We start from the raw sequence: 144,179 nt of genomic DNA on the forward strand, positions 1-144,179 counted from the left end.
TAAAATAGAATCTTTCGAAGTAAGTAAACTAACTGCAAGCATTTAGCTCGATACAAAGGTGACCTTGATAAACAAAATGATTGTGAAAACTCAAATTCTTAGTTCAGACTCACTCAGAATGACTCGCATAGTTCACACGAATTGTTAGATTTACAGGTTCATAAATTGATAAGTAACAACTCTTAAAAGAATTCTGGTAACTTCAAGCAGTTGAGATAGTCGAGCCTTTTACCTTCAGGCTTACGGAGAGAATATATGAAATACTCTCGGTGGTAAAATTCCCCCAAACTGCAAATGCCAAGTGTGGTGGTTTGATAGGGATGTGAGTTCAGAAGCCAGGACACTGTGACGAGATCAAAACCCAAGACAAGCTTTTATCAATGTAGGGGGTAATCCCGAGAGTCTGGGACTAAAAAGAGAATGGCTCACTGCCCAAAAAAGGCAAATAATTAATCATTTAGAAGGACTTGTGGCATAGGAATTAATTTGGGACAGCATCTAGATGACAGGTAGAGGACTAAAAGTGACATGCTGTCTCCACCAGAAGTGGTTTCAAACCACCCAGTACAGCAGAGCCCTCAGAAATAATACATAGGACCACATTAGTAACGGAGGTCTTGGTGATGTTCCTAACTTTTTTTTTTGTTGGAAAAAGTAGAGTCAAAGAATTTTCCCTAACTTCCAGGAAAAACTAAGAAAGTGACATGGCTTCACATTGAAAAGTACTTTCCATGGGTAGGAGATGAGCGCAGCTCGGGGCTAAGGGCCCTGACATACATTTACAACTATAAGTAAAATCGAGCCATATAGATTAGAATCAGAATCAGAAAGGGTTTTATTGCCAAATGTTGAGCAGGTTTACAACATTAGGAAATTGCTGCGGTACTTAGTGCAAAACATACTGTAAGACAACACTTAAACATAAAAATAAGAATTAAAAGTGCTAAGCAGATTAATATATGCATGTGTGCAGGTGATGATCAGTGCAAAAAATGGGACAGAAATAAAGAGTCAATTTCCCACATTTGCAATAACTAAACGTCTTTAATAGCCATGCAACATCTGGAGCAATAGAGGTTAGGAAGTGAAGAACACTGAGCCAACCCAGTGATTCTGGAGAGGATGGACAGAAGTACCAATCACATGTCTGTGGAACTAAAAACAGGCCATTAAACCTGCACAGCTGTCTTTTAAGAACGATGTGATCTAAAAATTGTAAAACAAAAACTTTGAGAAGATTATGCAGTCACAGTGGCCGACTCTAGCTGTCCTAATGCATTGTGGGTGCACTAAACAGCTTGTGCACCTTGATAAAAACATTTCTCCTGCATTGCGTACTATGTTATCTTAGCGATGTATTACGTACACTTTTGTAAATGTGTCCACATTTCTCAGTATGCAGTATGTGCACACTTATACACACTGGTTCTTAACATGGTTTAATGTACATTTTGTTCATCCTGGAATTTGTTGTGTAGCCTGTAAATATGCCAACTGCATAAATCTGTTAATTATGAGTGTCTCTACATTTTACATCTAAATTGCCCGGTTTCCCACTGTGTAATAATTTCTGTTTCGTGGACACCCACCTCTCCGTTGCATTGAAGTTGGTTCCCATCCAGTCCTTATGCTCTGGCTGACCCTGTTTACATATGTTGAACACAAATATTTACCCAAACAATATAAGTGCCATAAATTGCCGACTGAGGGATCCAAATGCAGGATGTTGAGACAAACTGGACGAACTGAAAATGCACCTTTAATTCAACCAGTGGAAAAGCCAACACAAAACCCCAAATGACAGCACTAAACAGAATCCAGGCAGGGAACACATAAGTAAGGGTAACAGACAGAAATTAAGACTGAGGGGAAGACAGCACTATTTATACACCAAAGGGTAATCAGGGAATTGGACACAGGAGAGTAATGAGATGCAGGTAATGTAATCAAAGACAATGAGCTGGGAGGGGAAGTAAAATTAAACACAAAACACAGGAGACAAATAACTACCAAAACAAAACAGGAAACCACAGTTAATAACTAAACGGGGAAGCACAGACACAGGAATAAACTTAACACAGAAGATCCTGAGGGAACATTTTAGCTTTAATACAAACAAAACTGTAACTAATAGCAAAAGGTTCAAAATGCTAAAGAATATAGATGAGGATGAAAAAGTGTACACTATAAGCAAACAGAATCAAATAGAGAGCACCTGACAAACTAGCATTTAATGATCCAAACAACCCAGGAGTTTGACATTAGGACATTGAAAAAGACTGACATTCAGCCACATGTTTACTTAGAGTAGTGGCACTGCTGGAGGATGGCAGTGTCAGTCTGTCACTTTGTCACTCAGCCAACTGCTTTGGTCCACACTGAAATATTTAAATAATTAGTGGATATAATTTGGAATATTTGCACAGTCATGGTGTCCAGATGTCTCCTGAAATTTCTGACTGTTTCATTATGAAGCTAATGGTTGGATTTTTGGATTGAGCGCCTTGATAGCTTTTTTTTTTTTTTTTTTTTTTTAGCTTGGATATGGTTTTGCAAAAGACATTCATGATTCAAGATGTAATAACTTGTTAACTCTTTCATTTCCACAAGAACGGATGGTTCAGTTCATAATCAGATAATCATTTATGGTCAGAAACCTAAAAAACATAAATGAAGTTTCATCAGTCAACATCAGTTTGGACTAAAGAAAATAAACTTCAGCATGTAAACTCACTACAATCAAAGCATTAAAGCTTTCATGGCTGTTTTGAGTTTTGGGATCTTTGGAGTTTTTCTGATTTTGAATCTTTGGTTATTTTTGTGTTATAGTTCTGTTGTGTGTATTGGTTAGTTTTAACTCTCTTCTATTTCTTGTTCATTGTTTTTTCTTTGCCTCTGACATCCTGAGGTTGATCTCCTCTTGTGTTCCTGTTCTGCCTTTTCTTCTAGTTTTTACTTATGTGAAAATTTGCATGCTGTTAGTCTGTCTTATCTCGCTTCCTGTTTTACTTTGGTAGTCTTTAGTCTCTTGTGCTTCATGGCTGCATTCCCACCTGTTTCAAATCCGCTCATTATCATGTGTTTGTATTTATTGTCTGTCTCCCTTTCATCTCTGTCTTCGTTCTGCCTTCCTCATAGTGTGTTTTTTTTTTCCTGGAAGATTCTTGTTGTGAAATATTAGGTCATGACCTGTTTTGTTTTGTATTCAGTGAGAGTTCAGCAATAAAGCTGCGTTGAAGTTTATTCTTTGTCTGCCAACACAACACAGCCAGTCCTTAACAAAAATAACCTTTTAATAATGAGAGATCATTGAAAAGAACTAAGCATTATTTCTTGAAATTGAGTTTGAATAATAAACTATTTTTATGATTAGACTCTGATTGGAGCCTATAATGTAGGAAAAATAGTGGTGGAACAGAAGGAAGTGGAGACTTGGACAAAGATCTCTATCTAGCCAGGTTGAAGTGGAGATGAGGTGGAGGTGTTTCACACAAATGACGGTCTGAAAGGCAGAATGACAGAAGAGCAGTGAGATTTAAAGCAGGTGAGACAGAGGCTGAAGGCGGGTAAGATTGCTGATTGGGCCAGAGTGATGATGACAGATCTAAGTTTGACCAGCAGAAAAGCAGAAGTGATGTAAGGAATAGCCCAGCAGGCCAAAACACCCAGGAATGCAGGCAGATGAGTGAATATAGACGCTCCTAAACAAACATGCATAAGCTTCGCTTAAAAAGTGCTCAAATGCTAAGAATATATGATAAAACGTGTATTATGTAACACAATACAAGTTCTCGGATATTCTTCCACACTGTTGCACACTGAGATACAATTGTGGAGAACTTTAAGTGACAGCATGTTAGGATACCTACATACATACAATGTGCTGAAGTGGGTCTCACAGGGCTGTAGCTCCAGGCTCTAGTTAAGGTATCCAAAAGACATTTTGCCCAACTCTTGGTTTGTTTTGCTCTCCACAGCATTTATTATTTATGCCCACAAATAGTTTCTAAGCTATACTCTTGTGCAGCCATGCTTTGTCAGTGAAATTAATTTCTCAGATGGGAACTAGCATTGTGACAAAAACCCCTGACTACTGTCACTTCCTTTCGGATGTGTTTCAATTAATTTCGACCTCAGTTTCCAGATTGCTTACTAAAAAAAAAAGAACAGTGCATTAAAAATGTAGATAGCACTAATATTGTTTCTGCGAGTGCATATGCTGCCACGTTATGGCACAGATAGAGATTTTACTTATTTATAACATAAATCCAGGATGATGAAACATTTAATAAAGCTGCAGCAAGACTCTAAAATTTAGGAAATCACTCTGACATATGTTTGATTTATAACGCATTCACAAGAGGTAATGAAAACTTCAGCTGCATTTTCAAATGTCATTTCTCACGTTTCCTTGTGTAAGTCTCTGCTGCTAAAAGGTTGAAAACGCCTCAAACTGTGTGTGAGTCTTGCTGATTTTTCATATGCATATGAACTTTTATTGCCTTTTTATGACATTAAGGCTTGTCAAGTGGCAATAATATGTAGACGCACTTCATAAAGAAGCAACCCAGTACAGCAGGATTACACTGGTCATCAGCAAGTAAGTGCAATGCAAGTTTTAACTTCAAACTCGAAACTTTTGAAAAAGTTTCACATCTAGAAATGTACAGGCTCACAGTTTCATAGCTGCATGTCTTCCACTAGCTCAGTTATGGTTCCATAATTTGACCTTCTCTCTAATTAGAACCATATATTTGCTGATAATGAGAGTAATGTAGCCTGATGGTTGTGGCCATGGAAAGATGGCTGGTGTTAAATGGTGCTTACAGCCAGCAACTGTAAGGCATGTGAGCTGGTGCGCGAGAGATGCAATGCACTTGGATGGTGATGGGAATGAAAATCAAGTAAGATAGTGTGAATTATATTCTTGCAGTCTTCCTGGTATAGATTGTATGCGAGACAAACATATGCATCAGTGTGGTGCAGTCGTACACTTGCGTTTAGCCGAAGGTGTCTCTCATTTCTTCATTTTCCACTCATTTCACAAAAACCCGCCTCTGTTCTTTCTAAAATCGCTTTATTTCTTTCTTTTTACTCTCCCTTGCTCTTTGCTGCTTTTCTTTTGCTGAGTCTCAACTCTTCGGGGATTCACACAGAGAAATCAATTTTGCCTGGCCTCTTTGCCGATGGAAAGGAACATAGGCATATATATAAATATTCACATGCGGCTATTTTAGATCTGCAGCTTAGGGACTGAACTAGTGGATGAGCTGTTCTACTGTTTGATCATGAAGCTTGCATACATCTGTCTCTGAATGTTTTCTCTTTTTCCCCCATGCATCCTTCTCTTCTTTAATTTCCTCCTTCCATTCCTCTGATTGACTTTAACGGCATCTGTTATGTCTGTTGATTGCTTTTTTCTTCTCTCTCTTCTCCAAACTCTTCCTACACTTTCCTTCCTATTATTTATCACGCTTCTCTTCCTCACTGTTACCTTTCTTGTTTTATTTTTCCATATGTACATATTAAAATCTCTCATTTCTACCCAAATTTTCCTGTTTGTTCTGAACTTCCTAACTCTAACATTTGCCAACTTTGTCATTTTTATTAATTCATCATGTTCTTGTCTGTTATATAGTGCTGAGAAATTATTTTGCATATATGTCACATTGACATATTTCAGATCATCAAACAAATTTTAATATTAGTCAAAGATAACCTGAATAAATACAAAATGCAGTTTTAAATTCATTCAATTATTTCAGTCATTCAACTGAGAAAAAAACGTTATCCGAACCTGCCTGGACCTGTGAAAAAAAGTGATTTGCTCCCTAAATCTAATAAATGGTTGGACCACCTTTGGCAGTAAGAACTACAATACAAGCATTTGCATTGACTGGCGAGGAGTCTTTCACATCACTGTGGAAAATTTTGGCTCACTCTTCTTGCAGAATTGTTTTAATTCAGCCACAGTGGAGGATTTTCACGTATGAATGGCCTGTTTAAGGTCAAGCCAAAACATCTCAGGTGAATTTCTTTTTTGAGGTATTCAGAGGTAGACTTGCTGGTGTTTCCCATCATTCTTTTGCTGAATAACCGGAGTGCCAATCATCAAGAAATATTTTGGCTAATGTGAAAATGCCCCTCTCCCATGGATGCCATTTTTGCTCATTTCTGCCCATTCTCTTACTGTTGAATCATGAACTCTGACCTGATGCTCTTTTGGAATAGTTTTGGTCGACCGGCCTCTCCTGGGAAGGTTCACCACTGTCCCAAGTTTTCTCCATTTGTGGATAATTACTCTCACTGTGGTTCACCGGGCTGGGTTCACTCAAGGCCTTAGAAATGGCTTTGTAACCCTTTCCAGACTAATGATGCTGTTTCTCAGCTGTTCTTGAGTTATTTTAGATCGTTTGCACGATGAATTGAGGGATTTCTTAATTCAATAGGCTTTGATGTAATCGGGTGTGAGTTGTGATGGGGGTAACTTTTTAAAATTTACATCATTAGAAAAAACGCACTTTATATTTTCTCATCTTATCTTAGTCTAATATCTTTTTTCATCATCTGAAATTAGTATTCAGTCTTCTTTCCTTCCCGTCTTCCGTCCTTACATCTCGCCTCCTGCTGTTTCACTGGCCATTCTTTATTGTGCTCATAAACCTTTTACTTTAACTACCTTCATAATTAATACCCTTTGAACCATGTGACTTCAATTTTAGAAACAGATTCATATTTCATAAATCTCCCCGAACTCACTGATGCAGAACCTTTCTGCTTAATTTAAATGCTGGCTTCTAGTGGTTTGCGTAGTGCCTCTACATGAATGAACACATGTAAGCTGCAACTTAGGCTTCATTTGGGACGCACGCAGCGACCGACTGTAGACCAGCAGCCGCTGATGCTGGAGCCACCTGTGTTATGCTGACTTCCTATCCCCTGGCCACTGGTCTGTCTGGCGCTGATAACTACTTCATGGATTTCTTTCAAAGATACATCCACCCTTCTGCCGTTAAATCCTCGTGTCTAATTCACTCTCTCTCTCTCCCAATTGTCAGCTTTGTTTTACAAACAGAGCAGTGATATTGTCTCTCAGAGGCACACCTCTCTCTGCCCTAGCCGGCTGTCAGGCTAGATCTGCTGAGCCAGTGTGCATACAAGGTACAGCGGTGAGCATGCATATTTAGTGCACAAACACACACACCCGCATCAATACAACAATTCACATGCGGACACACGTATGAGCATGAACACAATCAAAGCAGGCACAGCACATGCCAACGCTCTAGCTGACCTCGCCTTGACCCGACGCAAGACACCTCACTGGCACCCTCGCAGCTAATAGAGCTCGACAGGTGAGTGTATTTGACAGTTTGTGCGCGCGCATGTGCTTACACTCACTCTGATACATATTTAATATGAGGCTGCAGCGTAGTGAGTGAAACTAGGACACGAAGGAGGCCAAAATATATCCTGGCTAAATGTGAGTGTTTCTCTCCGAGCAGTAGATGATGTGCATACTTATTCATTAGCTTTTTTAAAAAAAACAACTTTTTAACCATTTTCCTCTCCTTTCACTCGCTTATCATTCAGCCCCAGGGCTCATTTTAGAGGTATGTCTATTAGCCACACACAGACAGATGCGCATATGCGCTGACAAAAGGGAGGCAAACAAACACAAGACCACCTCAGCCATTTGAGGACACTTTCTGTTTAATGTTATTTATAAACAGCTTTTGAGTCTGGCATTGTTTGATAACCACATACAAAACATTTGGGTTGCACAAAGGAAGAGAGTAAAGGAAAAGAGTTTAGAGATAGAGCTGTGTGTGTGTGTGTGTGTGTGTGTGTGTGTGTGTGTGTGTGTGTGTGTGTGTGTGTGTGTGTGTGTTGGGAGTAGCAAGGAAAGGAGCAGAGAAGGAGGAGAAGGAAAAGAGAATAGACAGACAGACAAGGAGAGAGAAAGGATGCAAGTGTTGGAGGGGTGAGGAGAAGGGGAGGGGAGGGAGAAAAGAGGGATGAATAGGAAAGCAGGAGGAGCGGTAAGGGGAGGGGTTGGGGGGTGGAGCAGTGCAGTGTACCGTTTTTCTTCAGTGAGTCAGCGAAAACAAAACAGGAAAGAAAAAAAGACTGAAAGGGAAAATGATATAATGATAAAAATCATATTTAAAAAAATTAATAAAAGTTCCAGCCTCAAGCTCCCTGTTTTTAGTCTCTCTTTTTTAAGGGAACTACTGAGACACATCAGAGAATCAGTTTATCCACTTTTTTTCTTTTTTTTTTAAATATATATATAAAAGTCATCCTCACAGGAATAAACAGACACAATTTACATCACCTCTGGGTTAACAGCAGCACAAACAAGTTCACCAGTAGGGATTTCTAAATCCTACATGTCAGGAGAATGACTCAAGTGACAGGCTTCCCGACATCTAGATAGAGAGACATGAAAAGGCGGGGCTCAGTGGGAAACACACCCAAGCAGGGTACAAATGCGGGCCCTGCTCATGAATTCCCATCAAAAACAAGTATTTTTAGGATGCCAGCAAAACTAAACTCATTATTTTTTGTGCTTTTTGTTAGCATGTCAATTATTTAGCTTGTTTTTTTTAAGCTTATAGTTCATCTTTTGCATAAAAGGGTATTTTTCTTTTTCAAAATAAGATTCATAACTTAGTAATTGTAAAAGAAACAAAGAGATCTTTAGCATTACTGGCTTGCCAAGGTACCCGGATGGCCCATGAGTATCTGTACAGGTTTTGTCATTGAGCACTTTGGCTGAGTGACTGAGTCAAAGTCTCGGCATTATCTGTGGTGCTCTGTTTGTGATTCGAAAACCCTGGACTCACGGGGCTTGGGAGTTTATAGTGGGACAGGAAGGCTGTGAAGGTGATAGATTGGGCTATTTTGGGAGGGTTAGAGGGTGTGTGCTTGAACCTCTCAAAGGGCGCCATGTCACACAGTCCTTTCTGTGCTTTTTTAAATTTCTTGAAGAGGAGTCCCGAGCCAACAAAAGGCCAATGGGATTCTCTCTCCTCAAACGTAGCAGCATTAAAATCCAAGTCTCCAGTCAGGGCTTGCACATCAATGAGTCCTTCTGTTTCGGAGCACACTAAACAAAGAAAGAAAACCAGGAGTTTGTCAGTCGTCCGGTGATCATCACAGATTTTGAGCTACTTCTCTGCTCTCCTTTTGATGAACGATTGGATCTTTGCAGAAGATGTTGTGACTTGTGGTGATCATCATCTTTCATCATCATCATCATCATTGAAAGCTTCCGAAGAATATTTGGATTGGATCATCTCTCTTTAGAAGATGTATTTATAGCCTCTATGGTATGAAAGAGGAAAGTGCATATCTGTTTCTTGGAATTGTGAGTCTGGCTCAGGCCTCAGCTTTTCCTTGACCTGCATGAGCTGAGCCTCTGTTTTGTAGCCACAGAGGTCAAAGGCTGAATGAAATTCCAAAGTTTTGTCCGTATTGGAAATTGGCTCTCGATAGGCACTCTTGCTTTCTAACTTCATTCTACCCGCATGGCTTTAGCGTTTTTTTAATTTTTTTTATTTTTTTAGAGGACACACACACACACATACACACACATATACATACAAACATTAATACAAAAAATCATAATTTTTTTCAGTCACTCGTTCCCATTCATTTACACTGACTGTGACCAGCTGGCTCCTCGAACGATTGGTTAGTTCTGAATGGCTTTTTGAAGTTTCGATGTGAGGGCGCAGACAAATTATAGTTTTCAACAGTTTGAAGAACTGAATGGCGAATAGTTGAGTGACAATTTCTGTGGTACTTTCAGAATTTAGACTAAAAAGTTAAAAGTTAAGCATACAGATTCACATTAAACTTGTGCTGATACGTGAAAGAAAACCACTTTATTTGCAGGTATATAATGGTTATAGCTATTACTGCTAAAACGTTTCACAATGAGTCATTTTCCTGCCACTTGGGTCAGCGGTATTTTGTTTCTCGATCTTAAGGTGTTGCTGAGTGAGTACGGTGACAGCTACAAATGAGTATGTCTTCCTCTCGGCTTGACTGACAGATGGAGGTTGCGGTTGAGAGCGCTATTGTGTCACGGGGGCTAAACACAGAGACCGAGCCATGAACTGTTTTGATACTTGCTGTGTGTTTTTCCTGTTGCTGAATTATTGGCTTGCTATTTTATGTGGCTGTACATAAATTGAGTGAAGCAGTTGATGCCAGAGACGCAAAAGTTTTCCTGTTGTTTCCCTTGGTGACATCATCAAAGCAAATGGGCAAAATAGTTTTCCCTGACTAACATGTATTGATTATGACTCAGAATGACCCCTGCATTAATACCACAGGGATTTTCAGTGATGTCCTTTGTACACAGTCATTTACACACACATTTATGTGCACATGCCTCATTTAAAGAGCCAGAACAAGGTGGTTTAGGAGAATGAATCATAAGGTTGCATCACCAGCACAACAGTGTCTGTTTCCTGTCTCAACGTAGGATCACAAAGTAGAGTGACAGCAGCAGAGCTGATGACAAACACGAAACATAACCTGCATGATGTGACCCTGCTTTGTTATTAGCTCTCTGGACCCCAATTGGTGGGCCAACAGAAGTTCTGGGGATGCACTTGTTCTTCCTCCTTGTTGTGGCAGACAGGTCATATTTATCACCATCTGGAGTGTAGTCTTTTTCACCCCCCTCCTGAAGTACCTGCACCTCATTGAGCCCCCCTTTTGCCTTGCGGCCACGGCGAGTACAGTTTCGGCGGCCTCCTTTAGGTGGCCGTGGTAGGGGAGAGGGTGAAGGCAAGCTGTACTGGTCCCCGTGGGGCAAGTATGGCCGCTGATGGTGGTTGTGATGGTTTCTGTGACGATTCAGGTGGTTTAAAGACTCCCCGTGCTCAATCTCTCTACCTGGGGCGCCATGCGCATGACTCTCGCCTGATATGCAACTGGGCAGCTCCTCTTTCTTGAGCGTTTTCAGGTCCCTCCCCGTCAGCTCAGGCGGCGAAACACACATCAGAGAGGAGGTGGAGCCTCTGAACCTCCGCAGCCAATCCCAAAGTGATAGGGCCTTGCAGTCACACTCCCAGGGGTTGTCGTTAAGTCGCAGGTACTCCAGGGCCGGCAGAAGAGTCAGGGTGGCACCAGACAGCTCAGTGAGGGAGTTATTAAACAGGTACAAAGTAGTGAGACGTCGAAGGTCATGGAAGGCCTGACGATCAACCCACTGGATCCGATTCTGGTGGAGAAGGAGCCGGTCTAAGACTCCTAGACCTCGAAAAGTGTTCTGGCGAAGACTCCATAGACGATTGCCGTGTAGGAAGAGATGACTGAGGTTCAGGAGGTCGATGAACAAATCATCCTCTAGGAATTCTAACTGGTTATCCTGCCAGGATGTAGGAATAAAAAGGAAAGATAAAAAGAGAAGCTTAAAATGGGTTGCAAGACATCAAGCATAGTTTTTATTACTTGAGTATTAGTAATCCATTGCATTTGCATTTTTCTGGTTTGTTTTAGAATCATACAAGATACAGATAATATGTTAATTTTAATCCTTAAATAAACTATACATGTGTTTTTGGTGTGTGTGTGTGTGTGTGTGTGTGTGTGTGTGTGTGTGTGTGTGTGTGTGTGTGTGTGTGTGTGTTATAGAGAACACATGCATAAAGTAACTGAACTGGGTAGTTGGCTGGATGTCCAATTTCCACTGGCTAAATAAAATGGGTTAAGGGGCTCAATAATGGACCCTTTGAATTAAAAACTATGTTTTGAGTTTTTGACTGAGTTTGGAGATTACTATATCAAATAAATAATAAGGGGTAATCTACTCTCATTCTACCAACTGATTTCTCTCTATTTTTTTCCCTTTGGGGTTTCTTTGAAAAAAACAAGCAAACACTTGATGTAAAAATGCTTCCAAAATTGTCAATCTGTAGCTGTTGCCTCAGTTACTAAGTAGGGTTGAAACAATTTCAAAAAAAAATGTACTCATAATGAACCTTTGGACAATTTTGAACTCACTCATGGTTCTGTAAATTTTCAGTTCAGTGAAAAAAGAAAAGAAAAACTTTTTTTCATTTATTAAAATAATAACTGAATAAATACCCGTAATTCAAATTGCAACAATTACAGCACTTAAAAGCTACAAACAGTAAGTACTGTAAGAAAGTAAGAAAAAAGGCTATGAGCTGTTAACTCTCAATATAACAAAAACATAAATCAAATAAAACATATCCATTAAGGAGAAAAACACTCACACACACAGTCAGCTGTGTAATTTCAGCTTTAAAAAAATTGCCCATAGTAACAATGATTTTCTCTCTGTCGACACTGAGAATGCAGCTCATGATCTGATGAGGCTTTTATCATGAATTTATTCCCTTTGTGAAAGTAAAGCGTGTTGTAGGAACACTTTTAGTGCCGATAAACTGTCCTTTAGAAAATGTGATTTGAAAACAGAATTTTCTAACCCCTTCATATAATGTTATGAATTCCACTTTTATTTGGCCCAATATGGTATATAAGTTTTCTCCAGAGCAGTGTAAAAATCTAAACAGACTCTTTATTTGAACACAAATAGGTAAAAACCAGTCTTTCATGTCTAAACCTGTTAGACTGCTATAGCTCACTGACAACAACTAGCAAGCAAGTCAAAACTACTAGACATTTGACATTTGCACTTAACAGACCCAAAGATATTTGATAAATGGGCTGGCACTTACATAGCGCTTTTGTACTCAATTCAAGCACTCAAAGAACTTTCTTACTACAAGCTGCATTCACTCATCCAGACGACACCGAAGTCCTCTTTTTCTATTCCAAACCACTTTTAACCTTTACTGTTCACACACTCACACTCTGCATCGCGGGCCACTGAGGGTTTAGCATCTTGCTCAAAGATACTTTGCAGTAAATGCTCCACTATCATTCACTGCCAACAATTTTTCCATCGTGATATAAATAGATCGTCCTTCTCTCTTCATAAACCTACTACGTAATTAATGAAATCATATATTCAGGCATGGATTCGGATTACATAGTTCTCTTGCAGGGGTTAGCCACAGAAGTTGTACTATAGGTGTATTGTTGTTTTGGGAAAGCTCGTGGTATTTTCATTACACTCAGTTATTTGATCAGGGACCAATTCATGGGGCGTAAGTGCTGAACCAACTTGATTGACAGATTACACCATAATGCGATTGTGGTGGCAGATGCAGTACACAATAGAGATAAAAGGCAGCTGTTATCCGTGTACCTGTAGATAGAGATACTGGAGATTATGTAAGCCTGAAAAGATCCCAGGAGGGAGGGTGATCAGGCCACAGTGGTATAGATGAAGGGCATGTAGCCGACCAAGGCCCAGGAAGGTGTCCGAGGCAATGGCCTTCAGATGCCGGTTGTCCCCAAGATCAAGCTCCTCTAGGCGGTCAAAGCCATGGAAGGTGGATGGTTGTATATAGGAGATGTTGTTGGAGTAAAGCCACAGCATAGTGGTAGTGGGCGAGAAATGCCCTCGAAGTAGCCGCTGGATCTTGTTGTTTTGCAAGAAAACGCGCTCGCTCTGAGCGGGGATGCCCTCAGGCACAGCATGGAAGTTGTGGGCCTGGCAGGAGACGGTGCTAGGTGAAGTGTAGCAGATACAGTGGCGAGGGCAGGGTGAAGACAGATCCAGGCCCCACAACACCAACAGTAGCTCCACCCCACCGTAACCTGAGAGGGGAGGAGGAGGGGAGGATGGGGATGAAAAAAAGAGATGGAAAGAGAGAGAGAGAGACAAGCCATATTAATTTAATTCATACGGCAGAGATTCTGTTATCAGACGCATCTTGAATGAAACACTCATTGCTCTCAGTTTACAAGGACAACAATAGGCATGGTTCAGTGCAGACGAATTACGCTGACATGAATCTCTCTCTCGCACACACACACACACACACACACACACACACACACACACACACACACACACACACACACACACACACACACACACACACATACTTGTGTATGGTTGTGTGAGCTCATTCTTCCTACATATTTTTCGACTATTTGCAAAGTGTTTGCTCTCAAACCTTTTCTACACCCACTGCTACCTTCACAATAAACTAGCTCAAACCCCCAAATTTAAAGTCATGGGATCTCATCTTCTACCGAAGCCTCAGAAAGGCTCTGTATACAATGTGCAAAACATAGAAAAATACTGCTCAGGTGTGCAAGCATGTTGTTAGGAGGGGAGAGTGCGTGGTGTTTTTTATCGTGCGCTAGTATTGCTGTCAGTGAGGTACATACATTTATATTTTTCTCTTCATTCCACTAATCTTGACAATATGCACACATACACACACAGCATCCCATCATGCAGTGTTATATCCTTTGGTTATCCTCTAAAGGCGACAGAAAATCGATGTTTCTGCTGCTTACAAGTGAACACACACCACACCTGTAATACGTTCCCACAATAAAGGAAACCAAGAAAGGAGGATATTGGGAGAGGGAGGAGGTGGAGGATGAATAGGGGAATCATCTGCAGTGTGGCTGTGAAGTGGATATTACTTTTTGTTTTCAGATTCCCTTCATCTCACTCACATTTATTTGACTTTTTTCCCTGCTCTGGATCATTCTAGTGTTTGATGTGTTTGTAGGGCTGGGGAGACAAAAATGAAGTCAAGCAGAAAGAGATGAGGGTGCAGACTGTAAATCTAAAGTAGCTAATCTTGGGAATAACTGCTAAATGAAGAGAATGATACAACATGAAAATCAGGTGCTGACCTGTCTGTAACCTTTGGTGTGTCGGTGTATATGTCTGTCTTTCAATTTCAATTTTATTTATATAGCATAACTTTAGAACCACAGTCTGTTTAAGGGACTTTAGATTGAAGACCCTAAAATATTATAATTATTATTCATTTAAATTTGATTTAGACAAGTCATATACAATACAGACAAAGATGACACAAGCAAGTAAGATTCCTTTTATTTGAAATGAAATGTGTGTGTGTTTTTGCACCAGCTTAAGTCTCAGATTGTATCATTAGAAGGGAGAGCCAAGAGGGGTATTGAAATTAAACCAATAGAATAAATAGTTAAATGAAAGGCTCCTATAATATTACAAAGAAACTCCAACAGTCACATGACCCCTTAATAGCAAGCATGTGGTGACAATGGGAAGTAAACACACTTTTTTTTAACAGGAAGAAACCTCAGACAGGAAAGGGCTCAAGGAGGAGCAGCCATCAGTCAACCAGAATCTACTTGGTTTTGTTTTTTTCCCATTATAATTGAGTATCACCTAATTTGCATGTGGTCGTTATAACAACGTGGCCAAAAGTTCGGTGACGTCATTTGTATGCGACACAAAGACAACACATCAGCGTCGAGGTGATGGTATACCTGCTATAGTGAGTTTAATTTCTTGTGGTTCTGAGTTTTTGAAATCCGTTTTTACTTCATGTCTTTCTAACTGATGGTTTGCAATACTGTGCTCTCTTTGTTTTGTGATTTATTGCATTTCGGTTCATAACTTGTATATTATTTCTAGTATTAGTTGTACAAGTTGTAATAATCATCTTTCCTGTGTTTCTGCCTCATCTCTTCTTTTTCCAAATTTAGGCCTGTTTGTGTTTCCTTGTCTCATGCATCTTGTTAACTTTTTGTATATGTGACAATAAAACAATAAAAATCCAATGAACAATATTTAACAATATAGAGGGGGAGCAAATTAAGAATGGAATAGAAAGAAAATAACACAAAGACAATCACGCCAAAATAGAAACATATTTTTGTGTTAGCAGGCCCATAACCAGGGTTTAGAGATTAATGAGGTCCTATTCTGGTTCTTATAAAGCACTTTTTACTCTACCTGAGCACTCAAAGCAATTTATGCAGTATGCCACATTCACCCATTCACTTATCCCATTTTTTCTATGCTTAAGTGCTTTCTACCAGTCACACACATTCACTCTCCAATGGATGCATCAAAAGCAAATTTCGGGTTAGTATCTTGCTCATGAATATTTGGGATGCGGTTTGGAGCAACCAGGGAATGAATAACCAACCTTCCGAGTACATGACCTCTGAAGCTACAGCCACCCCTGAGATTTTCTTTGTACAGCTTTCTTTATATACCTGTTTTAAAATGACTGAATATATCCTATATTTAAACCACACAATTATCATTTCTCACAAGTCATGCTTCCACCTAAACCCCCTAAATACAACCCAATGACAGGGAAATTAGAATTCCTGTGTTTTCAAAGTAAAAGTCATCTAGAGTGTCACACATTGATTCGTGCCAATTTTTACTGTCTTATTTTGAAAAAAGTTTCAGGTTCAGTATTCAGTGATCTCATAGCTGTTAACTGGCATGTGTGAGTGTTATGGACAGATGTGATGGACAGATGTCATCCTGACCAGGACACCGCTGCTCTGTAAAGAACAACATGTTCTAAAATGTAAGCAGAGGACAGCAGAGTTTTATCCACGCACTGCACGATTCTGTATTACTCTAAGCGGGACTGCAGCATTCTGTCCCGCTGTAACATAATGTGTGTTTGTCAGTATATCTAAAATCCTTGTAATAGTTCATAAAGCTCTCAGTGGTTTTTACTTCCTAATTACATCTCTGACTTACTCACTGTCTATAACCCAGTGAATGCTCTGAGGTCGTCAGATGCAAACAGTAGTTGCCTCAAAGCCCTTTATGTTTTAAGGTAAAGACCCTATAAGAAAACAAAGAAAACAGAGAAAACCCCAAAAATCACATGAATCCCTTTGAGCAAAAGCTTTGGCGACAGTGGAAAGGAAGATATCCCTTTTAACAGTTACCCTGTTGATTTTAAACTCATTTTCATTAATATACATTATAGTTAAAAGTATTTAGGATTACGTTTAGAGGTTTTATTAATTTTACGAATTAGTTAGATAATTTCAGTATCTTGCAGCCTCTCTCTGTCATTCACCATTCATACCTTTCCAGCTCAGTCTGCAGCTCTTTACTTCTTCAACTCTTGTCTTATGGTCTGAAACTCATATCATTCTGCTGCTCTGCTCCGGGTTTCACTCGTTATTTGCTCGGATAAATTCTCCACACTGGACTCTCTGCTCAGTTCAGATATTGCTTGCTTGCTTTTTTGCACAGGCATGGACTAGTGTCTGGCTTCCATTCTGCCACAACTCTATAGTCCAACCGCAATGCTACAGTATGTTAATGGTAACAGATGGCTAATGTGGTTATTTTATGGCTGTATTTTATCTATTTGTGAAGTTTTTTTGATCTGTTTTTGGTAACACTTTATAACATGACCTGCGAATGAGGCGCAAGCACCCTGTACTTACATGCATTCTGCAGGCAACTAGTCAGGTTTTTGCAGGAAACAATAAAATAATTTCACTGTTAGAGTTTTGTACTAGGGTTGGGTGATATGTAAAAATTTCTTTTTTTCTAATGACTGCTTTTCTAATTACTGCTTCTATTAGCTCCATCATTATAAGCAAACTTACTCATGAGCAAATAAATAAATAAATCGGCCTTGTAAAAATGATCGACGATAGGGGATAGTCGATATATTCGTCCAATCGCCCAATCCTATTTTGTACAGGAAACAATAAAATATTAACATAAAATTAATTAAGTAATTTTAAGGGGTTATTTCATGGTAAATTTCCAGAAAACCAAACAATATTTCCCCATCTTACATCTTATGTACCATGTACTTTCCTGTAAATTGCACTTAAGTACAAGGTACTTGCACCTTAGTCACTCCATAACACTACACGCACCCCAGAAAGTACAGGATACTTACAGTGTACTTGTTTCATTGTTTCCTGCAAAAACCTGACTTGTTGCCTGCAAATTGCATCCAAGTACAGGGTACTTGTAGTGTACTTGTTACATGAAATTACACGTAATTACAGGGTACTTGTGGTCTAACAGTGTAATTATTTCATTGTTTCTTGCAAAAATCTGACTTGTTGCCTGCAAAATGCAGGTAAGTACAGGGTACTTGCTCTTTATTCGTGGGTCCATGTTAAAAAGTGTTACCCTGTTTTTATTGCCTAGGTATAATAGACTTACTTATAGTAGATATTTAGGTTTTTGTGTTTTAATCTTTTATGTTAAGCATATTTGAGATTGCACATGACAAAATCCTGGATTTCTGGATTGATTACTTATAAAAGTGATCAGATATTTCACACAATCTGGCTAAACCAATTGTATGCAGACACGCACACTTTTAATGTCTTTATTCACACACTAAGTAAAAAGTTGCGTTTCCCACCAACCAGTGGGAAAGTGCAGACTATGTCGGTCTAGACTTTTTATGCCTTTATTTATAGGGAAGGAAACCTCTACAACCCACACATCCAATCTCATCTCCCCAGGAACACAGTGGTTCATTTATTTATTTCCTGCCTTAACTGTGATTGATTGCTTAGTGTGTTCACAAAAAAAGGCATGGAAAGCACAGCAGCTTGTTTCCTTTAAGTTTAATCAGCTTGTTTTTTAGATAAGGATCAGACCACATTAGTTCACTTTTATAAAAACTTGAAACTCCAAGGCTTCGCAAACTTTTTCTTGCAGAAGTATGTGACATTTCTTTTTGAAGGATGTATTGAGAGCGCTGTCTGCTCTCTTGGACAAGTCTGACCTTTTTGTCAAAAAAGAAATCGGCACACAGCCTCCGTTATCACAGCAGCCCATCTTCTGTCTTCTCTCATACCAACAACAAATCAATACTGTGTACTTTAATATTGTATGATATAATGAATATTAATAAATATGGATGGTTAAGCAACAAGTACTTAATTATTTGTGGATTTGTCCATGTTTTTACTATTCATCTGGAGATAAAAATACATAATTTATTAAGAATTGGAAAAAAAATTACGATGCGTGGTTTGAAAAGTTAAACATGTTTACGAGTCAACAAGTCATGTTTACGATGGTAGTATAAATTCACTACCGAAGTAGTAGTAGTATCCACCTGTATGTGCTGGTTCGTGCATGTGACTGTTGGCTCTCTCCAAGAGGGAAGGAAAGTAAGAATGAAAAGAAAACATTTTTAGAGTATTTCATTCATGTTATTTTATGTATATTTATGTTATTTTATTGTTTATTTTATTCCAGCTCAGTGTGAGAATTTTTATTGCTGTTTTGCTGCTCTGCATCGTGACTGACCACATTCAACACATGAGAGGGGAGCGCAGAGCAGAGGAAGACACACGGAGAAAGAGAATCTGACAAAGAGCAACAAAACAGCAGTAGAGATCTTTATCACAGCGGTGGCCCCGACACAAGTTGCCTTAAAGCGCAGCACAGCCATTCAGTGCAATGTAAGAGTTTGGATTTTCTCACTGCAGAATAAAAGGGAAATTTTTCAATTTGTTTCAGTTTGAGATGGTCTCTGGTCTCGTGCAACATCAGGTAGAACTCAATGTCATTTAACAGTTTTATGTTTATGTTTCATAAATGTTCATATTGAGAATCATAACTAACTTACTAGCAGTTTTTCTTGTCAGTCACTGTCAGTCAAGTATCTATACAACTAATGAATTACAGCACAAGCAAAACTTCTTTTCTTCTGTGATCACTATATAGCCATATAGCATTGTTCCCAAATTTAATCAATATCCAACTTACATGGTATTTTTTCAGATCAAATATGTGCAACTGCCAATGACTGCAAAACACTGGCAGTGGAAATGTGCTAAAGTGAGATGAAGCAGATATGAAAGGGGTTTTTTGCCACTGAGGTAAGGTATAATAGTAACGCAGTAAAAGAAGCAACTCATTTTAAAATGTGTTGTTATACAGCAAATAAGTAAGCCATCGTAAACTAGCAGTTGCTGTTTGTTACTGTGTTGCGGTGCTTTTTGCAGCACCAACAAATAAGATCATAGTTTGGTGTGTGGGCTGTACTAAAGTATCTAAATTTGAATATATACATTGCACTGACAGACCCACTTTAGGGTTGAATAATAAATATAAAAACTGATCAATTTTACATTAAATATTAATGTTAGAGTTCCCTTCACATGTGCAGCCCTCAGCTTCCCTAGTTGTCCTTGTCTGTCTCGTTTTCCCCTGTCCTCTTTCCTTTTCTTTTTTTTATCTGTTCCACACATTTTCTTCCCCCCAGTCTGTGTATAGGCTTGACTGGTCATGCGTTATTGCTATAAACGGTAACACATATAGTGGATATTCAGTGTTGCGGGGTATAGAAATGATTTTATCTTAACTTTTCTCTACTCCTTTGCTTTATCGGTCCATCTGTGTTGCCCGTTTTCTTCATGCTTTTCTGCCTTCTTTCTACCGAACATTTACACTTGCCTTCCTCCCCAGCTTATCTTCAGGTGCTGCTCTGCCCCACCTGCTGTGTCTGTTAATTAGGGATGAAGCTGCTGTTTGTTACTTTGTGTGCATGAGCATGGGAAATAAATACTGTGCATGTACGTCTTTCTCCGTTTGCGTCTTTGTGTCTTTGTGGTTCTTACTGAACAGCATCGCTTGACGGGACTTGACTGAACTCTATTGTCTTTGCTTGAATAGAAGCTCATCTTAATCTTTTGCCTCGAGATGCTTTCAGCTGATGAATTTGTTGTTAAAGCTGATGTGGCAGTGACATTCAGCTCCTCATTGCATATCTTAAGGTCTTCATAGCTTGGTAAAGTACACTCAACATTCTACTGGGAACGTCTCCAACCTCAGTTTCATCCCAAATCACATTTATGATTTCTTAGCTGTTAGTATACTTTAAATTTGCAATGGTAAACTCACCAGTAGCGTGTTCCCACTGGTCCCACTATGTGTACTTTTTCATCCAAATTGTCTTTGGTTCAAGACTCCTTGACACACACTTGTGATAATGCTGTTAGCATTTAAGTTTGCATTTCCAATTGCTTTTCCTCCCTCGTTGCCTTTTGTTTACCCCTGCAGTCTTTCATTTCTTTTTTCCTTTTGGTATTTTCATCATTTCTTTATATCTGACACCCTTCTCTTTACCCTTTACCCCCTTCAGTCTTTCCAATTATATCCTCCATCTTTCTGCTTTTCATTGTTCAATATAGTGTGTGTGTGCATGTGTTTCCCATTTGAGGGAAATGTCTGCTGATTTATGTTCATCTTTGCTTGCAGATTAACTGTGGGTGTTCAAAGTTTACAGATTGAGAGATGAAGCTGATGATATTAGATAAAAAGATTGCTGACTGCCATATGGCTTTGACACCGGGGGCAGTATAACTCCCACCAGCATCCATCCATCCAGACGCTTTATTTATTCATCATTTGCCTTGTAAAACACGAAATTTTCTCTGTTCACTTATGATGTTAGACAGCTTTTAAGAGTAAGGTAGAAACAGAGAAAAAAGGGCCTGTGAGTCAAGGATTGAGCCACATAGGCATTTTTAATGATGCATAAGCTGTTGACATTTCTCAAAATGTACGCTACTGTTCTCGGCACCTTTGAGGGAAAATCTCCAATCCTGCATCAACAACAGGACCTTGTTTCCAAGCGTGTTTCAAAACATCGTAATTTGAAGTCAGCAGTTCTTTGGACTCACCACTGCCTTTAGCTTCACAGTAGTGCTGAAATACATAAACATGATTGCAAATCAGCAAGTAGCCGAGGTATCAAGCTGGAATTGGACCAAATCTGAAACCCCTAAAAACTCCCAGTATTGAGCTTCAAAGTAAAAAAAACCAAAAGTCTTTTTCACCGGTAACTGTTTATGATGCATTTCCCCCGTGTGCTGCAGTTAAATAAGAAAATGAATTATGGGTACTTTCATTAAAGTGATTCATACCTGGCTCGAATCTTTCTTGATTAAATATTTTAAAGCTTATTTGATTTGATACCTGCTGCCTTAAGACATTTTTAGAGCTATATAGAGCAGTAGTTGGACAACAGCACATGTTTCAGGAATTATCTTGCAAGTAAGGCAGTAAAATGACACAGTCATTAGATGCACAAATTACAGTAGCTTTGACACCAGGACATCACATGTACAAATTAACTTGAGTGATGAGTAGCTGTTCAGCTCACCACTTACGATGAACCACAGGTTCTGCTGTGTCCATCCGAAGACCTTTCTGCCTGTCGTCTGTCCACTGTCTGTAATAAAGGCTTAAAATGCCCCATGATACTTAAAAATAATCTGCTGCCATAACAGCCTCCACTCTTCTGAGAAAGCCTTTGATAAGAATTTTGAGCCTGGCTGCAGGGATTTGTATTAGTGAGGATGGATGCTGTTGTTGGGTGATCAGATCTGGGTCCCTGTCATGTTCCCATTTCATCCAGAAGGTGCTGGATGGTGTTGAGGTTGGGATGGAAAGATGTGTTCAGGTTTACATATCTCTACACCAAATGGATAAAAAACTAATTTTTAATCTCTTTGTGTGTAGGGATGGGTATCGAAACCCGGTTCTTGTTGAGAACCGATTCCCACTGTTTCAATTCCTTGGAATTGTTTGCCATTTTTGCAAACGATTCCCTTATCGATTCCAGTCGCCCCGAAAGACGTCATCATGTTGCGGAGCGTCATTTACCAGGCAGGGCGCCTAAGCGGCTCAAACGCTCAAAAGTTTGGTTATACTTTACGAGAACGGATGACAACGGGGCAACTTGCAATACTTGCAAAGTAGATATTTCATTTAAAGGAGGAAACACTACGAATATGCAAAAGCATTTGCTCACAAAACACGCGATAACCTTAAATGAATGTCGTGTTTTTAATTCCGCTCCGGACTCGTGAATCTCAACCCAGCAGCAGCGGTAACGTTTGCACATCATCTCCTGTTAATGCGGCAGGTAAATAATCAGCTAACAGTGCATATTATGTTAGCGCGATCTGCGTTATTACAAAACCTGCTGTTACTGTGTGTTGCATTTAGGTGACCATGATGAGAGAGACAGAGTCTGGCTGGCAGTTCTTGCTGCAGTCTAGCGTCAGCATCTCCTTTCAGGCCAGGATAGATGAATGTCACCGAGCAGTGACTAAGTTTGTGGTCAAAGGCTTGCACCCATTTGCCACAGCAGATGCCCCCAATTTTCGGCAAGTGAATGTGTTTAATTGAAGGCAGGGACATTGCTGGATATTCTTGTGTAATTGCTACAGAATAATTTATGTTATAGTTTGTTATTGCTACAGAAGAATATTTATTTTATTATTTTACATTTACAATTTTTTCCTGGGGACCCCGTGACACCCCATTGAAGAGCCGTAGAGCTGTGGATCTCTTAAGATCTCACTGTTGGGTTCAATGAAGGCCATGTTACTCCTAAATTTCTATCTTGTTCAAAGAGAAGATATAAAACAAAGTTCTAAGCTAATCAACCTTAGTGTTCTCTTTTTTTAAAAATAAGAATTGATAAGAGAATCGATAAAGAATTGAATCGTTAAACAGAATCGAAAATGGAATCGGAATCGTGACAATCTTATCAATACCCATCCCTATTTGTGTGTCATATCATCAAGTTGAAAGTTCAAAGTCTGCATATTTAGCATTCCAGTTTATTTGTTTTAACCAAAATGTATTACTTTTCTTTTTTGTATTTGTAAAGCCCCCGACATAACTATTCTCTGACTATTGTAATTTGTTTGCTCACTATTCTGCCGGCTTCAACACTGATAGTTAGCCAGCAGTGGGTAAACACTTAGCCCAGCTGAACTCTGCACAGTAGGGACTCCGTTATAATTGGAGTCCAGGGATGTCTTATAGAGGGACCAAACCACAGACTTAGATTTCAGACTTATTATTTGTAGTTTTCACAATGGGATCCACAAAAGACAGCTTATGATAAAGTGTTCTCCACGTTTCTCTTTTCCAGGACAGTGCAGTATGTGAGAGCTTCCAATGACTAAGCCTGTGTTTAAACAGTATGTATGAGAAACAAAGTCAGGCAGGAGTCAGTGGCTGCTTTAATCAGTTACTGAGAATTTGCAGACAGGTGACCACTAATCATGTGATGTTAAACCGTCCAATGCTGTGGATGTGTGACAATCAGTGTTGGTCAAGTTACTTGAAAAAAGTAATCAGTAACTAATTACTGATTACTTCCCCCAAAAAGTAATCCCGTTACTTTACTGATTACTTATTTTCAAAAGTAATTAATTACTTAGTTACTTAGTTACTTTTTAAAAACACAATTTACAACCTGAATAGGTAATAAAGCGATAGATCTTTCAGCCCAATTCTACTTTTTCTGCATAATTCATCATACAAAATGTAATCAAATGGAAACATCTCTTTTTAAAACTTGTTTTATTAGTTTTAATCTTTTAACTTTATGCATCAAGCAAAAATTAAATTATATGCAACATTCTCTGTTTAACATTTAAACCTATTTTCTGCACATTCCAGCACTAAAATATTTTTTTGTGTTTACACTCACTCTTTCAAATAGATGCAAGTAAAACACAGCAGAAAATAAATAAAGTCAAAGACTAGTTGCTCTATTTTCACCTGTAAAGCAGGACCGGGGTAGGCGGAGGTTTACCCTGGTGCAGGTGTGCCGCATAGCGGTCAGTTGAAGACTCATGAGTTTCTCTGTGAATTTCCCATTACAGTCGTGGCGCACTCGCCGCTTGCTTGGAAGTTTAGGGGTTTTTTCGCTGTAAAAGAAGTTTTCTTCCACGCACAACGGACACTAATGTTTTGTTACTTTTATGGAATCAAACTCAAAATAAGGTCAGTACTTCCACGCTTTAAACGCTGCACGCTCATACTCTCTCCGTGCTTGATATATTATCCATTGTTGATCTGCACACAGCTGTTGTCACGAACGTCGCGCACTCGCTTCGTCACTATCATGAGACATTCTCGCAAAAAAACTCACAGTTTTAGTAACGCAGTAACGCATGGCGTTCCTACGGGAAAGTAACGGTAATCTAATTACCGTTTTTGCAATGGTAATCCCTTACATTACTCATTACTTGAAAAAACTAATCGGATTACAGTAACGCGTTACTGCCCATCTCTGGGGACAATCATGGTGACAATGCAGGGTCAAGTGACTACTAAGTAAAGCCCTGGTCACAAAGGCCTAGAGACTGATCTGCAACCATCTGGCAACCACTGGCTGTGAGGAAAAAATGAGCATTCACCCATTGATTGTGGGTGGCTGCTGGAAGCTAGTGAAAATTAATGCTAAAGCCCCAATCCTATATACAGGCCTATAGACCAGTCTGCCTGTCAAAAGAGGAAAATTACCTACCAAGACAACAACAACAACAAAAAATATTTTGGGGATGGACCATTTAGGGAGCTACATTTTTGATTTTTGTTTTCTCCTCCCTGTCCCATCCGGTAGCTTTAGCCCTGTTGTTCTTTTTATTTTATTATTTTTGATAATGCCATTGTCCTGCAGTTTTAGAAAGCTGTGCTTTGGCTTGATTTTCACCCCCTATTGGTCAAGATCATTTTTTGGAGTTGGGTGTCAACACACTTTTGGTCATTTCATACTGTAATTCGTGCCTTTCTGAAGTGGTAAAGTTTTGTCTCCAGTGGTTTGCTGTTCAAATTCCAGCTTGACTGGCTCATTAACACACAGGTGACGATGTCCTTTTGTCCTCTGGTGTAGCGTACACAACGTGGTGTTCACTTTACACCAGTAATTGTCTGGTTCGGCAAGTGATGCCTTTTTAATCAAATCTCTTTCTCTCTCATTCTTTTCACTCTCTGTGTCTGCATCCATTTCCCGCTGGTTGTTTGTCTAAATTCTCATCTTAGCTTCCCTGGTTAGATATTTGCTGAAAGCTTCATCAAGCACAGCCAGGGTTCAATTACAAGAGCTGTCTTCCTCCTCTCTCTCATTCTCATTCCTCCATACCAGCAATAATGTGCGTACAACACACAGAGAAAGAAGAAGAAGGAGGGAAAAAAACTGCAAGCGCACATGCTGCTTGTCAGGTCGTCGTCAAAACTGCCTCCCAACAACAACTTGGCATCTGGAAGAGACACCTGCCACTCATTCTGGCAAACACAAGGAGAAGGTAAGAGAATGTGGAATGTAAGAGCGGGAGGGAAAAGGAGAGGAAGGGATCCGGAGAGGGGAGGAATGGGCAATGTCATGCTCAAAGGGAATGTGGAGCTCTTATAACATGAAAGCAGAGGCAGGAGGAGAGAGGCACAGCGTGGTGGTGTGGGAGGGAAAGAGAGCATAGCAAGTGAGACTGTAGCTAAAAAAAGGATGATGGGGATGACAGGGATCTACTTCGAAGTGTAAACCATTATATAGGTAGGAGTGTAAATGTCTGTCTGCTCAGCACAGAGCACAACTGTGACTTCCTGAATTGCCACCCGATTCAATGACCTTCTGCGTGATGAGACAGATAAACACTTACCAATCAATTATACACAACACACTTGTATAGTCACTGCGAAAAAATCATTTAGTCACAATAAAACACATGTGCGCAGTGCACAGGTGAAACACGTTCACATGCAGACAAGCAAAATCAACTCCAATTAGGCAGCGATGGCTGGATTTGAACAGGAAAATAGCACAAGAAAAGCAGAGAGCAAAACAAATACTAAAACATAAGGGCACTAAGGCAGGGCAAACAAGGCCAATGCCCTGGTTTTCACTTTTAAAGAAATTTGACATTTGGCTGAGTTGATTGTACTGACAAACAGAAAAGAAACAGGAATGATCACGCAGAACAAAAGTCCAGTTTACAAAAACGCAGAAATGCAGGGGGCGAGGAGGGGTGCAGGAGGAAAGATGGCTAGCTCAGACACTCGATATAGATGCTGCTCCCCTCTTGTTAGTGGTTGATTTAGCTTAGCATAATCCCGAAGATCATTTAGCGTTGCTCATTCAAACGGTGATAAATCTCTGGCAGAGTTAATAGGAGATTTAAATGGCGTCATTGCCTCAAAGACACAGCTGAAATATCTCTGCACTATATAATCCTCTCCTCTCATGTAATATAGTACATAACATCCATCTTCATATTGCAGACAAATCAGGTCAATACTGCCGGCTCTGCACCACTGATTCCCTGTGGCCTAGGAATTATTATTTTGTAGTTTTGAAAGTTTCGTTCATTCAAAGTCCCACTCCTGTGACCCCAAACAAAAAAATTCAAACAATGCTTAAAAGCAAATAACTGGCTAACCAGGCCTGAGTAGGAGTAACAATTGATTTCTTGAAACAGACGCAGCAGTAGCTACGCCCTTGTTTTGATCCTTGATGCGCTGTCTGACTGTTTAAAGAGAATCTTATGAGGAAAGGTAGAAGTGCCTTTGGGACATGACGTAACAAGAAAAGTGCTGCAGATCTTAAAACATTTTATACATCAGAATACTTTTCATTTCTTGCACAGTTTGAGGCAAGTTTTACTTTTGAAAACATAAAAGACAAATAAAACCACCGAAACAATGTTTTTGTTTGAGGGCCAGACAAGTTAAGCGCTCTTATTGTACTGATCAATCATTACAAGCGATAAATCATACTTTTTTTTTCTTTTTGATTTAGCCAGGCCATCCATCTATCCATCAATCTGAGTCCTGTGTAACAACTAACAACATGACATGACTGCCATCTCCATTCTGTTCAGCGAAAACATAATAATTGAATGTGGAGTTTTTCTACAGGTGACTCTTAAGTTTTTGATAATAAAGTGTCCTTGAACACACCACCAATGACACCTTTCAGAAGAGTCCTTGCTTGTGAATATGTGATTACTCCCAGTGTATTTGACACATAAAGTGCTCACGTTGATAATCTACTCCTTTGAAGCGAGTTGGTGTTCACACACAATTTTGTATATCAAGACTGCCTGGAAGGGAAAGATTACAGAATTGTGTTGTATGACATGTAGCTACTGTTAATGCACCAAAACATGCATATCCATTTTGTAATCACATTAGACTAAAGACTAGACTCTTTAACCAGAACAGCAATGCTGTGTGCCTTTGTCCAGCAGGAAAGCAAAATGTTTAAAGCTGAAATAAAAATCGATGTTCATTAGCATGAAAGAAGTTCACTGGCTCCTTGCTTGTATAACAAATTCACGAAGGCCTGCTTGAAAGCTATTTTCAAGGTATCTAGGTATCTTATAATTAGTGCTGGTCCTATGAGGTCTATTTTCCACTGCCTGACAGTCTCGGCAGTCTGATTCTCTGCTGTGGCCCCCATGGCCACTGGCTTGGCGTTGTGACATCTGTTCAGCACACAACATACTGGCCCATTAAAAATACACATGCTCTTCTCCAATCGGTGAGGCTGCGTGCGTGGACAACGGCAGAGATAGAGAGACCAAACGCAAATACAACCTCTACCCCTCTTTGCATGCAGTAATTGGGTCATTTGAAAGGCTAAGCTTATCTCAACAGTAATCAGACGCTAATTATACTCCGAAAAACTTTGCTCACCCCTCCCTCCCTCCCATATATGCACACACCCACAGTCTTCAGATGCATAATCAGATGATGCAGGTCACAGCTTTCCCTATTTAAATCATGCCTATTAGCGGTAAGATGTGAGCGAGCTCACGGCGCTGCTTCTGCTGCTGCTCTTCATCTTGTCCCGTCTCACTCAAAACTGCGACGATAACACAGAGCGACAGGGTGACGTGTGTCAATGGGAAACAGGGGGTATGTTCAAATTTCAATGAGGAGGTGTGGCCCTTGCTCCCCAGGCACCCAAAACAAATTCATTAAGGACACAGGAAGGCCATGCACTTGTTAGCACAATGAATGCTGCTCAACAAATAGATGAAAAATGGAACAACGAGGCCATCTTAAAGTATTGAATATAATATCAATAGCTACACTTTCAGTTCAACTGCATTTTTCAGTATTCTTTAATCCTTTATCACCCAAGTATCTGCCCGCCTGGACTTATCTTATAATTTTGGCTGTAAAATTAGAAAATAATCATTTTTCAGAAACCATTTTAATTTTCTCTCTACCCCAAAGTGGTTGAGAGTTACGGTAGTTACAGTGAAGCGCACATGGTGAAATCTAGGCGGATCGGATTTTTCTATCTGTGTTTAGACACCAGTACCTTGTGAATGCTTTGTGCCATCATAACACACTAAAGCTCATCTTACTACTCAAAGTTACTGCATAATAATAATACTGCAACATAAAAAAAACCCTGTGAAAACCGCATTTTTTAAAATTAGTGTATATTTAAAAAAAAAACAAAATTATCAACCTTTAATACGCTGCCTGTTGTTTTCAATTCAATTTAAGGTCTGAATAATTTGCACATAGTTCTGTTTTAATTTCGATTTTACACACTTCGCTCTTTCAAATGATAACACACAGGCTTACAGGCATAAATGCAGATGCAAAGTGACACATACAAACAGCGATGTATACCCACAGTGGAGCAAATACACGCCAATCACAGGAATTTCACAGCTGACTGACCCTGATCTGGCAGCAGGCATCTGTGTCTGCTGAGATGGTGTGCATGAACAGTTTTAACATCTTTGTGTGTCTGTGTGTGTGCCCATTGACACACACTTCACATGAATTGTGGGTTAAGGTGCTGGTTGCCCCCCCCCTTCCCCCGTGTCGCCCCATCACTGGATCCGGACGTCTCTTTGGCAGATATCCTCAGTGGAAAGTGGCAAGAAATGAGCTTGTCCAACAGCCCAAAGAGAAGAGGATGAGAAAGTGCAGCATGGGGGCGAGGTGGTTCTTCTCTTAATAGCTGTTTGTCCAATTCTCCCAGCACAAGGAAAATCTCTCTTCCTCTTGTGACTAAATCATTCCCTGCTCCCCTCTCTACACTGCCGGTATGAATCACCCTTTGTCACCCTCCTCCGCTTTCCTCCCTCTTGTTCCTTTAGTTTCCCATCTGTCTCTATTACAAAGACTGTTAAAAGTACATCAGGACTTATTATTGCATACATCTTTCTAGCAATGAGTGTCTGTGCTCTTGCACCTTATTTCCAAAGTATTTGTTTTTGAGGCTCCCGGAGAGAAATTTCTGTCGAGCTCTGGGCTTACACTTGTAAATCAGCCATGTGCAGACTCAAGAAAAGACAGAAGAAAAAGAGGAAGGCGACAGAAGGCGAGCGAGATGAAGGGTTACAAATCCAAATATCCAGAATGACAAGTGAAGTGTGCGATTTTAGTGCAGTGACATGTCCGAGGGATCATCTGTCGACGGGTTGTTTTATGTGCTAGCACGCTGCTATTGCACATTTGCTGTTGACGGAGCCAATCACAGGCAGGCACTGACCATTTTTCACCCTGATTGGACGAAACAAGAGGGGGAAATCGGCATCAAGCCTCTCATCAAATAAGCTCCCTGTGGAGCACAACTTTAAGTACTATAGAACTGGTCGCATTGATGTAAACAGTTTTGTTCCAAATGGCTTATGCAGGAGCTGACAAGTGAGACCCAGAGCAACAAAATGATTAATGACTTGAAAGCACAGCTACATATACTGTATTACTGCGCTGGACTGAAACTGATGGATCAACCATCTCAATGTAAACCCAGAATGTCACACTGTTTCTAATAGTTTTTGACTGATCACAATATAACTGCTCTCACAACACTATTAGCATGATATTAGATTTGCAAAGTGCTACATTTTCCCTTCGGCCTGCTTTTCTTGTTGACATTTTTCACACCATGGTGCTTGTGGAAAAATGCATTCAGGTGGAATGACAGAGAAATGGCATAGAGGAGACATCAGTCAGGAAATATGAGACGGGAAGTGGAAGGGAGAGGAAGGATGTATGAGGGGGAAACAGGGAGAGGTGTCACAGCTTTTCTCCATCAGCTAAAGGGAGATGGATGAAGCGAGAAGAGGATGTCAGTTAAACTTCCCCAATCAGTCATTGGATGTAGCTAATCTGAAGGTTGCCGGTTAAACTCTGCCATTAGTCACAGAGTTTGGCTGCTGTGAAGGTTAGAATAATCTAGAAATGTCTCATCATGCTCGTCTTCTGCTCTTTCTTATAATCATCCCTTCTGTTATTAGTATAAGGGCTGTGCTCTGCTTATAACGGCTATCTGGTGATCCTGATCATGTTTCCCATTTGAGGGGCTTTTTTTCTTTAAATGCGATGCACTGGAAATCTACCTAGAGTATAAAATATTCACCATCTGTAAGGTTGGCTTTAAAAAGCTTGAAACCCGTTCATTCAGGGTGAGGGTAAGTATGCAGGATTCAGAGGAGCTGTATTCCAGTGATGACTCAGTCACAACATCAAAAATGTCTCTAAACATACCAAGTATTAACAGAAACCTTTGAAATTCCTGCAATGTAACATTTTTTATTTGTTGCTTAGCTTTATGCTGGCTGAGCATCAGTATCAATATACCACTTCACCATGTGGTAAGTATGAGAAGGAGTATGACTATTAGCAATGTTGTGAGGAAACTATGAGCGTTCCTCTTCAGTGGCATTGTAATGAAGGATTCAAACCTACAGTACTGAGATTCAGTGCATTGAAAATGCCTGGACCTGGTTCTGTATCTATGCTCTGAGGTGTTAGAGCTCTTATTACAGCTCAGTGTGTTCAGACAAAGCACTGTGCAGGTGGTTTTGATGACTGACAGGGGAAAATATCATTTCTGATGTGGTTTTTTGACTTTTTGTTTGACTTTTCAGGTCATTCATATACTGAAAGAAAGAACATGCTAAAAATCACAATAACTTATACTCAGTTTTTCATACTTTTTGTATGTACTGATTTTAAAAAAATGGTGTAAAATTGGATTGTTATTGATTGACTAAAAAAATTAAAACCTGTTCCTCCAATAAATGAATTACATTATTCTTATTTGTTTTTATTTTGTTTGCTTTATTCTCCTTGTCTTAATTGGATGAAAGTGCAGCAGGAAGCTCTGGCTAAATACACTTCACACCAGAAACAGTATGTTGGGGCTTCAGTTTGCATAATTCAGGTTATGCTTGAGAATTTTAACATTAAATATTCTCACAGTCATCTCACATACACTATATGGACAAAAATACTCCTACATATCACACCTATAGATGATGCTTAATCATGGAAACCCATGCAATGAAACTCCTGGTGAACAGGTTTTGTGCTGATGTTAATGTCAGTGGAGATTTGGAACTCTTCTACTCAGTCAGCAGAGCGCTGGTGATTTTTATGCACTTAGCACCACTCTGTAAGATTATGTGGTTGCTAAGGTTTCTAAACTTCAGGTTTCTAATAGTACCATTTAGAGCTGATCGTGGAGTATAAAAGAGGGAAGAAATTTCATGGCAACTGTTATTGTGATTTGGTGCTAAATAAAATTGAACTGAATTGCCTGTGCTCTTTCGAATGACCTGTTCTTTCACGTATGTAAAGGCAGACTGCATGGCTAGGTGCTCGATTTTTTAAACCCTGCAGTAGCGAGACTGAAAACGTGAATTCTCAGATTAAGCGGTATGGCCTAATACTCTTGTCCATACAGTATATAATCACTGGGTTTTTCCATTTTTCACATTTAAATGTCAGTGCTCAATATAATTCTTTTCATTTACCTTCAGTTTTCTTTTCACTCTTTGCACTTTTTCTGACTTAGTTTTCTTTTTGTTTACTGTTACTCTACCATTTTTATTCCCCTTTCATTGATTGCACTGACTCTTATTTTATTGCCACTGTTTATTTTGGTAAAAACTTTTGAAAAGGGTTCACAGAGAGGTGTACGGATTATCCAGGATAACCGGGACACTGTTTCTGGAAAAAAAAAGAAGCATGTGACTGTTTTTCAGATGTAATTTTAAGCTCTCTGAACATCACAAAACAAAATTTGATTCACCTCCACTGTATTGGGGTGGCAGCAGAGGATTTAGAGATGGATCAGCCACAACATTAAAACCAGTGGCGTGTGGTGACTTTTAGACAAAGGCAAGCAGAGAGGAATGCAATACACACACAAAGAAAAACATCTTACTCTACAATTTACCAATTTAACAGAATAATTTGGATGAGAGTAAAACATACCATTTGTGCTGTCTGTCTGTCTGCAGCACCTTTCTGCACTACAATTCTGGCTGTAGAATTATACAAACATTACTTCTACTTTAGTTAAACACACATCTACATTATCACCAAAATGATTTACAATTAGCTGAAAATGACAAGGTGTGGAGGAATTTTTTCAAACCATTCCTTTAGGAGAAGAAGCAATACAACACCATGAAAACACATCAGAACACATAAAACTATTACTGGAAAACTGTGCATAAAGTATAAAGAGTAAAAATTATTAATTTTCAGAAAAACGTCCTCTATTAGTGTTAAATAGAAATATTATTACTACTGCATGTCTTTAAGACTGAGCTCATTTTAAACACTTTATTTCTGTTCAATGCTCAGCATGATATTCTCTATATAATCATGTGATCATTAGCACAGAAACACAGACCTACATCTTGTAAATGTACTAAAGTAATTATTAACAGCTTTTTCATGCTCCATCTTCTCTACATCACACATGCTGGCCAAGTTGTTTATCAAGAGGAAACTCATCTGCTACGTTGCTACAATGCTAGCTGAATGTAACCGATCTCAGAATAGTAAAAGCTGACCAGCGGCACCTTGCCTCTCATTGTGACCTCCCTTCAGTTTACATTCACTGAGCAGCGGTTTATCCACAATGTGGAGGTGCAAACCTCTCAGCTTGCCCAGCACCAGCCAATGTTAACAGCAGGCAGAAGCGCTCTTGCTATGAGATTGAAAAAAGCTTTCAGCAACCATAAACTAGGTTATGTAAAGGGTGGATACGCAAATTAATTGTCAGGCAAAGAGCTTTCTGAGATCAAAGCAGAGAGATGACTTTGTTTTGGTACATTTTAAATTATTTCTGTTTTGGAATTGTCAAAGTAAGCACTGCCTGCCTTGCTTGTCCTGATGGATCAACTGAGAGGTGACTGTGTTTAAGTATCATTTGCAGTATTATCTTCTGATTTTCAGACCTTGTCAAAGTTGATACATATTACCATACATTGTTGTAGAATAATCACACCCCTCCTCATGGCAATAGTATGGTCTCCTCTAGTATGATGATGGAATGCACTGACAGGTGATGTCCAGTCTCCAATCATATTGCAAAACAAGGCTTCTGATGACTCAAAGGAAACCTTCAACACAGACCTACAGAGGAATTTCCTCCATGTTCAGATACATGGTGGGATATACCATTAATATTGTTGTGATAGAAAATATGTTGTCTTATTCAAACCCTGGTGTGTGTTGGGCCACACCAGGGTTTGACTGTACTCCACATTCAATTTATTTAACATACTGAAAGCATGTGCTGTCTGAGACGCTGAACTCAGGGCAGAAATTTCCATTGAATATCTTTTTACATACTCTCCCACTCTCACAGACACGCACACACATACACAAACACAAAGACAAGGGTTCTTCAACAAAACGCACCTTTGCAATTCAGGACTGTGAATTAAACTGAAACATTTTATTTCAGGCAGTACGACTCCACTCTTCCTCACCTGAGGCGAGAAAAGGAAAGAGAAGCACACCCACAGTGCAGTGTGTCCCTGATCTTTTTCAGCACGAGGGCCAAACCACTCATCACGACTCCATAAATGTTCTGATTTTTCTTCCTGAAGGCCACACTCATTGTACACAAACACCTCCAAATGCACACACATGTGAGCACACACTAAAAAATTTTTTTTTAAATGCAGAAACACAAAAACATGCAGTCATGGGTGTGTGTCAACACACCCAGATTATGGTTGAGAGGAATGAGTGCAATTGCTGCGACACGTGCACGCATACCTACAAGCTAAAAAAGCAAACACGCACTACTTCCATAGTTTCAAGCACTATGCAAGTTCCATCCCACTCACACACATATTGTACATACTGTGCCAGAAACTCACACACAAACACAAATGAACACGCCAGCTGGAGATGAATTATGAATGCATGTCTCCAGCTCCGTCCTCCTTCCCAACTTACTCACCGTTCGCTCAATCCAATCCTTCACCTTGGCTACATAATCCTCAATTTCTCACCGGCTTTGTACCACCTTCCCATGACCCCGTCACTTCACTCAGTTTCTACTCCTCTATTCCTTCTCTTCCTCCTCACTGTGTCTGAATTAGAGTTGACCCACGCAGTTTGACTCTGAATTCTTTTGATCCTAGAGAGAGCTGGTCCTGGCTTTTCCCTTGTTTTTCCTCCAGCTTAGGGCTGCTGGGCAATGCCAGTAATATATGTGTGTGTGTGTGTTTGTGTGTGCATGTGCGTTTTTATAAATGCCACTTTGTACTGCCAGCTTATGGCAGCCCTGAAGACAAACACACAACAATCGTTCTCAGCTGCAGAGTTCTGGTGGTAAAATGTCTCACACTGAGGTAAACTATATGCCAGCACACACCCTCAACCCCCACACTCCCAAACTCACGCACTCCTGAATTTCGCTCTCTCTTTATCTCTCTTTCTGTCTTTCCTTCAATTAGAGTCCATATGCTAGAAGGCCCCCAGCTCTCCATGTGCCCCTTTGAAGTGAAGTAGATTTAAAAAACAAACGTTTCGAAAAACCCTAAATGAGCACTTGCAGAGCTGTGAATGGGGGGAGCACACACCCACACAAATTCCCAGAATGCATTTATTAGCATGCATAGACTTACAGTATCACACACATGTGCAGAAACATCCAGATCTCAGATGAGACCAGAATAAATCTGCATAAATACGCACATGCAGAGTCACCGTATTTTCAATATTCCATGTGACCTCGGCCTGTTTCATAAATATACGATATGAGGCATGTGCTGAGAGATGGGTGGAAAGAGAGAAAAGGTAAGCCTGCATCCAAGTTATGTTGGATTGAAATTATTCTCTCCTGAATGTAAAGCAGGTTTGGAAAATTGGATTTTGAAGTCATTTTGTTCTCATCTCTGGTCAGTGCATTCACTGCACAGGGATTTGTCACCTGTAGTGTAGCATATTATCTGTTCCTTTTTACAAAACATATACAGCGATTACTCTCTGCCTTTGCACATGAACACACTTGAGTGTGCACACAGACATACGACTCACACGTGCACATACACTTCCTGCTGTGTTCAGCCGGTATTTACATTTCATCCCATATGGCCTTAGGATTGTTCTCACAACGCTCAACAGCAATTAACAAGTCATTCTCAGTAGGGACTGCAACACAATCCACAAATAAACACAAGCATAAAGTAGAGAAAAAATAAACAAAATATATGAGTCAATAAGTTTTAATTGTCTGAAATGACAGCTGTCACAAGCTAGACTAAGCTAATCAGAATACCATAATTTGTCTTTTACTTACAACACTATAAAAAATGTGATTATTATGGTCAAAACTGAGCAGCAAATGTGGAGTTTGCATGCTCTCCCTGTGGGGTTAGGTTGTTAGGTTAGGTTATAGGTTAGGTTATGTTATTCTGCCATAATTGCCCACAGGTGTGAATGTGATTGGTTGTCTGTCTCTGTGATAGACCTGCCATAGACCTATCCAGAGTGGACCCCGCCCCCCCTGACCCTGATAAGGATAATCAGAAGAGGGTGGATGGATGTTAACCAAGTTCAGGCATGTTTTATGAGTCACGTACAAGCAAAAACCAAGTAAAACATGTAATTTTACTGGGTTAAGTTAATCATATGGTTCAGGTTCAGTTTAAAGTTTGGGTATTATTAGTTGTAACTTCTGAACTGGCACTTGAAAAAAATAATGACTACTGACCAGTTCTTGATGCCCCTGAGGTATGAATAGACAGGTAGATACAGAGAAAAGCCTGTTTAATATTACAGTAATGCACACTTTCTGATAAAAAGTAGTTTCAAGAACATAATCTTGTAAAGGCACTTCCTAGCAGGGAAGCAACGTCTTCATAGTTAAAAATACTTTTCCATAAAGGCAAAAAGTCAGCCAGCTTGTGATTCGTGTATGGCAGACTTGCAATGTAGATGACAAGCTAATCATCCACACAAAAGACATGCATTGTTCTTGTATTGTAGGTTGAAGCTAATTAGCACCATAATTCTACAGTAAAGCACTACACACACAAAAATAACCCTTGAATATTCTGAAGGGCCCCTGCAGTGGGTAGGTTGACGTCTGAATATTAATACTTTCAAACTCAATGCTTTACTTGAGCCCAAGAAAAAGGGAAGTGTTGCAAATAACTGATGTGTTCAACAAGTGTAACAATATTTAATATGTTAAGTTTGAATGACGTGTAACCTTTGAACTTAATTAATGACCCAGTTTAGAACGAGTATTATTCTACCTTTCTTTCTTTGTTTCTTTAATCTGTTACAATCAGTAAAATGTGTTTGTGTCTGGGCTGACGTAGCACACATACTGTATCTTAAGCTGAGCCAAGTGTTAAGTATTAAGTCAAGCCAAGATGAAGGTTCCCAAATATATGTCATGTTAGACAAAGGATTGCTATAAATATTATGTAACTTGTTCCAGTGAGGTATAATAGTACAGGAAGCTATACCTTCACAATATAAAAATGGCAAATAGCTAATAGCATGCACATTCTTCTGGAAATCATACATTCTTGGTATTCTTTCTTTCTTTGACCTATTACATGTAATCAGTAAAATTATGGCCAGCAGTACAGAATTACAGAAATTATGTTAATGAACCAGACCTGCTGCTCCATGACTTTGAACAAATCTGAAACTGTTAGTCTAAAGTGTCACAACCAAACCTTTTACCTCAGTAAAAAGCAACCTGGATGACATTTCTGAATTTAAGAACAACTCTTCCCCTGCGATAAAGCGTGACAGCACGTTTAGGACAGAGTAGAGTGTTTTCTCTTGTTTCTTCCTCAGCCTCCTGGGGTTAAACAATTTGTTGGCCTTCAGTCGCGTGTCGGTCATGGGATAATGACTGCAAGAGTGACAAAGAGGTGAGAAGAGGGCGGTGGGAAACGCTCTACGCATGTATGGCCAAGGTGTGTCTTCATGCATGTGTGTGTTGCGACTTAGTATATGCAGGCTTGTGTCTGCGTGGGCTACACGTGTCAGCAGGCCTCAAATCCAGTTGTGTTTTCTGTCCTTCCGTGTAATTAACTGTCGTCACCTCTCGGCTCAGGTGCAAATCTGACCCTAATTAGACTGCTACGACGAAGGTGACCTGACAGAATAGGAATCCTGAATGAGAGGATTTGGGGGAATTGTGGTGCATATATTCAAACTGACACAACAGAGCAATGACTCATGCACAGTTAGCTGACAAGATTGGCTTCTCTTCAGTGACAACACATACATGTACATAAGGAACTGGAAAGCTGTGAGATGCCAGTTTTATCAAGTAGTGGTTTGCAAGTGCTTAATTGGTGTAATTAGTGCAAAAACTGTAACAATAGTAGAGATTTTTCCCCTAAGAGTATACTATGCTCTGGTTCTCCTCATGCAGACTTTTAAATTGACTCTTAATTTATCTTTTTCACACTAGTTCAAATTATATTTATGTCAGGATCTATTTTTGTCTGTGTCTAGTTTTTGCACTTGGTCTGTTTTGTTGTTATACTAATCTGTTTATAATTATAATTATAATTATCCATCCATTTCTTCTGCTTATCCAACTCAGGGTCCCAATAATAATTATAGTAACACTGATCATTTCAATTACAGATATAAAAGGTAGCAAAAGCCAGTAATCATCAATGTATTTAAGCTTGGCTCAGGTTGTATTGGAATTTCTCTTCTCATTTTAAGGTTCAGCGGCTAAATGTTAAATATCTGTCTCAAACAGTCAGGCTAACAGTTGGCGTTTTTGAAGCTCATTCCTGGACATACCAGTGTTTACCTTATGTATATTGGAAAAGAAGCTTTTAATCTCGCACCGCTTTGACTGCATTAACATAAAAGGTTTAGAAAACAAATGTAGTGCAATGTAGGTAGGTGAGATGCAGACTTCATTTACATTTTTGGCCAATGTAGTGTTATTTTACACCTAAGTACTATGTCCTCCATTAAACCCACGCTGCATATGTCTTTATACGTGAGACCATGTGTTCTTGTATATAAAGTTATTCATCTGTAAGATGGTAATGTTTCTCATAAGGTTAAATATTCAGTTGGGGAATTAACCAGTTGTGAAAATTCTGGGTCAGCTTTAAGTTAATAGTTCAGCCAACGCCTTCTGATCTCAAACCAAGAATTTTTTTCTTTTGTTGTTGCTATTTTTTCCCTGACCCAACACCCCTGCATTATTTCCTAGGGAAATAAAGAAATCCAAGATTGCGTGCGTGTTTTTTTGTTTGTTTGTTTTCTTTTCTTTTTCAGATCTTTATCACCACATTCGTGAATATCACTATTTGCTAAAGGGTAGATATGCTTTCAGAGCATCCAAACCACCACTGCCAGAAAATGCAATAGCTCCTTTCCCCAGGCAAAAAGGCTCCGCCGCACCTTCAGGTCTCTTCCCCTGGATCAACAGACAGCATGGTATGTCTGCAGCAGGGATGTGTACTGGTATCTGGTGCCATTATGGCACCGGTTCTGACATAAACGGTAGTAACCAGACCGAAAAGCAGCGCACATTTTGGTGCTTTTTTTCGGTGCTTTTTTTTTCTTGGGATATCATACACTTTGGATTCTAGCCAATCATTTTACCTTTCCAAGGATAGTAGGCGGGCCCAGGTACGTACGTTCTTTTAGAGCAGAGCTACAGATTAAAAATGCCCAAGGCAAAGCGGTCAAAAGTCTTGCTGTACTTCACAGCAAAAGCCTGCAACAAGTGCTTTAATGTGATACTGTGAAAAGGAGGTAACACCTCGAATCTGATGAAACACCTGGCGACGCATAGCATTTTTTTAAAAGCCGAGAAATGCGCCGTGTTTGATAGCTTGCTGCAAGACCTCACACCGAGCACATCTACTGTGGGTGTGGTGCCTGTTATCGGACCCGAGTTAGCAACATCCCCCAAGAACCCGAAGAGTAGAGTCCTGGCCCCTAGCCCTGCCAGCGTAGCAGAAATGATGACGGATGATGATGGCAGCAGCAGCCGTTCTTCTCTGGGTGAGTAGCTTAATGTTGTTCGTGCATAATTTACGTTGAGTAGCCTAACCACGTTATTAAATTAATGCACGTAAGGTGAACTAGCAAACACCGTCGTAGTTACATGCGGCTGTCTTCTTGTTTGATAGAGTGATACCATGTATGCCCTATAGCTGCAGAAAAGGCTAACATTGTTATCTTTTTACAAAAAAAAAACAGCTAAACATGAGAGGTTTTAGGACAGTTTGTGTTTTCCATTGTTTAAGCACCGGTTCCAACCAAGGGAGGTATGTTGTATCAACAGAAAAGCCTAACTTGGTCTTCATTTTGCAGAAAAAAAGAGACAGCTAAAAATAAAAACATAAGCGGTTTTTGGACAAAGTTTGTGTTCTCCATTCTTTAAGCACCGGCACCGTTTCAAAAGTACGGGTTTGGCACCGGTATCGGATAAAACCTAAACGATACCCATCCCTAGGATGCACTGTACAGACTAACTTACTTCAGTATGTTTACATTTGGACACACTGGTAACCGTAGATTTTTACACTTCATCTCATAATGATGTATATTATATTGCACTAGCTATCCTATACTATATACAGACACTTCATATCTACTGTCTAAAAGCTACTGGTACTAATACTGGCAAGTTTGTTTCTGTTATTGTCAATATAATTGTCTATATCTGCACTTTAGTGTTGTCATGCGCTGGTAATTGTTGCAACATGAGCTGACAACAAATGCTGCTTTAACTTTTACTGTGTATTTATATATAAACAGGCTCATAATAAGCCTCTCTTCAATCTTGTAAATCACTTAGATCTGTGTCATTACAGTAGGTAGGTCGGGATTGTACATTTATTGCCTTTAGGACAATAGGAGAAATCCTCCTGTAAATGGTGCATCTTCAAACTTCAAACTGTGATTTTTCTTTTAATCCATTTATGAAAACCTAACAAATCTTAACAATACCCCTAAAAGATTTGGAAATATGTTTTATTGTGGAGGAATAAAAAACATATCAGTGTTGGTTTATATATGAATAGCAATGCAAATGTAGGGCGCATGAGTGCATATGTGAAAATGAACAGGAAGACAACACTCAGTGATTTTCACACCAGAAACCCAGATGTGAGTAAATGTGACATTTACACTTTGAGCACACAAACGAGAAGAAAGAGAATAAATCTGTTGTGCTTTCTTTCTCTCAGCAGTTGTTTCAGTTTTTAACATTATTACCAGCTCTATGTTCTGACCTCCTGCAGCCGTTTTTCTGGCTTCTACACAGCAGCAGACGGTGTAATGAGCATCTTCCAAGTACAATAAAATGAATAATAAGATCCATAATGTATATTTTCTGTATAGAGTAAAGATTACACTTAAAACACAAAGTCTATTTCTAAAGTGAAGATCCTCATTTTTTATTTGTTTGTTTGTGTCTGTACTGATGCGGCGCACATACTGTGTGTTGTGCACCACTTGGAGCCCCTTAAGCTGAGCCAAGTGTAGTCAGTCATCAGAACCCACTTATTATTTCATTTATGTTATCTATGTTAAGTCAAGCCAAGATATGAAGATTCCCCAAACATTTCATGTCATGCTAAGGGTTTGCTTTAAAAATATTACATTTAAGTTGTTCTAGTGTGCAGATGATATGACCATGACATAACTCTACTGCTCTCAAAAGTTTTTCAATTATTTGTTGCTTTTGTGTCCCACCTCCGTGCTCCTACTCATCCAACATGTACACTTAAATTACAAATAATGAGAAGACATGTTTAGCTAAATTTATAATGAGAGCTTTTTTCCATGCCCAGTTGTTATGTTGTTTCTTCTTTTCTTGTGTTTTGTTGTCTAATGCACTGTCAATGTGAGTATTGTAGGAAACACACTAAACTTTAACTGTACATGGTGGAGCTGCCCTTATGGAGCTCCCAAAATACTGCACAGTGAGTTTTCTGCCTAGAGACAGATACAGTCACACAGAAAGATTGAGTAACCGACTAAAGATGAAAGAGGGAGAACAGCACAAGGCGGGATGGGTCTGAATGAATAATAGGCAATCTATAATGGATGACAAGTTGACCAAGTTCCCCCTCTCTGCCTCTCTCTCTGTCTTTCTCTTATATTTCTTATATTCCCTTCTTACTGTATTCTCCCTCCCTTTGCTTTTTTTTAAAAACTTTTCTCCTCTTTCTCTGTGCTCTTCTCTCACTGTGACACCATGTCACTGCTTTGAGGCACATGTTCTGGAAGAAGACGGTGACTGCCATCCTCCCTTGAGCCTCTTAGCTGCCTTTGGAAGAGAGCCGCTTTACTTTATGGGCTTCTCAAATCTCCTGGAGACGCTCTCTCTTCTCTCTGCTTCTCAGAAAAGTCCGATTAGAGGACAAGCAATGTAAAACAGGGAGAGAGGAAAGGAAGGGCGGGGTGAGAAGGAGGAAAAATCACTGGTATAAAAAAAAAACTGTATACTCTTTTAACAAGGATATAAAATGGGGAACTGTCTAAATAGGGACATACACTCATAATTCAAACATTTACCACGAGTTTCTTGATCTTTTGCTCTTTCTGCTATGTAATTTGCACAGCAGAATCATATTATTGTATTTGCCTCCACTCTTGGTATGTTTAATATTACCGCAGGAACAGACGTGACTCTCATAGACAAACAGTGTGTACACATAAATCTGCGCACTCATAAACGTTGAGCACACAAATCTTGGATTTGTTTGAATTTGTTCATACTGCCTCCTGTTTTTGCTTCAGATTCTTTCTTTTGCAGCAACTTCACAGCTTTCTTCATGATCTGCCTCAAGGTAAATGTGTTTCCTTAATGTAGAGAAAAAGGACAGAATTCTATTTGGAGATTGCAGATAGCAAGCATCCACCTATCAAGGTATAATTCTGACCATATATGCATGTCATTAAAAAGAAATTTGGCCAGTTCCCCCATTTCATGACTCCTAATGGCAATTTTGCATGTGCACTTACACCATATTGCCAAGAGAATTCACTCAGCCGTTTAAAATCATTGAATTCAGGTGTTCCAGTCTCTTCCATAGCCACAGGTGTACAAATTCAAGCCCCTATGCATGCAGACTGCTTCTACAAAGATTTGTGAAAGAATGGGTCGCTCTCAGGAGCTCAGTGAACTCCAGCGTGGTACCTTGGTAGGATGACACTTCTGCAGTCATGAAATTTCCTCACTACTAAATATTCCACAGTCAACTGTTAGTGGTATAATAACAAAGTGCAAGTGACTGGGAACAGCAACTCGGCCATGAAGTGTTAGGCTGTGTAAAATCACAGAGTGGCGTCAGTGGATGCTGAGGCGAATAGTGAGCAGAGGTCACCAACTTTCTGCAGACCCAGTCGCTACAGACTTTGAAACTTCATGTGGCCTTCAGATTAGCTCAAGAACAGTGTTTATAGAGCTTCACAGAATGTGTTTCCATAGCTGAGCAGCTGCATCCAGGCCTTACATCACCCAACACAATGAAACACCTTGGATGTAAAGCACACCTTTGGTGTAAAGCACACCGACTCTAGAGCAGTGGAGACGTCTGGGTTTGCCAAGTGTAAAGTTTGTTGTAGGGGGAATTATGGTCTGAGGTTGTGTTTGAGGAGTTGGGCTTGGCCCCCTCTAGCTCTAGTGAAAGGAACTCTTAATACTTCAGCATACCAGCATAACTGCACACCAGTGCACAAAGCAAGGTACATAAAGACATGGATGTGCACGTTTGGTGTGGAAGAACTTGACTGGCCTGCACAGAGTCCTGACCTTCACCCCATAGAACATCTTTGGGATGAATTACAGTGGACACTGTGAGCCAGGCCTTCTTGTCCAGCATCAGCATTTGACCTCACAAGTGTGTTCCTGGAAGAATGGTCAACAACTCCCATAAACACATTCCTAACACGCGGAAAGTCTTCCCAGAACAGTTGAAGCTGTTATATCTGCAAAGGGGTGGGCTGACATCATAACACAAACCCGGCATGAAGAATGGAATGGCACTCAGTTTCAAATACGAATACTTTCAGCAATATAGTGTGTGTTTTGCACTAGGTGGGACAGTTTCTGCACATATATTAGTGAATGAGGCACAATAAGAGAGAAAGAGTCAAGTGTGTCAGCAATGTTCGTCTTCAGTTTCTTTATTTCTTCATTCAGTCACACTGTCACTAATACATATTTGCACCTGTTATGAGAAAGCGGCGCGGCATGGTTTTCTATCCTTGGCAGCATGCAGGTAGCAGAGTCGCAAGGCTCCGTGATGTTTTGTCTACAGCAGCTGTGTTGCTTGTCCATAAGCTCCTAAGCTCCCTTCCCTACTGCGCCACTCCCAGTGTTGCTTAGACCTCCCGTGGTTTTCCTCTGGTAAGTTTATTATACATATCAAAACAGAGCGCTGAGCGTATTACGACATGGAGTGAGGTGGAAATAATAGCCCGGGCATCTATAGCCTCTCTGCTTTATGTGATGGTATTTCAGGCTGAATCCACTTTGTTGTTGAAACAGAGACAGGAAAAAGGTAGGCAGAGGTGGAAAAGCCTCTTTCTTCGTAGATCAGATTTGTGCTTGTTATTGGATTTAAATCCTAGAATTGAATAAGCATGTTTGTTGCAGCTGATGGAGAAAGGGAGAGCAAGCAGCATTAAGCGACAAAAGGATTAGATAACAGCAACGATAAGAAGAAAACACGGAAAAATGGAAGGTTGAAAACAAACAACTGCTGAGGTGATTCCTGCATTGACTCTTGTGCAGAAGTCAGCTGGGACCCACAGCACTCAGCTCCCTGGGACCTGCTCATTTTTTCCATGCCCTCTGTTTTGAGTCCAAAACAGTTGAGCCTTTCCAGTTCACACAACACTGTGAAAAACACAGATTAGAAACGGTTGTTGCCTCATTTTTATTTCTATTTTGGTTTAGTTTGATCTATCCTCATCCATCTTTTAGCTGTTAACCACATCAATAGTCTCTCGCTTTCTCAGTAAGGCAAACGCCTGCGAGGACATGAGCTGAAATATTTAACACGGCTCTCCCTGAATCCACAGTCAGCATACGAGCGGCTGTATGCGAGCAACATTAACCCCGCTCCAAACGAATTTGTTGTTGTCTCCACTGTACCGAGCTCAGTGCTCAGCGCTAATTGGCATCCTTCCAGGTTTACAAGGCCAAAACCTGATTTTAAAAACAAATCTGACTTTGTTTCCAATTATTGCACCGCGAATGGATAAGCTGAGACCCGCAAGTATAATAACCATTTGACACATGAGGCACATTCAGGCTTAATACATTTCACTGAAAGCACATGCATTCTTTTTTTGTTTTGTTTTGGGGTTTTTTTTGGGGGGGGGGGGGGGTTGAAATGTAGCAAAAAACAAAAAATTGAGGCACTTGTCACAGCTGGAGAGTGTTGCTGGATGAGAAAAATAATTGCTTATTGTTTTGCTTTGCACCCGTGTGCAGTGACAATGGAAATTGCGTGTTTTTATTTATATGGCAAACAACACGGAAATGACATTTTAACAATTCAGCACTTAGTGTGATGGATGTTTCTGATGACTGATGGGATATTTGCACAATCTGTTTAGAAATGGGACTGTCGGGTTTTTATTTCAATGCATATTTTCCCATTTACTACTGCCATAACCCAAAGATGTCTGTCTGTGTAAAATCATGTACTCCATTAAGTTAATACCAAATCTTTGGCCTACAGATATTTTTGCTTTATGCTGTAGTACGCCCACTGCTGTGCCTGTACAACCTCATGGAAGAATTTCTTTAAAAATATCGTCCAAACCCTTAATTAGTGCAGCATTTTTTTTTGACGTCTGGCGGTTTTCCTCAAGCAACATCATCACGTGCAGGACGTGAATCTAAAAAGATGACCCTTGTACAAGTCAGCTCAGTCAAAACTACCCCACAGAGATATTGTGCAGACAAATGCACACAGACAAACAAGAATGCTAATATTAACATTCATTTACAGATTTGCAGCTTTTCTTGGCACGTAAAATTACACATGGGGGTGTTTCGGGCAAAAGTAGCAACAGAAGTAATTTTTTACGTAATGCAGACGATCCGAAGAAGCAGTGAGTTCACAGGAGTGTGTGTATGTGTGTGCATGTGTGGACACACTCCTGTTTGACTGACAGCTGAGGTAATTATAGTTCCACAGTGGCAGTAACCCCCGTGCAACCTCTCAGGCTGAGTCCTTGCACTCAAGCACTGATGAACCCCGGCACAGAGGCTAATGCCACAACGTATGCTTCCTCAGCTGAAAACATACCTGCTAAGTAGCTGAGGAAGGAGAACCAGGCGGAGAAGGAAGATAAACAAAGGAAACACACCAGCACAGCTACGGCTGAACTGGCCAACCAGGAGGGGGGAAAAAAAGTGATCAAAATGGAGAAATGATGTGAGCGAGTACAAAGAGAAGGGAGGGAAATAGTGAGGGGCTGTCTGCAAAGCAGTGGTGGGTAAGGGTGACAACCATCTTATGCTGCTGTGCTAACAGGCAAAGGACTAAAATAAACCTGTATGACTGAGCAGAGGTGAGAAGACGCAACCATTTTTAATAGAGAACGGGGATGGGAAGATGGGAAAGGAGGTGAAGAGAGAGAGCGGGGGGGGGGACTTGTTAGAATAAAGTGACTGTGAAAGTTGGTGTGGTGGAAAAACAAGAAGAAGAAGATATACTGAGAGAGAGGGAGGGAAAGAAAGGGGAAGTATGCCAATTTGGGTTGTACCAGCTATTTCTAAAATCATGCAGCTTCAGGCTTTTTTCAGTGAAACAGCTCTGATAAACAATCTTTATTCTACCCTCTATCTTCTGTTATTCTATCTGTATTCAAGGAGGTGGATGCTTTAGCCACTAAAGAATGATTGGAAAACCAAAATGTGGATAGAGAAATGTCAGATGCAGTTGTTACTGGTTCCTAATAACATCAGAGGTTTAAGGGTTTTTTTTTTTCATATTTTAACATTTTCCTAGGATCCTAATAAATCTAGTTAACAGTGTTATGTATGACATTCAGAACCACTAGTCATGTCTGACTAGGGCTCAAGCTAGTACACAGCAACACCTCCACTTTTCAGTTAATTTTCACTCAGAGAGAATATCTATATATATTAAAAAAGAGGAACAATTATATTCCCACAGCAAAAGAAAACACAGTGAATGATCATATGATGCCACAGAAGGGCTACTTGCCAGTAACAGGGCTTTTTTATATTTTGGCCTGGCCTATAGATTTTGGTTGCTGACATCTTAGGTTAACAGTTGCTCAACAACATTTATTGCCATCAATGGAACAAGTTGTCCTCAATTCTAAGAACACATCTTCAAGCTGCTTCTCTGCTCGGGTGTGCATGTGTCACAATGACACAGGCACGCAGCTGAGCAGAAGATGGACACACATACACACACACACACACACACTTGTTTACATGTCTTAGTGAGGACATCAAATTGACACAATGCTTTTCCTAGCCCCTTACCCTAACCATCAAATTTGTGAGGACAAGCATTTGGTCCCCACAAGTACAGTGGTACACCAAAGATGTTTAAACAAGTGCACACACACATGCATACAAACACATTTTGGGGAAACTAGTGGAGAAGAGCTGCAAAAAAGACAGACACATGCTAAGCGTAAATGAAACAGGTGGACCTTAATTAGGCAAATAACACAAATAAAATACATTTTTATGAAACCCTTTAAGGCGCTCTGCTTTCTCCCTCGCTTTTACAGCATAGTGTGGGAGGTCACTCTTTTAGTCTATTTATAAAAGCAGGAAGTCCACCACACAGATCCCCTGGATGAAATGTTATAGTGAGGAGAAATTGCCCTTTTCTGAACTCATGTAACCCTCTCCAGAATCTTTCCTCAGCCTTAGTATTGTTTACCTTGAGAAACCAAACCCTGACCGTCGCTGCTGTTTGTTTGTTTCAGGTTATGTTTGGATAAAACTGGTTTGTGCATCAGCTTTTTTGTTTCATTTAATTGTTGCAAAAGTCCCCACTTAATGTATAATCTAGAAGTTGAGGCTATAAATCAGGCTATAAATAAGCTTAAATGAGAACCCATCAACAGCTGACTTTTTTTTCTCCACACTCTCCACCTTACCTCTCTCGCTCTCTGTCTCGCTGTTCCAGGACTTCACAAGTTTGATTAAATATTCATGTTTTCCTTACGTAGCCCTGCTCTCTTTCCCTCCCTTCCCTCCACCTCTTTGCCACTGCCTCATCTGTCATGAAAATCCAAATTGTTTTCGCTTTCCTCCTCCCGAACCCATCTGTGCCCCCCTCTTTCCATCCGTTCCTGCCTCTCGCTGATGTCCAACTAAAATCTTCCTCTTTTTTATTTAGCGATGCTAAAATAATGTGTGGATTTTCTCTGTGGGGCGACTGTACTGGAAGTGTTTAATGTAAAGAGTTAATGTGATGTACAGTAACAGAACAGCTGTGAGGAGCTTTGTTAGTGATATCTGATATACAGTGGAGTGAAACATGCTCTGCTAAGCCTCACAGCACTCTGTTGATAGATAAGGAGAAAAATTCAATACAGCAACTTATCAAGGGTTAGAAATAATTTATCATTTCACACTTCATATATTCAGTTTCCAAGCTGCTGACCCACCGTACACACTCTTTGCGCTTAACATGTGTAAGTCACGAGTCAGCTGAAATGAGGCACATGCATCTCATCATTGCATTTGACATATCAAGGTCACATTTTATTATGTTTTGGGATGTGTGCTCCTGATCCTATACAACTGAATTCTGTTTGCCTAGGCTCCTGCTCATTTTCCAGCATGCTGCATCTGTAACTTTTGCTAAATGGTGCTAAACCAGCATCAAATATTGTAAAACCTTAAAAAGGCACTCTGCCAGGGCCATACAATCACCTGAGGGTGTTTAAAAAGCAGCAAATGTAAAAAAAAAAAAATCTTCGTGATGTATTCGTGGATGTTTCTTAACATGCTGGACTTGGGGTGAAACCCTCCATGCATGGTAAGGAGCTTTCTTGTCTTGATGTCAGTGGCTTCTATCTCCTCCTTTGGCCAAAATTTAACCAGACTGCCTGGGAGCTGAGGGGTCCTCTACCACATATAACAAGGAAAGTGAAGGAGTTTATGAGCTAATTAAAAATCTAATCACCCAGTAAAGAAGAGTTAATAGTTTCTTAAATAATTTGATTGGATTTCTTGCTGAGTTCCAGACTGCATACAAACATGTCTTGGTAATGGCCACCGCCATCTTGTGCAGGTAATGTCACTGCAACCGGAGTCTGCAAACAGGTTCTTATCCCAGCTTGTCAAATGTTACCATTCTGTCAGAAGCTGCAGGTGTTACAGAGATAATTACAAGGTGTCCTTTTGGGTTTGTGCCTTGACATCAGCTACAGCAATGCTGAACATAGAGAGCTAATAGTTACACTTTAAAGGGCAAGTCCACAGACGAAGGTAGGAAGTATAGTGGTGGCATGAATCACAAAATTCTTATCTAGGAGACAGTTATGCACTGTTTGGAAACATTGTGTTTTTATTTAAGTTTTGTTTAGTTTTCACTTGTGGTTTGGTTAGGTTTAGGAAAGGATTGTAGTTTGAGTTCCTCTCCAGAATATTAACCCTCCATAGTGAAAAATGATGCTTACACAGTGTAGTGAAATGTCATGGGTCTTCATCGATGTGATGAGCTGGCAGTGAAAGCCAGCAGTGTATCACAGCACTTATGCTAAAGAACACCTTATGTGTATACTACTGTGCAAAAGTCTTGAGCCACCACTCATTTTATCTTTACATTTTGCTTCCAAGGAGCCAGACTTTCATGTAAAAGTTATTTTAAAAAAGGTCATTTTCTTTGCACTTTGGCTTCATTTTCAGTCATTTTGACAAACATAAAATAAACAGTATTTTTGCACCATGTTGAAAACTTGGTATATCTCAACATGCTGAGCAATGTGTCATTAAAAAAATTGAAGAAAATGGACAAATGGAAGACAAAAGAAGCAGACCTTCAGTTTATTAATCTTCCTAAACACAGGAAAATATGGCCTGTAATGGTCTCGACTCATTTGACCCACTGTTTTTGAAAATCTGCACTTTCAAGATGTATTTATTTAAATGTTCTATTTGACTCTTGGTTTGCTTAATATTTACCTTGGTTCATGTTTTCTCCCTTACTATATTTGGCCCTGATTTTAGTTCTTAGTTGCTTTAGTGGTTAAGTCTTCCCTCAGTGCTCCAAGTTCTTGTGTCAAGTCCCCCGCATTAAGTTCATTCATTTATTTCATCTGTGTCTCATTTTCCCCAGCTGTCTCCACTTCTCTGTGAGTATATATTGTCTGAGTCTCCCCTTGTCCTTTGTGATGTCAGCCCTCATGGTTGTGTGTCCCCTTGTTTTATGCTTCCCTGAAAATGTTTACTTTTTGGATTCCTTTGCTCCTCCCCACCCAGTTATTGTTTTGGTCTTTTAAAGCTGCATTTTGACTTTTGGATTTTGGTCCACATCCTTCCTGCCACACAGCCAATACATGACACAGACAGACTGTGATCACCATGCAATACCATTTGGAAAGCCACTGACAATGGCTTCATTTTACAGCATTAATAAACACAAACACACAGCTTATGTAAAAAAACAAGCATATAATGGGACACAATCAATCGTGGAATCATGGATTGGCTAATTATTGAAGCAGTGTGGGATCATCTTGACAGAGAACAGAACAAAAAGCAGCTAAAATCCAAAGAAGAGGTCTGAATCTCCTTCAGGAAGCCTGGAGAATTATTCCTGAAGACTTCTTAAAAAAATTACAAAAGGTTGCCCAAGTGAGTTCAGACTGTGTTTAAGAATAAAGGTGGACATGCCAAATATTGACTTTCAAGCTCATTAGAATTGTACAAACTCTCCCTGTCGCTTTTATACTGGATGATATTATATCCATGTATCTTTGCGCATGTTTCCCATTTTCCAAGCAAAATGTATAGAAATGATGGGTGACTCAAGACTTTTACACAGCACCATATTGCTGAGACTCCAGCTGCCTTGACAAAACAGCAGTATTGGACACCCGAAGAATGAAAAGAGGCTGAGGTTGCACTGTAGTGATCAGGAGTGAAACATTAATGCAATGTTTCGATCCTTCAGTCACTACTGCACAGACTCTGGTTTCAAATGACATCACCAGCTCAAGATGACAATGCTCATTTCCAAGATATTTTGGCTTCACTGGGGAGAAGCTAGCGAGGTGTCTATTTTTATAAATTAAATGAGAATCTTGATACCACTCTCAACTCTAAGCAATAATAAATCTGCTCTTTCAGAGGAGAAAATCATAACCAGAGTGTGGCCATACAAAGCCTCCATTCTGCACTCAACACAGCTACAGACACTGTTAAATTATGAACAATAACAATGGAAGAGGAGCACAGATTGACTGTATTCCAACGGGGATTTTTTTTTTTTTTTTTTTTTTTTTGCCAGAAAATTCAAATAATTTTTCCACAAAGAAATTTCATGCCTCCCTGTGTATTTTTTTTACTAGTAAATTAATTCCAAAAGTATCCCAACATTATTGTGAAATGATCCAAGAGACTAAATAGTGTCTTCACTTGGATATTTGCCTTGCTGAGGGATTGCATCACATGTAACATTTATTGCTTGCAGGAAATCAAATGAGATGAACAAGATGACTGCCATGATGACATGATGGACCTGATGCACATCTCTGCTTCACATAATTAGTTTGGGGAACGGAGTGACTCCATTTCAGTTATTTAGATTCGATATCATAACAGTGGAATGCGTGGGCAGAATGAGTAGGAAAATGAGCCTGCATGCATACATTGTACTCCTGAATGTACTTAAGTGTGTCCACCATTGTTCATCTCATCGACTGCATGAAACAGACTCCACAGCTTTTGTCTCCGTATGACACAGAAACTGCATAACGATGCACTCTGAGCATCTCAGCCAATCAAAATCTCCAGTAAGGGAGGTGGTCCAACAAGGGTAGGAGGTAGAGAGAAAAGCAAGTTGAGATGCAATGAGAGGAGGCAAAGGAAAGAGAGGACGCCATGAGGCTAAATGCTTACATGTCTTCTGTTAAAATAATCTCTTCTCATTAAAGCACTGAGACATTGAAAAACAAAAAGAAATGTACCAATATTTCAACCCTAATAACTGCGGATAATAATTATAATCTCCAGTTGTTTATTAGTTGTTCCCAGCCACTAACTCTGTATTGTAATTGGCTGTTTTCTTGCTGATTGCATTGTTTGTACTCTACCGTCTGACTTATTCTGCTGCCTGCTCATGCTGCAGAAGTTTCAGATACGCGAGTGTGCAATATGATGTGTAAATAAACCATTAGCACCACCGTGAACTGAAACTTTTCCGATTCGCATTCAAAGTGGAGAACATCAGATACTCCACTTTTTTTTCCTGATGAATAAATGTACTGACTTCTTTTTTTTTTTAACAGGATGTCAGTTTTTCAGCCCCTCAGCAGAGCTCACAATCTCCCTGTGTCCCACGTGAGGTGATGTGTGTCTCGCTAATAGAAATAACCTATATGTATGTCTTTAAATTAAACATGTGCATCTTTCTCTCTCTGTCTCTCCCACTCTCTCTCTCTCAGACACACACACAGTGAGGCAGAACTGCTGACAACAGTCTCTGGATTATCTCTGAGCTTCTCCATCCTTCTTTACTATTCACACAACCATCACTCCTCTCTCTGTCCATTCCTCCTTTTGTCTCTCTCCCCCCCCATTCAGCCTCTTTTTTGTACATCTTATGCATGCACAAGGGTACATTATGAGAGATAAGCATAAAAGACCAACATACACGCACAGTAAAAAAATTAGCAAAGGTCATCTGTTTTTCATGAATCCAAGCAGGACTCATGCAGCAGAATATCTTCACCCTTGCATTGGCAGCAGGGCTGAAATATGTGTGTCATTGCCGTAACTGTCAGGTGCATTAGTCTTGCTGTTGACTAGGGGCTCGGGCTGCACTGGAAAAAGCCAAACTGCTGCAACCAGTGGTTAATGAGGTGTGTTCAGCACACTGGCATCTCTAACCATTATCTAGCGTGCAGGGGAACAAAGCCACGAGAGGCTATTGATTATCTATTTGACATGCTGCTGAAGGCAGGAGGGAGGGGGTCAGGCTGATAAACCAGGTATGCACTATCAGTGATTGTGTTTAAGAAAATCAGACGTGAAAAATGAAAGCACTTGACAGATTACTGTAATTTCCTTCTTTTTTGTAATGATGATTTTGAAGATGAGTTTACCTTTATTGAAACTAGATTTGTACCTTCCTCGACGGTTCTAAAACCAAGGTGGTGTTTAAAAGGATTGCAAAGCGTGACGAGCAGTGAAAGAAGGAAATTGCAGATCTGTCATTTTTATATGTATTATTTTGAATTGGTACCACACGAGGAGCCTCGTAATTGCACAAGGCGGCACCGAAGTAATTTCGCATTGCCACATGGTAACTCATCAAACGGATCAATTACAAACATTTCAAACACTAAGCAGTTTTTTTGGTTGCGGTTATTTGTCTTTTAATTTGGAATTCGTATCAGACTAACAGTCCCAAAACACAAATCAATTATCAAAATAAATTCTGGTTAATTATCCATTCTGTGAGTCTTCTTAGCGTGTACAGACTCAGGCTTTGGTGTCAAACATAAACGGCCCTTGGCGTGTAAGAGTGCACCTCTGAGTAACCTTTGGTCCCTCTGTGAATTCCTCGGTCACTGATGATGCTTAATAAAAAGGCGCCTGGTGAAATTTTAAAGCAGAAGCAAAGATTTGACTCTTAGGCATTTTTTTTCATCAAATTCCAGCAAATGTTGTTACCTTCAGAAAGGACTCACACACGCAGTTCTTGCCCAGCATTGATTATTAATACTGCAGCGTTCATGTTGCTGGCTACTCAAGGCAGAAATCAAGGCAGTTCATTAACAGGCTAATGATCAAAGCCATCCTCAGTGTGGATGCAAGAACAACAACAACAAAAAAGGCTCTGCAACAAATCTAAATCTACAAAATAACTATAATGATCAAACAAATGTCATTTCAAAGCTACCAATACTCATTCAGTCAGGGTGGAATTTTTTTATTTTTTATTTTTTTATGTTATTCTTAAGTAGGACATTAGCATGAGTTGTTATTTGTATGAGTATCTCTCTCCCACAGCTGGAAACCAGAAAATCAAGACTTTAGTCTGTGATGTTATGCTGATTTCCACCCTGGTGCTGCACGGTTCACAGTTAATCAAGGACTAAATTTGAGGATTTGTGATTGTTTGAAATACATATTCGATTGATTAAAGATGCATCTTAATAATCAGTTCAGAATCAAGGCTGTCGGCTCTGAAAACTGTGATGAAGTTCATTTCGAAATGTGTCGACATCCAGCTGACACCTCTGCCACAGTCTGCCATACATGACAGTTTCAACATGTGACTGAGAGGTGAGAGAATTTGATTTTACCAGCATAATACTGAATAAATGAACGAGCAAAGTGAGTAGGAATGAGGTTGTGGTGGATGGTGGAAGAGGATTTTGTAATGTCGCGTGTTTTTCTGACAGTGGAAGCTGAGGTGATGCATATCTGTTCGTGTGAGATACACCCCTCAGCCACATACCTGAAACCAGCAAAGCAAATAACATTCCCTCCTCATTACGGTGTGATATTCTGCTGGGAAACATTGCAGCCTGGTAGCCAAGGACCCGTACAGGCAATGGTACACCAAAACAACAGCAACAACTCCACATAACATCTCAGGAACTATTTGAGGGTTGCAACAAAGAGCCAGAGGTAGCCCAGCTTTCAGTTTCCCCACACTGCAATGTGACTGCGTGCAACACAAGCATGATACATTTACAGTACTGTGAAAAAGTCTGGAGCCAGCTCTAATTTCTTTGGAATTTGCTTTTGAGCCAGACTTTCTTGTAACTTTCTCTTCAACAGTAGTTCTCTGGGCTTCTGAAGGTCTGTCAAAGTTTTCCTTTGCACATTGGTTGCTTTTACACTGATGTTCAGTCCAGTCCTCCTACTTTTATGAGGAATGATCTTTTGCTTCTTAAGCCACTTAACACTGACCTATGAATCATTCAAACATCTAAAGGAACATAACTCAAGGTATAAATCAATGCTGTGTCTTCACATAACAGATGACTTAGCAAAGAATCAATTTTGCAGTTTTAAACTGTATCTTAAGCACTTTGTTATTAGCAGCCAATACGTTTCCATGTCTTTAGCTGAATCTGTGAAAATGCCAAAGTCACCACAGTTTGACAGGCATAAAATAAATAGCATTTTACAAATAGAATAGATTGGCAAAACAAAGACCTAAGAGATGCAGCTGACCCTTCAATTGATCTACTCTTCACTGAAACCTCATCAGAAAAGGTTTCAGTGGAAGGGTGGCTATCAAGAAGCCATTCTTAAGGAAGGGAAACAGAGAGAGGCTGAGGTATGCCAAATTACAGAAGAACCGGACTGAAAGTCAGTGACAACACTTGTTATGGAGTGATGAATCCAAATTTGATGGTTCAAAATGTCATCAATATATACAAAGAAGGTCAGGAGAAAGGTACAACAGTGAATGTGCAGAGCTGTAAACACAGTGGAGGCTCTGTCATGGTGCAGGGCTGCATTTCAGTCAGAGATGTTGGTGATCTTGTCACAGCTGGTGGAATTTGGAATGCAGAAAAGTACTATCAGGTTTTGATTCACCAGTACTATCTGGAAATTATCTAACTGGCATTAGGAACATGATTGGATAGTGTGATTGGGAACATGACATTGTTCCCAATCACACTGCCAATGCATGTAAAAGCATACCTGGATTGGAAGTATGAGATCTTGACAGAGAACAGAACAAAAGGCAGCCAACATCCAAAGAGGAGCATTTGATGTCCTCTAAGAAGCCTGGAGAACTATTCCTGAAGAGTTATTAAAGAAATGACAACAAAGCTGCCTAAAACAGTTCATACAGTTCATACTGTGTTGTGGAATGAAGGTGATCATACTGAAGCATACTCATATTGAAGCTCATTAGAATTGTATAAACTCAGTTTTTGTCTTATATACTGTTTTTCCATGTATGTTTGCACATGTTTCAATTAATCTCTACACCTACAGTAGTTTCTATTTTGCAAGCAAAATATGAAGAAATGAATAGTGACTCAAGACATTTGCATAACACTAAGTCCCCCACCACAACCCACAGGGCCCATAAGATCCACAGCCAATGTCCTAATGCCAGACAACACAGGACAGCCCCAGAGGTCCTGTGTCTGTGTCCTGACAGTTTAGAGCTGTTTTGATGGCACGGGGTGGCTGATCAGTGTCCCTGAGTTCGAAGATATTTTATTGCTTAACAACAACATGAGAGATATTTTCACATCTAGCTGGAAGGGTAAAGCTCCTATTCAATCACCATCTATTTTACTGTCACAGCATTTGCAACTACAGCTGTTTTGTCACTTTGGCCAATGTCAGGTAGCAAATAGATATGGCGCGATGAAATATTACCCGGTATGGTTTGACTTTGCTTATAAAACTTTGTCAACTTTAGATAACCCAACTTTTATTTCACATTTCTATTTCTATTTCCTATACTGTCACACACATTTTCAGTAATTCCAGAAGCAAAAACCTGGAGTCCACCTGTTTCTCTAGTGTTCAAATTAAAGTGTAAAATTTCACACTTTCAAGTGGGGTTTCATTAATAAACACGTGTGAAAACCATGGACAGCTCCTAAAATAGGGGGGAAAGCCAGTATCACTGCCCTGCACCAAATGTTGTGAAAAATCTAATACTGCTCAGCACATTGTGAGTGCTGAGGGAGGGCTGTGATAGGAGATGGCTTTTCTTCGTTCTTATCTGGCAACAATTTTGTGGGCCAGAAGCCAACACTACATGAACCAGCAGCAGTTCACATGCTTATCTGCCTGACATCAAATCTACACACGATTTAGGCATAGGTACACAAAACATTAGCGCACAGGAGCAGAACAGAGCCTGGATGTGTATAAAAAAAAACCCTGTGCATGTTCTGACCAGTCCTGTTATATGAGATACTGACAGCAAAAGAAATTCAGCTGCAGTAACCAGTGGAAATCCGCACTCATTTAAAAAGTACACATGTTGGATGTTGGAACAGGAACAGGGGGGTCAAGCATTAGTGGAAAGGTCAGTGGCATTCCATTACTGAAACTGTTGTATTTCTGCCCAACACAGCACAATGTGACACACCATCCATTCCTCCTAGCCCCTCAGGGATGAGGTCTCTCCCACTAAGTCTTCTTCACACAGACCTTCCATTATCAAAGTCATCAGATAAAGGCCGACATCAATACGTACAACTGACCGGTGGTGCCAAAGACTGGCTGTGATACTTCAGGGTTATGGGATCATCTTAATGTTAAATGGTCAGTTCCACAGTCACTCAGGTGTAGAGGTCAGTGCTTATCAGACCGTGTGCATCTCTGTAAGTGTGTCGTCAGGACCCTATGAATGTTAGTGTGCAGAGATCAGTAAAAAGACGTCAAATAACTGGCTTCGCGTTTCATTTCCCAGAGGGTTTTTTCCTCAGGCTTAGCCAAGGTGAGAGGTTATCATGGATAAAGAAAAATAGGATTTAGTACTGGATGTTATTCTACCTTCAGCCAGGTAGAGACAGAAAATTAGAGCAGGATAAAAATAGAGAAGGCGGTGAGAGGAATCCTCAGAAGTGCAGATTATAACACAAAGTGAAACAAAACTAAACAGAGCCATCAGGAAAGTATAGAGGTGTAGCTAATTTGGTGATCCTTCAATGCTACATATGCAGACATTCACAAAATGATTCCTACTTTCAAACACTGCTCCAAAATACATCTTATCTGCTTCCCTCTAATCTAATAACAGCTAGCTCATCTAACTGTGAGCAGTTTGATTCACAGCCTTGCCGCATCATGAGAGTGTAGTGTGTTACCTGAACTTTAAACTGTACAAGCTGAGTACTCAGCACAGAGAAGCATTTAAATACCTACTTCATGCAATCAAAGGCTAATTCAGTACTGGTGTTTGTAAGTCGAGAATAGAACGAAGAGGAAAAAAAGGCTTTGATAAAGCCGTAAGCCTTAAATACAGTAGGATATAATAGATGATGCATGTGGGCATTAGTGGAGTAAGATTAGCTAGTGTGATAAAAATATTAGATAATAAATAGGCCTGCCTGCCAACGTGGAAAGTTCCCATTATGACAGAGGAGAACAGAGCAGCTAAAGCACATCATGTTCTGTTTCAGAGATTAAAAATGCTACCAGTGTGTTCCTTGAAAGCATACATTGGACATCAGCAGTTTATCCCTAAATCTCTGGATGTTCAGAGAGTTAGAAAGTCTTTGAAAACATAACAGAATCGTGCATCTGTGAAAAATGTGTTCTTAGAAACCTCATGGGATTGAACTCTTAGCTGTAGCAGAGGTGACAACTAAGGCTTGCCTAGAAGAATCAGAGATGTTTCTGCACACACTCAAACGATTACCTAATGAAGTGCGACATTTGTTATTGGATGGTCGTACAGGAAAAAAGGAGAGGTGAAGCGAGACACGGGAAGGCTGAGAGTGAAAAATGGAATCGCTGTAAGGAGGAGGGAGGAACTGAGGTCAGAGTAATGACCTAATGGTGGAGCAAAAGAAAAGGAACATCAAAAAAATGTAGATAAATGTGATATGGAGGGTGAGACATGTAGAATTTCATGCACTCTAGAGAGTAAAATTTAGTAACATGTTTCTTACTTAACAATTGATGTCATGGGAAGTGCAGCAAACAACCAAATGATGAAGACGAGGACATTTCTTTATGGTGTTGTTGTCCTGTTATAACTAATCCGGTGCCCCTCTAACAGGTAGCCTACTGCATGATGGAAAAAAATCTAAAAACTGAATGTACCTACACTTGCACAGTATTGCAAATGAAACATCTTGCAAAGTATTTTATCTTCATGTGTCATACCACATTTGCGAGCATTACATAAACTGCACGCATGCTGTATTGTGTTACAAATATGTAATCACATATTCGCAGTCTCTACAAGAAATCAACCTTTGTACACTTAGAGGGAGCTGCTGCTTCTTATTGCCTTAAGAAAAAATGTGCTGCAATGAGCATGTAAGTAATTACACATGATGCAGTGAGCTGCAAAATGCATATACAGTACCAGCATAATTATAAGTTTCAGTTTACATCCAGTGACATGGAAAGAGATGATGATAATTGTGCTGTGCTGTAGGGATTTAAGGAACATGTGTTTTATAGTGACACCCCTTCACTCAAAGCTCATCTTCACACCACAGGCCTCACATGTTCAGGTTGCTCTAGATGAACTGTATCCATGTGCCGGACATTTTTATGTTACAAATGCTAAGAATTAATAGTAACTGCATTACTCATCCATCTAAGCACTGGCAGGTCTTTGAAGCTACTAACGGAGCATTAATATAAATCCAAAGTCATGACGTAATGTCCAGCCTAGCCTGCGCACTTCAATGAAATCTCACACTGTTTCTTTTCTGGAAGGAAAAAGCAGCCTGTTAAATTGGTTATATATTCTAAAACAACTTGGTATCCACTCTGAGAAACTTTAGAAAGCCAAGAGCTTACTTTTGCTGACAATAAATAAATTTGGCACCCATGAAAATTTACCAGCATTCTCAACAGTATAATCCAAATCCATGAAGTTAGCAATCCTTTCTTGAAATTTACTGAAGTTTTTAGGTGTAATTTTTAAACTAGAGCATTCTATTCTGCCCTTCCTCCTGTTACAGTACCTGCAACAAATCGGGAGGCCAGACATTCACCACAGAGAAAACAAACAGATGGCTTTGGATAAGAGGGCAGGCCAGTGACTCACTGCTGCTGGGTTGCAAGCCAGGACTTCATCAACTCTGGCTGGGTAACCTGGGTGAAGGGTTCTGATGCTGAAACCCTCCCCACCTTTCCCACGATCACCCCAGGGACATCTATGTCAATGCATCAGAGAACATCCAAATGCATCGTGCAGCCAATCTAAACTAGCATTGATCGCTCGATCCATGCATGGGCTCGCCTCTTTTGTCAAGCTATGACATTTAATTAGCAACGATCCGGTGCTCATAAGAAATGGTGTTCATTAAAGATGATTAAAAAGAAAAATATTGGCTCAAATACAAATATTAAACACACCACAATTTTCTAGGCATATAAGGAAAGCCACATGGTATACTACTGGCTACATTTTTGTTGTTGGCATTGTTACAAAAATAAACAAGACTTTCAATGAAATGTTCTCATTTCAGGTGTACAGTAACATTGTTACAGTCTTACTTCTTTTGTTTATATGCTACTGTTTTACAGACTCTTTCAAAAATGGTTCATATGTTATGTTGTGCTGCTAGCATTGCTAACAATTTGCCAACTAGAAAATCGAGAACCTGCTGAAATTATTAGTTTATCCAGTGAGGAACTTAAAGGCCTGCAGCAAGCTTTTCCAAAAGTTGACTCGTCAACTGCTGCAAAGCATTTCACTCAAAACCACATCATAATCATCGAGATGCTAGAGGAAAACCTGGGGGAAATGTGCCTAAGCAACATCTAAAAAATATTAGAAGTGTGATTCCCAACTTGAATTCCCAAAATAACGAAATCTGAAACTTCAACATACCAAAAGAAAAGCAGAGAAAAATAAATATTTTCTGAGCCACGACTTTATAGCACAACTCATACGTGCAAGGGCTGACGTGAAGATGCTAACAGCGACAGACATGGAGCGGCAGTGATGTGACTCATTTACACCAGGCATCAAACTTGCTGAACAATAATCTCTCCTGAACGTACATCATAGAAATATACAGCACAAACCAATCTGGATATATATTCACACTGGCTCTGCACGACGTGTGATACATATGGAATAGTGCAGTGGAGCATGTGCTAATTACACTACGCACCCATAAAAACTGTGCATGCAAACACAAATATACACATCCTGTTGGGGGATACAAGTGTCTGCTTAGGATACTTAAAGAGCCTACTGCAGTGCTGGAGGCAGATGACAATGGCATGAATATTGACAAGGGAAAATGCTTCTGTATTTTCATAATTGTAGAAATGTGAAAATAAAATGGCTGATATGAATATGGAAATAATCGTGGAAAACAACGCAAACATGTCACAGTAAAAGTTGAAGAATGGCTGCGCTCAGGCTGGAGACAGGTTGTAGGGGGGAAATTAATTCATGTACAAGCACAAAATGAAGGCAGTCTTGGACCAGAATAAGCATTTTTTTTTTTTTTTTTTTAATGCAGGAAAAAGCACTTAATTCCCAGAAGAACATTTGCATTCCGGTTTAAGCTGAGAGACAGCAGCAGTACAGCTGGAAGTTAAGGCATGAAGGCAGTTAGAAGAATCAAAGCACTGACTCTTGCATTATGCAACAGTGCATGTTCTGAACAATAATAATTCTATAATATCCCTTTCTTAACAATTCCCTGCTCTGTCTCTTCTCTCCTACAGCCCTCACTTCAAATGCACATACTGAGGCTTTATTCTGCTAATGTCACTTTACTGTCACACAGTCAAATCACAGGCTCATGCTTCATGAAATATTCCATCTGGAAGTGCACTGAATCATTTCATTTACTCAGGACCATGATCACATATTATGAAGCGCAAACAAATCCTGGCACAATAACAAAACACTGGCATTGCAAAAGCCCGAGAAATGCTGAAGAAAAGCGCTAACATGTCGCACAATAGGATTCGTGATGCTATTTACTTCGTTCGTTATCTGGGTTTGTTTTGGGGCGAGGTGACACAGCGTGCTCTCGCCTACTTTGTAAACTGAACAATTACTTAATAAAGAGATTTTCAGCTGTGCCACACAAAGATGGCTGAAGTTAAGAAAGCCCAATCATTGCACTAGCAAGATGAAATGGACATAAGGGTTCAAACATGCCCGAGCTCATTGCTAAATCACAGTGTGAGAAGACCCTGAACAAATGAAGGAAATTGTTCATAAAACCATCTGTTTATGAATAACTTTTGGTGTATCTTACAATAACTATAAATATAATTCAAATACTATTGCTCTCTATATTTCATTACTGTCAAATAAACTAGTTGCAGATCTAATGGCTTCTATCCACTGAGGACCTTGAGTAAGATAGTGCAGACTGATGTTGTTGAAGTTCCACAACAGTTCACCTTGTCCAGCTTTGTATTTCCCTATAAAACCATCTATTTCTACCTTTTTTGTTTAAGTGTTTGTAACTGTGACGTGATCCATTGCTGGATGATCTGCAGGTGAGTTTCTTCCACAAAAGTTCTTCAGCAATCCTTACGAGAAAGCAAATAATCAAACTAGTACACCGAAGTTTCTCACATTATTAAAAGCAAATGATGACCCTGTCACTTTAAGCTATTATCATGTGGAGCTGTTTTGCTGCTATTTGTATCATCACCACATTTCCAAATCAATACGCAAAGCTTTCTCACATCCTGTAATTAGCACATCAGTTGAATTTCTCTTTAATGGCACATTAATTCTATATCATGTTTTCATTTAGGGTGTAGGCATTCATGTCACCACACTGTGTAATACTGTGCTTTTAATTACCAAAATTAATAGCTAACACATTCTAAACTGTTTGAGGTCTGTTAGTAACAATTATCTCAAAACTCCATCACTTTTAAATATGCCCATCATCTGCTGCGCATGTTTATCATCTTATCCATATTTTGTTTACAATCCTTTTTGTTCACATCTTTCAATAAAAACTAAATTTAAAAAAAATCTATAAAAACTTGTTAGTAACTCATGATGATCTGCTCTCATGATGATCTGCTCTGTTCACCAAAGCAATCTGCAATTGATTTGGTCAACAGTAGGTTGCCATAGTTGCCAACGGTTTTCCGGGAACAAACTAAATTTTCTCTAAACATCACACCAGTCAGTGGTGTAAACCGGAAATGGAAAAGGTTCACTTTCAAAGTAAAAGTTCTGCCTTCTGAAATGCCCTGGCTGCAGCGGTAAGCCACAAGGCAAGCGTGCTCAATTTCCCATTAGGGCTGTACTTTTTTCATGTGTCACTACAGCTTAGAGGTAAATGGTGAGTGTTTGCAGACTAGTTAGCGTATTCCATCCAATTATAGGCAATCGCAGCAATCTGCTAGCGACATAAGCAATCACAAAGATCGTTTTAGTGTGGTACTTTGCAACCAATTTCACCTGGTACCAGCCACCACCCCTCCAGCATCCACTCACTAATTGGTCAGGGAATACACATTTTTCCACAACAACCATAGATAGATGATAGATAGATCTCTTGGCCTCTGTGACAGAAGTTTTACTGAAAACAGCCTCCTTTATCTGCACTTCTTTTATATTGATGCACAGAGATTTACTGTGCTCCTCACTGCTATATCCAGTGTATGCATTTATATAAATACAGTGTCTGTACCTCAACTTTGTGAGGTCCTCACTGATGAAAAGACTCAGAAAGAAACTTACATTTTCTTAATATTATTACATAAATCATGAAGTTTGGAATTTGCTCCACGACCTTTGCCAGTCCAATTCTTTTAAAAAAAAAATCTTGCTAGAGACTTTTTTCCAATTTGGCTGTGTTTTTTTCAGTTCATCATCTCTGTATTTTTTCTCCTATTTATTAATTTTGTTTCAATCCACAGAGTGGAGCACACTTGTATCTGCACCACTCTGATTACTGCAGAAACTGATTCTGTCTGGTTTGTGGCATGGCCTTTTGGTTCAATTCCCCTCACTGAGAATATCTTGTCTGTGAAAGTGAATGAGTAATTTTCATAAATGAGTAACACTCTAGCCTCCCCTTTAATTCTCCCATCCTGCAGAAAGCTGTTTTGGCTATATTGTGGCAGCACATAAGCATGCAATATGAGCCTATAGCTACTATTCTATGCCTCTTCCAGAGGACCTTCTGGGAATTAAAAATCCAGCAGCAGGAGCTCAGCAGGCAGCTATTTGAAGGGAGAACTTTTGATATTTTGAGAGAATAAAGTCAGAAAATTGGAAAATTTTGCAATGCAATGGTAAGCTGCATGAATCACTATTTTCTTCTTTTTTTAACTTAAGATGTTGGGAAGCAAAAAAAATGTGTATGAATCTGAAATGAAGCCTCTGGATGTATTGAGCTTTTTTTTTTTTTTTTTACACTGAAGAGCATATTGTATCAAGTACCACTATTCCCAAACTGGGGTAAGTGTACCTCCAGGAGAGTTTTGGAGCTCTCCAGAGGGGTATATGAGGCAAGGCTAAATTTGGCATCAAATTATTAACGATGAATCTCATTAACTTTGAGAGGCTTCTGCTTATAATGGCCTCCTTTTAATTGAGCGCTTGTTACTAGAATCTTTAAAATATGTTTTGTTAATAATGAAAAAGTTGAAAACACTGAGCACAACTTTGTGTTTTCTTTCCTTTAACCTGTATTTTGGGCCTTTGACATAAAAGTAAACATCCCGTTCAAGCCCTTTCAGGATGAATCTGTATTTTCCACTCCAATGCTTGTCATGATCCTGGGTTTTGTACCCAAATATTACCTTTTCTTAAGTTAGGTTGTGTTTGCTTTGGTCTGTCAAGTTGTCCCTTGTCCTTGTTGCTGTGCATTTCCAAGTGTTCAGTTCAGTTTCCATCATTTCTTCCTTGTTCTAAGTTCCTAGTTTCCAGTTTCTCATTTTCTGAGTTTTGTGCTTTTGTATTTCTTTTTTGAGTCTAATAGTTACAGCAAATAAAGCTGCCCCCTTTGCTTCCAAGTCCTGCGTTTGGGCCCTACCTCTGCCTGCCACACAGCGCTACCATGACAATGCTTGTGCCTTGGAAGCAATGTGTTTTAAGTCAAACAAGTAGTGGTTAGTTTCCCAAAGCTGGAGAGGGAATCAAACGTGCTGATGGAGATATTGGAGGCATCAATTCTTTTTTATGGAGAGACAATTAATATGGAAAAATATGGAATATGGAAAAATTTTGAACAGCAGGTTCTAAGATCTAAGCAGCTCTTACAGCTAAAAAGGATATATTCCAAACCTGTTTCACTTTATTTTCATGTCTCTTCTATTTTAGTCCTGGACCTACCATGTCAGTCACATTTCCCAACTTTCTCACAGTATAGCAGTCTGCTCAGGCTTATTGTTCGCCTCTATTTTTGGTTCTCCTTCTGTCATAAGATGATTTCATCAAATGAGAAGTCGTGAAGAATCTTGTTTAAAATCTTGTTGCAACATTGCCTGCTGCTCTGCATCCTTCTGTTGCCTTGGGCACACACAGAAACAGTGCAGATCAAAGAGCAACCTAATGTGCAAACAGTATATCAGTCAGACACATGCAAGAGATTTGATATTCCTGAATTTCATCTGCTAGTAATCCAGCCAGCAATGACATAGAGATGCTTCCATATTATTATGCAGCTTGTCTTTCCTATCTTTTCTCTGGAGCTTAATGTATTCCAGGCTGGACTGAGTAACTTGGACTTCACAGCAAAAACTCCCGCAACTGCCAGGTCGTCACAAAACCAGTCAAAGTGTGTACCGTAAAGAAAAGAAAAAGCGCTCTAGAGAAAGCCCATTCAAGCTCTTTCACTAAAAACTAATGGAGATGAAAGTGAAGTTGAGCAGAAAGAATCAGCTAAACCGAGATGTGAATCACTTCAAGTCAAGAAATTTCACTAAGTCAAGAAACCACATCTGAACTGCATCACTGGAAATATCTGGCCGTGTGTTCACTTGGATTATTGTCAGCGTCTGGACAAATTCCAGAACACTGGAATGGTGCCAGCTTCAAATAAAAATGCCGGGAGAAAAAAAACATGAATACCCGCAAGATGTTTATATAGAGAATTCAGCAAAGCTGTGAAGATTAAGTCTTTTTAAGCGGTGCATTATTTCCAGATCGTAAATTTAATCAACAGTTTCGTCTACTCAAGGTTTATTAGTCCACCAAGGTTAATGGAAGTCTAATTAAAAGTTTTCTACACAGCCCCTTTGTTTAGACCAACACAATAAAAGTGACACTGCTGATAATGCTTCTAGTACTCCTCTTCCTACTTAGGAAGAGCCACTAAACCAACAGTGGCTTATGTGGTTGAGGGAGATGTCCAAATGCGGTAGTTTTAATGCTCCTGTTTGACAAATAACATGGTCACCGTGTGTCCATCCAAGAGGAGTGTTCTTCAGTTTGATAGAATTCTGCTATTGTATTTGTATGTTATGCAACACTAATTAACAGCTATATGTATCTGTGCAATGGACACCTTTCTAGCCAAGCTTTGTAACTGTTATCTGATTTCACAATCTTGACCAAATATGGTCACTTCAAGCTCTGAAAAAAAACAAAAACAATTGCTGACTTTGAAGTCTCAAAATGAGGCTTGGCAAACCAGTCGATAGTGGGATTTGAAGCCAGAAGCATAAAGTTCTCTGCAAAGTCACAACTAAAGACTGAAATACAGAGTTTAAACATGTATCAACACAAAAGCATAGCTGTAAGTAAATATAATAAAATACTCATTTATCTGAATATCTAGTTTTGTAAATCTCATTCACTGAAGGACAAGCCTGATTTCCACTATCAAGAAGCCATAAATCAATACTTACACGTCTGTCTGCATACTGATACCTTTGTCTGGCATCAGTCAAGTTGCATCAGCGAGATTCTACAAACTGCAGATGTTAGCAGCAATGTCTGCAGCTTTTTTTAGCCCCTATGTCTTGCACTATATATGTATTTCATCACAAATTCTTGGTAGCAGTTATCATTCAGTCATCATTACTAAATGGTCCAAATACTTGTTGCCAGTTCCAACAAAACACTAAATCCCTCATCTTCGGTCTTGGCTGCACTGCTTGCACAATTTTCCTGCACTTGTCTTTCCATGGTTTACAGGATTTTTCCCCATCGGTGGGGCAGAAAAACAAAAACACATCATACAGTCGATCCACACGACACTTCCTGGACAAAAGGCATAAAGGAAGCCACCAAAAAGTAGTAAATTGCTCACATAAAAAACTGAATGCTAAGACCTCAACATTAAATTGATTTTTACTTGATTTTGAATCTAGCTATGCATTTCAAAGACATCCACACATTTTATTTGCCTGAGGTACGGAATCTGTTGCTTTTGTGAGCTGCTTAGTATTGTGCACTATTATTAAATAAAACTGGGGTTGGAATATCAAAGGTTCAGTTTTCTTTTGATTTTCTTTGTGAGAAATCTGTCTCCGTGTGATGGAAATTGATCAAATACACTCTCCATTAATCTTACTCTCAGCTGTATGAGAAAAGGCATGTTTAAAAAGAATCTGCTTCTCTTCACTTTCTGCCTCTCTTGGCTCCTCGGAGTGGTGCTCAGTGGGCAGCCTGTGCTAACACATACATACGCATTGACCGTGTACGCCGTAAAACACACATACACACCCTGATGCGCGCTCTCATAAACACAGAGGCACACACACAGAACGGGTAATCTGTCTGATTGAAAGAGCTTTCAGACGGGTAATTAAATTTCCCAATGATCCGCTGCGGTGGCTACACACGAATCCGGCTTTCAGAGGTGAGCGGACGACCGAGACCCACAGCAATAACACACGGCTACTGCCACAGACAGAGAGAGAGGGAGGGGGACAGGGAGAGGGGGGAAGAGGTTATATTTCATGTTGACAAGGACAAGATAAACACAGGGGCCTTTAACAACCATTAGCTCAACCCTAACCTTCATCTTCAGCACTTCTGCCATCCTGGCAAAATGCGAAATATACAAAGAACACATGCACAGATATACACACGAATACACACACAAACACATGTGTGCACATTTTGGTACCAGTGCCTCCCACAACCAGTAATGACAGTACAACCATAGACATCCACAAAGAATAAATAAAATGCTTTAAAAGCATTACAGATGTAAAATTGGTCCCTGACAAATAGTGGGTATACTGGTTACTGGAGTGTATATTCACTGACTTTTTGTGTGTAGATATAGATTTAAATACATTGTTGTATTAAAAAATATCAGCAACTTCCAGTACTACCCGTCAAACTCCTAGTAGACAGACCTGTGGTACCTTGGAAGCAGTTGTTCATCACATTATCACATTCAAAGATTTTCATAAATAGAAAACTCATCTGAGATTTTTAGTCGATACACCTATGGTATCAATTTGAAGCCCATACGCCTCATTCTTGAGTTATCCCAAACTAGTGTGTTTACAGCGCCCGACCTCCTGGACATATAAAAGTTGGTCATTTTTTTTAATTTGTAACATTTTTTTTATCTAAAGTTAATCAACAGCTTACAGTTAGGACACCACTTGACCTTTATCCTAACCAACACCTGCTCAGCCATGAAATACAATGGGTGCCACTGTAGGGTTGAGCTGACCTATGTACAAGTCTCTCGTAGAGCATTTTTCTGTGTCATTCCCCCACTATTCTTGATTTCCTGTCTAATCTTTCTCAGCTGTCGAATCTAATAAAGTGTAAAATGCCAAAAACGCTTTCATGTGCTGTAGAGTGAAAGTTTGGAGACAGAGCTGGACACACAATGTGATGGCAACATATCCATCTACATATAAATTCAAATATCTGTCACACACATATTATGATACACATGAGTAATGGAGGTCAATTTTTAGGTAGCTAAGGAGAAAAGTATTCACCTTTTTTAAAAATCTCTGGAAGGTTGAGTTCAAAAATAGGAGTTTATTCTTATGTGCTTATTAGGTAAGCACAAAGAAGGTTAAATGTTACTGAGGTGTTGCCAGGTTTGTAGAAGTGTACCAACATGTTTTGTTGGACAACAAAACAATATTTGGTCATTCAGATGTAATGAAGACAAAGATCCAACACAAATTTGCACAAATTCCTCTCATATCTATGACAAGTAGCTAGGTCGTCTTTCTAAAATGCCCAAACAGTTCTTTAAATTGAACTTTTGCCAGAATTCAATCAGTTGCCTTTTTATTAAAAACACCTCACTAGAACTAATGCAGTGTAACACGAGTCCTGCAATAGACTCCAATCATCCTGAAGATAGAATTTATTGAAGGGCCAGTTTTAGCAGTAATTATATGCCTCCAAGTGCAAGTTTCCATGCTTCTAATTATTTCAAGCAGTGTAGTGCTCCCTAACCCTAAGCCATGGTACACAATGTTGCTACTCCCAAGCCTTGTAAACATTCATATTTGCTCATTTTTCTCAACTTAAGATTTTGACCTTGATATTTTAGGTTTTTGTTTTGTTTTTTACTGAAGTATTCTTGAAAATAGTATTTTCTTTGAAATGAATAGGATCTGTACCTTACAGTATAAAGCACCTTGACATCACTGTTGTGTGAGTTGGTGCTATATAAATAAAACTGAATTGAAATGGAATATTTAGATTTTAAAAAATGTTGCAGTTTCTGTTGTTTCATTAAACACTTCTGTCCAATTGTTTTCTTCTTGTAAATTAAAGAGCACATTTTTTTTAAATGCACCGTATGTTCATCAGTGATTACAGCAATGGTTTAAAGGGAAAAATGGATTTGTTTCCATCTTGCCTCTTTCTTCCTAGCAGGTGGCTGGTTTCACTTACAGTATTCATCCTGCCTGGTTAAAATAAATGAGCAGCGTTACTGCAAGAACATGTTGCCTCTTCGTGGCAAATAGAGGCTGAGAAAAACAATAACAGCCGTCCATTGGACTAAATGTAGCGTATCGGCGGGAATGAGAAGAACAGAGGTTATAAAAGCCACGGTGTGATTTGATCACCAATTGGCATGGCAACCAGCCCTGGCCAAGCAGCCTAAATTAATTGGGGTCTGCCATGTGAAACAAAGGCCAAGCTAATCGAGCTGTTCAGGGCCAGTCTGTTAAGCTCAAAAGGTAATAAGGGCAGGTTGGACACACATCTGGATGTGTCATCAAACACAAAAAAGCTCTGGAGTAACTTGGTTGGTGTTTAGATTTAAGTGTTCAAGTTTTTTTCATTCCTGCAGGGAAGCCCTGTAGTTCTCCTCTGCAAAGGAAGGTCAAAGTGGAGATCTCAGAACAGCAGAGGATCCCTGGAGCTGATAGAGATATGGTGTGTTGCTCAAGGACACTTCAAAAGAAGCCGTGTGTATATTTGTGTGTGTGGGAGAAGAAGAGAGCATTTATCTATATAAATATTTTAGATGATTTTGCTTTATTTTACAAGTTTGCTTCAAGTTTACAAAAAGGTAGGTGATTTGTGTGCCAGACTCTCTCTCTCTCACTCACACACACACACACACACACACACACACACACACACACACAGTCTAATACAGGCCCACTTTGAGTTGTGCGCTGTGCACACATTGTCCAGATGGGCGAAGAAGCCGATAATGTGAGCTGTTGTCATCAGCAGATTTGAGTAACTGCGCATGGAAAAAAAAAAGAAAGGAAAAGAGGTGATGAGAGCATCGCTCATTTAGGTGTCATATGTGTGTTTAGGTGTGTGTGTTAAAGATGAGAGGTAACAAGAGTATAAAGGAAGCTCTCTGAGAGAACAAGGGAAAGGCGGCTTGGAGGGGTGGAGAGAGGGCTGTGTCTTGTTCTTTCTTGTTCCATCTCTTCTTTTTTTTCCCCCGTTCCACTGTAATTAGACAGGTCTGTGTGAGGCGCATAGCAAGCAGAATGATAGAGGAGCCACAGGGAGGTGTGGGGGGGAATTAGTCAAGGGAGACATGATGAAGCCAAATACCAGAGCGTTGCAGGGTGCTTAGAATAAGATTGAAAAAGAAAAGTGGCAGGACATCAAATAAACAGCACTGAGTGGCTCTGATGAGACAAACAAGAAAGCGATGCAATGTGATAGCGTGGTTGCGATGAAAATTCCCTCCTCTGTTTTTAATTGCAGATGCACAAAAGTAGCTTGATAATTGAACAATCAGAAGAGGATGCGGGGCACTGAGGCTCAGCCACTACAGCTACTCCATCTGTGATATTTGTCTGAGATCTGATTTCACTTGTAACACGAAATTGGGACAGTAGGAAGGCATAGAGGCTGGGACAAGAGAAAGACGATAGCTGAAGGGGAGATAGGTGTAAGACTGTGAGAGAAAAAGAGAGGTGAAGAGGGGTGGGACTGGGAGCAATTCACAAGCTTGTTAAAATACCACTAATTACCAGCTGGCCTTGTGATATAATGAGTCTACCTGAGTGCTAAGAGCTGAGGGGCCATAGTGACAGATATAATAGGACAAAAGCACAGAGAAAAGATATGATAGGAGAGAACGATGAAAAACAAAGAGGGAACAAGCAGGGGTTAGTGAGGTACCGTGTTCATGTAAACACAGTCACTGTCACAGAAACAAAAGCGGGAAAGGTTCAAACTGTGTATGTGACTGCTGAACACACACCGTTAGAACGAGGAAGACAGATCTGAGACAGATTGAGGAAGGCAGTCAGTGGGAAAAACTGATCAAGTTTACCAAACCTGAAGTGGAATTAATTATGGATGTCATTATCAGGGCTGCCACGATACTTGAAACCAATACCCAGGTAACTATTCGATACTCAGTAGCATTTTAGATATCATGAGGGGGAGTTAAAAACTAAAAGACATATTTTTCTATTAGATTTACAGTTGTGGCTCATCCAAATGTGTTCAGCTATAGCCCTCTTTTTGTCTTAGGGTTCTGATCAGTTGGCAAGGTAGGCTGCTACTGTTTCTGACTAGTTTCTGGTGGACTTTTCTCTGCTTTAATCTGAGACTTTAAGATAAAACATAACACTTCTTAGATACAAATAATTTACCCAGTGGTTGTGTTCTGTCTATTAACATTATAAAGAGACAGGATTGATAATGTTTAATGTCAAGCTTCCATGTTAATGTTATAATTTTATTATTTGCTGTAGCCTCTAGCCACTAATGATAACTCACAGATACCTGATGTGGGTAACTTTAGAAAAATAGAGTGCATTGGCCAGGTTAACATTTTTGATAATTGTTTAATACTTGGGTGTTGTTGCAATAGGAGCTTTACTGACAAAATGCTTTATAATCCCCAGAGTGTAAGTCTTTAAAATGCTTCACAAAGTTTCTTGTGCTACCATTGATGTGTTCAGCTGCTACCATTAATGTGTTCAGCTGCTACCATTGATGTGTTCAGCTGCTACCGTTGATGTGTTCAGCTGCTACCGTTGATGTGTTCAGTTTCTACCGTTGATGTGTTCAGCTTCTACCGTTGGTGTGTTCAGCTGCTAGTGAGTGTTCAGCTTCTAGGGACTGTGTGTGTCTGCCAGTTTGCAGCAGTGCAGAGTTTCATTATTAAAATGGCACTGTTGGTATTAATATTGCAGCCAATTAGTATCTAATAGAATCTAATAGAGTCATTTTTTTAGTATAAAAGTGTCAATTAGTATCCGAGTGTTAGAGTTTTTGACAACCCCATACTGCCTACAGTATCTCTGGAACTAAAAACAAATAAACAAACAAAAAAAGTACTGTTACAATTTCAGATTTTGGTAATAGGTAGTAATAAAGAGCAGCGCTGCACCTATCCTTAATACTCTGAGCTCAATGTTACTTATAATGACATGCCAGCACGCACGTTATAGTTATATCATGTTTTAGCTAAATGCCTTAAAAAGCCTCATGTGAGAAGAAATGCCAGGGGATAAATAAAGTTACAACTTTAAAAGTGTTACAAATTATCTTCAGTAAATATGGAGATATGTCACTCTGTACTATAAATGTCCACCTCAGGGTGGCGCTGGAAGGAAAAATCATGAATAGAATTCCTCCTCTTAGGATCATAAATGTCTGAATGTCTAAAAAAATTCTTGAAAATCAAAGGATGAGTCTGAAATCAAATCTGCTTAACGTACAAGTATATCGATTAAATAAATGCACCAGGTTATCCTACTTATTGCGCTCTCTTTACGTTTATTAAATATTCAGAAATTCTCTACAGATGTGACCAGGCACTTTGTGGAAAAATTTAGAGCACACCAAAGTGATCATGCATCATGTGAAGTGTCCAACTGTTTACAACCACAGATTATAAAGTGAACAGCAGACATAAGCATGAGGTGACTGTTGTGTCATTTCTCTGCTTTATTGGGGAAAACAGTTTCTGCTCCACGAGGCGTGCACACTAACCACTGAACATACAGATTCACTGGATGGAAATAGACTTAAAAAGGTCAGCGCTTACAGCAGCATTGGCAATGCTAAATGCAGTGTCCTTGTGGAGCATGACAGCAACAGAGAGGGAAACAGAAAAGACTGTAGTACCTTGTTGGAATCACAGGTTTGAAGTTTAGGAAGTTGTGAGTATTAACACTGATGTTGCAGCGAAGTATGTAAATGAACAACATATTTATTGACCATACAAAAAGAATTTTTGACTTTTTTCCTTTTTTTGCTTTCATGCTCCTTTACAGTAGAGCAAGAGAACCAAATGGGACGACTCTTGACATAAAACAAATGTCACAGACCAGACATTAGATACAGACATGACTATTACATCACAGCTGCTGAGCCAAGTGAGCCACCAGAATGCCCAGAGGACTAAATGTGTGACAGTTTTTACAATGGAAGAAAAACAAAGATGTTGCATACAGTACATTTTCTCTGTAATTTACTTCACATATCACAAATCTACAGGGAGGACAGTTGCTTTACATTATAATCAAACAAGCAAAGCAACTGCATATATTTAAACATACACTGAGGCAAAAACCAATAAGCGTTTTATTAGTGAGCAAATGTGTACTGCGGGATCATGTTGACACCAACAAGAACAGCAGTGTTATAAAACTACAGGCAAAATGTTACTTAGAAATATTAGGGTCCATTTTGATAACTAAGCTCAGGATAAGTTTAACAGGTTATGAGGTTTTAAAACTGTAACTATTGAGTTTAAGATTCACAATATCAGGTGGCTTTCGGTTGATTTAAGCACATGTGAACACCAGTTGAAAGGAGAGTGAGTCAAGTGGGGCCCCTTCAGGGAGTTTTTTCTATACTGTCACTTCAAACTTCCCACACTGGTATAATGCTTCTGCTGTAGTTTAAAGTTCATCAGCCACTGGGAGCCTCCCAGTGGCCTAGGAGCCCCAAGCAGTTCTCTGCCTTGCCTGATGGCAAGCGGTCTCTTTATAAGGCTGGCCGTACACATTTTAGCATTGACATTTTGCTCTAAACTATTATAATTCATGCCTTATGTTTGTTTTCTTTTTTTCCACAAATAATTGCCATGTTAATGCTTCAAATTACCTCTGCTTCTACTCCCTTGTTGAAAAATCCATAATCTATGAATATGCAAATTCTGTTGATTTCATGTGTTGTGTTTGAGCAGTGGGAGCTTCAAGTTTCCACATCACGCTTGTGTAAATTGCATATTGGATTAAGATTGGCTTCCAGAGAGTTGTGTTGTCAAAAACCTGCTTGTATGCACAAGTTAAATTGAGATTTAAGGTGAGCCTGGAGACACATTCCCCCTCAGAAGGTGAATGTAAAAACAGCCTTCCGCTATCAAACTCACATACATCACTCTGCACAGTGAAGGTCAACCAAGCCACTGAAGTAACAATGAACAAAACAAATTTTGGAATGGAGAAGGAATTTTGAGAATAAATTGCAATGTGTTACAAATATACATTGTATAATTATGCAGGGGGGTTGAAAGGAAAGAGGCTTTAAAAATTCACCCTCAGCTAGAAACACAGAGGGCAAGAAAAGCACAGCGGAGTTAGACCGCACTTATCCCTGAACTGAATGTATGAAGAGGTCTGTGGGAATGTATGACACCAGGACATTTGGAAAAAGAACATGTTGCCTCACATTTGTCGGGGAAAAAAAGTGGTCACGATGTATGTTAATGACTGGCTCAACAAAAAGAGCAAGTTACAAAACACATGTGATTCATAAGCAACATTCTGCTGCCATGTTGATGAGTAATGGTGGTTCTGCTTTCATAAGTAGAATATGCATAATGAATTCTGGATTATTTTAGTGCATGCGGTTCACGTTGTGCCAAAAGACAATGTGGAATAAGCACATAGAACCCTAATGAAGACGTTTAAGACTTTTCAAGCCACAAATTTAAGGGATCACATTTTTATTGTATGGCTTGTGGATGTTATTTTGCACCAGATTTATCAAAAATAAAAAGGCCAACTGAAACTGAAGTAATGGCATCTGAATGATGCGTAGAGATAAAAACGAAAGCTGATATATCAGGTGAGAAATAACAAATCCTTTCTTTTTAATCATATCACAGAACATATCTATATGTTGTCCATGCAGGTAGCTATTCATTCTATTCTATATATCAGGTGAGAATCTCTTTCTTTTAAATATTAAACAGCATGTATGATTTGCAAAAAGCCTATTGCTTTTAAATTAAACAGCCTATTAAGACGTACACACCACTTTTTCACCGTTCAATCATCCACCGCAGCAGGGAAAGCTGCAAACATAACAGAACACTGTTTTGTAGTTTGTAATCATTTCTGCCACAAAGGGTTTGTATTCAGCAAGGTTTTTCCATGCTGGGAACCAAGTCAATACTTTAGGGTTAAGTAGAATCCATAGGGTGTTCTCCAACTGTTTGGCATGCTGCACCATGAACACAGGATCAAGAGAGCTCATGCATCTGACAGCCGCAGACATCAGAGGGGCTCTCAATCAACTTTTCACTGATGGTGGCAGTGGAAGAGAAGCACTCCGTGTTCATCTGCTTTAAACTCTGCTGGTTTTCCAGTTTGTTGCATGATGCTCCCTCTGTAGCTTTATTTATGCAAACAAAGCAATTTTATTCCACTGTTGTGTCAATGTGGCCTAACTTCAAGATTTAGAATTGGTTTCCACTCTAAGCGTTCCAGTTCCTTTCACTAACAGCTAACACTGGAAATCAATTTTCAAATCCAGGACTGTTTTAGCTGCACTGCATTAAAATACCGAACTGTGGCTCTCCCTCAAAAGTGGTGTGAAAAAGTGCTGCCTGCTGCCATGCCACTCATGTGCATAAGCAGCGATGGCCTTTTCCAAAGTACTGTAGGATGCTGATGAGATGGATGAGGGGCCTTTGACATCCTTTGCTTTCCAAGTCTTTTTTTTTCCTCCCTTGCTGTGAATGTAGACCTGCATGCTCCTCGCCTGTTCAATTTTTCAACCATGCATTGACAGAGAACTTTGAAGGAAATCTGAAAGAAAAAGCAACGTGCAAAAACAGCTAGTCGAAAAAGTTGCCAAGTGGCTCTCACTGTCTCTGCTTCTTTGAACGGTCTTAAAGTGTTTCCCTCATCCATCTGATCTGCCTTACATCTTGAGTTCTAATTTAAGTCCCACTGTGCAGTGGCATGCACAGACTGAATTTCAGTTTAACAGTAAAAACAATCTGGTAGTTTGACCTGATAATAAACTGTAACCTCTTCAAGTTTGCTTTCAGTGTTCTTTGATTTGGTGACAGCAGTGGTGGTAACTTGACCTCATTACATGTAGAATTTACCCAGTCTCTTAGTCTGTTATGTTAGTAGTCTATTAAGTGTGTTATAATTCATGTTTCCTCCTACAAGATGGACAAGAAAAAAACAAAACCAACATTGAGTAAAAATGGTAATTTACAACTTCAACTAGTCTTTTATCAGTCTCGGCTTACTTTAAAAATGCATGAAAAATTGGCTAGACTAGACATAAAGGCATTAACGATAAAGAGACTTAAGACCCAAAATATCTTTTTAAAATCTTGTATTAAATATTGTTTTGCAACTGTGAAAATGTTTCTGAATCATATATTTAGGTATGATGTGCTGCTTTTAATCATTAGTAATTTGTTTTGTTTAAAAAAAGGTAGTTTTGAGGGAACCTTTTAAAATAAGACATCTGAATGGCAGCATCAAAATAATGCATAGGCAAGGCAGTGGTAAAGGGACCTTTAGCTCACTTAGTTCCTTTCTCAAGTCCCCAAATATAGGGATGAGAATATTTAAATCTAGTGGACAAACTCATTTATTAACGTTTGCCGAATGCACTTTATTTAATTAAGCCAATATTTATTGCACTTGATATGGCGACAGATGTTGTTGTGCAGAGGAGGCATCACAGAAATTTCAGAGCAGGTACTAGAAGAATTTCTCCATTGTTTAATTTATTTGACCAATGGAAAAATTTAGTGTCAATTTATTTGAAATGCTAGAACGAGATGCAATATGAATATGTAGATTAGCAAGCCACCTAACTCACTAATTTTCCCACTGCACTCAAGAGATGATCTCAAAACTCAAACCAAAAGGAGTCAAGTGGTACTAGGAGCAAAACTTGTTGCAAGTCTTCAAATTTTGGCATCGGATAGTTTTCAAGGCTTCGTGTTCAGGCAGGAATTTCACAGCCTGTGCAATGGGGTTCAAAGTGAAATGATTTGAACGAATCTCTCTGAAGAACAGAGAGAACAGAGGGACGACGACACTGACTTTGGACCCTATCCTTCGATGGCATGGTCTTAATAGCAGCCCATTTTTCATTTTGATGTTTTGAATTGGTTTGATAATTTGAAGGTGCTGCTTGTTTTTCTTGTTGTAATCATTTACATTAATACATTTTAAAAACACATTTTGCCTTAAATAAAGTTGTATGCATTCAAAACAGTGAAATATTGTTCCAATTTCAGCACCATGGATAGCGCAAGTGGCTCTCATGAGCTGTGCTCTAACACAAAACTGTTTTCACACAAAGTCAGTACCTTGCATGCACGCGCGCGCACACACATACACACACATATGATTCCCCCACATAATCTGCTAATCTTTTTACATTTTTTTCTTGAAACAATAGAAAACTTGTGGTGGTACTGTTAAAACTACCAGTTGCAGTATAAAAATATACAGTCAGACATATTGGACATGTTATATTGAAATTCGGAGACTGTGTTCGGAAAACAGTAAACTGTCCTCAATTGACAAGCTACAGAACATGATGTCTAAATACTGTCACACAGCTTACGGTCCTTTTAATCATCAGAAGCCTATCATTTTATCAGCTTTTTTCCATTATAACACATCTGACTACAGAAGTTTGCTTTGTAAATTGTGGAGGCCATTAAGAGTCTTAAGGCCTTCCTAATTTTGACAAGTTGCTACCACATGAACAAACAGTTGTTTTTCATAAGATTACCCACTTATCAAATTTATAAAGCACTTTTTAACCAACAATTAACAAACTGTACCTATCCTGTTAGTTATAGCAGCTAAATATCATCTCTAGTTTGGCTCTTGGAAGATTGGACATGTTATATTGAAATGGAGAGACTGTGTTCGGAAAACAGCACAACTTTTGTAAAGTCAATTGAAAAAACTAACCACACCTGTCACCACTATTTAGGGATTACATTCACATGTAATACTTAGTGAATCTGACCCTTAATCATCAGTAATTTGTTTTGGTAATTTTTATCACTTTTTCTAGCTTCAAGCACCAATGAATACAACAGGAAGTTTGCTTTGTAAATTGTGGAGGCCATTAAGAGTCAAAAAGGTTAAGGTCTTCCTAATGATTGACAAGTTGCTACCACATGAACAAACAGTTGTTTCTCAGTAAGATTACCCACTTATCAAATCCATAAAGCACTTTGCCAACCAACGGATAATATTGTTGTGGCTACATCCATCTTTAATATACAGTCTATAGAAAAACCAGCCTTTAAGCTATCTCACCTCACCCACAACTTAATAATAAAACAAATGCTGGTTTTGTCACAAATATAAAAAAAGACCTGCTATGATATCTAATTACAGTGCAGCCAAACAGAATTCCCTGTTGTTTTGTTACTATAGAGTTTGTTTCCATGCTGAGGGGTTGGAGGTGTGCACCTGCAACTCCTCATCTAACAGCTATTTGCAGGGGGCGTCTTATTCATCCATTACATCCTGCAATATTTAAAAAATGTGTTTGCTCAGATAAAATGCATGAAATGTCTTTTGTCTTGTAGGCAAGTTTTTGATAAACAGTTAAGGTTGGAACTTACTGCTGTGGCCAGACACAATAACTAGATGAGTGTTTGTAACTGTAATGCAATGGCTGCAGTTAGTTAGTTAGTGCTATTACTGCTAATCAGTGATGGAGCCTGTTATTGATATAAATATAAGCATATAAACAGTTTGAAATATATACATTATTGTGTCATGTGAATCCTTTGTCCAGATTTAACTAAATGCAGATTGACTGCAGAAACAGCCTGAGAAGATTTGGATATTGTATCATCCAACATCTAATATTGGCTGCCACACCTCATCAGCTCTGACATGTCTGAGTCTTCAGGACTTCTGTGCATTGAAAAAAGAAAAAAACTTTACAAACTTCTTGTTATAGGAAAATTTTAAAGGTAAACTTTATTGCAAATTTACAAGCTCTGAATCCAGGACACAACCTTTCGTTCTTTTAGCACTGAGGTGCTGCAAAACCATCTTTTCAGACAGCGTCACTTTGCTTAAGCCTTTTTCAAATGATATGACATCACGCTTGACAACTTTGTAAAGCTGAGTCGCTGTCCTCTAAAATAAGATGACAGACCAAAACATGAAAGGGAAGCTGTTTTTGTTCCACAACATGAATAAAACTTTGCAAGTCCAGCGTCTGGAAACATTTGCACCCGAATGCTAGACAAGGCTGAGCATGAGCTGAATAGGAAGCTGATGATCTAAATGCACAAAACGAGCACTGTATAGCAGCTGCACTTGTATAGCAGCTGCACCGAGTGGATACTACTTTCGTTTGTGTTGCAAACACACTGTGGTAATTATCTCCTTTTGTTTACACAAAGGCTATCATGTATTGAGCATCACTGATCTACAGTTGACTATTTTACATTGTCTACCTTAGACTTCGTGCTTCATCGGCTTTCAATTTTCCCTACAGATGAAACCCTCTTTGTGTGATGTAAAGGTCATTTTGAAGTAGTCTGAGACCCGAGATGGGTTTGGCCTTGTGCATAACCCTTGAGTGCTGAAAGATGTATCATCTTGATTATCATCATCAAAGAGGTTTCTCCAGTGTTTGCAATATGCTCTTTTGTAACCCGAAGGCTCATCCGTCCATATTCTTAATGTTAACTCTTTGTTCCTTTATTTGAACTATTTTTCAGACACAGTCAAAGTGAAACATCCAATTAGTATGTGTCTTACATTTTTAGCAGCCCTATAATAGACTGATTCTACAGGGTCCTCCTCTCGCTCTGTAACAGAACCCCAACCCAAAAGGATCAGGGATCCAGGTGGACGGATAGCAGAGGTAAACAGCAGCATTTTACCGGACAGCTTTATACAGCTGAATTTGAGGTTGTCGGTCACCTCAGTTAAGTCTTTTTGGATCCAGTGTAGGGAAGTGAGATATTTATTAGCTCTAAATGTTTAGTTTCCTAGCCGTCTTAAGTGTGAAAAAAAGTTTAATCAGCTACTTAACACCTCCCACACTTCAGGCAGCCACTGCCAAACACAGCTGCTGCTCTATTGTTTGTGCCTGAAACTCGTTTTTCCTCCCCAGCAGACAAAGTATTCTAATATTACTAATGTTATTATTTTTGTTGTATATCTGACTTTTTTCTCCAAGCGATTTAAATCCCAGGAGAGCCAGTGAACATGGTAAAAAAGCAAGGTTCTGTTGTCTTGTGTGTTTAACCCGTGTTCAAAGAAGAACTCAATCTCTAAGTAAGTAGTCAACCATTTTGGAAATGGGTCACTGTTTACTGAGGGCACAGATGCGTGCCAGACAGCAGAAGCTGAATTGAGGGACTTGGCCAGTCACTTCAAGGTTGAATTTTCAATTTCTTTGCTCTTTCTTTTCAGAGGTGCTGGTAGTAGGTATGTGACTCATGTGGTTGAGGGCAGAACTGTATTTCACACATTCCTCACATTCACTGCAGCCAGTGTGTCCTGGTCAGTGGGTGAACTCTCACAGATTTGAGAAAAGGAGAGTTCTGTCAGCGACATAAGTCGAACAGATGAATAAAGGCAAAAAGCCAGTGGGCAAAATTTACATCTTAGTTACATTTATCAGTAATAACCAAGAGAACTTCTCAAGTATGATTTTGTTAGCATGCTTTGGGTCACATTGGCAGGATCATTGCAACTCAGTAAAATGTTGATATGAGTTATCACTTTTGTTTTAGTGGCAGTGCTTCAAATTCATCCCTGTCCCTCTTTTTTTAAAATTCTGTGTGTTTTCCAGGAGTTTAGAGGTCATCAGTGGTCATCAATAGTTGACTGATCCTATAGAAGGAGTGGGGAATTCCTGGTGGAGACAAACCGACTGCAATGAATGTGAGGGAATTTACAAAGCAGTGGAAAAATTTGAGGCGGAAATATGTTTGCTTTCAAAACTTAAAAAGAAAATCTAAACTGACCACAACAAAGAGAAGGGACCCAGGAGGGTTAAAGTCCCAGCATTTTTTTTCTATCATGGCTGGCACCACATGTCAAACACCAAGATACAGCTATAAGGTAAATAACACATAAAAAAAACATTCAAAAGCATAAATGATAACGGAGTCAGTCACTCATGTAGGCTCTACAAAGATTTACCACAGAAATCTAAATCACCCATCAGTCCTTTCCAAAATGATGCAAGCAAAGATCGAGAGAAAGACAAGAGTTGAGGTACCAACATGGGACATTTTTACCTTGGAGTCTCATTTTAACGTAACTGAAGTTAAAGATGACATTTGGCTCAACTGCATTATAAGTACTTTTCTTTAGAGCCCAACTATGGCTGTATTTGATGGTGTCAGATGTAACAATGTTCATGACGCTTTTATATTTAGGGCTATTTTTTTAAAGAAATTCACAACATGGCAAAATATGACGCCGTACCTTATTTTGAATCTCATTGTGAAGTTTGATCATGCAGTTGACCAGGTTAAGTAACTGACCATTACAAAAAATAGTTGTTTCCCTCCTGCCATGATTTATATATTGCAGTTATGTATCACGCCTCTTGTATGCACTAAAGGTAAAAATACTTGTGTATCCTACACCTGTGTATTCATTATTATAGCTCCATCTTCAAGCCTCTTGTCTCCTCCCTCCGCTGTGCTCCAGATGTGTTTTAGGAATTGAGACATCCTTCAAAATGACGTACTGAGAGTGATTTTCACAGACAGGAGCACATAGGACACTAGAGACTAGGAGTCACAAATTAAACAGATGCAAAAAAACCTTCTGTCTCTCTGATTGCTGCATATGGCTGACACTTTGAATTAGTTTTTTTTTTTTTAAGTATTTTCTTATTTTCTCAACCATTCTCATCCTCTCGCCCTTTCACCACCAATGAATGTAAAGGTGCATTTCTTAATCAGTTGTTATTTATAGTTTAATAAGCATCTGTCATTTGTGCGGCAGCTTTCTCATTTGTTCAATTCATTACTTGGGGGCTTATCCGGGATTCAGATCTTGGACTTCCCAAAAACCAGGCAAAACCTACCCTTGATGAAACATTGTTATTTAACAGATGTCATGGAACATTTTGATCTCAAGCTGCCCAACACCTTTCAGGGACAGTGTGTTAGGTCATAATTTACTAACTGGCAGTCACAAAGTTAAACAGAACATGCAAACACTTGATGAACAGAAGCAGAGTGACAGAAACGGCCTCAATAATTATTATGTCTCTACATCTCTGAATTTAGAAAAAAGAGATTTCCCTGCTCTTTTGTACTTTCAGATTTGTTATTCATCTGTGGAGGGAAATTTTAATAGTGAGAAAAAAATAAAAAAAAAAAAAAAAAAAAAAAAGAAAGAATTTCTGATGCTAAAATTACATTTGATTGTATCTGATTGCACACTGTCATTTCCTCATTAATTGCCTTGTTTCCAACCCTTGAAAAGTGTTTTGTGTTCCAAACCATTTCTGCCTGTTACAATAAATTTCAACCATGAACATTTGTCTCCTATCAAGGCCCAAAACACACCTGTGTGCATGCAAATTCTATGTCCACACTGATCCCACGCATTTTTGAGCGTCTCTGCAGGCTACTTATAAATGAGTGTGCTGCAGTGCTGTGATGTGCTGCCACAGCTGTCTTATCATTTTTTAGTTTGGACAGTTGTTTTTTACTGCTGCTACCTCTCATCATTTGTCACTGCTGACGCACTTGCATGATTGAGGTTTTCTGATTGTGGAGCTTGGTGCGTGTGACAAAATAGGGAGAGAGGTAGAGTAGCTAAGCAAATAATTTTTTGATGGGAAAGGCACTTAGCCCTGTAAAGCCCTGAAACAATTGCCAGAAAAATCTAAATTTTTAAAAATGGAATGTTTATTAAACCTTCTGACAATTCTCACAAAAATAATTCTATATTAATTTGCATGTTGCATGAGTTTTAATTTGTATCATATTTGCTACATCTGTTTTTGTTTTTTTGTTTTTTGGTATTTATTGCTTAAAACATTATTGTGAACATTTTTAAGAGATAACACTAATGTTGAAGAAGCACCCAAAACTCATGTATTAAATATGATACACTACCACTAGGTGTTAAGGGGTTACATTTGGAATTTGCATACATACATGTAAAACTGCTTTAATAATTGACACCTTACTACCTGAAAGACAATGGGGGAGAAAAAGTTTGCAAGCACAGATTTTAATGCATTTGTCTCTGTGTCTCCACGTTGGTGCACTGAGCCTGCTTTGCATAAATGCCTTCCTCCTGCGGCCCCTCCGAAAGGAGATGTGGATTGGGACAATAAAGGAGGATTAGATTGTGTCTGATTTTGTGTGTGTATGTATGTATGTGTGTGTGTTGGCTGTTGTCTAAGGCATATGGGAAAACGATTTAATGTGAAGCTCCAGGCGATAGACCTTAAAAGATGATGAGAAAGCATCTCACACAAAAGGCATTAAATAGCCAATATTACAGTATTTGAGAAGCGCTGTTGTGATTAGGGAATGGACACTAACATGTGAAATAAATTGTAAGGCCCTTCTGTTGTATTACAAAATAATTAGTATTACAAAAAAAAAAAACTATTTATAAACGCTGGGATACTTGTGTTTATTAACAGAGAGAGATTATTGTGAGATTATGTTCCTGGGGTGTTGATCCTCACAAATGGGATCACATTCTGACGAATATGACAGCTGAACAATATTCACTGAGGGTTTGAATGTTACGCCTCTTCCTGCTCGTGTCTTTATAGGATTACAGGCAAGATGTCACATCATATAGAAAACTTTGGCACTTAAAATGCCTGAAGACCTGGGACAAATCAACCTTCTGCATGGTAATACCAGCATTCGCTTTAACCTCACCAGCTGTTTGGGGTTTAAAATGTCGGGTCAAATCAGGTGAGTAGTCAGTCATGGTGAAATGGCTTTCAAATGCTTTCCTCTGAGTGGAAAAAACCCCTAAATTTGGCATCTCAGAAAGTCACAGCAAACTATGAAAAGTTTCTGTAAATGCGGTTTGACCCAGGTTTGTGTGTACGCCTGAGTATTGCATTTAGTCACTTCAGCCCACTCCTATGTCTGCCGACTGCTTCTTCCTCCCCCTTTCTCCCCCTTCTTCCCGCTCAACATGTCTGTCACAGCTCTGGCATTTCTTCATCCTCTATCTACGAAGCATCTAATGTCAAGCGCACAGAGCTGAAATAGAAGACTATGAAATATGAAACGGGGTTACATAAGGAGGATTCAGTCAGCTGCAGAAAGCTGAGCTCTGTTAAGCATCTGTGTACAAGAAAACATGCTCCCACATCCACACAAATACACATTCAAGCACTATAAAGAATATGCTGTCAGCCAATGAAGTACGCCTTTCAGCGGCACAGCAACCACCAGTCTTTTTCCAAGAAATGTTGTGAACAAAAGGCTGATTATTAAAATTTCCTATTTTCCCAAATTATCTTCAACTGCATAAGCTGAGGAGAAAGAAGGCAATTGGCAAGTTTATATTCCCCAAAATACTGGCTGGCATCTCAATGGCAGGACAGGATTTTAGGGTAAATGCACCATCAGCATTTTGTTATCACTCAAAGAAATTCATTATCCAAAGAAAGGGTGGCCAGGATGGCTAAAATGTGCAATCTTTCTTCTATAATGTCATATTTAGGCATGAATCTACATTGTCATATATATACATAAGTTCCTGGAAATTCAACTATGAATGTACACTTAGACAAATTTAAAAGTTCACTATTCGAAAAATCCCTCTTGCCTTCTTCTTACCTGCATTTATCACTGTGCTGCTGTGATGTTACCACCACCTGTTCATCACTGGAGCATGTGAAACTGTTGGCAGTAATGTTTATCACGCCATGTGCATGTGTGTGCACAGGGCCTGCGAAATGATTCATTAAAATGTGATTCATGTAAAAATGAGTACATTCATTACTGGTCAACATCTCCACAGGATGCCTTTAAGCTCACAGGGACGCAAAAATCGTGGTCATCTAGTACCAGCACAAAAACTATGTGATAATTAGTAATTAAATAAAGCAGTCAGCTGCCCTTTAGCATGTGTTTAGCATTGTGAAACACTATATTTGACCAAATTTAACCATGTAACCAAAAACTAACATTATACTGATAATGACAATGCACACTTTTGTGGGTTGTTGTTCTTCCTTTTTGATGACATCAAAGGCCTATTCAGCTAATCCCACCTATTCACGTATACTATCTGTTATATATACAGTATAATGAAGGTACAGCTTCAGTACTGTGCAAAAGTTTTAGCCACCCCTCATTTGATTATACAGTATATTGTGTCCAAGGAGCCTGACTTTCTTGTAACTATTGCTTAAGTGGTCTTGAGTAATAGTTCTCCAGGCTCTGTGAAGAGCTCTCAAAGTGTTTTTGGACATTGGCTGCTTTCTCCCTCATTTTCTTTTCAGTATTTTCCAAAGCATTGTTTGTCCTGTCAAAATGTATCGAATTATGAACCCAGAAAAGTACCATGAGATTTTAATCCGCCATGCAGTACCATGCATGTAGCAAGCATCTGATTGGAAACAGCATGACAATGATCCCAAACACACTACCAATGCAGTAAAAGCTTACATGGATAGAAAAACACAAAGGAACACAGTAAGTCATGGATTGGCCTCCCCAGAGCCTGGACCTCAAATTATTGAAGTAGTGTGGGATCATGTTGACCTGGAAAACTATTTCTGAAGTTAAAGAAAGTTCAGGCTGTTTTGAAGAATAAATGTGGTCATACCAAATATAAGTTTTCGGGCTCATTATCATATCAGAAAAATCAAAAATCTAAGATTAAGATATGCTAAACATGGTGAGAGAATCCCTTAAAAGCAACAAAAGCCATTTGGCAGGTGTTTAAACTGTATTATAATCAAGCTTTGCAATATAGTTTAAACTATCAAGCTGCCAAGTTATATAAAGTTTCTAGATCAGCCGTATAATAAACACATGCGCGACATTTTTAAGTTTTCTGGTGGCATTTATTTTAGTGCCACTGTGTTATTATCTTTTAATCTGTTTACACAGCAGCATGTTGTTAAATAGATATAAAATCTTCTCAGTTCACTCTGTTCTCCCTGCTTTGAGTGCAGCATGACTTGTTTGACATGTTACTTCTTACTGTTGTGGAAAGGTAAATGTTTGCTGAGCCACTGGTTAAAATGGATTAAACAAATATAATGCAATGCTAGTGCTACCGTACTCTAAACACTCTAAGGTGTACACAGATTTAATATAGCAGATGTGATACTCTCAAAATGAACAATAATTTTTTTTTTTTTCCACACTGAATTCTGCTCACTTTTACATGGTTATTTTCTGGTTCCTTCCATGTTAACTAGGTAGAGTCTCTACTTTCATAGACATTTATAGCTTAAATAAAGGGAACATTTCTGAGTCCCATAGCAGCATGGCTGTCAGGGATGCTGTGCAAAAAACATCAAAGCCACCGCAGCCCCATTTTCTTTTTACACCTCATCAATTCTGCTCCAAATTCCTCTTTTCACTCTTTCTTGCAGCGTTTTTTAATTCACCCTCCACTTAGCCTCAGTGACAGACACTACTAGACTCGAATCTCGCTGCACTTAAAAGTACAAGCGTTATGTGCACAATGGATAATAGCACACAATACAATCAGCATATATAATCATATATGTGCTAAAAAAAAAATATTGGCTTAAAGTATTTTTAATGCCCTTTTAAAATCACATTTTGTATGATTTTTACTCATTCTTTCAGTTCACTAACTACTGCTTTCAAAACATACATAAAGTTGTAAGGTGGGTATAATTATAAACAGAAGTGTCCATTTCAGAACATGTGCAATAGTGATATTAGATATTTAATGATATAGTCGACATTCTGCAACACTTTACCTTTGACATTCTGGAAAGTACTTACAGCCAATCGCATAACCTTGTGGTGAGTGGGTATATGAAAGCCCTACCTAAGTGTTCTTGTGTGTAAGTGCAAAGGCATGAGATAAATGGAAGAGGATCATGAACTGTCTCTGAACCAGTTCTAAAATGAACTGCTGTAGAAACCTGTTCGCCCACTGTTCCTTCCTTCTGATCATACTGATATATACAGTTTTACAGAAAGTCCTTGGTTTCTCTGAAACATGAAATCTTCAGTATGCCAAGTATTTCCACATTTTGGCATTTAATTACTCGGATTTTGCAAACTTTGTTTTTCTTTTCTAATTGTGGCATTTAATAACAAATGTGCAATGACTTAAATAATTAATCTTTTTTTTAATATGCATTTATCCCGAGAAAACATAATTATCAACAAAATAATTTCCTCTGAATCCCTTTTTCTTTTCCACCTGCTTAAAAGATTTTGTACAGCCAAGGCTACGTGAATGGCCGTGCACATATAAGTGAGCCCATTAACTTTGTATTTCTTTGATGTCCTTCTCTTACAGTCTTTTTTAGAAACCAGCCTTCAATATGACTTCAATCCCCCCCCCACTTCAAGCTTCCTTTTAGCTCCCTCTTGATCCTCCCTTTCACAGTAGCATCGCCCGGTCCTACCCAAACAAGTTCCTAATGAGGCCAAACCTTCATTTTCACACTCAGACATCCACATGCATTTTTAGGGTGGTGTTGCAGGCCCCTTACTGCCTTAGGTTCAAAATCTCCTTTCCATCTGTCTGTATTTTACACATCTCACTCTCTCTCCTGCTCCCTCATCTCCACCATTCTCTCTGGGGATACTGGCAAAGAAGTCCCTGTGGGTTTTAAAGCCTTAGGAAAGTGGGACGACACAGATCACAAGTTTAGGTGACACAGATAGGATGGACACGGTGACACAGCGTAAAGAACCCCTGCCCTGCACCTACCCTTGTTTTTAATTCCTCTCTCTACGGTATTTTCTGGCGGCCAGCTATCCCTGGCCAGGCAGCAGCAGATGTTATGGAGTTAAGCTGTAATCGTTCTGCTTTAGCTGTCGGCGACAGCTGTGCTTATAGATTCTAAAACAGCAGCATCCCCCTTCACTCCACCACCTCCCACCTACTGGAAGAGTTATGGTTATTGGACCAAGCTTATATCACTGCAAAAACCCACTCTCTGCTCCAATACGCTCTTGACTTGAAAGTTGTTCATTTGCATCGATCTCTTTCAGTTTGCTTGATAGGTTGCCTTCTTTTTCATCTATTCAAATCATTCTTTTTCCATTTCTCCTTTGTTCAGTGCCATCAGTCTGACTTTATGCGTAGTCTCTGTGCAGACGGTTGCCCATATTTCAGTCTTTTGCTTCAGTGTCTCATTCCCATCCGGGGCTCTGTCTCCGACTCTTAATTGGTCTGTCCATAATGCATAATGCCGTAGACAGGCTTAGAGCCTCTCCAGCTTCCTAGCAGATGAAGGAGGATTGATTGGTTTATTCCAGATACCATGGTGACACAGTCAATGAACATACTTAGTGGAATGAACTTCATTAAGTATAGCCACTGTTCTGTTGTGCACGTGTGTGTGTGTGTGTGTGTGTGTGTGTGTGTGTGTGTGTGTGTGTGTGTGTGTGTGTGAGAGAGAAGCTGACGCAGACTCTCAGACAGTTTGGGACACTAAAAATAACGCTGTACTTTTTTGGGTTCTGCCTGTTCTATAATAGAAAGTAGCACAGTGAACTGCTCTTTCCTGAGAATACTTCAGCACATTTTATATTTACTAAGCCCTCGCACTTAGCAATTAGCACTACGGTTGACTGGACTCCTCGTATTTATGCATCACTTGGTGTATGAGAAACCAAATGTGTAACCGTTTAAGTGCATTTGCTGTCATAAGCACATGTGGGTTGTCAAACGTTGGAGTGACGTGACCTGTTTTTGCTCCATTCACTGTGATCTATTTTGCCTTTTAACTCTCTGGTGATCGAATGACCATCAGGACAGTCAGTTACGTCAGAACCTATAAGCTCATTAGAAATCCTCTTCAGCCCCTGTCATTCAGTTCTAACTGTGCGATTGCACTGCCTCATATCTTCTCAGTTTTATGATGCTAAGCGTGTCATACATTGCATAATGTAAATGTAACTGCTACGCTAGCATAAAGAGGAAGTTAAAAAACTGCTATAAAATGAAATCCTACTGATATTTAATGTAATTAAGGAATGGAATGCATTATATAGCCTATAAACAATTTTAAAATTGGTTTTCCATGACAGTATTTTATGAAGACTAGCAGACAACTGACAGTCTTCTTTTTCTCTTTTCAGCTGCTTTCTTTAGGGTTCTGCCTCCATCTCACTCTATCTCATCTTCCTCTGTCACACCAGCCCTCTACATATCCTCCTTCACTACATCCTTGAATCCTCTCTGTGGTCGTCCTCTCTTCCTCCTGCCTGGCAGCTCCATCTTTGTCCAGTATACCCACGATTCTTCCTCTGCACATGTCCAAACCAACTCGGCCTTGCCTCTCTTACATCTATCTCCAGTCCACTGAAACTGAGCTGTTTCTCTGATATATTCATTTCTAACCCTTTCTGTCTCAGATCCCTCTTAACAAAAATCTTAGCATCTGCCACCTCCATCCAGCACAGCCTGTGTTTTTGCGAGTGCTACCATTTCCAGCCATTCCGGTCTTACTACCGCCTTGTAAATCTTCCCTTTCACTCTTGTTGCTTTCCCTCTTATCACTCCTTACACTCATCTGCACCCACTCCACCCTGCCTGCACTACATTTCCCCCTGCTTCCCTCTAATTCACACACGTGTTCTGTCTTGCTTCTACTGACTTTCATTCCTCTTTGCTCCAAAGCATACCTCCACCTCTCCAGACTCTCTTCCATCTTCTACTCTCACTACACAACTCTCACAATGTCATTTGCAAACTTCATGAAATTAAGATATATAATAGTATATTTACAGGCTAGTCTTTGTAAACAGGCAACTTTCTGACACCACTTAACAATCACAATTGAGCGGCTTTAGTAGCAAAGTTTACAGTCCATATGAAGAGCACAAACTGCACTAAATAGCTGTGAAGTGTTATCTGACAGTAATTAAGCTTATTAGTCTTTTGTTACACTGGAATCCTGTAAACCCACGTACTGTTTTGAAAAAGAAAGAAAGAAAAAATACAGAACAAAATTGAAAAAGGTGTTGCAAAGACTTTTAAGATGACTTTGCCTTTTGTATGAATAAGTGAAAAGTGAAAAGCTTTCTTTCAGTTCATTGAAAAGACATTTTTATTTCTTCTTTTTTTATTTGGTATAAAAAGTGAAAAGACACTCTTCCACTTCAGTACCTCTGCATACTGCTCAAACAACAAGCAACTCTTCTTGCTGTGAGACAGCAACGCTAACCACTGTGCCGCCCTAGCGTGTGGGAACAATGGGCTTTGATTGTGCAGAGGCCCTCAATGATGGGCTCACCACGCAACACACAATGAGACATAACCTGCGGAAAAACATAATTTACATATATAAAATTGATACACACATACTAACAAATTACTGACTGCTAACATTAGTCTGCATGCGTGAAGTGGATGTTGTTTGGTTGTCTGATCACCACAATTTTACGCACCAATCAAATGTCAATCAAATAGTATTATAAAACAAAGACACGTGAATTTGCATTTATGAAATATTAGAGGGATATAATGTAGTTGTCTGCAAATCCTTTGCTTTTATCAAACAATTTTAAATTCATTATATTATAAATCAGTTTACATAGTATTGTGTTTTTCAGTAAGAAGACGATGTTTATTCCGGGACTGGATGTTGATGTGGTGGATGAGTACAAGGACCTGGGCAAACACATCAAAAACAGACTGAACTGGAAGATCAACACAAGGTTGTGTACAAGATGGGATGAGCAGGCTATATCTCCTAAAGAAGCTGAGATCCTTCAATGTGTGCAGAAAAATGATGGAGATTTTCCGTCACTCAGGGGTGATGAGTGCAGAGTACACTGTTGTGCTGTGCAGCTGGTGACACCAAGAGACTGGATGAACTGATCAGGAAGGCCAACAATGTGATTGGCAGCTGCAGACTGGATGCTTTTGAAACTGTGGTGGAGAGAAGGTCCCTGAACAAATTGTTATCCATCAGGGCCACTTACAGGACAAGTAGAAGAGCATCTTTCATACCACATGCATCATATAGCTGTCTGGCAAAGAGGTATTTGAATGATGCTTTATTATTATTTCGTTTTTATTCATCATCATTTCAACTGATGTAACAAAAGATTTTTCCCAAATATGGCATAAATAGACAATCTCTCAGTCTCATATGTGAAACAGACACAATTTTAAAGACCTACCAACCAGAATTCTTAATTCAGAGCCAAGCTAATGCTAGCCTACACTTTGAATTGTATTACTGAATTTCAGGAGTGGAGCCACACCTCATACACTCCCCTTCCAGTACTCTGTCTATATATACCTCCTGCAATACAAGCTGTTTCCCCTCCCAACTCACTTTTCAATTCATTCACCTCTCATTAGTACACGGGGATCTGCCTGGCCTGGAGCTGCTGCCAGTCCCCTCTGAGGACCTTTCCGAAATCACAGCCTCAGTTTATGCTTACTCCATCTGCCATTACCTCCTAGAAATCAAATCTAAATGAGGATGTGGTCCCAGCTAGTGAAATATTGTTTATCATGACTGGAAAGACATAACAGCGCTATAAGGACTCAAAACAATGTTGTGTTTATGACTGCAAACATTTCAGCGAGCACATTGTGTCCTCGTGTGACTAACTGTCTATCGGGCAGTCCCTTCTCCCAGCCACTCATCTCCTTGTCTCTTTGCATTGAGTCTGTATGAACATTTATGCAGAATTTCTGGAAGTGGTGTTAAAGGTTTTTGATTTTTTTTTATGTACACAAAAAGAATGTGTTTTGCATATTTTTTGTTAACATATTAAAATCAATCTGCTGCCATGTTTCTTTCCTGGAAACGAAAAAAAAAAATACATCTTCAAATCTTCTCAGAGGGCATTTCTGTACAACATTAAATACACGACTAAATGAGCAAGAATCAAAGCTAAACTTCAATTAAAACAAATGGTTATTATTTATTAAGCGCTTAAGCTCCATCAGGGCTGCGAGTGTGCAGTTTGATCAGATTTGACTGACAGCGGCTGGCAACATGAGCAAACTAAAATCTAACCACAATTTGATGGGTGTTCAGAAATACGTAACACTGTTAAACTGTGCCCTACAGTCAGTAAACAACTTAGAGAAATAAAAATAGAGAAATCTGTCCATGAGATAAGAACTCACTCATAGCATGAAGCTGAAAAGAGAAAATAGGTTTTCAGGGTTGCCAAAGTATTTAAAAATAATTGTATTTCTCAAGAGATCCAGCTGCATTAGGTGCTCTGTGTGCATGTGTGCACCCAGTCCATTTGGGTCTGCTTTTAGGAGCCGATATCTGTGGACACACACATAATGCGGATATCAGTGGCTCATTTGGAAATAAACCGATTCACACAGATCAGATAAAGAGCTTATCGTGTGGTGAGACCATCTAGTAATTAAAACAATGTTTGAATAATCTCTAGAGAACACTTTTTTTTATTAATGCAGTGTGTTTTTTGGTCACATAATGACATCTGTGTCATGCTGATATAATATCTGTGTCAGTCTCCTGAGCACACAGTCTGATAACTCATTCACACAAAGCTCACAAATTCATCCTGAAAGCAATATGTTTGCCAAAGGTGCGCCTATTAAAGTGACACAGCTGATATCCACAAAAGCGAAACAACCCGAAACACGACTTTGTCCCCCAGAATGAATTGATTAATTGATCCTTTTTTTTCCTGCCCTCCTGGAGAAGCATTCAATTAAAAATGCAGGTCTGAGTGGAAGGCAACAGCAGTGCATGAATCAGCTCGTAACAAAGCGGGATTGATAAACAATAAGCTGTCAGGATGATAAAATATGCCTTTAAAGTAAAGAAAGGTGAGTCTGGCACAAACTCCAAAAACACACCTGCGCACATACACACACAGATGCTACACACACTCCTTCGGAACAGATGAGACAGCTCTGCTTTTGAATTGAAGCTGCCCATCTTTGGTCAGCCCATAAAATTCCCCTCAGAATCACAAGTCTGAACCGTAAAATTCCCCGTGATAAAGGGAATATATGACAGCCTCCCTCCTTTCTACCTACCCCCCTCTATCCCCTCTCTCTCTCTCTGAGGCTGCTGTGGATGGGCCATCCCCTTTGAAGTGAGTATAGAGCAAGGGCTTAACTCTACTCTGGCCTGGCTGACTGACTCCGATTCCAGGAGGTATTACCATGCCAACTCTTTAAGGTGAGTCCGTGCTCCATCGCCTCTGAACCACAGGGGGCTTCTGGGTTAACGCGCAGGAATTGAAGTCGGAAAGAGAAACCCGTCTGTAGGGGGTGTTTTGGATGTACAAACAAGCCTAAGTGGGGAAATATAACGAACCAACCACAGAGTTTGTGCGCACATTGTGTATTTTAGTATCCATAGTGCACATTTAATCCAATTTATCTACCTTTCCTGAGGTGCCCTTTCCATTATTAAAACACCAAACAAGCCTCCAAACAAGCAGCAGTAGTAGGAGGGGATTGAAGGAGTGGATTACATGTTATTACCCTCTTTTCTGGTGACATCTCAGGATGATTAAGGAGGAATTAAGTCCATCCATCTCTGACTCCACCATTTAAACAACACAATACTTTATTTACCCCACATCCCACTTCCCTTCTCGCCATGAAAACACATGTAATCTATTAGGCACGCTGATGGCATACACACGAGACTTAATTGGTTAATACCCCAGCTGATCCAGACAAAAATGTGACATCTCTGGAAGCAGACTCAACTCCCACTCGGTGTACAACCAGACGCACACATGCACATGTGACTACATGAAAAACCTCTTCCATAAACGTGTCAAGGGAAATGCCTGTGAAATGACATTTGGAGATGATGTAGCTGTCTCGATCTGTTGCTGAGACGAGCCTGTAAGGTCCCTCACACTAGCAGAGGAGACAGATGGGAAGAGACGGGGCAGGTAGGGGTAGGCAGAGGGAAATGCAGACCAAAACACGATCTGAGCGGTAGGCAGGAACGCTGGCACTCTGCATTAAGGTCATATTCATAAAGGTTCGATATTTTTTACACCTGTGATTGGCTACAGAAATCTGTTATTAACTTTCATTAGATTTTTCATGCTTCATGTTATTTCATTGTTCATTTGTTCTGTTCTCTGCATAAACCTGCTTTTTCCCACTCCTGCATTTCATAATACTGACTAAAAACAGATTAGTCTTTTGTTTTCCGATACAAAAAAATTGCTTTGTACTTATTTTCATTCCCATTATTAGGCAAAGGCAGCAATATTATTTATTGTATTTCATGCAGCGAGTAAATAAATTAAACTAAATTTTGCAGCACTACATTAAGTCCTTGGAGTTGCCCATATCTATTAAATCTTGCGAGTTCTGAGTCAATGAATGCAAGAGTCACTGGCTGTGTTCAATACAAACAAAGAGTTTTGCAGGACTGAATGTTGTCAGATCAATGCCTGCTGACTGATTAGCTTAGCCAAAAGACTCCATTTAACTGATGAGACATGCTTATCTTGCCAATAAAGCATGTTTATGTTAATACGTAACTTTAATATTCATGCATCAGTGATTCCCCTTTAGCACAGATTCATAGTCACGCAGTGTGAACATAAAGGATAACCTGTCTTTTTACAATATAGACAAACGTACTCGTCTCCGTTGCCCTAAATCTTGAGCAGTGCGGCACAAATCTGCCCTGGGGATGAATGATTTGCTCTGAGAGTCGTTGCCTGACATGGTGTTAGTCACACATATTCACAGAGCGAGGAGAGAGGGAGGAAGCCATAAGAGGAATATGATAGATTGTTAGATACAGTCATATGGAAAAATAAGTACATCCCATGAAAATTGTTTTCTGACATATCTGGACAAATAAAATCATTTGATCCTTTCTGAAATACCGCTGCTTGATAAGAAGTGTAATGTCAAACAAATGACACATGTAACTGACATTTCTTTATTATTTGTTATAGTAAAAGCCAATGAGAAAAAGGATAGCAAGATCAGTCACATGGAAAAATTGTGCCCTGACAATTACCCTCTGGATGAATGATCGTGGTGGAGGGGTTTGTGTCACAGGGATCCTGAGAAATTGGTCTTGGGTGAGGGACCAGACAAAGAGCGATCGTTGCCTGAACATGTTTACCCTGCCGGGATAGGGTTACCGGGGCCCCGCCCTGGAGCCAGGCCGAGGGAGGGTGCCCGAGGGGCGTCTGGTGGCGGGCCTTAGTCCATGGGGCCTGCCGGGCACAGCCGAAGAGACATGGGCCCATCCTCCATGTCGGTGCATTGTGTGCATGGCGGACTGATCCCGGCTGCCAAGACTGGCAATAGGGACATGGAATGTCACCTCTCTGGTGGGGAAGGAGCCTGAGTTAGTGCGTTTCACAGAGCGAGGAGAGAGGGGTGGGTATTCTAGGAGGAAGCCATAAGAGGAATTGTTCCCTAGATTGTTAGATACAGTCATATGGAACAAAAAATAAGTATAATCCGTGGCACCAGACGCTTAGGCCGCAGGTCGATGATCGAAAGACCTGCGACCATATGTTCTGACACTCGGGTATCTGGACAAATGTCAACTGATCACCACCTGGTAGTGAGTTGGATCAGGTGGCGGGGAGGACGCTGGACAGACCCGGTGCACCCTTGGGGTGTGCTGAACGCCTAGCAGAGGCCCCAGTCCGCGAGATGTCAACAACCGCACAAGTATTGTTAGCTGGAGGCCTCTGAACAGCATTCCGAGGGAGACTGGGGACATTAGTCTGACAGCGTCTCCATCGCCAAGTATGCTGCATAAAAAATCCCGTCCCAAATGGTGGACACCAGAGGTGATTTGATCCTTTCTGAGGAGTTCGAGAGGCCATGGAAAAGACTTTCGGACTGCCTCGAAGAGATTCTGGCCATGGTTGAGAAGTGTGGAGTGCCCACTCCGGTCGGGGATGAGTTCCTGCCCCATGACACATGTAACTGAGATTTCCTTATGCATTTGTTATAGTAAGCTGAGTGTAAAGCGAGCCAATTTACCGAACCTATGGCCACGAGCTGTGGGTAGGACAGCAAGAGATCAGATCAAGCGCATGGAAAAAATTACTTGAATAATTTCACTGTAAGAACAATTATCTACAAGCTAAAGCAGATTTTAAATGACGGCTGAGCTTTTGCTGTCCAAAGGGAACATTAAATTAAAACTACAGTTTTCCAATTATCAGACCAGACCATTTGGAATAACTTGCCCTGGACTAAAGCCTGACTGATTTATCAATTTGTCAATATTATCAGCTGATGTTAACTATTTGTAAACTATCTGCTTCTGCATTTATAAATGATAAATGACAAAGATGTCATATATAAAAATCAAATAGTAAAGAAGAGAAGGGAGAAACACCCTTCAAGCATGTTATGAGTGTTAGTGTTGCATAGTTTCTCCACCAGAGGTCCCACTTCTCCGGTTTGGACTCCACAAACAACAACCAGCTGATCTGAGCAGAGTCGGGCTTAGCATAAACAAGTAAATAAGTAACTATATATAGCAAATTAATATTGGATTTTTAAATCAGCAAAAATTAGTATCAGTCTCTATCCTGAACAGACTAATCTAATATAGCTTGGTTGTATGTGTTTTGCAGAAAGGACCGTCTTTGTTCCCTTTCTTTATTTTTTTAGGAAGACCCTTATACCATTGTGTTCAACACAAAGTTGTGTTATCAGACCAGTGCCTGTTGACTGATTGGGTTAGGCAAAAGGCTCCCTTGAACTGATGAGACATGCTTATCTTGCCAAAAAAACATAGTTATGTTAATACCTAACTTTATCATTCATGCTTCAGTGGGAAACGCTACGTCCAGATAAACAGAATCAACCTTTTGGGATTTACTTACCTGGATGATTGAGCATGCATCAAGACATGCTTATGTTTAACTTTAATATTCATGAATCTGTCATTTCCCCTTAGCACAGATTCATGATCAGGCAGTGTCAAGGCAAAGCACAGACTGTCTCAGACAAACATGTTACGGTTTGGTATCACTTCACCATCTCAAGGACTGGTCAGATTGCAGTCCCTGATTCCGCTATGATATGCTTCAGATCAAAGAGTGCTTGAAGATAATGTGAGGCCATCTGTGAGAAGGCTAAAGTTGAACCAGAAGTGAACCTTTCAACAGGATAATTGGTCGTAAGAACACTATCATATCCATAAAGCAATGACTCAAAAAGAAGAAATGGAGGCGTTGTGGCTGGGTAAAGCCACTGACATGTTCAGGGAAAAAGTCAATCCATGCATAAAAAAACAATATACGATATAGAACGATATTTGGAATTCTCCATGAAAAACTGCAGGGAGTTTATATCCAGTGGGGATTGACGAAAATCTGCAAAACACCAACAAGAATTCAGTTTTAGTTTTAGCTATGTAGTCAACCAAAAAAACCTCTATCTATCCACAACTGACTGGCAAGGTGGTTGCAGCTACCAGTTGTCTGCACAGAAGGAAAAAACTGGTCTGCAAATACTTGCCATTTAATGTCTGAGTACTGGAAAAAGTTTTATGCGAACTGGAAACAGAAACTTCAAAGCAAACGTGTCTTACTGCTGTAACAAAAACATTTCAAAACACACAGATGATCCGGCACCTTCCATGTAAACTATCGGCTCTATATTTTTCCCTGGAAGTCATCGACTGGTATCTAGGCCTGTGTAACTGAGGCTTAACAAAGTATCAGTTATTTGAGTGAAAGTTCACTAGGCCCTAGTTAACTTTGCTAAAGAGAGAAACACAAACTGTTTCAATTTCAATAATTGAAAAAGGTTTTTTTCTTTGCAGTGGTGTTTAAACATACCACCTATAATAATTGAAAAAACCAAAACATTTCCATGGGATTAATTACTTTTTCACATAGCTTACATGGGTCAGTAGGTGGCAGAGACAGAGAGACTGATGTTTGCTTTAGATTAAAGGTTGCAGTTTAATATTTACTGGGATTTGTTCAATCAGAGATTTCACTGCAGTCCAGCCTTGGTGTTTGTACCGATGTGAGTGCTTGAAAGTCTCTCAGAAGTTTCTGTCTGCTAAATACATTGGAATGTGGTTGCATACTGCTCTTGCTATTACAAGACTGATTGCAGCTGTATTGATCTAGCCAGCTGAGAAATCGACCTAAAATATGTTTGACATCATCTTCCCCTCCTCCCCAGTTTATCTCTTTCACACTTCGCCCTTCATGCTTTTTGTCATTCTACAGTGTAGGCCATTTTCCTTCACCTCAGTTCTTTATTTCCTTTTACAAATCACTCTCTCACCTTTCCTCTTCACTCTCGCTGCCATCACTCTTTTCACAAGACTCACCTTCCGCCCCATCTTCATCTATCTAGCCTTCGCCTAGGTTTACTTCTGGTACCACATTCTCTTGCGTCTCATAAATTTTTGTCTTCCTCAGCCACCCATTCCCCCTTCGTTGAATTGCTTGATTTTCACATCTGCAAGCCCTGCTCGGTCCTTTCTATCCCCCCTTACAAAACCCCCAAAAACTTGTCTTCTTCTTTATCCCTTTGAGCTTTTGCAGTTTCCCTTTGGCAAAATTTTTTTGACTGCAACATTCTCACCTTCACCGCTTCCTCCTCTCCTACCTCCCCCTCCGTCCCTACTTTCCTGCTTCCCTCCCAGGGTGATTAAGTGATGGTTGGGCTGGCACAGCTGGTGTAGTTGGGCAGGCAGCCCATCTTCATGACAGCTGTGCTGCAGTGTAGTTGCCAAATTCTTATTGGGGCAGTAGCACTGTAGTAATCATAACAACAACACGGGTCATACAGGCTTTCTGGGACTCACTGTATTATTATGTAGGCATCTGTTGTGCTGCGATTATCTCCCGGGTCATTATATGGCTAAATAACGGGTGCAAGCCAAGGTGTAAAAATTCTTTCCTGTGAAGATCATGAGAATAAATGCTTCTGTTGCTGGCTACCCTTTTCATCCTCTGTGTCATTTTTCCCTTCCTTATTCATTCACACTTCCTTTCAGTGTTACAGCATTTGCTTCACACGACTCTGGCATGCGTACCTTTCATTAGCTCGCACCTGCATAACCACACGGATGTCTCGTGTCGTGTGGGGGCGTGCTGACATTAACTTTTTAAGCAGTGGTGCCATCTGTTAAATTGCACATCTGGACGGAAAAAAAAATGTCTCAAAAGGTGATGTTCTCTTGGCTGCCCCGATGCACCGAGAGGTCACGCTTTCCAGGTGAAGAGCTTGACTCGCTCATGAGTGAGCAGAAACAACTGAGGCAAGCACCTTTCTGAAAGCAAACTTGTGCCAAGATGATGGTGCTACAACTCAGTTATGAACTTGGTGAGCTGTGCTAAACTCACTATTAGTCACAATCTGTTGTCTATTTGGCAGGAGTTTTCTTCCCCCTCTCCTCAGCGTGTTTGTGCATCATCAGTTTTAGGTCATGTTGACAGCTTAAGAAGATTAATGCAGTGTTGGTTAAAGGGGAGGCAGTTCAAATTGTGTAGTCTCGATGTCTTCACCCATTCTTCCTCTAACCACTGTAATATTATGTGGGCCTGTGGGCCAAACTAACATTGGTGTATGTTTTGTGATAATCACCCCCTAACAGACCCTAACCCTCAACACTAACTGTGCTGATACTCACGAACACAGATGCTGCAGGGATACGTCTCCCATAAGCATCACTTATACAGGACAGCAGCACTCCCATGAACCGGCTCTATCAACAACAGGCACTTTTATTTAAAGCTCACTACATTAAATGTTGTCTCTCTCTCTCTCTCTCTCAGCATGTAATGCAGCTCTGTGCAAAGACTCAGGTCCATTCGCATGATGATATGAACCTGTAATGATCTCCCTATAATTTAAAAAGCAAATGTACTGTATCACTATTAACATATCATAAATTAGATCTTTCATTTTCAGCCACAATCCACCATTTGAATGATGACTGACATAAAATCAAAGCTCGCTACATAAAAAAGAAAATTCACTATGGATTATTACAGCCACTACCTTGAGCCCATCATGTACAAATCATTTCTAATTTGCTGGAAATAAAGCCGACAGCAGCAGGTTCAGTTTGGCATTTTGAATTGAATCCCCTGAAATATTAGTTCCTAACATATTTCTTCTACTTTAATCAAACCAGTGTGACTCTGATTTGGTGACTCATTGTAGCAATTTTTTTTATTCATCCAGGAGAATGCTATTTTAGAGAATGCCAACGATCATTTTGCTGCTTCTCCAGTGAGGCTTATGTCTCAAACAGATTCAAAGTCCTCTGGATGGCAGCTGGCAATATTACTCCTTGTTCTGCTCTGGATCCACTACAAGCTGGAGAGCAGCTCTATCCAGATCCTGCAGCAGGTGTAGAGCTGCTTCATGTGCTGCTATGCTCCACTCCAGTGACACTGCAGAGCAGAACAAGAAATTCCAGTTCCACGGTACTGTGTTTTTGGACTCTCAGTTTATCATTCTTGGACTTTGAATTCACAATTATTAATATCTCTATCTGCTTATGGGTCTTGAGGTTCATCATTTAGAGTCCTTAGCTTAGCTATAGTCCAGGTTTTCCTTACTTTTATAATAAGTCACTCTGTTTAGCCTTTAGGATGCTTAGCTTTTAATTCTTGTTACTTTGTATTCTGCTGTTTACAGTTGCTTATATTTGGTTCAGTCTAGCCTCCCTGTCTTCTTGTATCTTGCTGTTGAGTCTTTATCTTCGTCTTGCTTGTCTCCAGTTTTATTTTGATCATCTGTTGTCATTAGTTGTACTTCCCCTTGTATCGTCATCTCGATTGGTTTCAGCTGCATTATGCTTTGCTTTTGGATTTTGCCATTTCTTGTCTGTTTGGCATTCGAACTTTTCCACTCAACCTTATTAAAGGCTAGTTTTGTGTTCTTCAAGCCCGCCTTGTGAGTGCTGCATTTGTGTCCTTTTGTCCTGCAAACACAACAAGCTGCAGTCCAAGGCCTGGGAGTCCAAAAAAGGGCCACAAATAGAATCCAGATTTGTTGGGAACGCTGCGCTAAAAAGAAATCCAAATGCCATGTGGTGCTTTACTAGATATATTTAATTAAAAATATAAATATGCACCTACTAACAAAAAAAAGTTCCACATCTGAATTCAATATGTCAAGAAAAAAACCTGCTAGAAACAAAATGTATGAAAGCCTATCTGACATTCTCATTCTGGAAAAATAGCACCAGCGATGCCTAAAATATGAATGCAATGTCATGAAAATGACTGCAGGGTTCGTGCAGCGATGTATGCAGCGATGCTGATTTACTTGAATATTAGTGTGAGTGCACATTTATGACTTTTCCGGCTCTGTAAAAGTTCACCAGTGATTACTTTTTTTTTTAGCTGTGTTCCAGAAGGCCTCCTCACTCAGTCCAATAAAAAGGCATCCTGGGATTTATCTGTACAGTGTCCCCAGCTGAGCAACTGATTGTTATGTAAGACTAAGTGTGACACACACAAACACACACACACACGTACAAACACCATGCTTCAGTTTTATAATGAGACTCAGACTGAAGACACAAACAAGCTGTGGCAGCCGACAAACAACACTTTCTCACACGTCCCTCATCTCCTGTTCTCTCACATCACTCCATCTTTACTTCCTCCCGTCACTCTGAAGTACATGTCAAACACAGACTCCCACAAAATATTTCGTCTAATTTCACCCATTAAATGTGTCTTTGTGTGCTCCTGGCTTTCTCGTCTGAAGTCACGTTTGACTTTTCCCTACTTGTTGTCCTAAAGGCTAATTTAGTCAAGACTTGGACTGAGCATTACTCATATGGATCACGACAAACCACTGCAGGGGGGGGGGGTCTTGGTAAATGACTTTGTATGCATATGTATGATGAGAGTAGAGGACTTTGCTATGCAGTTCAAATCCAGGACACAGGTTGCTGCATTTAAAACAAACGAACAATAAAAAAACACATTAGGTATTTAGTAAAATGTGTTGTTATTTTTGACTTGATTGGGTTTTGCCTTCTATTATAATTTCAAATTTGCATTAAGTCAGAAGTCGGGCACTACAGAAACCTACATCCCTAACCATTAAAACATTTCCAGAATAAACTGTGTTCATTAAAAAAAAATCAATGGAGGAAGCTGGACATCTTTAGCCTGTTTTCACCTGGTCAGTCTGCTTAAAAGGACAGCTAAGGCGGTCACGCTGGTGTCTGTTCGCATATATTCTTTATGTGTCATTTAAACAGCCCCCTAACAGTAAGTCTAAGCACCAGTCAGAGGCAGATGGGCTCGTTAATGCAGTGATGTAGTTATGTAAGACTTGCTACTGCTGCCGCTGCTCTCGTTCTATACTGCAGTAGAAAGAGAGAGGCAGAAGATGTAAAACAGAGCTTATAAGTCGGCGTGCGTCTGAGCAATTACCGCCACACACATGTTCGTGTGCGTGCCTGCGTGTGTGTGTGTGTGGGACAGATGGGATTGATGTGGTAAATCAAGAGGAATTGACTTGTTGTCCTGGGTTTGATTAACTTTTCGCCCTCTTTAACCCATCTTCTGCAATTCCTCACATGCTGGGTAACAGCCAATACAGGCACTTAACATTTTCTGCACTCTTGTATCAGCAGGGATGACAGACCAGAGCAGAGAGCTTAGAAGGGGAAAAGTAAAAAGAAAGAAAAATCGCAAGAGAATTTCAGTATATGCATATTAATGCGCTAAATATGTTTTGGGATATGCATGCACTCTGAGATTTGTTTTTAGGGGTATAGACAAAACAACATAAATAATATATGAAAAACAACTATGAAGTAAATTGAGGAAAAGATTTTGCTTCACAATGAGTGGATTATACAGAATGAGGTCCAATGTGCAGCATATGTTAACCATAAAAAAGAAGTTATTGGACTGTTAAATGTGAAATCAAAACGTGACAATTTTTAATGTATGACGCAGGCTGAGAATCACAGCTTAACACAAAAACAACTAAGCAATGGCACAATTAAGAACAACCATAAATTTCCACTGCTTCCAGGGTTTGTTATCTTGATGTCACTGTCTGCAAATATCTGTCAAAACTATGTCTGAGAAACGGGATGTACTGAGCAGCTCCTGATGTAAAAACTGTCTCTGCCAGCAAAATTTACCCCCTATACTGGTGTTTTAGCCTGTGGCAATCTTTTCATATGGGTTGTGGCTGGTCAACAGGTTCCTGTAAATCTAGTGGAGTTTTAATTGTTTAAAACATGCTACAAGTGAGTATTTATCTATTTGCATTGTTACTAAACCACAAGAACTCAAAGAACTGACACAGTTTGACATCTTCAAGTAAAAACTACTATTAACTACTACTATTTTACTCTAGAAGTTCTCAGATTTTTAGGAAACCTAAAAAAGCCAGAAATGAAAATCCTTGACTTTAGGTTGGTTTTCAGATGCTGCATCACGTTGTGAAAATTGTAAAACTTTGTTGTGATGAAGAGCTGGTGTGCTTCTCATTTGTCACTACTACATCACTGAGCCGTGTAAAGGTCACAGATCCAACTTTTTTATGTCATAAACGATTTGATTATGTTTTCAGGACAATGCTTGTTAAAAAAAAAGAACACCTTTTGTCTGCCAGGACTTAACAATAAAAATGTTCTGCATGAAAACTGGAAAAGAAAACATCCTTTGCTGACCATCCTTGACCTTGACCCGCTTTACAAGGTTTTCTCTTGTCTTTCTACCTGAGAGCAGTTTGTGAAATACTCAACAAGTTGTCTTTTCATTGTGCTCAAGGACATCAATTACAGTGTTTCCATATTGGCTGAGCAGCAAACTCCATATTAGGAGGTAGAAGGCTGAGGTAGCACCACAAGTTACTATCATTCACTCAAGAAACTCTACTTTGTAGCCTACACCAGGATGTTTTTACACTTTCTCTGGTATAACGTTAAAAGTGGAGCTGTGTTTGCATTCACTGTTTGCATAGGTTATTTCACCCAAAAAAAGAAAAACCTTCTTGGTGAGGTTTACATAAAGATAGTTGATTAGGTTAAAATACAGAATCACTGCCTTGGTGACACATCCCCACAGAGGAGAATCAAAGACGTATGTGCTGAAGCAGTGAAATGTGCTGACTGTCAAAAGCAACAATGCATTTTGGCACTTATCTTTTTCTTTGCCATGTGACTAGACTGTGTGACAACACCACAATGCTTCCCTGTGTGGATGCAATGGTGGCCTATGCTGGGCCTTGTTGGATTGTTTTGTAATCTGGCAAATGTTGAGCAACGTTCTCTTGCCAGAGCCCTCTGCGTTTGCACCCCCACTGCACAGCCCCATTCAAATGAACAGAGAACACGACCTGAGGGAAATGAAAGCACAACTAAGCTTACTGTTTACTCACAAGGACAGTCTCAGGACACTACTAATTATAGTGTCATCTTGAAACTAAGAGGGATTGACAGTATAGGAGACGTCCTTAAATTCTGTCACTGGGCATGAAGCCTGCTCTACGCACATTTCCGTGCTTGCTTTGATGAATCAGCCACCTAAGTTGAAACTTTTCCAAAAAGTGTTTCTGTTAATTTGACTACCCTCTGTAAACAGCAGGGTGTACCTTGGATCCCATGCAACAACCAGCATATGATGGCAGGGCTGCTGCGCTGTGAGCTGCTTCATGCAAGCATATTTTAAATAGCTTATCCTTCCTACTTATTTTTTTGGATCTACTACTTCTGTTTCCATGGTAATATCCCGAGTATTACATTTATTTATGTTTACATGCTCCTTTGTAATCAGAAGAAGATGAATATCAAGGCCTTATCAAAAATAAAACCTGGAACTTGAGCTGCTGGCTACGACATGCACACAAGCATGTTATCAGAATAACTGCGACGGGGAATAAGAGAAGACACGGAGGGGAAAAAGAGGGAGGCAGTGAAGAAGAGGAAGAGAGAGGGAGTAAAAGGACGGACTGAGCTGTGTGATCTACCGTGAGGAAAGCAGCAAGCCCATACTGCTGAGAGCTGTGGACCCCAAACGCCTTATCGGAAACCAAAACAGCTATCAATTATTCAACAGGTACAGAGTGAACCAGCTACAGAGGAGAAGACATGGGAGGCGAGGAGATTTGAGGGGAGAGAGGAGGGATGGAGGAGATACAGCCTGGGAGTTAGACACAAAGGATTTAAATTTTTTATTTTATGTCAGTGTGTTCAGAAATACACTATGTGGTGTACTCGTATTGATAATGCAGCTGTCATATTTTGCACTTTTTGACTAATTCATCAGCAACAGTGAACGAATGCAGGAAGTCACTTAGCTGGAAACTGTAAGAAAGTTTATGGCTTCAGCTTAAAGGAATGGTTCAATGTTTGTTTCTTAACTTTCGATAAGCCTGGAAGCTTTCTATTTGTCTTCCTGCTTCCATGAACTATATATAAAAATGGTGATGCAGTCACCGAAACATCACCCATTGTTTTGTTTATTTTGTTTTTAAATGAGATATCATGCTTGAGGGATGGATCTCACTAAGAAGCTGAGGGACACTGCGTGCTCATGTGGTACAACCTGTCAATCATAACAATTTCCCAAACACACCTTGCTTCATGGTCTGTTTTCCTCTAACCTACAGTTTATGTAATGACCATCATTCCACATTCAAAAAGTCCTCAAACTAGTCATCAAGACATTCAGGGAAGTGTTTACTTAGGTGGGTAACAGTAAACCATCATAGGTTCAAATTTCTCATAGATTTCTATACAACTATGAAAAATTTTAAAGTAAAAGGTCCATAAAGACATGGATGAGTGAGTTTGGCATGGAAGAACTTCACTGACGTGCATAGATTCCTGACCTCAACCTGATAGAGCACCTTTGGGATGAATCAGAGCAGAGCTGTTATAGCTGCAAAGGTTGGCCGACATCATTTGGCTTAAGAATGGGATGTTATTCAAGTTCAGATCCCAGGAACGAGATCCGAGATCTTTGTCCAGAAGACCGCAGTCCTGGAAACAGCAAAGATACTGCATTCCAATTTTTTTTACTTTGTCTATCAATTTGTTCCTAATGATGTCACACTTTTGCAGTCTCAGGGGACCACAGTAAAAGGAACTCAATATTGTTTATGTAGTTTTAATAAATTCAACGATTGGGTCACTTAATATTTGCCATAAAGAAGAAAAACTCAGATGCCATCGCTGCCTTCATCAGCTTGATGGGTACCTTCCCAGACTGGAAGGTGTGATGTTGTTGTAGAAGTCGCTGGATCTGATGTACCTGAGAGAGATGATGATGCTGCAGTGTTACAAGCCCTGATCTGAGCAGCAATGACCCTCCTGGGAATGAGCAAAGCTCTCACTGATCACTGCCCAGTCCTCAGCTTGAAGACTGATTCCACAAAGGTGTTACCTTTGTTCCTGAATCACAGACAGGAAGGAAGCAACTGCTTGCTCTTCCTGTCACAGGGCCTGAGCACAGCACGAGACAATTTGGGTGCTATAGCTGCCTATTGCGTCTGTTTAGCTTTAGTTAGCTTTAGCTGTTTCTGGTCCACTCATACTCGTTCTTTTAATAACATTTATGGGCAGAAATTCTAGGTGCAGCCCAGGTATGGACGGTTTTATGGTTTCAGGATCTCATATCGGCTTTTTGTAGATGATGTGATTCCATTAGTTTTATCGAGGGTTAAGGGGAGAGTTAATCGAGGGATAAGAATCAGCACCTCCAACTCTGAGGCCATGGTTCTCAGCTGGAAAAGAGTGGAGTGGCCTCTTTTCAATTGGAGCAGGAGATTGACAGAGACACTGGTTCTGCAGACGCTCGGCTGTGGTGACAAGAGAGCTGGCCCTGAATCTGTCAACTCATAGGTCAGGATCTCTGGGTAGTGACTGAAAAAACGACATTGTGGATATGAGCAAAAATTTGCTTCTTCTAAAGGTTGTCTGGACTCTACCTTAGAGGTAGAGAGATAGAAATGCTTGGTCATTTGGGAGGGATTCAGAGTAGAGTAGTCCTATGCATAGAAAGGAAAGCCACTGAGGTGTTTCAGGAATCTGACCAGGATGCCTCCTGGGCATCTCCTAGGTGAAGTGTATTGGGCATGTCCTAGGAGGAGGACGTGAGGAGGCCCCAGGGCAGAGCCCAGGACATGCTGGAAAGACTACGTCTCATGATACTAGGAGGTAATGTCTATTTGAGTTTTCTATATTGGGGTCAAAATGGATTCATCATAAAAATTAAACACAAATAGTGTTTGTTTAAAATTACTGAAAAATAAGTGACATCAGAGCAAAGGTATGGTGAATACAGTAAACTTTTAGCTTAACTTAAAAGTTGCAGGTTGTATCAAAGAAAAGTATACATTCTCATAAAATATGCACATTAATTATAACTTTGCAAAAATAATAACAATGACATTGTTTTTTGTTAGGGTTGGGTTAGGATGCTTCTCACTGTAGATTATTCTTGGGGTCCCCAGTTGGTAGTTCATATATTTCAAACTGTCGATAGGATGAGGGTTAAGACACTTCTGTATTGGCTTAAATTTTCAGAGCTGCAGGCTATAGTATGTGTTCAAGTGTATGTTTGCAAATGCATGACAAATGCTTGATGAGATGTAGAAAAACAACAACTTTTTAGCAGGAGTTAAATGATGGATCTGTTTGTTGGCCTTGCTTCCTGAATAAGGTTGGAACACTTTGTATCACTGTGCCTGTATAGGGCCAAAAACAGTCCTCATAAATCTGGCAACCTGCATTAAAGCCAGATGGATGAGCTGCTGTTTGTTAAGAAATACCTCAGACACACACACACAACTCCCCATACAGTCCCTTTTATTTTTTCTTTTACATTTCTGTTGGTGCACAAGATAAACAAACAAGATGCAACCTGTTATTTAGTAAGCTTTAGAGATTTTGGTTGGTGTACTTTTTTCTTTATCTCTGAACAGAGCCAAGCTTCATGTTTCCCCCTGCTTCCAGCTTTACTGCTAAGCCAAGGTTCTCCTTCACTGTACTTAATGCACAGACATGAGATGTACATCCTTCCTTTCATGTCAGTCTCAGACAGAAATGTCTCACAAATGTTTCCAAAATGTCTACGTCTCATTCACTTTCAGTCAGAAAAGGAGAGGGCTGCTTCATCCAACTGTCTCTCCCTCTGAAGACAAGAAAATACCAAAGTTCCTTCGTCAAAGCGGGTGACACGGTAGCACACATCCACGCAGTAAGCTCATATCAGCTCCACTACCTGTACCTGCCACTGGTTCGCTCTGTGTGTATCCCATGTAAATTCTTTCTCCTGATAACCACTCCTTTTCTCGCGGTGTCCATTTTTCTGTCTGTTCTCCCTGCCGCATCAGCACAGTATAACTCCCCTCTCATGCATCAGCTCTGACATTTACAATAATGATTCCTGAGGCTCGAACACACTTAAAAATCTGTACGAGCACCATGCTCTGACTATGTGATCACTGGCATTTGCATCACTTTCATCCGAAAACTTTCTCATGCTCACATATGCAGGCGCATCCATGTGCATGCTCATTCACACACAAACATATTCACAGAGAGAGAGTACATGCAGTAAATGCACAGCTAGCCCCAGCTGTTGCTAAGTGAACCTGCAATCAGAGGCCTTCACAGGACTCCTGATAGGGAGTAATGTCTTCTTTGATTGGACACTTAATTCACACAGGACCTTCCTGCTGTGTGTGCCGCCAGCTCTCAAGGTAAACTGTGGAGATCCATAAGCAAATTAGTGCACCGTATTTACCAACAATCAGCAGCCACTTCACTGCACTGCCAATTAAAGAAGTAGTATGAATCTAATTCGAGGGAACTGAGGAATAAACCACTTCAGCTTTGTTCATTCTGCTTGGCAGCCTTATGGGTTTTTTTAAGGCAGAAAAATGGCTCCTTTCTTATAGCTGTCTTAACTTGCACTTTACCCCAGTGAAAAATACAGAAGATGCAAAAAGGGGTATGTTTGGTGTAAAAATAAATGTGTAATAAAGCTTTACTTGGCAAGAAAGTTGGAATAAAACACCACAGGGCCATTGTGAAATGCCATTTCATGCTCTGTACTGCATAATTTGTAGCACTCGGTGTTTGTTTATTTAGCATCAAAACAATTTCTGCTCATTAAAGGTTTTTTGTGGGTTGTTTTTTTTTTTTTTTTTTGCATTGTGTTTGTGAGAGTTTGCCACTTTAGAAGCTCGGAGCTGTAAAACACCAGCCCGTGTAATTATTTCTACGCATTTCTACGCGGCGCGTCGATTGTAAATGCCGTGCACGTTCCAGAAAATTGTGGTGAGACATAATGATAAAATAGAATTCAGCAGGCGGACCACACTGAGCTCAGGATAAAGCAGAAGGAAGAAAGAAGGAGTCCGTGAGTGACCTTGAGATCAGGCAGGAGGAGCGGTGCAAAGATGTGCAAAGGTCATTGATATGCACAGCCATCACATGGACACTCGCTGCGTGTGGCGGTGTGTGTGGCGATGCGTTTCATCCCGCTCTCCACTGTGACTTGCATTAGGGATGTAATTGATTATGATATGACTTCCATTCCTGTAATCAAATCCCAAGATGATTTAGTTCTCTAATATAATATATCCACAAAATCCACACAAAGCATAATGTTCCCTATATTGTCCTAATCTGTAAAATCTGTCTGCTGCCTCAGGATGTCGGTGCAGCAAGAGCAAATTTGGATCAATCTCAGCTCTCAATTACTCCACCATTTGGTGCTTCACGACCCGAATAAACATTTTGTCACCAATCCATATGTTATTATCGTCTACCACAGCACTCATCTACAAAACACACACACACACGCATGCATAACAAAGCAAACGAGCAACAGCAGCTTCTAATTGTGTGACTGTAGACTTGACAGTGGCCTGCAGGCAAAATGTATGCGTGCCAATGCAACTGTCAGCTCACAGAGAAAGTAAAGATGTGGCATTAGTCTTCTGTCACAATGCCATCAGATGTACTTCATGATACTGTGCTTCATCCGAAGAGAAAGCAGGCTCGGAGGTGACAAATGACGGTCAGCAATCCGACGTGAACGTGTAGTATAGTATGCAAATAAAAACTGGAGGTTTAATCAGGAACGACTTAAATTTCATAACGCTGCTAAAAAGTCTGTTAATCAGATGAGGGCTTTATTCACACTGGGGCCCAGAGAGAGCCTGGAGCGAGGCTGAGGCTATAGCCTGTATGAACAGTGACTTGCAATTTTAACATCATATATTGATATTGATCAGTGAAATTCAGTACAGAGCTGACGTTCGTTATAGATTATCATGGCTGAATGTAGTAACACAGAACATTTCAGTATTTCAAATACTGCTCATTTTTTCTTTCTGGATCACAGGGTGTATCCAACGGCAGGAATGATGACGACAAGTGAGAGGATGAAATCGTATTGAAAAGTGATGAGAAGCAAGGAAGACCCTGTGTCATGTCTTTAAAGGCTGAAGTTCACAGCTCGAGTAGGAGCTGCACGACCGTGCTCTCTTACATATAGATTGAACTTCTTCATCCAATCCAGGCAGCAACTTTTAGTCTTCAAGAGTTGCGTAGGAAGAAGGCCAATGAGGAAGGCACGTGAGGCAAAGATATTGCGTCAGGTGAAAGGAGCGCATCGACATGTTTACTCCTCTGAACCATTACTCATTTAAATCTCACACAGAGTAATGTTACACACAGATGAAGACTTAGCTTTGCCGATCATATCATTATGTTTGATGTGCACTTGGAAAAAATGTGAATAAATCAGCACAGAAATCATAAAAAGAAGATGCTCATGAAAATTTGTTGGGGAACGTTTGTAGTTCTTTTCTGTCTATGACTGATAGTTGTCTGTACATCACTGGGTACTTCCAAAAAAGTACTTTTAATAGTTACTTATGCAAGCCTCTCATCTTTTCATGGTACCAAGTAGGAACACAACAGTATTGTTTGTTTGGTTTTTTGTACCATAGGCAAAGTGGGCATGTTTTTGTCCATGCTCACATATTTAAAAAAGAAGACTGCCCATAAGGACAGCAAATACTACATGACTGACATGGAAGCAGTGCAGCTGCTGCAGCTCGTTGCTAAGAAAGTCAGTAAGCAAGTGGAAGTCCTTTGGATTTGAGGCAAATGACCAATGGATGATAACTGATTCACAAAAGGCAAAATGCAAACAATGCAAATGTAATCATTTTGCCTTTCTCCAGAAATCCAGAGTTAGGGCTACTGCCAGTGATGTCTTAACCCTCATAGGGTTAATCAGATGTGCTTAATCCATTTTTTCTCAAAGGATAAAGAAAAGAATATGTCTTAGGATTTGCTAAGTGGTTATCCAAACAACACCAATGGGGAAATCCTTCCAATTCCTTCTTATGTTATCCTGAATTACACGGTACCATTTTGTTTGAGGCAGCTAGCATTACCCAACGTTAGAGGTGGCTAACATTATTTAAATGTCTAAGCCATCATAATGTATTTAACGTGAGGCCATTTCAGTCTGTGTCCCTTAAACAAAGTATAATCCTGCCTTTTAAATAAATCTTCTGCCCACACCAGGTCAGTGACTTTAAATTAATTTTTAATGAAGGATTTTTTATTTTATTGTCATGTCAAATCAGTTTTGAGAGTTGTGTAATTCTACTAATATTGATTTGGGCTGTAAGGTTTCTGGTATAATGGCATAGGACTTGAGATACAAATTGCTTCCACAAGTACTTACTTGTGCTTAGCTGTGCTAAACATTGAATGAGCTTACCTGTGCTTTATGGGTATAATTGCTTATTAGGTGGACAGACACTTAACCCTTTGGGTCTAAGTCATCATCTACAAGTATCCTAGCCCTAACTCTAACCCTAGAGTTCCCAGAGTAATGAATTTGCCTTTCTCCAGAAATACAGGGTTAGGTCTACCGCCTATGATGTCTTGAACCTGGGAGGGTTAATCTGATGTGCTTTAATCCCATTTTTCTCAAAGGGAAAACAAAAAAAGAATATGTCTTAGAATTTGCTAAATAGTTATCCAAACAAGTCTGCATTGGTTAGCAACATTAGCACCGGTTCTGAAATAGTCTAAATTTTAAAATGTGATGAATCAGCTGCTAAAAATATTATCTGTAGCTGATAATTGACCAATCATTTTAGGTTTTAGTTAAAATACCAACTGTTAACTAATGTACCCACTAAAATGTAAGAATTTAACATATTTAATAGCTGCATGTGAGATAAAGGTCTTTCAGTTTGTGGGGTTTTATTTTATTACAATGATCTGATATTTGAATAATTCACTAATTGTTTGTTTTATTCAGAAGCCACGAGCATCCATTAAATAGCTGAGAATAAAAACCGGTATGCACTTTTAAAGAACATAGCAAAGCCTTTTTTTCTCTTTTTTGTTAAGTGGCCATTATTCTTTTTGTGACTAATTTTAAGGTTTGTTTTGTTTCGGTTTGTTCAGTGCCTGTATACATCTTACTGCAGGAAAAAAATGTAGATAAATAGGGAAATTGACAAGTTGGGTAACAGAGGCAAAGTCAAGTAAGGGAGACAAATCCAGCTTCAAACACGCTGGGAAACAAAGCTTCGGCAGCCACCCAAACCAGCAAGCTAGTAGCCAATCAGCCTGCCAGGCCGCTCTCAGTTTGAGGCTGGCAGCAGGAGCTGGTTGGCCAAGCAGAGAGATATAGAAAGAATGAGAGACAGACAAGGAGAGAAAGAGAGAGGGAGTTTTCATTACACAAAAACACTTATCCTCTTTCTCCTCACTCTCTCACTCTTGTTTTATCCCACTGCAGAGACATACTGTGGGTAAAGGTGACAGACAAAGATAACTGTATCTCAGGCAGACTGCACAATTACTCTGGATTTTATTATTGCGACTGACAGTCACATATTTGTAGGAGGAGATACAAAGCAGCGCATCAGCCATCACCACTGTGTGTTTTTTGCTGTGTGTGCGGGTAGGTGGGTGGGTGGATGCTATCCATCTGAAATTACAGGAAGATTAAAATTAAAGCTTGTCTCCCTCTAGCCAGCAAACTCTTTTCTCCCTCTCTCTTGTGCTCTGTCTCTCACACACACACACACATACACACACACAGTGACAGCACTAATCAGCCCTCTGTCAAGCCCATTAGGTCATACCCTTAATGAGGAGATCGCCCAGCTTGTGACCTGACTCAGGCCAACCAAGTGAGCTAATAGATTATGATGTGCATGGATGTATGTGTGTTGTTTCCCTGCTCTGCGTTGAGCTGCATGGAAATGACAAATGACAGACATCCAGTGTCTCTATTAAAGAATGTTTTTCCATTATGTTCTCGGGGTTCATTCAGCCGCGGACTGCACTCATTTCCAAACAGTTCTCAGACAAGCTGTCTTTCACTGGAGCCCAACATGCATACATGTTTTGGGGGGGCAATTGGCAGATGAGTCACCACTCCACATCACAAATACTCTTCTTTAAAACGTGTGTGTGAGTGTGCGTGTACTTTCCGTACACTTTGCATCACAGCACTATTTAATAATTTCAGAAAGGTTGGTGTGTTGTTTAATACCGGAAATGAATTTGTGAAATTGTTTTTTTTTTTTCACGGGATTTGTCACTCGTGATTTTTAATTGTCAATGCGCGTGCACGCACGGAGAAAGAGGTGGCGGGAGGGAAATGGGGCTCTCCTTTATCAACACATGAGCAGGCAAGGTCATCGTGGTAAAACTTAATACCTTTTCTCACCGCAACACGGAAGCGTGTCAGTGTCAGAGTAAACAGCGCACAGCTATTCTCTGGGAGACACTTTTACACCTGTTTTTAGTCTCCCTGGGCCCGCGGAACCCGTGGGGAGAGCCACCGTCTCCCTCACTTCAGCGACAAGTAGAAATACACGGGCTGAGCGCCTCCTTCTGTCACGCGGATTAACACAAAGCGCCAAAAAACGGGGGAAACTTTTGTAGAAAAACAGTCAAATTGCAAACTTTTTTTCAATTCCACTCTCACGTGCTCTCTACCCGTTTCTAGCTCGCGCGTAGCAACAGCACCAGCCACCCTCGTGCAGACAGGTCCTACAAACTGCAGTGCGGCAGCGGTTCGCTATTTTAAGAATAATTTTTACATGAAGTGAATAAATATTTAATCTGCTTCCCAGTCGCGGCCACCACGTCGGACAAGAGACGACTGGGAAGTTTGAGAAACACCGAGAGCCTCGTCTGTGACTCAATTTGCCCAAAATGTAACTAAATTAATTTCTCAAAAGAACAAACAAAAAATGTGGTCGCTCACACACACCGACTACACGCGCTCCACGTCGTCAGCAACAAAAACAAGTGGAGCCCTCTTTCCTTACCTGGCCTGAACATATTGGCAAAGGCTGTTTGGACCGTCTAGTAGCCTCTGTGCTGGAGTAGCATCCTTGTCAGGGTCCAGTCCTGTGCTGATGTTGATTAGATTGTTTTGATTCCCTTTGAACGCTGGCGGGTAGAGTGTAGTCTTGTCTCCTTGGTGGCTTTCTTTTTCTTTTCTTTCTGTTTTTTTAAACCAACTGAAGACGGTTGGAGGAGGAACGGGAGGAGGAGGACGAGGCGGTAGTGGAGGAGGGAGAAGAAGGGGGTCGGATAATGTCTGACAAAATTAAGGACAAAAATAGCCTAGAAGGTCCGCCACCAGTGGAAACGAAGTTCTCTGTAATAAAAGACAAGGAGGGGAGAAAAATAACACCGTGTCCCGTCCCAACACACTCAGATGTGTTTTAGTGATTTTTCAGCTCACCGCCATCTGGTGTTTATAAATCACTGATGTACATTCTGACTTTATTTGATGTCCGAATTTAAGGGAAAGATGGTGAAACAGCCTCCCCCCCCAAAAAAAAAAAAAAAATCAGAGGAAAGTTCTCTTATGCCTTCATAATCGCCCTCCTGTCGGATCTTCAACTGCAGGTCAGGTAGAGTCTAAAATGTGCTGTGCGTGGATCGTCAGCGTGAGTCAGTGCCGTCTACTGTCTCTGTTACCGGAGAGCTCCGAGGCAGCCGCTTCAATCCCCCTCCCACAGCGAGATGTGACTGATGAAAGCCAGAGCATCTCTCTCTCTCTCTCTCTCTCTCTCTCTCTCTCTCTGTAGGATGTGCTTTATTGGCATGACAGAGGAGTGTGTGTTTGTGAAACAGTTATAGGTTATCATATTAAAATCCTCCTTGTATCAGTCACCCTCTCGTTCTTTCACTTATGTCTGCACTGCTTCTTTATCTCCCCCAATTCAATTTCCTTTTAGCAATCCAACACGCTGCATAAACATTATTACAAAAGCTTCCATTACAATTCATTTTCTCCTTTTCTGATTTCTCTCCTTTTAGTCTCGTCTCTTTGTAGCACTGCCACTCAAATTCACATTTGAAATTCCTTTACTGGCTGAGCCATAATGGAATTTGGTACAAGTAAGTACAAGTTTAAAATGAGTATTTGAACATTATGAATTAGTGGGTTGGAAAATAAAAAGTCATGAATTAATTTGGTACTTAGAAAGGAGAAAAACATTGCAAGGAAATCATCATATGAAGAAGACAAAGGGCTATGGACATTTTGAGATATACTCTTACCTTTTTATTAGGTCCACCTTGCTAGATAGCATCATACAGTTGCTGCTGTTGGCAGCACATCCATGTTGTGAATCTCCAGTTCCACCACATCCTAAAGGTGCGCTACTGAAGTGAGGCAGTTTGAGTACAATGAACTGATTGTCAAGTACAAGAAACCAGTTTGAAATACTTAAAAAAAAGCTATAGAAGAACAGTGCACTGATCAGAAAGGGATGAAAATGGTCAGCAGCAATCCTCAGGTAGGCTGTGGCGATTGAGTGATGCACAGTTGGTAGTAAGGGACCTAAAGACTGACAAGAAAACATCCCCCACACAACACTACACCTGCAGCAGAAGCCTGAACAATAGATAAAAGGCAGGATGGATCCATTCTTTCATGTTGTTTATGACAAATTCTGAACCTACTGTCCAAATATCACAGCAGAAATTCAGACTCATCAGACAAGGCAACGTTTTTTCCAATATTCTTTTGTTCAATTTAGGTGAGCCCATGCTACAGCAGCAGAAGACCACACTTTGAACCACCTGCTTCAAGGTTCAGTGTCTAGTGTAGTCAGAGATGCTCTTCTGCATAGCTTGGTTGTAACAAGGGGTTGTTTGCCTTATTATCAATTCTCTTTTTCAGTCCATTCTTTGTAAACGGTGAAGATGGTTTTGTGTGAAAAACTCAGTAGACCAGTAGTCTCTGAAATATTCAGACCAGCCTATCTGACACTAACAACTATGCCACGTTCAAAGTCACTTAAATCACCTTTCTTCCCCATTCTGATGCTTGGTGTAAACTTCAACAGGTAGCTTTGGCAATGCCTGTTCTTCTAAACTGAGTTGATACCGTGTTATTGGCTGATTAGATATTTGCATTATTAAAGTGGTGAACGTTAACAACTGAACAGTAGCTTAGTTGTGATGCAAAGTGAAGAATTCTAACCAAATCAGTAGGTTATAGTTGTATAAAGTTCTTTACAGATAGCTTAATATGTGCATATTCTAGGTATGCATGGTAATACCGATTTCTATATTTATGTGAGAGACTCAGTTATGTTGAGGCAGTTTTAAGGTAAATTCATTTAATATTAAAATCCACTTTGGCAAGAACTGCACAACATAGTAAAGATGCAGTTCATCATTACTTTAAGACATGAGGGTACACTAAGTTTGTCCTAAAATTTTTGTGTGCAAACAATTAAAGAGTGAACACATGCTTACAGGTATTAGGAATTTCTCTTTTGAATTACAATGGGTTAACTCATAATAATACAAATAGTACAATAACTAATTAGCTATATAATAATAGTAATAACATAATGGCATAATAACAAATTAGTCATTGTACATCAGTTATTGACATCTATATCACACATGTTAATAAGTGTGTCAAAGGAAAATCGTGTATTTTGTGATCAGCTAACATGAAATGTATTCTTTTAGTGATCATTAAGCACATGTCTACATGACTTTTCACCTAGTAACTTGTGTGATGAACTTGTGCAGCTACTAACCGCTTCCTGTTTTAAAGAACATTTAGATGTAGAGAAGTGAAACCTCAGCTCTTTTGCTAGAACATACAGATGTAGAAAAAAGGGGAAAAACCCGCTGTTTTGAGTGACGTTGTTATCTTTGTACACACACACACACACACACACACAGTACAATCTTGTATAAATAAAGGACGCAGACAGTCATGAGGCGCAGATTCGTGCGTTCCATGACTGCCCCTCGCGAGTGAAAAACTTCTGCAGTGCTGTGTTTTCTGACTCAGATGTCTCAGCTGAAGAACGGCAGGGTGATTTAAAGAAATCCCCTGTCAAAGTGCAAAAGGTGAATCCACTTGCTTTCATTACCCTTTGGTTGGTCCACTTTGTACAAGGCCTGTGCTCTTGCTATAGTTCTCATTTTCTCCAGTTTTCACCTCTGGTTTGAAATTTAATGATCCTTACTATTAACCTGTCAAAGCAATAACCCACAGCTAACTCTTATATGAATGATGTTGATAACTTGTATGGGCGAATGTCCCCGAATGTGTATTTGAATGTGTAACAGATCAGTATAATAGAATCATTACATTTATGTAAAGCACACAAATGGACAAAACGTTGATGAAAGTAATTAAAGTTTTCCTGCATTTCTTAAATGATATTTCTCTTTGGTTGTAGTGTGGACTGATCTTTGGGGAGCATTTCTCTCACAGGAGGCATTGCATTTTGATTTGATCAGAGGATTTACTAGTCTATATAATTTTCCTGTATTCTGACCATGCTAGCATTAACATGAATAATTAGTATGATAGTTCACGTATGGGTATGAATTCAATGTAGTTTTCATTTTTTTTTGCGACCATTAACTGGACATGCAGGATTGTGTTTCCTTCTCTGAACCTCTTTAAAAATAAATGCAAGTTTTGTCATTGCTTAGTGTTATTTGTGTATATTAGAAACAGGAAGGCATTCACCGAAGACTACAAACTGCTTTTTCCCCCTACTTGATAGAACAAAAGCTGAAAAAAGGAAAAAGGTTGTTACTGTTAGCATGTAAGTTTACAGGTTACAGACCCAGCAGACATAAACATTTCCTTTGATTAGTGTTTCTATCCTTGTGGTAAAATCGAGCATCGGCTCTCTTGTAAAGACTGTGTTGGTCTCACCTTATGAACTCCAGTGAAAAATATCTAGCTTCTTCAATGCTTAACAGTTTACTGTGTTCACCATCTAGTCACTAATTAAATCTTGATCATAAGCTTCCAGCTGTGGCTGGTACAAATGTGACTCATTTGCTAATTTGACAACTGACACAGGTCTGGTTCCAGCCAGGCATGTGTAGGATCAAAGAGGTCGCCTCATCCTATATAGTATGATTATTGGAAACGTACATCCACAGATCAATGGTGCAATAATTAGTCCTGTAAATATGCCCACTGACCTTCAATTAAAGCAAAAATATGAAGAAAAAATCCCATGAAAAATATTTTTGCTCTGATGGACAATGATCACTGTGTAACAAATCATTTAAACTAGTATTTGTGAATACTTGTTAGCCCTGTTGTGCTTCATGCATACATTTCTGCAACGCTCTTGCTTTGGAGACTCTCATCACAAATCCCGGTGCTAAAGGGAAGCTAGTAAAAATGCATTTGTTTAATGAACGCAGAAGAAGACTCCTACAAACAGCTGCAAGGCAAATACACAACCTTAGCTTCTGTCAATGTTTTACCAGACTCATGTTGCATTCATTATTGGTGTCTCATTAAATGACATACTACAGACAGGTCTGTGTCTGTGGGCATCAGGGCCACGGGGAGATGGGAAATGGTTTCAACATATTTCATTAGATTAAACAAATACTAAGAAGGTCCTGAGTTCAATTCCAACATCAGGCCGGGGTCTTTCTGTGTGGAGTTTGCATGTTCTCCCGTGTTTGCGTGGGTTCTCTCCGGGCATTCCTCCCACCGTCCAAAGACATGCAACTTGTGGGGATAGGTTAATTGATAATCCAAATTACCACTAGGTGTGAATGTGCGAGCGAATGTGTGTGCGAGTGGTTGTCTGTCCTTGTGTGTTGGCCCTGGCGACAGACTGGCGACCTGTCCAGGGTGTACCCGCCTCTCGCACTATGACAGCTGGGATAGGCTCCAGCGCCCCAGCGACCCTGAAAAGGATAAGCGAAGCGAATGGATGGATGGATAAATAAATACTAAACTAACATGGTGAGCATGGTAAACATTATGATCAGCATCTTATTATCTACTTTTGAGTCTTGCTTGTGAATATTTTCACATATTTTTAACGTGGATAATTTAAAAAAACAAGATGTAAATTTCTATGTAATTGGCAATAATGTACATAATCAAAAATGACAGATAAATCATACACTCACCAATATCATAAGGACAAAAGAGAACTTGAATGATCAAAATGGCATTATTTTGTTAAATGAATGTCTAGAATATAAGTTAATTTTTTACATAAAACAAAAGCCTGACCTTCACAGGTCTTTTTTTCAATGTGCATTTACACACACACACACACACACACACACACACACACACACACACACACACACACACACACACACACACACAGGTGTTTTCAATTACCCCGGCTGATTAGACCTTTAGTTGGGTGGAGGTTGCGTGCAGCTCAAAGATTAAATAAGGATTACTGTATTACAGTTCAGCAGGGATTTGTACTAGCATAACAGTCTAAGTTGTCTCACACTAACAGGTGCAACAAAACTAAGAGGCGAGTGAGGCTGATGTCAGTCGTCTGGAGAGGAGAGCTAATCAGTGAACAAAACAGACTTTGCCACGCACAGAAACGGCCACATGTCAGACCTACGTTTTAATATGCAGTGACCTTTACAAACTTTATAACATGTTGGTATATGTAAATAGGTGTATATTTACACAAACCATGATTTTCCCCCTCCTTTAATTCATACCAACTACTTTTGTGCCATAGCCTAACTAACAACCAGCTAGTGAGAATTATACTCCACAAGATATTCCTAGGTACCCAACACCACTTATGCTTTAGTCTCCTGGTTAAAGGCAGATGTGTTTGTGCCTTTGCCACCACACCTACCCACAGATGTTAACTGTTTTTTGGTCGTTTAACATGGAAACGCTCAAATATGTTTTTTCAGGAAGACTTACGTGAGTCATTTTATATTAGCAGGAAAAACAACGTGTTTGATTGTTTAGTTGTGGAGGACTTGTCGGAAGCAGTAGCTCCATGTGGGTGTATTAACATGTTACCCTTTTCACTTAATATCAGTTAAATTCATCAGGCAGATACTAATTCACTCATTTATGTATTTAAACTGTGATTCTGTGCTCTAGTTTAGCTAGCACTTCAGGCTGGAAATGTGAAATGAACTCCTCTTGTGTATCTCTTTTACCAATGCACTGGACTATCTGCCAGGGTTTTTTTTCTCCATTTATGAAATTAGATTATTCATATTTGAAGTAATTTGATTGAAATTCAATGTGCTGCAAGACAGATTTCATTCAAGAGAGCAAAGCAAATGGTCAAAGCTGTAATATTATACAATCAATCTACACATGTGGGACATCTTGCTCACCGTTGGGCTCTGACTCCAGCAGCCAGGCCAAGCCTGGGCTGGTTTACAGGTTCACAAAGACCTGTGGTCTGGTACTGCCCAGCTCACAACTCAACCCTGAGCTTTACTGGTGCATTCCAGTACTTAATAACATGGCCCTACACTCCACATTTTTCACAGTTTCATCAATTTTCCACAACAAAAAACTCAATGTTAATGATTATTGATATTTGATTTGTAGACTGAGACCTTAAGTGCACTGAGCTTGGAAAAGGTCAGGTCTTTAGAAATGATTTCTCACAGAGCATCACGTCTGTGTCATACATTTCTAAATTGTCAGTTGACTCCTGTGGTATCATATAACATGGCTTTCCATTTGATGAGAGAAAGACAGCATGATAACAATTTCATTCACCGAAGAAGTAAAAAACCAGCGGTTTACTTGATGGCAGGATATTAAGTCCAAGTTAAGGAATGGTGTGTAGGTTAGTTTTTAAGTCAACACCTGGATCCATCACAGAGATATTACGTGAGTGTTAAGATCCCAGACACCCATACCAGACATAAAGCTAGTGACTAAACTAATAGAAATATAAACCCAACACTAATATATAAAAACTTTTCCTACTTTTAACTGCCTGAACGGTAATTGCTTTCACTATCTGCACTACTGTCCATCATGAACACCAGTTTTTCCTTGTTTAGATGCAATGTTTGAAGAAATGGTTGTTTAAATCATATCTAATCTGTTGTATTAAGGTACAACTTTTACTTTTAAAGCAAAGCTTGTCCAGTTCATTTTTCATGTTTCACTAAGTAGTTGGTGAGTGTTTGCAGACAAATCTAAACCAATTTCACCCAGCAACATCCAGCTCCCACTTGCCAACATGCCAGGAAATCCATATTTTTCCTAAGGAACAAGTCACTGACTCATCCGAGGCCTGTGTGACTGTTGCCTTAGTTTGTCAATATCTTACTGCTGAATATTGTAAATACAGCAGGATAACATCGTGGAAATAATATCAGTATTTCTCTGTTTTTTCTTTATAATTTTGTTATGTACTCCAATATCTATTTGTTTCTAATCATCTTTTCCTTCTCTCAACAATACTTTAAAAAAGCTGCTTGATTTATACTGATTTTCTACATTGCAGTATGATTTTAAAAAAAGCAACTCTAAAGCATATACACTGTTCTAAACAGCAGCAGCTTTTTCAAAGATGTTCATTCTGAGTGAACTGGCACAGGAATATTATGGGACGCAAATCATGAGTGTTAATTTCACCCCGAGATGTGAAAGTAAACACTTCAGTTAATTTAACTTTTACAGTGTTTTTAAATTGCTGGACCAGAACCAAATCAACTCTGAGTGATTGAGTAACACTACAGTCACAAAAAAGGAAGAAAGAAAGAAATAGAAACGGTCATGGCAATAAACTACTGGTAAATGTGCTTTTTAAGAGCATAACAATGTTTTGTTTTGTTAATATTCAAAATGAGAAATGGAAAAATTGATTGCCCTTTATGAAACAACCAGAAAATTTGAAGGAAGATTAATCTCAAGACCAGGTCAAAGATTTTATTTTAAGCTTGAAATATCACACAAACAAGTATTTATTAGTATACAAGAAAGGATATATATATATATATATATATATATATATTATATATTTAGCTTTTGTCTAGCACTGCAGTGAATTCTCAAGAGCCTCAGTCACTTCTCAAATCTCATTAAGCCTGAGGCTTTGTTCATTTAAAAGCTTTCCTGAGTTGTTGTTTCTTTGAATAGTTGTAAATGTAAACTATTGTAAATATCAGTCCAAAGAACCGTATTAATTTGCACAGAGTATTAAAAGCACTTGTGCATAAGACATGACTCCATGTGAGGAAAACATCAACATGATACATTTATTCTGATTATGTTATACTTAGACAAATATGCATGTTGTCCTAGAAATATATATGTTCTGTATTTCTCAAAAATCTCCATGCATGAATGGATTCATTTTTAACAAGAAAAATAATAGTAGTAGTATTTATATAGGATATTTTAAAGAACCCAATATACTACACAATAAAAGAGTCAAAGCCCAAAGGCCGGAGAGAATAGGTGACATTTCAGCTTTGAAAATGTCCAGAGATGGGGAATTGCAGATCTTAGAGGTAAGCATGTTTCATAGAGTGTGAGCAGCAGGCTCTGTCCCCAAAGGTCCACAGTCTGGGGTGGTGGGATGGAGAACGCTGTGTCTGAGATGGGGTGTAGGGGAGAAGAAGGTCCAGTAGGTACTGTGCAGCAAGGGCATTAAAGGATTTTTTGGTGAGGAGCAGGATTTTATAGGAAATATGGGACTTGACCAGGAGCCAGTGGAGGTGCATAAGGGTGGGGGTGATGTGTTGTCAGGACTTAGTTCAGGTACAAATACAAGCAGCTGAGTTTTGAACACACTGCAGCTTCTCCAGGGCTTGTAGTCCTTTAACATGGAGCCCTGGAGAAGCTGTGCTGTGTGTTGTAGTACACTTAGTTGTGTTTCTTCATTGTTACATTTCACTTTCACTTCTGAAAGTGGTACCTGCAAGGTGCAGGCACCAAATACTACTTGGTTAGGTTTAGGAAAAGATGGATGGTTTGGGTGAAAATATGGCCATTTACAGCATAACTGCAGAATGAAAAAAAATCACACTTAAACATTGCGTATAATATCACACCAAGTGGCCCTTAAGGTTAAAGTTGACACAATCATCTCAACATTGCTTAAACCTGGGGTGTCAGGTGGTGCGAAGTAGGACACCTTGTGCATGATATGGTGACTTTGACAAAACAGCAGTATTTATGGCTCTGGGAACTAGATCAGGTTGTGTCACTAAGACATAAATAATGTTTATGGAGCCAAAAGTCAAATCAGATACAAAACTGCTTAAAAATAATATCTAAGAACCTTTTTCTTTTCTCCCAGAGGTTGTAATTTTGGAAAAGAAGTTTAATGCGATTATTCATATTGGTATAAAAAAAAGCCATCAGATTCAGCTTCTTTGCTACATCCCACCTGAGCACTGTACAAACACCATGCTTATTTGGCAAGAAAATTATGTATTAAAATTATAATTACATATTAACTACATATTTACTGTTATAATCAGTAAATAAAGCTGCTACTGCACAGCTAAAACTTTAACTGTGTGCATGCATCAGTGCAACCACACAATTACCAAGTACCATGCGCGTGCATGCATACAACTCCATTCTTAACAATCCATTCAAATTTGGCTTACATCCATCAAGGTCTTCAAAATCAGCTTAATGATTAGTTGGTTAAAAATTGACAAAAGGCCTTAGAAACTTAGAAACTATTATTTTTACAAGTGTGGTGTGCATTACCAACATGTAAAAAGTACCGCATAAAGATATTATGTCACACTTGACCTCTGACCTCTCCTTAAAGGTCAATAGATTGATGTGAAAGTCAAAGTGGTGATAATGCTTAAAAAACCATTGTAAAACTATGTTTCTTCCTACCATTGTTTGTACTGACAACATATAGGCACAGAGGGAATTTTATGTGTATTCTAAATACGTTACTGTCAAGTTTTATATTTTTATTCTGATGACTTTTTTTTATATACATTACAATAACAGAGTATAATCATTTGAATATATATTTTTGAATACATGTACAATGTTCCCGCATAAGTATAATTTTTCATACTAAAAAATTGAAGCCACCATAGGGCACGATTGGGGTACACCCTGGACAGGTTGCTAATATGATGTAGAGCTAACACGGAGAGATAGATACACTCACATTCACACTTTTGGATTATTTAGAATCACCAGTTAAGCTAACCCCACCTACCCCTTGGACTGTGGCAGGAAGCCAGAGTACCCATAGAGAACCCACACAAACATTGGGAAAACACACAAACTCCACACAGAAAGCCCAGATAGTGGAGTGGAACTCAGGGCCTTCTTGCTGTGAGGTGACAGTGCTAACCACCATGCCACTGTGCTTCCCGTGTTATAATTTTATATATAATTTAATGTTGTTCTATTATGTTATGTTTAATGTTCCCTATTATCAGGCTCCTGAAAACCATTCAGTTTATCTTATTATAATTCTTTTCATATAAAGAGTCCAGAATGATCAGGCCTATTGTATCTTACAGTGTTTTTAGTATTATATTAGTATTATATTATCCCAAAAGAGCACTTCGCTCTCAGACTGCAGGTTTACTTGTTGTTCCTAGAGTTTCTTGAAGTATAATGGGAGGGCTTCAGCTGCTTCTCCCATGGAAAACCAGTTCCCAGTTTTGATTTAAGAGACTGACAGTCTCTTTACTAAGATTGGCCTAAATGTTTTTTTTTTAATCAAAATTATAGTTAGTGCTGGATCAGGTCACCCTGATCCATCACTTAGCTGTGCTACTGTTTTTGTTTTGTTTTTCCAGTACAACCTGTCAATAAAATTCTGTCTTCTCTTTGTGTTTGTGTTTTGTCCTCATGCTCTTCTCTTCTATTTCCCATAACAGCACAGCCTTTTGCTGCAGATGGCTGCACTTCTCTGAGCATGGTCGTAATGAAAGGGAGTTCTTTTTTCCTAAGTACTGGTCACAGAGGATCATGTAAGTGCTGGAGTCAATTGTCATATGGCTTTGACCTATAAAGCGTCTTGAGGCAACTTTTGTTGGGACTGGTCTCTAGTAAATTTAGTAAAGTTAACTTAATTTGATTTATACAGCCCATTAAAACAACAGATGTTAACTCAAAGTAATTTCCTGACACACTCCTATTTCTATCCTGGTCTCCAAAACCCAATTACAAAATACAAAACTCCCATAAACAGACAATATAATAGCATTTATAATTGGAAGGAAAAAGAAGAAAATGTCAAAAAAATAAATATTAAATATAACTAAAATCTGACAAACAGTCAAATAAAAAGAACAATAGAAAAACATTTACAGTGAGTTCGACCAAACTATGAGAGCTACTGTTGAAGCAACTGAAAATAGGTAGGCCTTCAGAGCCAATTTCAAATTGTCACGTGTTAAAACAGGTTCTCACATGGGAAGCCAGACTATAGCAGAGCCTGGGGGCAATAAGAGCAAAGTCCTGGTGACCTTTAGGTTTTAGGTGAGAAGAATGGACTGAGAGAAGTTGTGATGATGAGCTCAGAGACCTGGAGGCAAAATACACCATTAAAAAAATCTCTAATACCTTGCAAGCTAATCCATGGAGTATTTAAAAAAATCTTTTCAAAACTTATTAGTTATCCAGTGCAGCTGAGCTAAAATAAGAGTGATTTAGTGCCATTTCTATCTTTCTTCTATGGAAGATGTTTTGCTGTGCCATGCTCCAGCCTCTTACAGAAGCTGTGTGAAATCTCAGACATAACATGGTAAATGGACTTATATAGCACTTTTCTACACTAACTGAGTGATCAAAGCACTTTTTACTACAAGCCCCATTCACATGAGGACTTTATCTGTGCCTAAGCATTTTGTTTTATGCAGTATTCAGTCTGGATGTCAAAGGATAGTTTGACATGAAAAGCAGCCAGGCAATCGATCCACTGACCTTGTAGCCTTAGACGACCTGCTCTACCTCCTGTGCCACAGCCACCCCAAAATGAAGAAAAAACTTATAAAGAGACTGTGAGAAAGCATCAATCAGAGAAGTCACACCCTATTTAACCTCTCCTACACTCATAACAGCTGCCTGTGCAAGATGATGTTTGTGCAGTTTGCCATTAGAAGGTCATTATGTTGTCACAAGGGTGTTTTTGATTTGTTGTTGGGAGAAAAGCCTGAGAGTTAACCTGTATTAAAACCAGTGCTTTCCCAATAACGTGTATACTTAGAACAGCAAAGAAACTAAATATTCAGAATATTTTTTCATAAGGAACAATTTGCTGCCTTTAATGATTTTTTTAATGGGTTGATTCCATTTTTTAAAATTCACGTCAGACACTAATTGTGATTCACAGCGGAATAATTTTTAAATATCTTAAAACATGTCTAGAGGGGATTTTTAAACATCCACTTCTCTGTACCTGATATGAGCGTCAGAGAGTCAAAAAGGGGCTTCTCACATAAAACAAACAGAGCATCTCATCCATTATTCATGGCTTCCACACCTCCTGTCGACTGCTATTTGCTATCAAAATAAGATCTGTAGTTATGCAACATGAAAAAGTGAATAAATTATCGCCATATCAGGTTTGACTCCTGTGAAATCTCCTAGCCAAATATGGTCTTTTTCCCTGCTTTAGATGTCAACACCGGTCACCCACCATCTGTCTGCCCATTCACTCATCTGCCAAATGTTGTTTAGTATTATCTACTTACTGGTAAGTCTGGCAGGTGACCAGTCATTGTTTGGGGATTTTATTCCATGATTAAAACCGACTGCTGGGTAAAACAATCACAGTCTTGAGTAAATACTAGGAAATGTCAAAGTCGGCACTCTGACCCAGTACATGCTTTTTTATATTTTCTATTGGAAAAATGTGACTTTTCCTCATAATTCTTAGAAGTTACTTGCATCAGTAAAAAGGTGATGTGGAATTTTATTCGAAAGATTTAAATATTTAAATATCATATAAGGTTCTTATGTCTGGTGAGGTTTTTTTTTCTAATAGGCAGTCTGTTATTGTTTCTGTTAATCTTTTCGGAGAAATACATATTGCCGCATGTTATCCAGAGAGGGAGTCTTCTAGGTTGCTTTAATTGCAAACATATTTTTTCCATCTCGCTTCCATCTGTCTTTCCTGCAGTCCTGCGTTGCTGCTATAAATTACTTTCTTCCTTTCTTGTTATCTCCTCTTATGAGGCTAATTTCTATCCTGGCCAGATGAGCTGTGCCTATTCTGAGTAAATACTGTGCAAGCCTCACCCAAGAGAAATGTGTTCGACACTGAGGCATTAACAGCTCTCCTCCGTCTCACTCTCTCACTCACCTTGCAAGGATAGGTCATCTACAGGGATGATGGACAGGTGATCTGTGCTGGGTTACCATGACCTTTATAACCTTTCAGTGACCTTTCACAACCTTCTGACCAGCCGATTAGTGTCCACCACGTCCCTCTCTGATTAGCCTGAAAATTGGAGCTATTTGGATGACCTTTTCAGCTGAAAGGTCTGCTCCCTATTCTGCTTTCCCTCTACATACACTCATATGTCTTTTACACTGCCTTCATTTGCAGTACTGCACAACTACACACATGCACGCACACTTCGGCACTCCATCTCAAAGGCCCATCTTCTATCACCCCTTTTTGCTTCTGAAGGGTAACATGATGAGGCTTATCGACCACCGTGTTGTTAACCACAGCAAATTTGTAGCTGCGTTCTCCTACATTTCACTGTGTCCTCACTGTGGACTCTGTCCTGAGTATGTTCTTCAATTACTCTTCACTTCCTCCTGCTGTTTTCATTTGCAAGATTCCAATCACTCTTTTTTTCACTTTTCTTATTACTTTCAAATGGCAAAGAGTGACAGTTTCAGCTCACGGGTTACTCAAGAAACCACAAACATGCAGGGAGCTGGACTGTGAGGAAACTAAAGAAACCAGAGCATGGGTAGCAAGACATTATCCAAAGACCACCAAGGGAGCTCTCAACTTCATCCTGTGTGGTCAATCAACAGTTCGGCTAGACTCAATTTCAGGTGGGAACAATAGCACAGTTGCAGATGGAAATATTCAATAGATTATATAAAGTGGTTACCATTGGCTAGATTGTACACTGTCAGCAATGTCTGCCCACACACTGCCTTTATTCTTCCAAGACTACCCCCAAATGAGTTATTTTATCTCCTAAATCCATATCTTTCACTTGTCCTATCGTTTATCTTTTTCTCCCTGTTGTACTTTATCCCTGTCGATCTTGTTTTACGGGGTTTGGGGAAATGAGATACAGAGAAAGAGAGAGAGAGCAAGAGTGAGAGTAAGAGGAAGACAAAGTGATATGTTTACTGTGGAGCTTCACAGCAATATGCGCTCGCTGGTCCCTGTGGGGTAGCCTGCTGGCCTCCACCTTGGTTTGTGCACATACTAATAAACATGCTCCTGCTCAAACATTGAAGCACATACATGATGTCAGTGGACATTGAAAAAAACAATTTGGGTTAGAGACACTGTAAACCTGAATCTCAAAAGGCTTAAAATGTCTTTTTCTTTTTCAGTTAACATGGAATTGCTTCCTAAAATGGAGATAACAACGATGTATCAAATGATAATGGAAAACAATTTGAAAATCTAAAAGAGGCTGTTTCAAGTGGATGCCCCACAGATAATTAACTGAATCTCCAGTTTTATCTCATTGTTCGGTTATCTTTTCCCTCACTTAACCAATTAGGTTCCCTCTTATAGGACTACTTGTAAATATTTTGAAAGGAATGAGCTTGAAAGTTGACTGTAAACTACCTGCGCTGAACTAAACAATGATGTCCTTGTGAACAGAGAGTAGCATTTACCATCTATTTACCATCTACTCACATCTGCTCAATTTTGTTTATAAAGCACCAATTCACAACAATACTCGCCTAAAAATGCTTTATATTTTAAGGTAAAGGCTTTAAAACATTAAAGAACTTCTTCTTCTTCTTCTTACAGCTGCCTTCTTTAGGGGTTGCCACAGCAGCGTCTGTCTACTTCTCACCCTATCCTTAGCATCTTCCTCCGTCACACCAACCCCTCTGAATCCTTCTTCACTATATCCATGAACCTCCGATGGGGTCTTGCTCTTTTTCTCCTACCTGGCAGCTCAATATTCAGGTTATCCACTATATCCACTACCTGTCTTCTGCACATGTCCAAAATATCTCATAACTTTGTCTCCAAACTGTTCCTTCTGAGCTTTACCTCTGATGTACTCTTTTCTAATCTTATTCATTCTGGTCAATTGGTCAATCTGGTCAGTCAAAATCAGAGCATCTTCAATTGTGTCTCCTGTATTTTAGTTAGTGCCACAGCCTCCAAACCATACATCATAGCAGGTCTCACTACCAGTCTTTGGTGTAATGCATTACAATGTAATGCATAACTCTAATTGCTCACTGCTAACTACACCTCTTGACCTGTATGACTATAACAGACTTGCCCAGGGACTGTGCAACAGTCCAGTATCCTTTATGTGGATGATGCTCAGCATCTTTGGACTTTTCCAGTCTCCTGTGTTATCTTGATGACCTGCTGGTATTTGCATCTTCAGAAAAGGAGGCCCTAAAATGACTGGAAAATGTTTTCTCTTGCCTGAGAACCAGCAATCTGAAACTGGTGCAGAAAAAATTTCATTTTCTCATGCATGCTGTTTGGTTTCTGGGTCATGTATTGGATGCTGGTGGTGTTTCGGTTGACCAGGATAAAGGGAGGGTTATCGCCAGTTTTCAGAAGGCTGACCTCATGAATGTTACGGTTGTGGAGGAGAGGAGAGTGAGATCCTTCCTTGGCATGGTAACATTTTACCAGCATTTTAAAGCCACTCTTTGCTCTAACAGCTGGTCAGAAGAGGAGGAATAAGGGCTGCCATAGTCGCGGGAAAGCTGGAACCTTTTGTGAGGTGACCCCTCATGACTGCTTGCAAGAAGGCATTTAAAGGAACTCAAAGGTGCACTCCTGAACTACGTGGTGCTGGCACATCCTGATTTTGAGAGGCCATTTATCCTTTCTACTGATGCTTCTACAGATGGACGATGGACTGGGTGCTGTCTTATCCCTGGTGCCAGCTGCTGAGGAGAGAACAAGACCTATAGCCTTCGCTGGTAAGTCTCTCAGTCAGGATTGCAGCCTGTTTCTACCTGTTCATGTTTCTACAGTATGACTGTGGTGATTGCTTTGAAGTGTCTTTGGGCTAGTTTTCAACTTTGCTTTGTGCTTTGAGTTTTGGGTTCATACCTAAATACTTAAAGAAAGATCCTATGTGTGACCTGTGGGATAGGGATTTGTGTTGGTGTGTGGAACATAAGATAATGTAAGGTTATAAGGTAATGTAAGATTTATCTTGTTAACTTGTAATTATGAGAAATGTGTTCCAGGTCATTGTAAGGAGTAACGATAATATAATGTAATGAGTAACATAACATATTACTGTCCCTGGCTATTAATGAAGTAACATACCTCAATATTAATACCCTGTATTATTGTAGGGCCTTAACCTTTTAATATAAAGCACCTTGAGGCAACTGTTGTAATTTGGCATTATATAAATAAGTTCAACTAAACCAAATTGAATTACTTTTATGAAAAGTAACGAGCAATGCATAATACACTGCTTTTTTTGAGTAACAACCCCCCCCCCCAACACTGGTCACTGCCATCTTGTAAAGCTTCCCCTTCATGTTTGCTGCCATCCTTCAGTCACAAATAATACAATATTAAATAGCAAATCACAATGAGGAAAGACTTGGTGACTATGGGAAGAGAGGAAGCTAACAGGCTTAACAGATAAATATAACTGGATGTCATAGCAGTGGAAGTATATGCAGTGTTTTATAATAATAGTGCCTGAGAGAAGCAGGTACAATATAATGTAGTCCCAGTACAGAACCTTGTGGGACTCCTTTGTGTGTGAAGAAGATTTCTTGTTTGTATAAACAAACTGGAATCTATCAAATAAATACAATTCCATCCAGCGCAGCACTAGCCTTTCATACAGTTCTCCTGCAGATGGATTCTACTCTCTTTTGTTAAATGCTGTATCACATACTGCATTGGAGTCTACCAGGGCAAGTACAGAGACAAATCTACTGTCAGAGGCCATAAGAAGATCATTACTAACCTTCACTAGTGGGGTTTTCTGCTATGATGAACTGTTGAAACAAACCAGTCCTGTCCAAATGATCACACAGCTGATTTATGAAAACCTTTTTGAGAATTTCTGAAATAAAAGGAAGGTCAGAAATCAGTCTATAATTAGTTAAAATAGCTGGTTAAATTACAGCAACTTCAAAAACCATCTAAGAAAGATATTTCCTCACATGGTAGCAAGTAATGAACTTTTCATTTCACATGAATAAATTCAAGGCACATAGTCTAGTATGAATATCACGTAGTACTACACTGTGACATATACATGCGGGACAAGGGAAGTTTATAGAATAGGTTTCTCATTTATTAAAGTAATTACAGTAGTTTATTTTAATCCAACTTGGAAGCCTATTTTGGATGCTTATGTAAGGTTCCAGTTAAATTCCACTCATATAATGGCAGTTCTCAACAATAGTCATCTCAATGCACTTCACATTCTGAGGCACAAACCCAACAATATTACTGAGAGAAACCGAATAATCTAACGATTCCCTGTGAGCCAGCACTTGGCAATCTCTCGTTTAAAGCAGGAAACCTCCGGCAGAACAAGGCACAGGAAGGGGCAACCATCTGCTGTGACTGATTGGGAGATGATCAGAAAGAGAAGGCAGGAGAGAGAGAAGCACAGGCAGACCACAAGCAACAGACACAAGAAAACAAAAGTTAATGACATGCAACAGTGGCGTATAAATACATGTGGACTGGAGAAGAGGGGAGTGGAGGAGAAGTGCTCAGTGCATCACGGGAGGTCCCCCGGCAGCCTGAGCCTAAAGCAGCATAACTAAATGATGATTCCAAGTCACGCCAACTATAAACGTTACCAAAAAGGAAAGTTTGAAGCTAATCTACAGGGAGCGCATCTGTCTCCTGAACCCTCGTAGTTCTGCACTAGAGGACCCTGATAACTGAAGGCCGTGAATCCCATTGGAGCTCTCTGTAGGGACCACAAGCAAGCCTGTAGTCTCTATTGAGATAATGTTATACTACAAGGTCTTTAGGATGTGATGTGTTATGATCATTTGTGATTTTTATGCAAGGAGAGGGGATGTGAAATCTTAAGTTCATGCTCATAATGTCACCACATTTACTCTGTTACTACATGTTGTTTTCATTTGTTGTGGCTTTTCTGCAAGACTTGTAAAAACAGTGTTTGCAGGGAAGCAGTGTCACCATTACAGGGGAAGCTGAAGAAAGACTGCTGGACGACGCAATTATCTTACTAGTATGAAAACTGCAAGGAAACATTTGCAAGCCGAGTCCATCACCCACCACCGAGCGCAGTGCTTCTTTGCCAGGAGACCATTTGGCCCCTTACAGCTCCACACATTTATTCTACTCATAAACAGCTAAATATCACAGACCAGAGCAAACAATTATAATTCACATAACTCCCATCTCCCTCCAGTAATTAGCCTCCCCCACCATTCCCTCCTCTGCAAGTACTTAATATTTCCAGAATGCAGCGCTGTCTCACTAATTGTTTTAAACAGCGCGTCTCTTAACATTTTAATGTTTAGCTTTTTTTAAATGTAAAAAGTTCCTACATAATAAGATAATAGTCTTGACTCAAACATTTTAGCAATAATAGGCTTCATGAATAATTCAACAGTACAAAGATATATAAATAATGTTTAATTGAATACCACGGGGAAATTAGAAGCCAGCAGTACCAAACAAAACACATAACAACATCCCTGATAATGTTTCTGTTTTTTATGGCCTATTGTTTTATTATTTTTGAACTACTTTTTTTTAAGTACAGGTTTTAGTGGGAGAACTTGAAGCTCTTATAAACTCATTTACAGTAATAGCTTTTTTTTAAGAGTACACATTTTAAGAGAATAGTCATAATAATAAAACCTTTAAAAGAAACTGCAGTTTGCATGTTACTATGTGAATGTTAACTTTTGTTAATCTGCTCTTAACCTGCTCTTTTTGATGTGTGCCTCCTATCAGCCTTTTATCCCTAATTTCTGTTTAGTGTTCGGGCGTTTTGGAGTAGATTGTTGGCAAGGCTGCCTGAAATCTCTTCTTTATGCAGAGAGGATGATGCTTAGCTGCCATTTTAAATCTTTGCTTTACTGAGCAGCAATCCTCTTTCTGCAGCACACCACTTTTAAGGTAATTCGAACATTAATGTTAATGTTTAAGGATTTTACTTTGCATTGTTTGCACTGCAAATACTGAACCTATCCACCCATTGACAGCCCATTCCTCCCCCTATTTAGAAAAAAATGAATGTAGGGCTCTTTAAACAAACACATTTGACCTGTATTTAACAGATGCTTCATAGATGTTATAATTGCGACTCTAAAGTGCCTTCACCCATGTATTTGGTTTGTATTTCAAACCTCTGGTAAAAATCTGTTATCTATTATTAGGTTGCATGTCCGTTGCATAATTTGTGCAGCCTTGCGATGCCGTGCTTTCTCAGTCAGGCCTTCCTTGAAAAAGAGATTTAAATCTCAAGGGACGTTCTGGTTTAATAAAGGTTTAATGGAGAAAGGCCGGGGGAAGGTTGTGCGGAAGAAGGGATGCTCGGTCAGGGTGGACTGAGAGGAAAGAGAGGTGAGAGAGGAGGGGGAGGGCAGAGACTTTAATAGAGTGCGGGTGGAGCATCAAGGAGATGGAGAACTCACTGATTTTCAACTTGAGCTTGTCCCTTTTTTTTAACAAAACTAAAAAAAAGCTTTATATTTAAGCTGCAGTTCTTTACACATTCTCCCCTCTCTCGTTCTTCCATGTATTTATACTTTTACTTTAATTCTTAATACTTCTGTTCTTTGTTCTTCTTCCTGTTCTTCAGTTTTATGAATGTCTTTGTCATTTTTTCCTTCACTTCACCCAGCTGTTTATACAGTTCCTCCTCTATTTTCATTCTCCTGTTCTCTTCTTACGGTTCCTTATACCTTTTCTCCATTTCTTCATCCTCTTGCAGATCTTGCTTTTGATTATCCATTTCTTTCTTGAAGTCTGCAAGTTCTTCTTTGTGACTAATGTTTTTTTTGTTGTTGTTGTTTGTTTCTTTGTTTTTTATCCAGAGGTCCGTTGGCTTATTTACTCGCTCATTTAGTATCCACATTCTCCGAGGGTGAGGTTATCTTTAGATGTTTTTCACAATCCAGTGGTTTTGTCTGGAACATCTTGGTAAAGACTCGAGTGCGGAGTGCCAATAAATCCTCCGTATCCGTATGAGGTTCCTTTGGACACGATTTGGACACGGAAACAAAGACACTTCTAAAGTAAAAGTAAACTTTGTTGGACTTTAGTTGGATGTGCATGAATTATAGACAAACATTTATCCAAACATCCAAACTTTTCGAACCGATGCAAATGATTTGAAATCACATGTTCTTACAAAACTAACTAAAATACACAGGAAATGATCTTTGGTTTGCAAACATTAGGAGGCTATGTGTGTTTGCGTGATTGTGAGTCAGTTTCCTTCAAAAAGTTTTTAAGTTGCTATACCTGTTCCAAACATCCAAAATTATGAAATAGTAGCTGGGATGGAAAAATTTGAGTTTTTGATTATTTTGAGAACCTTTGTAGAAACATGTATGCACAAAGTTTTTGCTCAGGATATAAAGATAACGCTTTATGACTAAGTGACGCTGTGTAATTTGGCTCAAGTTTTCAAGTTCATAAGTCAAGCTCAGCTTCAGCGCTGTCACCCTCTCACCGATCTCAGTCTGTAATCTATGTGTAAACTGAAAGCTGACAGCTGATTCCCTCAGCTTCAGATTTCACACAGATTTCTATAAATTTTTTAAAATAATTTATTTAGGTTTTATCAATGAAGTTTCAATCCCTTTATTATGCAAGCCAACTATTTTAGCCAAGTGTGTAGGCTTGCAAAATTATGCATGAAAAAATGTATGGTAATATTCCTCTAGTCAAATTATGCAACTTTAGTTTTTTGAGATCATTACATAAGATGTCCTCTCCTAGTTTTTCCACCCAGGATTTCATAACACTTCAGCTGAGTCTTCTCTTTCTGTGAAAATTTCAGACTTCTGGTGAGATGCCTGCATACTGTACTGTACTCTTTTTACCATTACTGCAAATATAACCATACAGTGGTTATATTTGCAGTAGTTGCAAAATGAGGTTATAGTAAATGTGACACAAGGTATACGTCAGGCTTTTATAAACACTGGAACAAATGTCTGTATAGTTTGTGATGGTTTCGTCTGCTTGAAGATTTATTTTTTTATGATATGGACTAATCTTGTCTGAAAAAATGTGAATTAATTAATTAAATTATTATAACAAACAAGTACTATTATATAAAGTAAGGAAGTTGTGAAATGCTAGCTTTTGTGGTTTTGTTTTAGCTTCAATAAATTAAAGTAAAGATGAAAGAGAAAGAATTACATGTTGCTGCCAGTATTTCCAATAACAAACGTGGATATGTCTACTGGCAGCCCAATTTAGAAACAAAAGGCAAACTATATTAGAGATGTTAAAAACAGGCTAACCTCAACACACTTGCTGCAGCCAAAGCAGCACATGTGTGGGTGTGTTATAGGAAAAGCATTATATGAAAGTGTGTGTGTGTGTGTGTGTGTGTGTGTGTGTGTGTGTGTGTGTGTGTGTGTGTGTGTGTGTGTGTGTGTGTGTGCTTTAAGAGCTTTGCGTGGTGAGTAAGACTTGAAAAGTTCTCTATAGCCTAAAGTCTATTTAAGGGAAGGATGGAAAGTTGGAAAAGTCGCCTATATTTAAAAAAACAAAAACAAAACGCTCCTCATTATCACTGCTCTATCTTTCAGACACCAAAATATGACGTAACAATAATTACATTTTATTTAATGCATTTTTCAAAAAAGTAGATATTTTCACAAGAGAAAGTCGTATCGACTGAAACAGCTTCACATGCAGCGAGAAAAAGTGCAAGGTATAAAGTTGCCTCTAAAAATCTATATGTGTTAGATGCTCATGGGGGAAATAGAAAAACTTTAAGGTCTACTAGAGACCCTTTCACAACCCCGTGCACAGGGCTACATGAGATTTCCCAGGAATGGAGTTGTTATTTTCCAGAGAACTGTTTGGTCAGTACTCAGTGGTTTTGTACTTATTGATCTCCAATTTCAAACATAAGGTGAGGTCTGCCGTTACCGTGGTGACTTTCGATAGGTTAAACCTGAAATGACCCCGCTAAGCTTTAATCCTGCTTCATTTCAGGTGTGCTGTTTTCAGTTTATGCGTTATTGGCTGGTTCATGTGTTTCTGTGCCATTAACCAACAAAAAGCACAGCTTTTAAGTCACGGCTCGCAATTTTTGAGGACATTTTTCTTGACATTCCCGGTACTTTAATCACTTCTCAATAAAAGTGAAATTCCCAGAAATGTAATAGCTTTCTATTACTGAGATCTAAACTTGAAAATCCGCTTACTTGTTGAGAGTTGGAAGAAAAATCTTAATTGTCTATCCTAGACATACAGCCAGGAGTCGAGCAGTTTAGTTTAGCCTAAATATGTAAACAACTCAATAAGAGAAACAAAGCAGAAAAATGATCATTTGTGGTTTTTCAAGGAATTTGTTGCAATATATTTCTTTGTCAGTTGAGGACTTATCTGGGTAACATTTTCCTCCTGCCTTTAATCTTTATGCTAAGCTAGTGGAAACAATGTCTTGGCTGTAGCTTCATATTTAACAGACACATATCAGAGTGGTATTGATCTTGTCATCTAGCCCTCAGCAAAAGAGCTGCCGCAGCCATTTAATTTATCTTGATCTAAAATATCCTTGGCTACAGAGAGCACGCTATTTTTTTATCTGTCAGTCTGACCCATGTCTTAACAAGGAGATAAATATAAGGCATAAACACCATTCCATCAGAGCAAATGGCAACATGTTGAAGAGTGCTTTTGTTGCTTTAAACCAAACACAGGTTGTGGATAGGAAACCTGACTTCTGGTGTGAGTCATACATTTCACATGCTACTATCCATCCTTATTAAAATGTTGTGGAAAAAGTTACTAAAATTATTAAATAAAAAATAGTTACCAATGACAAAGCTGAAGACATAGACAAATGCAAAAACAAGTGAAGGCCTAATAGAGAATCTAAAGGGATCATTTAGTGATGCCCATGGATTTTAGAGTTTAGGAAGTCATTGATTGCAAAGTATTGAAAACAATCCTTTGACTGGAAATCATGTTTGTTTTGTACAGTTACCTTTGAGACTCAGAAAATGAGGGGAATATGTATAAAAATATCTGTAATTCCCGAACAGTGCAAACATTTTTGTTAAAGCCCTTGAATTAAAGCTGAAAGTCCACACTTCAAGCACTCCCTGATTGATGGATTTTATACCCACTGTGATGGTGCACAGAGGCAAAACTGTAATAAAACTGTGGTGTTTTATCTAAAAAAAATAGTGTAAATATAATCAAGGTATGGTCACATTTTAAAGAATTTAACTGCAGGGACTCCATATGAGGTGTTTGGAGACTCCAAGAAAGAGAGAGAGGAGAGCCGAAGGAGCCAGAACCGCGCTGTCTTCAGTCCTCTCATTTGTCAGTCGTATTGACCGAGTGCCACTGGCTCCAGATCTGTATCACATTTAATGTAATCAACACTGTGTTTTCTGTCTAGAGAAGACTCGGGACGCATACAGATACCAAAAGTACTCTTAGTGGAGTCCTAAGATGGTGGAGAAGAGCCCTTAAAGCATCCAGCAGTGAAACTGAAGGTGACTAAGGAGCAAGTTCTCACTGTACTCAGTGATATCTTGTTCTTTTTCTTACTTCTGTCTTTGACAGCTGCATTGTCTATTACCAGTCCACTCAGGCCAGGGACAAGCCTGTGGGGAGCATTGTTTGTCACAATTTCAGATTTTTGACTCGTAACTTTGTGCCTGAAAATAGCAGTGGACTCACTTTTATACTCCTGGTACTTCTAGTATATCAACCGTCCACTGCTTAAAAACTAAGTGTATACTTATCAGCTAGACACTGTCGACCCTTTGTGTATAATGAAAAGTTGCTATGCATGATATTATGTTTGATTAAACATACATAAATATAGTACAATAGGATTCCATAACTTTCATTATGGTTCTATATGTACATGCTTTATGGTTTATCTAAATGTTAATGACATGCATAAAATGAGTCCAGAATAATTTACATGGCTTCAAATTCCAGATTTATACAGATTTATCTGACAGTAAACTTTTTATCTAGTCCCTATTGTCATGACAAAAAAGTGATATCATGCTTTTATAGGTTATTGAAGGTGTATACGCACTATTTTAGCCCATTGGTAGGTGGCTACTAGGTAGCATGATGATGTCATACTGTAATATCTGACAGAAAATAATCTCCAGAGGCCTAAGATGTCTTATAGGAGGAGTTGGTGAACAAACAGAAAGACAGACAGACAGAGATTTAATATATTATATATTATGTTAAGCAAATGTTCAAATGATAATTGTTGTTGTGAAGTAAAAGTGTCGGTAACTACCTCAGAATCATATTATTTACACATAACAGCCATATTAACATTTAATTTAAGTTGGGTTTCTTGTTAGAGAAGTCCAATGTTTGCTCTTTTTTTAGCCTCCACTCTGAGGAAATATCTATCAAGGAACAATCTCGTACTAAATGCTCATTTTACCAGTTATGTTATCCATAACATAACTGGTAAAATTCTGATTATCTGAATCAGAATTTTAAGTGGTATAACATTAAAACAATGAGCTACAACACATTGTGGCTCACAGAGCTGAGGGAAGCTGCATAATTAAACAATGGCAAACAATGTCTATCACTCACACACACACACACACACACACACACACACACACACACACACACACGCATCATATCATATATTGAAGTTGTATAAGGATTACTATGAGGATAGTAAAAGACACATGCTAGGATGCTAGGAAACAGATCCTCAGTGAGCTACCTGAGGTTCTTGGGTGTTTGGGGTGTTTCGGGATTATCATACACTCTCACTCAGATGAGTTTTCTTTTTCTTTGTTTGTGCCCCAGCAGCACTGGCCCATGATTTTCCTCATTTAAAGCCATTTTGAGGGCGTTTCTGCCACCTCCATGGTAGATTTGATGGCTTTCCTTTTCGCAGCTCCTGTGATGCAGAGCAGCATATAGACCATGCACGAGCGCGCCCTCTTCATCCCCCTTCGATGGGCTCACAGCATGCCTTCCAGCTGCTCCTCCTGCAACGCTCCACCAGCTCCTGATGACTGAACCTCTTCCCTTCACTCCATGTGTTTCTCCCAGGACATCACCAGCTCTAATAGGTTCACCTGCTTGCAGGTGACTGATGTGTGCGCCACATCTGACCTCAGGTTTCCAAAGCATGCTCTGGGAATGTTAGCTCCCCAGACTGAAATCACATATCCCAGTTTGACACTAATGTGAATAGCTCAGCAGCTGTGGTTTGGGCAGCTACCTAGCTCTGACAAAGGCAATGTTCCTCTGCTGGCAAATACATATGCCCTTCCCATTGCTTTGGAGATAGTAATCAGCAATGGACATCAGCATCTGAACACTTTTTCCAAAGGTACATTGAAATACTCATTCTTAATGCCTTACTTCATGCCTCTTAGGATAAAATGTTATTTTACAAATGAGTGATAATCACTGAAAACATTGGACAGCACCGCTTTCATGAACTCAGACAGCCTGTCAGTATAAATGCCTACTTTGTAGCTAAACCAAGACAGCTAGGTCAGCTAATTTCCTGTCAGATGCAGTGTGAAAAAATGTGTAGCCTGCCAACAAATACAAAAGAAGTTTAATTGCTGTACCTGAAAAACCCACATCTCCTCGATATACCTATAGGTTACTCCTATAGCTTCTTTGCTTTATTTCTCAGCCTGCTTCGGTTTATTGTCTGCACTGTAAGAAAAAAAGCAAAAATTATTCATGAAAAACAATCAACCTCTCTGCCTTATGCAGTTGTATAATGCATGGTCACTCCAAATTTGAATTCTACAGCAGCAGCGGCGGCAGCAGCAGCTCTGGACTCTCACTCCTCTCCACAGAACACAAAAACACAACAAATATTACTAATGAACACTACAGTGAATGTTCCCATTTGCTAAGGAGAAGGAAAATCGTCCATATGCTATTTGAGCAAACTTGCAATTAGGCAAACTTCTTCTGAAAGAGAGTGAAGGAACAAGCATAAGATTATCAGCCATTCTGTCAGATGTAAACATCCATCACAATTTAGACACCAAGATCCTCATTTAACTTTAACCTGCTGTTCTTACGGAAGTTATGAAAATATTTTTTTTCCCTGTAATGAAGTATAATCAGGATTTCAGCTATATACCTGAACTACTGGCTTTTTCACAGCCTGCCTGGTTTCGCCCTGTCAGACTTTATTGTCTGTTATTGTGTTACTGGCCTCGAGCTGTGGCTCAGCAGGAATCCGTGGACCAAACGAACACAGGCCAACAGGGATTCATGTTTAGCTTTGTGTGTTTGAAAGATATCCTTGTGAGATATCTAACTGGGGATGCTGAACCCTCACATTCACTTTGGCTAAACTTGAAACAGAGTGCATGTTTTTCATGACTGTGGATTTTGTCGCCCATCCTAACAATGACATCGCTAAAAGGGATCCTTTTTCCTGCCACTGTTGACAGGAGGAAAGACTGCAGCAACCAACCACCCCTCCAGTGTTCGCACGAGCTTTGGAGTATTGTTTTCTGACAAACTTTTCTTTCTCTGTGAATAATAATAATCATGATAATAATAATAATTTAGCCAGACTTTAGATTGCATTTGTTGTTCAATCAGTTGTCAAGAAGAAACCTTTGGTTCAATTCAGTTCAATTCCACATATATACAGCGCCAAATCAGTCACCTCAAAGTGGTTTATACTGTAACATAAAGACCCTACAATAATACAAAGAAATCTCCAACAATCAGACTGCTTGGAGACAGTGGGAAAGAAAAACTCCCTTCTAACAGGAAGATACCTCCAGCAGAACCAGGCTGAGTGAGGGGCAGCCATTTGCCACAACCACTTGGCTGTGAGGCGAAAAATATAAATAAATAAATAAATAAAGCCAATGTAGACTGCAGCTTCCCATATTAAAACCCCACATTTAATCACACACACAAACATGTTTTGGTCTTTGCAGTCAATTTTATCCTTTTCTGAAAAATGCAAAGCACAATTTTTTTAAAAATAAACATTATTAGAATAAAGTCCTAACAGACCGCCACATTGGTAGCTGTCTGTTAAGCTTTACCTCGCCACATTCGAGTAACCTCAAGTCCCAAAGGGCAAAATACTTTTTTAATTCAAGTACATTTGCTTTTGTAAAAATGCATTTTATTCTAGGACCCGTGCAGTGTTATTTTTACAGACAAACTATGTCACCATGTACTGCAATGTGCTGAAAAGGAGAAGCACAAAAAAAGTAGGTTGGAGTATGCTCTGTCTCTCTCTCTCTCTCTCTCTCTTTTGTTTTATAACCATCTAACCCAATCTGATAGCAGCTAATGAGTGTGATTACTTTAGAAGCTGCTAATAGCTGTAGCTAATCCCCCCTCTGCCCCCTTTCATTTCATCACGCTCCGCTCCTCCTGCATCGCTCCACGCATCTCTCAGCTTTGTGACTTTCCATGCCATTATTATTAGATGTGAGGGCCCTGAGCGTCCTCCTGCCATTACCCTCTCCTTAACTATTATCCATCACTACTGACAAGTGGAAAATGTTGTGCTTGAAGTGGAGTTACTTGTGAGGTGTGTGTGACGGGAGGTATGTTAATGTCGCTCTGTGTACCGCACACGAGCCACACCTGTGTGGGAGTCAGCCTGGCTGACCCGTAAGCGGCGTTGTGTGCCGCCCCCGCTGAGCTGAAAGTGACATTTTGCTTTGTGGGAATATTTTAACCTTTCTGCAAACTTAAGAAAGACTCTTTCTTTTCGCTTCCTCTCACTTTGGACAACCGCTAACAAGTCGAGTGGGCCCACGGAGCACAGTGAAAATCACATTGCCTACATTTCTTTGGCACAGGTGTGAAAATTAGGTTTTGAAATAAAAGTTAAAAGGGAGAAGCCCCCTGAGGTGCGAGTGAAAATGAAGCGTTATAGACGTAAATGTAAATGTTCTGCCAGAGTGAATTACTGATTGAGCTTATGGGTCTGGGTATTCTCATTAATTGATATGTGCAGGGGAAACCAATCTGTGTATGCCAGTACCAGTATTTCTTTATGAAATATAATCTATATAGAAAATTAAATTAACTCTCGAAAGAGCCACTCCCATGTTGGAGAGTACTTAAAGCTAATAAGGAATGTGTATGAAACTAATGTATCAAGCCTTCTAGCAAACTAGGATGTATACAATAGAACATACTTGTATGTGTGTGTGTTGCTTCATCTGCTTAAATTGATGACTTCTTGCACACTTACTCGGGGTTCAGTATCTTACTCAAGAACATGTTAGAAGAGGCAGGGATCAAACCATCAGCCCACCTTAGTAGACAGCCTGCTCTACCTGCTGAGAAGGAAGAAGGACGTAGACAGAAACCTGCTGTCAGGGTTATCACTCTTTCCGTACTGTCGTCCTTTGCTCTCGGCTCATGTTGCGCTATGATAAGGTTAATTAAAGCCACATAATATGAGATGGATACATGTAACCTACGCAACTCCACTGGTGCATGCAAACTGAATTGTGAACCTGCTGGGAGATGAAACCTCACAGTAAGGCATGTGCAGCACTCACTCACAGACTCAGGAAGTCTTGAGCAAAAATATTCAGTCTTTATTCTGACCTATAGAGAGGATCATGCTCAAATGCAAAAGGCCACTGAGTTTTATTATTGCTGTGAAAATCCATTAAGAGGACTCCCACCTTTACTGCATAGAGAGCAAAGCAAACATCGCATGCATTTAAACATGGTGGTGTGGTGTTACCTTAGCTGTAGCATGAGTGTGTATTCACACGCAGGGATATAACAACAAATCAAATCCACACAGAAGTGGTGTGTAGGTGCAGAGGAACAGCGTGCCACATATTGTTTTGCTGTAGTTTTCTCTCTGGTTTTGGCTAATGTATATTAGCCCCTCTTCCCTATTTGTTTGTCTTAGACACACACACACACACACACACACACTTTAAGCCTCCGTACTCCCTCCCTCTTTGCTCCCCTTTCTCTGATTTGCAGCAGGAATATTATAATATTTCTGTTCCT

The 144,179-nt window shown here is 39.6% G+C and overlaps 1 protein-coding gene across 2 annotated transcripts; it reads right to left on the reverse strand.

Moving 5' to 3' along the window:
* Positions 1 to 7,748: 7,748 nt before the first annotated feature.
* Positions 7,749 to 115,564, reverse strand: LOC116334028 (reticulon-4 receptor-like 1). Of its 2 annotated transcripts, XM_039618016.1 has the most exons (4): positions 115,304 to 115,564; positions 114,882 to 115,216; positions 13,259 to 13,713; positions 7,749 to 11,389 (listed from the first exon to the last, which is right to left on the reverse strand). In XM_039618016.1, exons 2-4 carry the CDS (start codon positions 114,892 to 114,894, stop codon positions 10,490 to 10,492), a joined length of 1,368 nt encoding a protein of 455 aa, XP_039473950.1. In that variant the 5' UTR covers positions 114,895 to 115,216; positions 115,304 to 115,564; the 3' UTR covers positions 7,749 to 10,489. The 2 variants fall into 2 exon arrangements, with proteins under 2 accessions (XP_039473950.1, XP_039473949.1); XM_039618015.1 differs by having other exon boundaries at positions 114,882 to 115,564.
* Positions 115,565 to 144,179: the final 28,615 nt, after the last annotated feature.

The sequence above is a fragment of the Oreochromis aureus genome, linkage group 10 (assembly GCF_013358895.1).
Source record: "Oreochromis aureus strain Israel breed Guangdong linkage group 10, ZZ_aureus, whole genome shotgun sequence".
In the NCBI taxonomy this organism is placed as follows: Eukaryota; Metazoa; Chordata; class Actinopteri; order Cichliformes; family Cichlidae; genus Oreochromis; species Oreochromis aureus.

What these genes read in the sequence shown, in the direction of transcription:
- LOC116334028 (XM_039618016.1), bottom strand. An exon ending in TCCAGTATCTCTATCTACAG is followed by an intron (nt 11,390 to 13,258) that starts GTACACGGATAA and finishes ACATCCTGGCAG; the next exon opens with GATAACCAGTTAGAATTCCT.